The sequence below is a fragment of the Amphiura filiformis genome, chromosome 1 (assembly GCF_039555335.1).
Source record: "Amphiura filiformis chromosome 1, Afil_fr2py, whole genome shotgun sequence".
Classification (NCBI taxonomy): Eukaryota; Metazoa; Echinodermata; class Ophiuroidea; order Amphilepidida; family Amphiuridae; genus Amphiura; species Amphiura filiformis.
Window position 1 is genome coordinate 87,328,782 of NC_092628.1, and position 144,179 is coordinate 87,472,960.

At 37.4% G+C, this 144,179-nt stretch overlaps 4 protein-coding genes across 8 annotated transcripts; 3 read left to right on the top strand and 1 right to left on the bottom strand.

Annotated features, from left to right (window-relative positions):
* Positions 1-3,601: 3,601 nt before the first annotated feature.
* Positions 3,602-50,424, bottom strand: LOC140156012 (lipoma-preferred partner homolog). Of its 5 annotated transcripts, none has more exons than XM_072179093.1 (10): positions 50,357-50,424; positions 31,338-31,562; positions 27,025-27,096; positions 14,642-14,698; positions 10,675-11,133; positions 9,999-10,168; positions 9,053-9,100; positions 8,197-8,327; positions 6,866-6,986; positions 3,602-5,961 (listed from the first exon to the last, which is right to left on the bottom strand). In XM_072179093.1, the coding sequence occupies exons 2-10, from the start codon at positions 31,537-31,539 to the stop codon at positions 5,839-5,841; spliced, it is 1,383 nt and encodes a 460-aa protein (XP_072035194.1). In that variant the 5' UTR covers positions 31,540-31,562; positions 50,357-50,424; the 3' UTR covers positions 3,602-5,838. The 5 variants fall into 5 exon arrangements, with proteins under 5 accessions (XP_072035194.1, XP_072035204.1, XP_072035221.1 ...); XM_072179103.1 differs by lacking the exon at positions 50,357-50,424 and adding an exon at positions 32,059-32,172; XM_072179120.1 differs by lacking the exon at positions 27,025-27,096.
* Positions 50,425-52,734: 2,310 nt separating this feature from the next.
* On the top strand, positions 52,735-76,493 carry LOC140156043 (dnaJ homolog subfamily C member 11-like). The gene is given in 16 exon segments (XM_072179154.1): positions 52,735-52,818; positions 63,897-64,026; positions 64,628-64,800; positions 66,710-66,780; positions 67,606-67,780; positions 68,353-68,420; positions 68,931-68,995; positions 69,670-69,794; positions 70,333-70,415; positions 70,857-70,890; positions 70,892-70,971; positions 71,686-71,841; positions 72,727-72,796; positions 73,966-74,181; positions 75,452-75,581; positions 76,288-76,493. Coding segments are annotated over 16 exon segments (1,680 nt in total). The 5' UTR covers positions 52,735-52,737; the 3' UTR covers positions 76,311-76,493.
* A 14,298-nt stretch (positions 76,494-90,791) lies between these two features.
* On the top strand, positions 90,792-107,683 carry LOC140163927 (uncharacterized). The gene is made up of 10 exons (XM_072187234.1): positions 90,792-90,955; positions 92,341-92,383; positions 95,207-95,364; positions 96,264-96,525; positions 97,204-97,454; positions 99,491-99,640; positions 100,677-100,719; positions 100,929-101,080; positions 105,379-105,640; positions 106,930-107,683. The coding sequence occupies exons 1-10, from the start codon at positions 90,845-90,847 to the stop codon at positions 107,181-107,183; spliced, it is 1,686 nt and encodes a 561-aa protein (XP_072043335.1). The 5' UTR covers positions 90,792-90,844; the 3' UTR covers positions 107,184-107,683.
* A 10,771-nt stretch (positions 107,684-118,454) lies between these two features.
* Positions 118,455-132,084, top strand: LOC140156050 (probable pyruvate dehydrogenase E1 component subunit alpha, mitochondrial). The gene is made up of 9 exons (XM_072179166.1): positions 118,455-118,653; positions 119,662-119,754; positions 120,674-120,847; positions 125,233-125,359; positions 126,818-126,915; positions 127,325-127,573; positions 130,240-130,311; positions 130,780-130,946; positions 131,447-132,084. The coding sequence occupies exons 1-8, from the start codon at positions 118,525-118,527 to the stop codon at positions 130,912-130,914; spliced, it is 1,077 nt and encodes a 358-aa protein (XP_072035267.1). The 5' UTR covers positions 118,455-118,524; the 3' UTR covers positions 130,915-130,946; positions 131,447-132,084.
* The last annotated feature ends 12,095 nt before the right edge of the window (positions 132,085-144,179 follow it).

A 144,179-nucleotide genomic window follows, 5' to 3' on the forward strand; every position in this document is an offset into this window, starting at 1 on the left:
TACATTACACTGATTTGGTTGACAGCTAGCTTTAAGCTTGAACAAAACGTAAACACTATACTCCATCCGAGTCTGAAGCAAGAAGTAACACTATTACATTCTTATTTTGCAAAATTATCCTTTCTCTTAGCCGTACTAAATTACAAAGAGCCCCGAAAAACTAGTGTGGACATGTGCAGTCTTGCTGTGTTTCAATGCTGAGCTGGTAGGCCTATGAAATATTGTGAAAGGTAACAACATGCTCGGATGTCCAACTGCTATAAGATGACATATCTCTTATTAATGCCCATGAAATAGAGTGATAATAATAATCAATTATCTGTCAAAAATCAAACCAGACAATAAATTCTACAAAATCACATGTAAAATCAGAAATGTGATAAATCTGCAACTTTTAAAAGTCTTCAGAATATAGCATCTCAAAGAAAGTTTGTCTAACCCTACCACAAAGCTGCATTGTAAACACATTATTCTCCGAGCACTGCTAAAACCCAGTGAACACCCTTTTTCTTGGGTGGAGTGGTCACTGGGTTTAAGCGGGTCTTGGGAGTATAGCATGTATTGGCTATAGCCTGTTTAAAAGGCCCTGTGGCAGGGCTAAGTTTGTCACTTGTTAATAATCATTTCATTCATATTGACCTTTGACCCATTACATTAAATAGCCATTCTGACCAATCTGCACAGAACACATTACATATTTGCACTTGTTAATAACATAATGTAACACTTTTACTTCATACTTCAAATTAAGGGAGCTCTACATGATATAATGCTGGGTAATACAATAAATCATAAACATGTGTAAATGTGTATTAAAGTATATAGCAGTATTGTGATACAAAAGTTCATTATAGTTGCTTGTAAGAATAGAATAGAATAGAATAGAATAGAATAGAATAGAATAACATAGAATAGATTAGAGAAAAGAATAGAGAATAAAATAGAGAATAGAATAGAGAATAAAGTAGAATAGAGTAGAGCATCAGTAGACTCATGAGACCAGAATAGAAAAGAAAAGAATAGAATAGAATAGAATAAAATAGAATAGATTAGAGAAAAGAATAGAGAATAAAATAGAGAATAGAATAGAGAATAAAGTAGAATAGAGTAGAGCATCAGTAGACTCATGAGACCAGAATAGAAAAGAATAGAATAGAATAGAATATAAAGTAGAAGAGACTCGGTAGAGTATAAAATATAAGACACTATTATATTAGAATATAGCATGTAGATTAATAGTATTCTAGTGAGTAGAGTAGAGTAGAGTAGAGTAGACCAAAGCTCAAGTTATGTAATATGAAAATGGAAATAGAAAATATCTACTATAAATATCTACTACTTCCATGTTACCAAGAATTACTTGCATATATCATTACAGCACATTGGATACATTTTGTAATAGAGATTAAACAGAAACTATGGACAATACAATATGTATAAAAACAACACATTAACAACTTTTTCACATATTCAGTTGTTTTCACCAATGATTGTCCACTACATTTAATAAGTTGTAATATTGTGATATGAGGTCTTTATAACTGGGAACTACCATATACACTGACAGATTCAACAGAAACTAAACTTGTGGATTGTGGTAACTGCTATAACAATATGAAAGAGAGACCGGCCTTGTGTATTAGGGAAACTCTTCACAAAGTAGCACATTTGACACATGTAATGGATGTCATAGGTCCATCATCATCATCACCCCATCCACAAATGACTATTACACCTACTTGGGTTCTCCACTGTATTTACTCTTTAGCCTTGTTGTGTGCCAAAATTAAGCATTCTTTGTCAAAAAATCCCAAAATGTTGACAAACTGTCCAAGTGAGCATTGAATCTGCCATCCACATTGAATTTTCATCGTTGAACCCAAATCCAAACTCTTTTACCAATTGCCTTTACCAATGTTTTATCCGTAACCCCATCACCAGAAGACCAATTGTTTAATATTTCCAAAACCCCATGTCAAAAAACTTGATGCTATACAAATGATTCTACACGAATTTCATGCTATACGAATGAATGTAGATAATATCAAAATTGATAATATAACAATTACAAAACAAATAAAATATCATTAATAATAAAAATACTGATTTTATAAAATAATTTTGACACCACCATGCATATTCATGTTCGACCTTCAATTTACAATATACAATTGATATACTTTTTAAATAAAATCATTTATGGTTTTCATGATTAGAAGAGAGCAATTTTGATCATTCACTCACTCACATTAATTCTCAGTCAAAACTGCACAGATATAGTCATATTGTGCTGCAAAATATCAACTTATATTTCCCTACAAGTCATCAATGGTTTTGTTTACTAGAGATCTGGAATTGGACAGTTTAAGGCTAGAAATGTTTTTAAAGCACAACAATGTAAATTAAACACACACAAAATAAACAAACCAGAACCCCTGTTGTTTTATATGCACAGTATAAGTTGCATTACAACTGAGTAGTCTATTTATCAGGTCAAATGTCAAAAAGATAAAATCTTAATGCTGTTATCACACTATCAGTCATTCATTACAAACTTGTTTACTGACCACTTCAAATTGAATAGTAAACAGAACCAGTGATGATGTGCATCATACATTATATAGTACATAAATGTTTTTGTGTGTATTAACTCATAATATTCCAAACTAAACTAACCATAATTAAGCCACTTATTATTGTTCAAAATGAATTAATAGATTAACAGACTCTTTACATTTTTATTCTGATTATTCCAATGAATGGGAAAAAAGAAACTGCAAATTGGGACAAGGTAAAGCTCACATCAACATGGCTGTGAACAACATGCAATCACCATAAAGCAAAGTGGCAAGCTATATTTAAGAATCAAGTTTCAATAACCATGATAACTACCAATGTGGCTGTAGAACAAAAGTGGGTCTGAGGAATTCCAATTGTACGAAGAGTACAAGAATGGAGATTCACCACTGCGTGCATGAATGCAACCAGTTTAACTGTAAATTTTATACAGTATTCTTTGAGCACTTATGCTTGTGAATGCATCTTCTAATAAATGTTCAACTGTTTATGTATGAAATTATTGGACTGAAGTCAATGCATAAAATCTTCTGATATATTCTATGTGGAAAAGAATTTAAACATCTGGTAATATCCATGTAAATTAAAGGCCACCATCAGGACATACACATCAGGTGTTATGTGGATACGTCAATGTTTGATTACATGAGATTACATATCAATGTGTACAGTATATGAAAATATTGTATATACATGTATGCACCAATTCTACAGTTGAAAAAAACTAAAACAATACAAACACACAGTTTATCTCGAAAATTATTTTGACCAGAACAATGTTACTCATAATAATGTTACAATACAAATTTCGTTGTTGAATGTTTGAGCTGTGGTAACATTTGTATGTCTGCTTGATTCACTTTATATGCCTGCTTATTAACATAATAAAAATGCAAAATATTGTGACCTTTTGTTTGTACTCCAACTAATAAGAGCAAAATGTTTCAAGTCATGTGAGTTTCGCTTTGAGTTCATAATATGCAATATATGATGAATATTTTAAGATTATGTACATGACACATACATAATAAAATGTACGGCCCTATGACTACAGGTAAATTAGGTAATTCTTGGCGAAGTTTGAACACTCGGAACACTAGTGGTTCCATGATAAACACAAGCGCAAACACATTGCAAATACACTTAGTACACTACATGTATGCAACAAGTAAGTTTAAGCTTGGCTAAGAATAACTTAATTTACCTACAGTTTGCTTTGATAATGCCATCAGGTCAATCATATGCTGCTGATAGTGTTATCAACCTGAAATGTCACTCCTTTCCCTCAATAAGGAGCATATTGACTCCAAATTCATTCAACTTTCATCAATGTACATTTTACCTATGGGGATAAATTTATTACATACATGCATATAAATATTTGATTTCTATAAGACACAAAACTGGTGATATTGCTTCCAAATCTACAGTAAGGGCACTAATGGGATATGAGGGACGATACAAAGTGAATATATTCTTATGGACATTGTATATTTGTTACTTTTTGTTTGCACCTTTTAAATAGTTTTTAATTTAACTTCCACTTATGGAATTACTACAAAACTTTACAAAAGTTGGAGTCATCTAGAAAGGCAGTGATCACTAGAACTACTACAGTGTATGTACATTTGTTTTACTAAGCAAGTATAAGCATAGTGATGCATAGCAACTGTTGGCTTATGCATATTTCAGTGATTCAAGCAATGAATTCTATGTGTTGAGCCAAACATAACCTGGCAGCAATTTAGTAATAATATAGTACAATAATGAATGTGTTTAATCTTCCAATCAGCCAAAGGTGTCAATATTTTGTCACAACAGTGAAAACAGACAGTTGGTACCATTTATCTCATCCATTCGTCATATAATTTTCTCACTAACAAATGGGTAATATGTGAAATAAGCATCTTTGTTAGCTAATCATAATTATGTTATTGGCAGCTGCATATGTATAAAAAGTGACTAAGAAAGCTATTTAAGATATAGCAAAGTACTCAATGTATATTCAAAATAAATGTAATGTATTCTAATAAGATATGGATGATGCGGTTGTTAAAGGTACAACTCATCACTGAAAATCTGAAATTTATCATCTGATGACTTTTTTGTACATCTCAAATACACCATTCCCTGAAATGCTGTGTGCCAGAATTGAAACCAAGTCATCAATGCCAGTGTGTACTGAATATGCTTGAAACTGCTTTATTTCTTAGTATGCAAAGTAGCGTTGAGCTCAGTAACACCACCACCATTGTCTGATGACTTTGGTTTCAATTCTGCTGCAAGGGAATGGTCTATTAACAAAATGTCAGTTTTACAATAGAGGCTGTTGTTATGAAGCATCATTTCTACACTTTGTTTCAGATCAAGTTTGGTAGTGTTGTAGGTGCGTCTTTCGCTGGTCACATACTAATCACATGCTAATCACCCAAAGCATACACAAGTACAAGGGCTGTTTGATGGCAAGCTTGCTGCGCAACCGCGGACAATCACTGACATCACTACCAAACTCAAACAAAGTATAGACACTGACTGCATCTCACTGGTTTGAACCAGTAACACATACCTGGATCGGCATGGTCTCTGTAAATGAAAACAGATACAAATATGCATTTTGACATTTATGTGTTGTACTTGTATTATAAACGAATGATTCTACGACAGAACAGTATGTGACATCCTTTATACTCTTTTCACCCCTTTCCTCATTGCAGTGATGTCATGACAACAATACACTGGCCAAAATTTAATATAACATACTAAGGTTAGCACCAGACTCAGACTATTGTTTACACACAAAATGCATCAATGAGGGTTATCAAAGCCACAAATTTGTTAGCCCAATCGGGTGACTTTTGAAGGTTTTTAATTCCAAAACTCAGAAACTACTGGATGACTAAGAACATTCACTCACTTTTGAAGGTTTTCCCCACAACCTTTGACTGATACCTGTCCCACAGAAACCAATGGTTTAAAAAAAATTGACTTTTTCAACATTGGCCCGCGGCTTTTGGTAGTTTCCTGTACAATAGAAAACAAAGGTTGGCTCTCTGATGATATGACCTGCGATTTGGGCTTAACATTTTTGGCAAACCCTGTCATCAATGCATCAACCTCACTGCACAGAGGAAGGCAAAAGGGTGTACAAGACAACAAGTTGCTGTGTATCTACGTATGAATACATCCACTGTGGTCATTGGAAACATTTAGGTGATGCTGTCATGGCTGTGTAACTTCTAGTTATAGGCCTGATGAGCTGATTTACTTCATAGAGGCAGTGAGGGCCTGCACACGTTTTGTGTTGCAATCACGGCAGAGGATGTGATCATCCAACGGATAGCAGCCTCGTCCGTCAGCTTCTGATGACAGTTGAATATGGCAATCCTGTCAAAAGAAATCAAAGAGTATTTAATATATGATTCAAATTTCCTTGTAGTACATGGCATGACAAATTTAGCATTGGTATGCCTTGTAAATTTACTTTAGGCTTATGTTTTAGGATAAATGTCAGGATTAATATATACTCAAAGACAGATATAAACTGTTTCGCATCTGACATCACATGTCAATCAAACTCACCATAGCTCATGTTTGATTAGCATATCATTACCATGTTACTTTTGCAGTATCACCTTCCCTGGTTCAATATTTGAAATTTAGTACTAACAAGCTAAACCACACACACTGACGAAGAATATCCAATCATAGAGAGTTTGATTGACAGGTAATTGGAAGATGTGAAACAGTTTTTTAATTTATGTCTTAGAGCATGGACAATGTCTATACCTATTTACAGCCATACAAGTTGGATTGGGATGGTACCTGTTTGTTTGTTTTTATTCCTTCAGGGGAAGGCTTTATACAGGTATCTTTGGCCTTCCAGCCTTCTTCTCCATAAGATGTTTTTTTTAATGTAATTTAGTTGTTTTTGACTGATTTTGATGTATTTGCAAATTTAATATTTTGTGATTTTGATGTATCTTTGTATTTGATATGAAAATAAATGATGAAATGAGTGATAGATACATGTATGTATCATGTATGGGGCTTGAACCCATACATTTCTTTCAGATGACACGCTTTCTGTTTCATTTCCTTGCCTGTATTCCTTATCAATTGTTATCTCTCTTGGATTACTTTCCTTTATATCACTGTTTCCGCTTCCTTGCCATGTGAGATGATTGAACCTAAATCTAATGATATTGCTAACAATTTCCCCTTCCATTCCACCGGCCCATGCATACTGTATTCCTATAAAGCTCTCCTGACAGTGTCCCGTTAAACTTACCTCGCATTTATAGCATCCAGTATGGAAGCTTCTATCCAGTGCAACAATACGAACAGTTTCTTCCTTGCCAGGATCAGGCATAATGGGCTGTAGGCATACACTACAACGTGGTGCAAATTTCCTACAAATAACAATGAAAATGGTCAATTACATTGGTGTTATACCAAATGAAAGTTTACAATCTTTCCACATTTCATTTTGCAGAGTTAAAATAAAATGTCTTTTCTCGCCCATGTTTATCACAAGAGAAGTGGGAGAGTATTATTATTTTGAATCTTGTACATATGCAGGAGCACACCGCTAAATAAATCCACAAAAGTGAAAATGCTGGCAAGTCCCAGCTAAACATATAAATGTACTTTCTTGATGTTCTTTAATAACTTATTTACAAAGCGAAGCATGGTATAATTTAAATGACAGTGCTGACCTTGAACATCAATATTAGAATCAACAAACAATTTAATTTGACATTTATCAAGAAAATAGGTCGGTCCTCCAATTGCAAAATTGGTGCAATAATATTTGGAGGCATGCTAATGGGTTGTAAAGAGCAAGGGGTTCAAAAGAGGCTTTCAAAAGTAGCTATTTGACATGTATTTCAATGGAAAATGTTCCCTGAAGTGTATCTATTTGAGCTTTAGCATTAAAAAAAGCCTCAATACAGTTCTGCTGATAAGAGTACTGGTCTACAAACTGAAAGTTCAAGTTCAAATCTGAGTCAAATATCTTATTTGGATTTTTAATTTTTTTTTATTTATTGATTCCATGGCCAGGTTTTGAGAAAGAATATTTTGATGGTTCAGAGGGACAACAGACTCATATATGCACAGTATAATGTGCTATACAGAAACTCATGAATATAGGTCTCTTTGAGCTGCTGAGCCACTTCCTACATGATCAATCAAATATCCTGTTGTAATCTTTTGTTACTTCAATTAATCAGTCCTACAATTTGTTAGTGGCCACTTTACTAATCCATCTAATTCTATAAAAAAAAGAATCTCACTACCACCGGTACAATCAGGCGGCGGATGACATGATCGAGCCGGCAACTTGTGAAACCGCCCGGCCGTATGGCATTTTCCAATATAGTCGGTTAGTTTTGCGGGGTTCATTATCGAACCCCAACGGTTTTAGCTTATATTTATATTATTTATCAACATGGGCCTATTTGTTTGTGATATTTCAAGCGTTTTAAAATTTCAAAATAATCCCATTCAATTACACAGTTGACGATGAAAATTTACTGAATTTAGAGAATGCAATGCGGCCACCACCTGTGTACAATGTACAACTGGTATAAGCGATGTGTACAACTGGTGTACACTTACTTGTGGAAGTCTTCAATACAATGAATCTGATTGGTGGCATCCACTGTGAAGGGTACTCCATCCAAACTCTTCCCACAGACAACACAGGTAAAGCATTCTGGGTGATATGGTTTGCCAGTTGCACGAAGAATCTGCAAGCAAATTTAAAATACCAAATATTGGCGCTCACATATCACTATGCATACCCCCAACATTAAGAACTATACATTGACTGACCACAGTGTCATCATAAAAAGTAGAGAGATTGTCATCAACGGCACAGAAATTAATTGACTGAAAGATAGATACTGCTTCTATACAACATTGCTGAGTATTTGTGTTGATGTTGATGAATACAAGTATTTTCTCAGTTGAGGTATTTTTAATTGTTTAGTATTTATAAATGCAGTGTCTTTATTTATAGGTTAATGAATGCGTCTAATGCACATGTACTGAGATGTTGATGCGTCTAATGCACAAGCCCAGAAGTGGCAGTGCATTAGACACGGCAATATCTCAGTACAAGTGCATTATTTTGTACAATTTCTCGAGCAACAAGTAATGCGCATTTACTATTACCTATTTCATACACAAGAGGAAAAGCAGTGATTTTTGCTAATTTTATAACAAAATTGTTACTAAAAATGTTGGAAAATATGCATGAGCAAATATAAATGCATCAACCCGCAAGGAAAATTACTCAATCCTACGCGATGCGAACGTGTGCGAAAGCACTGCGCGCAGTATGCGCCCGTGCAATTATACAATATTAATGCACCCCGCATATTTTTCTAACGGCTTTTCTGATTGGCTATGTGGTTCTAGAGTGTATGAAATATTAATACAACCTCCTCATTTTTATTTAGCCAGTCCTTACCCTGTCTGTAATAGGCTTGGAGCATGTTGAACACTTCTCCAGAGAGTTCTGGAAAAATGAAAGAAAAGAATATAATAATGTAGGAACTTTAGCAAAACATTTGCTTATTGTAAGAAATACTACATTTTTAACGAAAGAATGCCAGTTCTAAAACATGTTTTTATAATAAAAATGATTATGAAAATAAGCACACTTTTTAATCTTTAGCATGAAAGGATCAGATATCTAGGCTGAAACCCAGGAGAGCACCACCTTGAAGCTTGACAATCATGCAGAAATCACACCATCCAGTGGGCTCCTATCTCATTGGTTGAATGAGTCTATAAGTCTGACCCTAGATTTTTTTTTTCTTGTCTTGCAGTATCTTTTTTCCCCTGTGTCGTACTTTAGCTCTTGTGATCTTGTACTTTGGGTTTGCAAACTGAAAAAAATCACTTTAAACTGTTTTGAGAAAAAACCCTCACTTTTCATTGTAGCACATACAAGTTATGAATAATGCAGCCATTAAAAATTTCTTCATAAACTCATGAATTGATGATAGGGATCTTGGAGGATACAGGTTAAATTTAGAGGCAACTAGTCAGTTTAAAGCCAAATGTACAATGTTATAATATGAAACTGGTTAAGTTTTTTCAAAATGCAATGTTTACACATGTCCCAACTTACACCTAAATGGAATCAACCAAATTTGTTTTGTTTGTCAGACCACATAGCAATTTTGACATGTCACAATTCACACATTAAGTCCCCCATAGAACTTCATATTAAATGACCAAAATAACCAGCGAGGTTTCTTTCACTTTACTTTGTTACTTTGGCTTAAAATTAACAGAAGCCTTTCCTGACAGTTATTACAAATATTATTGCAGCATTTTGAGTAAAAACAAAATAAAAATTTGATAGAAATTGACTTAAATTTTCCTAAACAAGTAACACAAATACCCACCACATAACAGTTTTCACAGTAGGATTTATTCTCCAATGAATAGAAGGGTTGTCCACGTAGTTTTGTGTGGCATGTGTCGCATGTGAAACAGTCAATGTGGTAGACTTGCTCCATAGCTGTGCATCCTTTGTTCTCACCAATCACTTTATTTCCACAACGAGCACACATACCTGGGGAAAATATTATACAAAAGAGTGTTTGTTACATACAAATGTATAAAAAACAAGAGTTTACACAGGCAAAATATTGTACTTGAATAATTTTACTTGTGCTTTATGTATGTTTGAAGATCGGTAACATGTTTACACTACAAAAAGAAAAAATCTTGATGAAATGATGACATTTTAATTTATTTGAAATAAATGCACCCCCTATGGAAGACATGACCTTAATCTCCCACACGGGGGTGTATATTTCAAATGAAGTCATCCATTTGAAATTCACACTTCCTGTGTGGAAGATTAAGGTTGTGTCTATCATTGGGGGGGGTATGGATTTCAACTGGAATAAACTTTATTCATACATACAGGATATTGCATATCCCTTATTTCTTGACTGTATTGATATAGTGCTCTCACAATTACATCCAGTAACTGACCAACACCAACAGACCAACACAAATTTTCAATGCACACATTTATTCATCCTTCCCATTACTTTTTTTCTTTTTTCTTACCAAAGAATTCCCCTTCTTCTTGGCCCAATCCTGAATCCATATTTTGCACAAGGAGACTGGTAAGTGCATCAATCTCCGCCTCGGTACCTGACTTATCTGGTGCCATGATAGGTTGATCAGTAGGCTTTGGTACATAGTACTCTGGTGTTCTTGCTGTAGCAGGCTTTGATACTGGTTTTGGAGCTGCTTGTGCCCCATTCATTTTGACTCCTCCACTTGGTTTTTGCTGATAGCTGGGCTGCTTATATGCCTGTACTGGTGGACGTGGTTCGTTGTATGGGTTCAGTGGAGGTGGAGGGGGTAGTGGATCATTAGATACACCGTATGGGCTTCCGTGAGTTAGTTCTGGGGGTGGGGGAGGCAGGGGATCATCAGCTGGCATATGATAAGCGCCTCCTGTTGGTGGAGGTGGTGGCGGCAGGTCATCAGCATATGATACTGGTGCATAAGTTGGCAGACCTATGAGTAAGAGAATTTGAAAACAAAACAATGTTATCACCATGAAGTTTGAAAAGGATCTTTCCTATTCATTAACATTATAACAAGTTTCAACAAAATTATTTTGGTTATTTACAAAGATAATGACAATTAACACAAATAAAACACATTTTAGTAGTAGAAAGTAGAAAGTAGAAAATAGAAAATACACATATAGGACTATGGATGAAGGAAATGTTGATGGGTCAACTCATGCCAAACTAAAGAACTAACAACATAAGGAAACCATGCGCAATGGGAACAAATGCACTTGTGGTATCAATTAAAAGAAACGTACGCATGTAGTAAATGAAAAAGACAACTTGGGAAAAAATTGTTTACATAATATGTATTTACTTGAATTCTGAATTGACATCAAGAAAGACTGACAGAACACAGATATGGTACAAATGAAATGAATCCTTACAACCAGGCCTGTCAAAAATGGGGAACTCAGGAACCTCATTCCTGGGGAAAATGCCATTTGAAGGGAAATTTTAAGGTTTGAATTGAAAATAGAGAAATACATATATCAAATTGAAGGGAAGTCATGTCTATTTGGAGGGACATTTTGAGATTATATTTTCCCTCAAAATTCACATTTTTTCCAGCTCTGATTTGATTTCAAATACGTATTATGACTGTTCTAAAATATGACACAGGAGGACAACACATGAGTAACATATACTTTACATAATGATATGGGTCTGTTAAAAGGGGTAAAAATAAAAGTGCCCCTGGATGTTTCAGAGTACCAGTATCAAACAACTCAGATTTTTGTGTGTGTGTGGTGGTACTGAATTAGTTAGATTGACAAGTAACAATCTGATCCGATTCCATTCAAATAATACCATTTCCTAGGATGCAATAAATTTGATGAAATGATAAAGTACATATTTCTTGTAGCCAATATGAATATCACCTTAAATTCGACAAAAGTTGTTCCAGGTAGTCATTAGAAGTCAACTTTTGAAGTCAAGTTCAAAACATGTCGAGATTTAAACCCCAACTATATTTTTACTTGGTCCAAATCATTCATGCAATAACAAAATGATTAACAAAAATTAATCAATCAATCATAGATCAATCAATCAAACATTCAATCTACCAGGTTTAAGCCTTAAAACCTCCCTATATCTACACAACTAAGAACTTTCATTACATAGCTACAAATTGCTCGCTTAAACAACACTTCCTAATCAATGCAAGACATATTAAGATCACAGCTCCAAATCAATTGTAATAATTTGATGGTTTTTCAGCATGTTATATTATCAAACTCTACACAGTCCATTAGTTCTAATATATTCTGTGTACACGCTACTGTATAAAAACACACACATGAATAATAATAGTCATGCATGACACATTTGTCTTGCAATAATATTGGTATTTTTATAACTTGAAACATGCAAAATCAAAATGAATGCAATGTAAAATGCATGTAATTACCTGTGCACAGGAAAATCCCCTCACCCTCTTGCTCAAAAACACAACAATACCAAACAGACAAAATAGCAGACAATATCCTCAAAATCAGAGAAATATTGTTGTACAATAGTTTACAATCTATCTGAAGTTCACTTTTTCCCCAATATAATCTTTTTTGGAAGGTCTCACAGGATACAACCTTATGACTGTTTTCCTGTGCACAATTCACAATCATTACTGAGAATTCACTTGGGAAAAACAATAAAATACAAAACACCCCCTCTTGTATGACCCCCCAATGTGTGGAGTGTGTATGACCTTTCTCTAACCGTGGAGTTATTATACACACACACCCCCACATCTAACTGTGGAGGTCTTCTTATCACAAAATGAGGGGTGTTATACTCCCCTCTATATGGCTCAAAGACACTTGTTAATGTTTTTGAAGTGGAGCGCCATAGTTGTGATGAGGCTCTACAGTTGATATATTTATTTTACACCGTGATGCGGCTACAAAGACAAACAAACACCCACACACACCCCACATATCGGTACCAACACACCCCAACACACACGCCCCCACCCCCATACCCGAATACTCACTCACTCATATACTCATCACTTGATCACAGTGACCATGGTCACACTTGTCTCTCTATCACCCCCACACAACACACAACTTATGTCTCTTATTCTCTCTCACTTCCACTCTCTCTTTCCCCCTTCTGTCATTTCCTATGCACAATCTTTACTAAAACTTCTTTGGGAAAACATTGTTTTAACTTTTTTTCCTATTCTATTAAATTGATGCCACTGCTGTAGAATTTTCAATTATTTAATTGAATTACTGATTTACAAATAAAATTTATGAAGTATCTTCATCATATAGAATTGAAGATTCATACGTAGTTTGATCTCCAATAATGACATAACAATTCCATTTTATCTCCTTTCTTGTTCTATTAAAAACAGAAATTGTAGTGTACAACAGACGTATGTGTCAAAATGATCACAATGAAGTCAAACAACTATGCATCTACACACTAGAACTTAAGTTAGTACAAAGAAATGTATGAGGACTATGTCTGAATATACTCTCAACAAATTATGCAAAATGCAGAAATTTGATTGTAAGGCCAAGTAAAAAACATACCAGTTGATTAACCGCCAATCTCCCACCCATTTCCTTTTTTAGGGATTCCCAATTTCTTTTGTTATTTTCTTTATTTCAGGCATAATGTTTAAATTGTAAAATTGTTTCATTTAAGTTATCATATGTATGGTATTGGCCATTTTGCACAGCTAGCAGGTCGATTTTTGGATTTTATCGCGAAATGTATCTTTCAAGTGTATATGTTCAGAAAATCCACTTCAAATTCCCCAAAATATAATTTTTTTAAATTATACTTAAAAGTTGTTAAAAATGATGACGAACTAATAAGTAGGCATGTTGGCATGCATAACTTAATCTTTAGGCTCTGTTTTCTCAATACGTGGTATATATTGATAGGACACAAGTGTGTTTGATCTTTGGTTAATCATATATTGGCATTAGATTTGCTTCTGTCCAATAAGCATTCTAAAACAGGTTAATCAACCTTTGAGAACCATCAAATAACAATATTTTACAAGTGCCTCCTTCTCTTCAAGTTACACAACCGATCTAGCGACATAATGGGTGATTTTGCATTTAAAAAAAAATAACAATAAGTAAAAAGGCTGCCTCCACTTTTTGAAAAAAAAAAGTCTGGGCAATCAACTGGCATTTTCATTTACTTGGCCCAATTGAAACACAAATAAGATGAAATTAGTGTGAAAATTAAAAAAAAATATTACATTGAGTAAATGTTGTGAAAAATGCAAGAAAGATGGAAAAACAAACTGTTACCACAATTCAAGTCACAAGCAATGAATACTGCATGGTTTCAATCAATATGAAAATGAATTCCTTTAAATGGATGAATAGAATTGACATCGAACAACAACATAACCGTGCAGTCGTGCTACTCAATACTAAACATACAACTTGTAACACACAATGCAGGAGGGGCTACACTACCTGTTGTAAACTCTTGGTGGCGTGTTGATGTCTTTGGGGGAGGTATAGGTGGTGCACCTAGAGAAAATAGGAATACACATGCAAACAAAAGAAGGAACATGGATCAGACAAAAAATAAGCAAGCAATATGAGAGAAGGGAAAAAACACAATCAATGGCAGATGCTTTTTAAATGATAATACAATCATGTTTCCATTCACTTGCTAAATAAATCATGGAATGGTGACCAATTAATGTGATTTTGAACAAAGATCATTATCTGTTTATCAGTTTTTAGAGGATAAGGTGTCCTTCATATGAATACCTGAGTGGAAGAAGGGCCCAACTCCATCAAAACTGTTGAGATATTAAGAAAAAACTTAATATTTGGAAAAGTTTTATAGACAGAATGTTTTCATCTTCAGGGAAGTTCAGGGGACCTTTAATACATGAACATACAATATCATATGCATTCGAAATTATATATTATGTTTCCATGGCAACAGGCCTTAATACGAGCTGGAGTTGGGCCCTTCTTCCACTAATATACTGCAAGTGCTAGTTGCGAAAGCCGATGTGTTATAAATAGCTGCAGAAATTTGGTAATTATCCATTAATTGCTCAAGTAGAAGCATGTAATATGTTAGCAAGAAAGTTTTTTGTAGTGAAAAGCAGATTTCATGGATGAACAAAATTCCTCTTTAACCATTTGTGGAAGGGCCCAACTCCATGGAATTGGGCCTTTCTTCCATGAAAACCATGATTAAGTGTACATGGTCATGGAAGACTATTTAGTGTGTGGATTTTGGCTCATTTTTCACACACAAGGAAGAACAGTCTGCTGGCAATAAAATGCTGGGTCTAACTCATTTTTGTAAAAAATTGGAGTTGGGCCCTTCTTCCACTCAGGTATTCATATCAAAATGGCTTTTTAGTGATCAATTAAAAAAATACACAATGGTTTTTTTTTCTGCTTCATTGAGCATTCACTTTTACCCCCGTACAGCACACTTTCATCTTTTAAAAGCCATAAATACATGTACAAAATTGTTCTCTACAGACAACAAATTTGGCTGATTCCAATGTATAAGTTGGGACAAAAAAAGTAAGTTTGAAAACAAATGACCAATTCATTTAAAATGATTTTACAAGTTCATTATGAATTTAACTGAAATCATAAAACTTTCAATACACAGCAAAAGTTTTAGAATACTCAAAATGGCTCGAGATGTATATTATATAGGCCTATACTATTACTCTATCTAAACATATTTTTATGGTGCTTTGGATGTACACACCAAATGCCGATCAAATTTCTGTTTGCATGTTATGCGTTAGTCACTCAAGCAAGACTTCATTCTGAGAAGACATTGTTGACAGACGCTAGGGAGTCCTCCTTTATTATGGCACCTCCGTTCAGACCCAATTAATATGATATATCAGAGACCGATAAATTGAGATGGGTAATCTAGTCCATGCCAAATTGTGATGCTGTATGCACACTATTGGAAAGCAAAGCAAGACCAACTAAGATTCAGAATGTGGATGAGTGATGAAGTTTGAGTCAATACTCGTATCGAATTCTTCAAAATATAAAATCTCTTCTTTTTCAACAAAAACATGCCAAAATCAGTCCTATTTGTCTCTAATAAATCACAATTTATGTGAAATTGCTGACAAAAATGGTAAATGAATGCATAGAGTGTTTAACATAGAAGCTTCATATGCAGTATGCAGTATTGAAGACCATCTAAAACAAAAGTTCCTAAAATTTAATTATTTCAGCTTCAATACCATATACTACATAGGTCAACCATACTTAGGTACAGCTCTGTGCATTCATTTCATACTATGGTATACTTATCACACCAAGAGGCAAATTAATAATTCTTATGAAAAAAATGTTAAGTGTCAAATTAACATGAAGTATAGGTCAAAATTAATGAACTTGGCTACCCCCAAGTCAGAAAGGTCATCATGTTTTAAAGCTTCTAGTTGCCATGACAATGACACGATTAGGGAGAGGACCTCTTACCATTTAAGGAATGCCTGCTATGCCTCTCATTCTCAAGTTCATGGTGCAGTCAATGCTAGTATTAATGCACTCACAGATAGGTAAAGCTTTCTAATTACTATCATTATACCCAAGTATAAAAGTGTGAAGCTGGTTAGATGATAGTCTTTTGGTATTAGCATGTATCAGGGATATGAGCCTGGTATCATGAAGTACAGCGAGGACAGACCAATGTATAATGTGATCAGCAGAACATATGGAAAAGATGACGACAGATAGATATATGATGGCCAGGACAGGCAGATGAGCGGTTTAGCTTTCTTCTTGCAAATGTCACTGTCGCCGGCCGGCTTGTATTTTATATGGCAAGCCATTATAAATTTGAATTTGGCTTGTATTTTATATGGCAAGCCATTATAGATTTGAATTTGGCTTGTATTTTATATGGCAAGCCATTATAAATTTGAATTTGGCTTTTATTTTATATGGCAAGCCATTATAGATTTGAATTTGTTTTAATGAAATGTAATTCTCTTTATTACACCCTTTTTTATGGAGTGCAACATGCAAATCATAAATTATATACCATCAGTGATCGCTGAACATCTAAGGCCTAAACCTTGCATTGAATATATGGTACTAGCCTGATTCGAACTATTAGATGTCATACCCCATGGTTCATCAAGTAACATTTCAACGATAATAAGGGTAATAGCTGGAGCTTTATTTTTGTTTGTTTGCACTGGTCACAAAGTTATGAAGTATGAGGGTCATCCAATAAACGCTTCCGCTCTTAAACTGTAAATGCAATCTTCATCAAAAGTGGCACGTTATACATTGGAATATCACCTTCTGAGGGAAAATGTGTACTGATTTTGTAGGTGATCTCAGAACTGAAGATTTGATACACTGCAAATGATAAAAATATATTAAAATATTTAAAAATGAAAATATGTGTGTATCCCTCCTATGAGATCAGCTTGATATGAAGAGTTATGATTATACTAACAGATTATAACTGAAATAACATCAAATAAACAGTGGCATAGATTTCTTTTTGACAATGGGGGATGGGGTTGGAAAACATTTCTTGAAAGTATAGTGAATCAAGCACCTTCAGGCGACAGAATAAGTTAATGGTACAAATGCGTTCGAAGCACGCAAACAATTTTGCCATATTGAAGCTAAATGGATAAAATATGGTGCAAATGTAATGTGTGCGAAGCGGGTAAAAATGTGCACTTTTGGGGCTAAAATGGGCAAATGAGGTTAATTTGGTCAGAAACACACATACAGGTGTCCACATTGGGGGGATGATTGTATGGACCATCCCCTCCCCGGCAAAATATTGGGGATTTATCCCCGATCTACGCCTATGAATATAAAACCAACCCAAGAGATTACCAGTAAAAAATACACCAGCATCCAATTTTTACATAACGTCCGAGGGTCTTTCAGAGCATCTAGGAATCTGCTCGGGTCCATCTGTATGACACAACTTTTAAGTTTAATGTCTTCAAGCTGAAAGTTAAATATAAAGACACCCAACCACATTTCTCACTTGCTATTTTGATATTACTATCAGTGAAGTTCAAATACCAAGTGCCATATATCTCTGGAAAGTTGCTTCCATTTAATAGCCATTTCTTTGAATACAGACAATTTCTGCATAACGCCTGGGAATTTTTATGGAAGATTAAATTTGATTACAATCCTTTTACCTGAGCTAAAAAAGCAGTGGTTTTTGTTAAAGTAGACTTTTGTCATTTTACATAATTTCCAATGGTTTGTTTACGTACATGACCTACATGTATGCTTCAATTGAAACCATTTTAAATGACCAAATGGGTACTTTATGATCACTTCAATTTGGTTTCTTTATGTCCTCTATGTAGATATCTGTACACATTTTCATTTTTGATGTACTAAATCCCAATTTCCATTTTTCCTTTGCCTACAATGCATGAAAAATTATTTTAAAAAATCATACTATAAGGTAAATAAGACCCATAAGAACTTCTGGCTTCTGGAATGACCCTCGTATATACAGAGAAGAAAAAAGTAAAACAAGGGTTTTTGCAATTCTCCCATTTTTCAAGCGTTGTAACGAAATACATATACATTGTAGCGTGCTAGCTTTATGTTCCCAATTTGAAATTTCAATAAATCGGCTTCAATACCCAAAACTATATTCAACCCATGGGCGTTAATCCGGGGTTGGGACAGGGGTATGTGCCCCCACCTTTCAGCAAAGTTACCCATTCTTTGTTATTTTCAGCTGCTTTTTGACAATTTTGGCTGACTGTCCCCCCACCTATTTCAAGCCGGATTAGCACTTACAATTCAACATACATCCAAATTTAAATGAAGTATGTAGGCCTATAATCTTGATACTCAGCCAAAACAGAAAACCATACTCCCAATTTCCAAAAATATTGATCCAAACCCCACCAAAAGGTACTATATAATTTCTTTGAGGGTACTATATCATGGCCAAACAAATATTTATTGTCGCCACCAAATTTGAGCAACTGCCATAATTTTATCTTCATTGTTTTGTTTTTAACTTTTATTCAATTCTTGGTAAACTTGAATAAACAATTCCTGTTATTAATGATGAAGTAATCAAATAAAGTGTTGGAAGTTTTAGTTCTTGCTTTAAATTTTCATACCACAAAAATAAACTCACGTACAATGCAATAATAAATCCCCTAGAGTGTGCATTCCAACTCTGTCAGAAATGTCTACAAAATTATGTTTGGATGACACATTTTGGTATGGTTTTATTTCCATCTATCAAATTTAAAAACATGGTGTGATCATATTTTTAACTTGTTGGCATGATGCCGAAGGCATGCAAGCGCTATCTTCACTCCCACTCACAACTATCAAAGTTGAGGGAACAGATTCCAGTGTAATGGTATCACACGTGCATAGGTTCTGGGATCATATTTTTGCCCACACAACCACCAAATTCAAGGGAACAGATTCCAATCTATATTGTCAGCGATATTGAGAGTTGATTGCATGGAATAAAATTTTATGTCCAATTATTTAACCTTGCGTAAGTAACCAGGCCAGTAGTCTACCAAACCAAGGTTTTAATGAATTCAAATGCTGCTATAAACCTTCATTCACAAATTCAACATTGTCAAAAATAATAGCGAAGTATGAGATCTAACCCAGTTCTAATTAAAGTAGAAACAATTCCAACTGCAATCAACTTCCTCTAAATTCCACCAACTGATTGCTCTTGAAAACTTCCATCACATCTTTACTTCCATTACTTTGACCAATGAATACACTTTTTAAGTGTCTAATTAGTAAAAATGTTGCATACTGCTTTGCTGTTTTCCATTTCTTCAAGACATTCATTTTGTTGCCTTGCCAATATCTAAAGCCCCTAATTATCGTAACCTAGAAATCTTGCTATTTTCTTGGAATGGTAACGTCTGGGGGTAAAGTTCGCTGGTCTTTTAATGGTCCTATTACCATTTTAAAGTGTTTTTTCCCCAATTGGATTTCATGCTTTACATATTAATATTGCAATATGTCATATGCCTACAGCTATTTAGGTGGGTGATTTTAGGTCATCATGGGTCATCAGGATACAGATGCAGCCTGTCAAATGTTGTAAGTCTAAATGACATCATAGTTTTGAACACTACCAAATATAATCAGTATTAATCACCTGATAACCACAAGTTAATCCCAACAATTGAGGTACTGAATAAATTGCTTCCTTTAGTATACTGAAACAAATGATGTAGCATTTCCCCTTTCATTTCATGAGGAAGTTGTTGGTCTAATTTAGTGTTGCCTGATTGGTTTAACCCACCTGTCAAAAACATGGAATGCTGCTTTAGTTGGCAGCCATTCATTCTGTTTGCAATGGAAAACTTTATACCATATACTCCTAAATGGATCATAGTTTTTGCCCCAAATTAGTTTCTAAAGACCATGGTTTTGCTGCAAAACAATTGTATGCTACATAGTACATACATGCCCCTTCTAAAATTAAACATGTGTACTGTGTGACCCATGGCACTAATTAACTTCTCTAAGGCCCTTCACAATTGATTCTTAGTTTCCTGTTTCATGGTTGAAAACAAGGGATGAGGCGACTTTTAATTATTAATTATTAATTATCTATTATTTTCTTTATTTTAAAACATGTGGTCGCAACCTACATCAACCTGTTTTGACTAGGACCATGCATTTAATTATTTTACAACTATGTTTGATTTTATAAATAAGTAATGGTAGAGTTAAATGTTCTTTGTTTATTCATCATTATAGTTGATATGAGCAAAGTCAGAAAGAGCAAAGGAAGTCATTTAAAGTTATTTTAAAAGAGAAAATCCAAAATAAAAATAAAATAATTAAATATTTTGCAATTCTCAACTTTGGACGCGGGCGGGAAACAGGAAACTAAGAATTAATTGTAAAGGGCCTAACCCTGAATTCTAAGCACTGCCAAAATGTAATAATTTCAACTGTAATAATTTCAACTATGATGGTGGGGGGGGGGGAGTAAAGCTGTGAGGGCATTATAAAATGGACTAAACTTACATACACAAAAGGAAATTATTAATTAATTAATTAATTAATTTTTCACATTTATTGTTGGAAGCATGATAATTGTAAACTAGAGCGGTTCTCGACTTGCGCGGTTCTCGACGCAAAGCGTCGGCCGCAATGCCTCCACCTTGACGCGTATCATTTTAACTGGTGCAATTTCACTAGGAACTGGCCATCTCTAGATGACAGTGTAGGTTTTTAGAAAAAGTGTAACAAATGAAAGATCCTTGACCCATTTTGTCTCATGCCCATATGACAGTTTTAAGTTATTTGACCTCAGATGACCCCTGGGTGACCCCTGATGACTCGAAAAGACTGTCCAAAAATTTGACTCTAAATGTTGACTGTACCCACCAAGTTTCATGCCCATATGACAGTTTTAAGTTATTTGACCTCAGATGACCCCTGGGTGACCCCGGATGACCCCAAAAGACCGTCAAAATTTGACTCTAAATGTTGACTGTACCCACCAAGTTTCATGCCCATATGACAGTTTTAAGTTATTTGACCTCATATGACCCCTGGGTGACCCCGGATGACCCCAAAATGACCCATAAAAATTTGGTTCTAAATGTTTACAGTACCCACCAAGGTTCATGCCCATACGACAGTTTTAAGTTATTTGACCTCAGATGACCCCTGGGTGACCCCGGATGACCCCAAAATGACCCTCAAAAAATTTGGTTCTAAATGTTTACAGTACCCACCAAGTTTCATGCCCATACAACGTTTTTTGCCAATTTGACCTCAGATGACCCCTAGATGACCTTGGGTGACCTTGACCCACTAACCAAACCTACTGGAATTTGAAGACCGCCAATGACCATCCCTCCACCAAATTGCATCACTGTACATCTTATCAGTTCCGAGATATTGCACCCGCAAGCTCGGACGGACGAACGGACGGACAGATGGACGGACGGACGGACGGACAACCAGGAAACATAATACCTCCGGTGGAGGCATAAAAAGAAATGTACCACAGGTCAATTTGAATGGATGATGTGCAATTGCAAGTTACCATACACAGTGGTTCTTGTTGGTATTTTGATCAACACTTTCTGATTTTCAATCTGTCAACATAGGAATTCCTCAAGGCTCTATACTAGGCCCATTATTATTCATAATTTTTGTCAATTGCCTGCCTGATGTTGTTGGTTGTAATTGTAAAACTGTTATGTATGCTGATGACACATCATTAATGTGCAAAGCTAAGACTGTTTCTGATCTTCAAATGCAATTAGAGTCATGTCTAAGTAAAGTAGCTGATTGGTTCAAAGCTAACAAACTCACTTTAAATGTTGACAAAACTAAATTTATGATATTTGGCACAAAACATAAGCTTGAAAGGTTCAGTGAAATTCAACTTATCTATAATAGTAACATTATTGAAAGAGTTGATGAATTTAAGTATCTAGGTGTAAAATTTGACTGTAACTTGTCCTGGTCAGCTCATGTTGATTATATGTGTAAGAATGTTTCAAAAAGAACTGGTATTATAAGGCGCGTAAAACACTTTCTTCCATTCCATACCACTGTAATGTTATCAAATGCCCTTGTTCTTCCTCACCTTGACTATGGAAGCACAGTTTGGTCAAATTTTTCAATTGAATTTCATAACAAATTACAGGTTCTTCATAATAATTTGGCCAGATCAATACTTTCCAAGAGATATTAGAACGCCAATAAATGAATTGATGGAAACACTTCAGTGGCTTAAACTAGATAATAGATGGCATAATCAATTATTATTGCTCATTTTTAAATGCTTAAGGAACTTAAGTCCATCATACTTATCTTCTCAATTTAACTTTGTACATGATATCCATACCCACCAAACTAGAAATCATAGTACAAATACATTGATTGTGCCAAAATTTAAATCAAATTCAGGGCTACGTACATTTCATGTGAGAGCAGCCTATGCATGGAATAATTTATCTCCGGTAGTTAGAGCAGAGTTGGAGAATATTTAAATAGGCCAATTCAAATCAAAAATTTACCAAGCTCCTGTTTGAAAAGTTTATCCTTGAGTATATTGTAATTTTCATTCAATTTCATTATTATCACATAACTTTTTTGTTGTATTTCTAGTAACTTGATACCTTTCTTTTTTTTTTTAATGTGTACATCTTGTGTAAATTTTAATTATGTCTGTATATATTATAATGTACTTTGTATGAGGGCCTGCTTGAAAGCAGTGCTTGTCACTGAAGCTGTTTTACCCTCAATAAAGAAAGATTTCTATCTATCTATCTATCCCCCATTCAACTTCAGAAGTATTATAGTTCCAGCATTGTGGTTAGGTATTTTTAAATCCGTTTTCTCATAGCATTTAAAACAAGGAAGTCAGGAAATGCAACTATATTTTCACCTACATATTTTTTCCTGTGGTTTACCAATTTTGTATCACAAAGTTCACTGATGAAATAAAATTCATCATTGAACTTGATGATACCAACTATTTATAGATTCAATTCAAACAAACATGCCTATTATAAAACCTCAACCTGAACCTGGTAGTGCTATCCTGGTAGGTTCATGATGTAGCTATTTATTTATAAATGTCATTTTTAATAGGTGTGTGTTTTTGTTGCTGCAGTTTTACTTATCATTCAGAGATGTAACTGGGTAGGCCTAACAGGATGAGCGCTTGTGACCAGCATGAAGTACATTTTGTATTTACAGGAGCTTGTCCAGGGGATTGTCTACTAGTTATCACCTTGCCCCCCCCCCCCTCCCCTAAAAAACCCTCTCTTTATGTTGATATATCATCATCCAATTCCAAAAATGTAAAAAAAAAGTTGGAACCTTTCTTGTGAGTAGGTCAACCCTTCTTGTGAGAAAGTCAACCTTTTTGGTGAGATCGCCCCTTCTGGGAAAGAAGGTAAATAGTTTTTGCTGCCACATCTCAAAATTGAATTACCTGACATTACTTATTTACTGGCCCACCTGATTGTATCCACTATCACATACTATAGTGTGTCTCCTCTCAAGTTGAGAGTAACCAAATTGGCGAGCTACCAAATTCATTATGCACTATCCTGATCTGGACTATCGGGAGCGCTTGTGCCAATTGAACTTGCTCCCTCTTACAATGCGTAGGGAACAGCTTGACCTTTCATTGTTTTTTAAGTGTATTACAGGTGTGTATGACCTGGACATTGACAAATATGTCAAATTTTGCAACTCTGGGTCTGGACAAGGGCATCCCACCACTAGATCATCTACTGCTCCTCTTCTTCTTAAGGTTCCTTTTTGTAGGACTGAGGCATTCAAGTCATCTTTTTCAACCGCATTGTATCTTTGTGGAATCGGCTTCCTCCTAGTACTAGGTCTTCTTTATCTTTTCTATTTTTAAAACTAATGCGGTTCTTTTTTAAACTCAAAATTTGATTCAAATTTCAAAGCCAACAGTACGTGCACGTGGTTTTCTTCATGTAGCTGCACTATGTGCAGGTCTACTTAAAGGGGGGAGGGGACTGGGCATGGGCGGCTTATTTTTGGTCTTGAGGTGGGATGGTCTTAGAGGTGATACGCACCTGTTCGTCCCATTCTCTGCACTGGTATTAATTCGTATTTTAAACATGTATATTATTGTAATCTTTTCAGAATGTATTTTGCTATTTTATATTTTACTGTTATTATGATATTGTGCAATCTCCAGTGTATAGAGTCTAATAAATAAATAAATAAATAAATAACGCTAGGTTGGATTTTGCAGCGGCAGATTCGAATCAGTGTGTTTATGCAGTTGCAAAGCCAATGTACGAACAAATCGTCCTTCTACGCATATGTATACGCCCAGCGGGATTAGATTATCGTACGTGATCCGAATCTGCCATTGAAATCCAGCATGGTGTTACACTCCACTTGAGACATAAGCAATTTCTACAATTTAAGAAATTATGCAAGAATCCAGACCTACAGGCTACAAACCATCACAGCAGCATGCAAATAATTCAAAAACAATCAATATTGTGTATAAAAAAGTTTTATGAAGAGCTATTCCTACATGTATGAGCACATATCAGTGAAGCAGTAAAACTCTTCTTGGGATCCAATCACCAGGTGAAATAAAAACATGTTGACCTATATGAATCTAAAAAGAGGCCATTTAGAAAACACTACACATTCCTACCTTAAACTCTATCCACTCTGTCATGTACATCTACTTCCAAAATAAAAATCCACTTTATAGATAAAAATTTCAGCACAACTGGCAGCAAGATATCAATTGGTCAAAATTCACAATGCAAGCTTTTTGGACTTATTTTGTAAACATGTATTGTCATTAGTAAAAGCCAACAAGCAGTGTGTTGCATATCTCATTGTATTCATTGCGTATGCTCTGTATTCTTTTCATTTGTAATGGGAAGTTGAGCCGCCTTCAAACAGATTGGATCCCAGATGGAATTACTTGCCTTGATATTAAAGGTACACCTCATGCATGCTTTGTGTAAAACACACAATTACGCAACTTAAATCATCAACCTGAGATTGTCAGAAATCAGAATCATGGATTCCTGGGTAAGATTTGTTTTGTGTAAATAAACACATCCCAAAAAGTAACTAACCCCTTAATGCATGACCAGTATTCCAAAAGCGGTTGTCGTATGCCAAATTTGGGATATGCAGTTAAAGCAGAATTTATTTCTGCGCATTATGACACCTCATTTGTTGCAATGGTCCCAAATGGATGTTGCAGCATTCATTCAAATGAATGTAACCTAAGATATGAAAGTTGCAGCAAAACCCTTTTGCTTTGTATTCAGTATCCATGGAAGGAAATGTTTTTGGCTCTCATTGGATTTCTTGTTGTTTTGTGAATTTGGAGGTCATAACATGTGATAATCAACAAAAAAATGCCATTGTTCATCAGGTCATTGTTTACTTAATTCCAAGTTCAATGTTTTCTGTCACAAGAAGTGGAAGAACAAGTGTTACATCTGTTGGTAACACCTCCCAATCAGAAAATTTTGAATCTAACTTTGCCACTGAAAGGATAACTTGCAATTATAGGCCATTTAGGACCTTATTGGTCAGAGAAAATATTGAAATCTTCATGTTTCATTTTGAAATTACATTCATGAATAATGATCACTTATTATTGATTATCACATGTTCTGATCCTTTCCGCATACATGAAACAAAAAGAATAATCCAATGAAAGCTGAATAATAATGACATCCCAAAGGGCAAAAAGAGAGCGTTACAAGCAAGCAGTATAATTATCTGCATTTACAGAGTAATTGGTCTTCATCAGAGATAATAACATTATAACAGGATCAATAACTGCTGGTACAGATTCACTTTTTTAAAATGAATATTTTCCTTTCAACAGTTTGTGCATGTGGTAACCAAGATGATAAAAAATGGGCAATTCCAAGTGCATCATTCCGCAACGCGAAGTTTGCATATTAGGAAATTAGGGTGGTTTGGCAAAGTTTCTCCTACTCTCTTGCCAAAAATAGTTTCCATTATGCTATTCACCTACATGTTTAATTTGGCTGCTGCATTAAAAAGAAAGTTACATGTAAGTAACTTTGTGTTGCGGAATGATGCGCTTGGAATTGCCCTAATATTTCATAAAGGTACACAAAGTATATTTGTATATTTGCAAAAGTGTAACAACTTGAACCTTTTTAACTAGCTCTCACACATACAAGACCAAAGATGAAAGTCAAAAAGTAGCCCTTTAATGACCCAATTACGAAGATAACTTTAGATGCAAGTCATACCTGTAGTGTACATCCCTTTAATTGACCTGCCAAGTGAAACACCAGAGGGCAGTGTCCCTCACTACTCACCTTTACTCGCCGTGTCATCTGAGGTATCAGTCGGTTTTCTGTAAGGTTTAGGGAGGGTAGGTGGCGGAGCTCCTAAACGTACATACGCATGTACACAGCATCAATAGTACAAGCAAACAACACACACAGCAGGCAAATATATAAGAGTAAAGAGACAAACAGCAGGCAAGAAATTGGTTAGAATTCAAAAGCATTATAATCTACATGTACATGCATTATCTACAGAAAATGTAGCAAAATATTGGTTAGCAAAGTACCACAACATTATAGCAGGTAGCTGCATTTCATTTTAAGCATTACCTTAGGTAGCATGGGGGAATATTTTCTTTGGGGTCTAAATGAAAAGTTGGTCAAGTCAAGATATGTACTGGTATGTATGCCAACAATTTAATTCTTTGAGGTGTTTTGACCCCCAGTCATCTTTTATAACAATTTGGTAATCAGTGAATTTTTTAAACCATCATAAATTGAATAGCAAATACATTGTAGTCTACTTGAAGTCAAAATGAATTTAGTATTTTGCCCAACCATAGATTTTAAATCTATGGCCCAACTTACACTTTATACATGTACTAATGGAGTCAGTCAAATTAGTTGTGTTTATAAGATAACACAGCAAAATTTCAATTACTGTCATAATTATACACAATATCCCCCAGAGCTGTCAAAGCAGTCAAGCTAATTGTGTTTTCTTTTTGTTGAACTCATTATTTCAGCTTTCAATAGAAAACCTTACTGACACTAGGTATCTATGCAGGCTATATATATTTCATATTTCTAGGCAAAGAATAGTAAATCTAATTTTAAGAGAAATCATATGACTTTAAATGCATAGTTGTTGTGATCAATACCAAATGCCAAGACACCCAAAATATAGCCAAGACAGATAGCTGCATAAAACAGGTTAATAGCATTAATTCTACGACACAAAGTCTATATAGCGGGATACATGTAGTTCACACTGCCATTAAGTAGCTTTTCAAAGCCCAGTAATACACATGAAATTATTTATATGAAGCTGGGAGCTTTGACATAATCTTTTTGATGGTACACTTTTAATTACGGTTTGCTAGGTACACAGGAATCGCTGACCTTTCCCAGCCCCTAATGGGCTATTCCATTTGAAAAACATACCCCCTTCAAGAAGAATTTGTAATGCAACAATGCATCAACAGTATTAGCCACTCCAGATAGATCAAACAATTTTCATCATGGGGAAAAGTAGCACTGGATGATTTTGAAATTCCAATGGAAATTTGCCAAATAGGGGCCAAAGTGTGTAAACTCCACCTGGTAAATATTTACCACATCTGAATTGATAATAGTTCAATTGATGAAATTACAGTGTCCTCTTAAACAAGGGGGGGTAGATTTCAAATGGAACAGCCCTATGAATGTCTGGTCCACCAGAGTAATTCCTCCCTTATAATTTGTTATCATTACATCAAAGAACACAAATCTATCAACTTGACTCTAAATCCCATTGACCTAAGGGACGCACCATTAGATATTATCGGGGGGCTAGGGAGTTTGGGTCAGGCAGAAATTTTTTTTTTTTTCGCTGACTTCAAAAGCAAATTTTTTTTTTTCGCCGCCTTTGGCGGCGAAGTTGTCGTTTTTTAATTTTAATGTATAACTTTATACAGAACTGGGTAGGGAAAATTTTTTTTTTTTACTCATCAGTGAGACAAAATTTTTTTTTTTACTCATCAGTGAAGCAAAATTTTTTTTTTTTACTCATCAGTGAGGCAAAACTTTTTTTTTCAAAAAACTCCCTAGCCCCCCCCCGATAATATCTAATGGTGTGTCCCTAAATAGAAATTTCATCTCTGACTTGCTGTACAATTCACACAGATTTTACCTTGGTATTATAAATCAGATTTAAAATACTGGTATTCAATGAATAAGCAGCCATTTTTGAATGAAATATTGAAATTGGCAAAGACAGGTTTATATGCATTATGTTCTATGTAAAGGACCTGAAACCATCCTTGACATTTACAGTTTTAATCAATATTGCCAAGTACAGGGATGAAACTGGCATATAAGGATGATTACAATTTGATAATCTGTGGTACATGGTTTATCTTTTGCCATACAAATATATATATGCCCTATTAGTATTAATTAATTGTATCAAATCAATTAAAAACTATCACTTTTATTTGCCGGTTTTCTGCTATGCTGATAGAAACACTTTCAGTTTAAATCATTCATGCTATTGGGCCAAATTAAATTACAGGTCACAATGTCAACATGATTTAACATGGGAGTTCTCAAAAATATCACCCATGGACTGTTTAAGGTAAATCAGTGCTCATTGGGCACTCCATGTTGCACTAGCTGTCCAAGTAGTATTTGAACCAATGTGAGCAAATCCAAATTAGGCAGCTGACATTTTTTCGTATGGGTACTTTATAGTTTGTTTTATTTTCAGTTGGTATTTAAGTCCAGCAATAGCTCAGATCTGTTTTTAGTAATGCAATCTGTCAGTTGATGATGAATCCTAGTGATCCATCTACATACAGATCACATCAGGCATATTACACCAAAGAGGCTGACCACAGAATTATTTAGATACATTATTAGTTTCATGACAGGTAATTATTACGAGCATGTTCCTTCTTGTAATTACTTAAAACTTATCATCAGGAATTACGATGATCCCATAATATTTACGCTTTAATTTGTGAAATTAAAGTGATAAATTTGTTCAAATAATTTTAAATAAGCCTGTTTTTTCACATTTCATATACAAATTGAGTTTTCAAAATAATCAGGTCAATTTTATCAAAACTTTTATTTCCTAAGGGTTTGGATTTAATTATTACAACCTCTGAACGTCACAGAATATTTAAGATGTGTTAATTACTGTCATTAAAAAATATTAGCTACATGTATTGCAGTAACTATACCAGGTTCAAAGTTAAACATATTGATAATCCAACAATAGTTTGACAAGTAACTAATCTGGTAACACAAAATTCTCTGATGTGTGAATCCGATAATCATTTTATTTTCAAAATGTGCATCAGCCCAACAAAAAGAATATGGCCACGCGTTTTGAACTCGCCACCCAAAAATGGTGGTCATATGCTAGTCCGAAATAGAAAACATGGCGGGATGTTTGACTGTTCAAAGAATTACATTTCATATCCAGGCTAACAGTGTGTTGCATTGACCGAGTACACCGTTTGAAATAGATTTCACATCTGTGAAAAGACTTGCCACAAAAAAAAAAACCCAACTATTACCACGTGCATCGTAGGTTCATCTGCCAACACCTTATCTATAAACATGCCCTTCACCCTTTTGGCCGAATGTACTAGCATTCACCCCTTGCATCAAATGTATCTCGTGTTAGAGAACACACTAAAACACATCTGTCTACAAGACTCAATATCGCTGTAATTGAAAACGCTTGTGAAGATACTAGTACCCGGTAATCAAAGTCAAGTAACCTGCACACCGCCAGTGTGGGTGCGTAACGCTTTAACACTCTAGTGTTTTTACCACCCAAGTATGAAACGTTTCTATTATGTTTTCATAAACAAGCTATGCCTACTATCAACAACCTGAATGTTTCGGTCCTCAATGGGTATTAAAATTCAGTGGCAAAATTGTTTTGGAAAGATAATAAGATATAAATATATAGTAGAAAAAAATTTAGTCAGGAGTCCTCCTCTATATAATATGATTTATGTACTGATGAGGGTTCTTTCAATTGCTAATACCTATAATAATCTCAGGGAAGCCCAGGTAATTTGAATTCAATGTATGTTATTTTATCTACATTGTAATAAACTGATCACCAGGTTATGTATGATAATTTGATAAAACCCTAACCTACATTTGAGTAATAACCCCAATCGATTAACAATGACCATTTGAAGTAATACAATTTGCTAAATAAATGACATAATAAATTAAGGCTTATGAACCTTAAAGCTATAAGCTTTAATAAATCTGCCCATGTGGTTTTCACACTGGCAACTTAACAAATAAAAGATGAATTTGGGCATGAGAATTGTGTCAAACTATTTGGAGTCTGCAGGGGCATGTTGCCTAACATCTAATACCAGACATACGACTTGCCAACTATGCTATCTACAATGTAGATGAAACCATTATGAAAATGACCACATCATGTAATTTTTTAAATTCACATTTTCATGACTGAGAACTACTTGGCATTTAAAATGAGTGACATTATCATGCTAGGATTGGGGTTGGTACAAGGAGAAGAAATTGAAGGAAGCAAACAATTCTTATCAAATCATAACACCCTGGAAATGTAGAGGACTAAAACCTACCTTTGTGTGGCCCTGAAGGAGGTAGTGATCCTGGAGCTCTTGACTTTGGTGGTGATACAGGACGATATTTTCTTGGTTCGCTTTGGTAGATAGATCGTGAAGTGACTGTTGTTTTGGTATACTGTGATCCAGGACCGCGTAGTGCCTCTCTCTCCTCATCTAATTTGAGCAATTCCTGTTCTAGTTTAGCCATGGTCGTCATGATTACAATGTTTTATGATCCCTCTGTAAAAAGTAAATGTCTCAATCTCAGTTGATGCAGGACTTTTGAATATAGTTTATACAGTGTACATTGTATTTTCAACTACATGTAGAAGTTGCAGTGTGTACTAACATGAACATGGGCAGATATGTAAATGAATGAATGAATGGAGAGAAAATGAATGAGGAAATGAATGAATAAAAAATTGGTTGAGTAAATATATGAATGATGTATGAAAAAATGAAATAAATATTGAGAAAACATACATGAAGGATCTACAATGGAATAATGTAAGGGTGAATAACACTGAATATAGTGATATATCTTATTTTGATGAATGAACAGCTCTACATTATATGGTAATCAAATATGTTGAATTGATAAATATCACATGAAAGAATAAAGAAATAAAAGAACACACGAAAGAAAAAAAAGTTACACAATACAAAATAATACAACAATTTAAATCAATTCCAGTCTTGTCTTTATACACAACAACCCTGTGCATCAAATTCCTACCACTCAATTAGCCTGTAGACATGTACTGGTGAATCCTGTAAAATTATCTGCTTATTAATACCATACATAGCACAGCTCATCACATCCAGTCACAACCAGGCTGGAAGTATTGTCAGAGTGATCACACAACAATGCACATGTCATTCATTGACGGCTATGAACTGATGACACATACCCCTATGACCATATTTGGAAGAGTTGTAAACACTGGTGAAGTGACGTATAGTGTTCTTGAACTATCTTGTCTGTATAGATCCTGATCTCTATCTGTATTGTGAAACACCCACCCACATGCATACAACCATAGCACAGCTGATGTGTTGTATACAATGTAGGTTACTATCAGTGCAAGATAGCTGCCATATGTTGTCATTTTTAGCCATATCTGGCATCTGCCAATTGTATTGCAGGCAGGATTGCACCCTAATAACCTTATTGTGCACTACATGAAGGATATTATTAGCCCACTCAAGTTCATGGTAAACTCCTAACCTTTAGGACATTTCCCAGACAAAATCAATATGCTGTCAGGGCAATTTCAAGCAAAAGTGGGCATAAAAGTGCTAAGTTTTGGTATGAGAATCAGATCATGAAGGAGGTGAACATGGTCTTAAAATTGGAAATCTATCTTACACTACAGTTACATACATTTTTAATATTATCTTTACCATTGATTTATTCAAAACTAAACATTTTTGGCAAATTTTGTCCCATTCTCTTACTTCCATGCTTAACCATGAACGGCCGTTTACACAGACCATAAAGTTGACTTCATTCAACTTTGAATCCCCTTCAAAATTAAAAAAAAGTTGACCTGGGTTGACATTAGAATCGAAGTCCATTCAACGACAGTCCATTCAATTTGAATGTCTTTCCTGCTCGCTATATTTTCCAAAGTTCTGCCACTTCAAATTGCCTGAAATGCTATTTTGCAGCTAGTGTAAACAAACATGCATAGAAGTTGAGTTCACAACATTGAAGAGCAAGTGAGGGGATTTTAAATAAATTCACACTAACGTTGACTATCATTCTCAGGTTGTACATCTTTATTTAGTGTAAAAGCCACATCAAATAATAATAATAATAATATTAAATAATGGCACTAATCCTTAGTCACAATTTGCATTTGATGTCCCAATTGAAATCATCTAAATCTTATCTGTGTGTAAACAGGCCGGGTCTTTGTCAAAACATACATATGTACATGTATTCATATACCAATTTTTCTGTTTTTATTGATTTTACTTGTAAATTAAATACAAATGAAACCTATACCGAGAATTAATGAGCTAATTTGCATTTTATAAATGCTAATTAAGTATGGGGCGGCTTCACTATATAATACATTAGAACATATTAGAAATACTTTGACCAAGTGTCAGGGCAAAAGTATGCATTGGTTTTTAGCAAAATATTGGCAAAAATTACATTATTAGTCTTTACAGTCCTTTAGCTCAAAACTGATATTGATTATTGATAAAAACAATAAGATACAAATAAAATATAATTTGATGTATTATGAAAACCATATGTCCGATTTGCTTCAAACAAAAGGCATGTTGATCAGTGTACTTTACCCTACTCAATTAATCCGCTTTAAAAAAACATGCTCAAAGCATTTCCTAATTTCTAGAAAATGCCTCCAATACCACCTTAAATATTTAATAATAAACCCATACAATTTATATATTGCTGCACTTATGTATTTATGTCTAATTTGTGGACTGTATTAAACAAAATTTAACATTACATTTGATTGGGCATGTCATGTGGGGTTACTTTTTCCTTATAGTTAAATAAAAACATAGTGTTTGGGTACCTTGGAAGTAAAGTGTGTTAATTTCTTGACTGTAAATTGAGTACCCATGGTACATGTTTAATATTTTTGAGTGCATAATATGAATTGAATTCCTAATGAAATTTCCTTTCAGTAAATGACTTCATTTTGCATGAAAATGTTAAAAACATAAACTACAAAACCATTCATGCTGACAGTAGTAAGCCTATAGATGTTTTATTTCAACTTTTACATATTCTTCTTAGTCTTGAATCACTTTCAGCTTGGTGTGTATGGTGGGTGTGGGGAATTCGCTATCAAATACCTGTTATACTATAGTGACTCTTCCCATCAAGTGATCAGCCAAGATGGCAAAAGCTCAGATTCGTAATCAGTAGTATTTCCTTGGATTTGGCTATCCCTAACACCTAGTGCCGTACTATTACGCTGTCTTTCCTATTCGGCGAGGATGACAATTTTGACCTCCTCGTCTGTTTACAATCAGAAAGGTAGACAAAAGACCGTTCTGCAGTGGCGTAACTATAGGGTTGGTAGCGTCCGGGGCAAGAAACAAAATTGGCGCCCCTACCCCCCGAGAATATCTTAGACGCGGGCAATTCTTGGAACAATTATGTGCGAAATTTTGGACAAATAAGGCCTACCACTAATTAATTTTGGTTAGGCCTACTAGAAGTTGAATATCGGTCTTAAAAATAATGTTCTTTCAATTGATTTTGTGCGAAAATTTTGACTTTCATGGGCGCAGAATCGATGCTGAATTGGTCAATTTGGCGCCCCCCTAAGGGTAGCGCCCGGGGCACGTTGCCCCTCTGCCCCCCCCCCGTAGTTACGCCACTGCCGTTCCGCTTGTCCATACACTCAAGTATCAGAAGGATGGTCCACAATAGCATGATTCACGTAACATGAATAGGGATTAAAAAGCTGTCAAGTAGAACCATGTGCTTCTTTTGTCCAATTTGCCATCAAGATTTCATATCATGGAAACAGTTCAGACCCAGAACATGATCATGTCAGAAATTAATATTTTGTTCTGGGACTGAGGGGTTGTGCAATAATTATGAGCCCCCCTCCAAACGGCTCGCCAAAAATCGCTTGCCCCCCCCCTCTCGGCCCGCCAAAAATTCTTTGCCCCCCCCCCTTGCGCATGCCAAATTTTTGGGATCCCAATTTACAAACCTTAAATTCTAGATATATGTTGCGAGCGTAGCAGCATGAAAATTTGCATATTTAAGCGTTTCCATACTGTTTTCCTAAGCCTTTTTAGAGCGTTTTATGGCGGCCCATGAATGTGTGCCAAAAATCGCTTGCCTCCCCCTCGCTTGCCAAAATTGCATGCCCCCCTTTTGGCTCGCCAAAAATGTCTTGCCCCCCCCAATTTTACCCTCCCCGGCTCATAATTATTGCACAGCCCCTGATTATTCGGACTACCTAACACCCAAAAATACCACAATGAAAAATTTTGTGCATGCACGAATCCCAGGCAATCACCCTAAGTGTTATATGCTCACGGAATTGCTGGCCGGGCAGCGATAACCCGTGTACATTGTAGCTACCGGTCCGTGATCGTGTGGTTGGCATGCGGGGGGTCAAAGGTTCAAATCCCGGGGGTGCCATGTGAAAAATTCTTCTTCTTCTCTCCTTTTTTGTATTTGACTTCCGATATCAAAAAGCAGGGTTCAGTGTTAGGGTTAATAGTTTATGATCTCTACAATCCTACCAAATGAATCTCGATTTAACCAAGAGGGAGAAGAATTACAAAAAGAAGTGGAAGAAGTAAACAACGTAGAAAGAAATTCAGTTTTTCTACCAAATACGGGAAGAACTCTCATTTTGTATCTCGTACTAATACAGGAAGAACTCTCATTTTGTATAGTATTAATACAGGAAGAACTCTCATTTTGCATTATAATTTTATATCTTTTAAAGCTTTATGTCGACTCAAGTTCTTCATAGTCTTAACTCAATTATCTTGGTGTGTGGGGGGGGGGGGGGGGGGTGAGGGGAATGATAAAACATAGCAATTCTGTATGATTTAAATCGGCATAAAAGGGTTAAAAGATAGGCTACACTTTGACTCATCGAAATAACATCGAAACAGGGGTCGAAATAAGCGGTAGCCCGATAGCCATGGCTATTAAATTTTCATGTAGCCCGTTGGGCTATTGATACTTGCTGCTGTTTTTAAGCTCCACATGACAATTGACAAGAGTCCGATATTGGGCCAAGAAAAAAAAATGTTTTTCAGGGCTACCGGTATTGAATTTCTGCCAGGGCTATCAGAAAAAATGTCTAGATAGCCTGGATGGCTGTCAGGAAATGGTCCCTTATTTCTATATCCCTGTCTGACCGAAAAACACTAGAGTCATGAGATTGGGAGTAGCACTTGTTCAGTGCCTAGTATATCAGTATGCGCGCGGCACAGCACCCCCCTCGAGGAACTAGATCTAGTTCTAATTGGGAGCAGGGCTGTCAACTCTCACGCATTGGCCGTGAGTCTCACGCATTGGGTCACTTTCTCACGGTCTCACGCCAAGGTAGTATAATCCCACGCCTAGGTAGTAAATCTCACGCAAAAAGCTGGAAAATGAGTAAAATCTCACGCATTGTCAAAATAATTTGTTGTTGATAATATTGAGAGCCGTGACTCGAACAAATAATCACGGGTCAAATTAACATTGTAGTCGGCAAATCCCGGTACACCTCTGTCTCACGCCAAGCAATTCTAAAAAGTTGACAGCCCTGATTGGGAGTTCTCCATGTTTTGAATATATAGCCTTTTTAATGATATAGTTACATTGACTTTGTAGTAGTAGTATCCCTTACCAAACATTCTGGTTAATTTAGCCTGAATCTAAACGTAACAGAAATTATTCAGAGGCAATAAATTAACCAGAATATCAATCAATGGTTAAAACAAATTAACCAGAATATCAATTCTGGTTATCTTAAACAGAAATCATCCAATTTCTGGCTAAAAAGCTCTAAAAGTCTAGACTTTTATAATTAGGCCAAATAAAAAATAAAACATGTTTCACGTCCCCTCCCGCTTCCTTTTTTGAGGTTTCTTCAATTTTATTTTTATTTTTTGAAATTCAGTTATAACTTTTCAAAAAATATGTCTAGGAAGTAGAGGTGCTTTCTATAGCCTTGCTAATATACAAGAAACACTTTTATAAGGTTTTGTGATAGTTAGAGGGGCCTATCTCTCAGAACAACAAATAAAAAGAGGCCTCCTCCTCTTTCCAGGCATTATTGTATACGCTAAAATAGCTCTAATTATGTGTATTTACACCGATTTTGCGATAAAAAATAAAAAATAAAAAGCCCCCTCTTCCTCCTTTTTTTCAAAAACCTGGACGTGAAACATGTTTTTTATTTTATTTGGCCTTATGTGTATTTGATTTCTTTCATACTATTTGTTTATTGTCTCTTGTATAATGCAATTCGGCCGTTTGGCTGCGATGTTGTGCAGGTTTAGTCCCAAACAAAAATGTTTGGTAGACTCATAACCGGTGCGATCTTACCTTTCCGATGTTGATTAAGATACTTCTTGCATCGATCCCGAGATGCGGAAAAAACCAATAGTCATTTTGTCCCACATAAATGAATAAATAACAAAAACCCCGATCCCCGGTGGACTCACCCAAAAGGTGACGTCACACCATATGATCGCCTTATCCGACTTGGGATCCCCTACCGGACCAAACTTGTAGGGGGTGGCGGGGTCGGGATAATCAACATCGGAAAGGTAAGATCGCACGGTTATGAGTCTACCAAACATTTTTGTTTGGGACTAGACTCAGTACACCGGTCGATCTTACCGTTCGATGTTGATTAAGATACTTCTTGCATCAACATCTGAAAGATCGATCTAGCAAGTAACCGACGGATGGAGGTACAAGATTGGTCAGCATCAGATCAGGGATCGGGAGCGGTAACGATGGTTTTCGCGAGGTCAGAAAATATTTTCCCCCAGCGGTCGGGAAACAAAAAGACCACGCGATCACAGACATAAACCTCCTTACTTAATAAGTTTGGTGGTTAAGAATAGCGACACTGGTTCTTACCATGCTGAGTATTCTGTATAGTCTGAAAACCTGGTACCCGTACACCACCGTGTTATGATCGCCCGAACAATGTCCCGGTAAACCTCCCGCCCCGTCTCTGATTACTAACGTAAACGGAAGTATCGTAGAGAAGGGCGAAGGTGGCTTCCGGGACACCGCCTGCTAGATCTCCTCAAGGGACAACCGAGCGGTATACCCAAGATGATGAGATAGCTCGTGTCGAGTGGGTCGTGGGGCGCGAAACCTTCGCGATCCCCCGGACCCCACCAACACCTGGACCAGCCATTGCGACAGCGGCTGGACCGAAAGGCTCTGTAAGGGTGATGAATGCGGTCGTGAGTCCCTCGCAAGGCTTGTGTTCGGAAGAAATAGTGCTGCAGCGCCTTATCGGACACCCCAGCCTATCTTTGGCTTCAGCGAACCTTGCCCAACCCTGGGGATTGGAGAGGGCGAATGTCGGTATGCACGCGCCTTCGTAGTCACGAGAACAGAGCGCGGAAACAGTGTCGCTCCAGTGTTTGTGAACACGGAAGCTAACCTCGAGACCGTGTGCAACTCAGCACCGCCGTCCCGAAGCCAACGCCAAACCGGAAAGCCATCTTGAGAGTTACGTATTTAAGCGTCGCTTTTGACGGAAGGTCAAAAGGGTGACCCTTAAAGTAATCTAAGACTGTGTTGGGATCCCTTAGGAGGATCACTTTCCTTTTGGTAGACACTGTTGAACATACCGTCGAGGCGTAGACTAATAAGGTAACCATCGGCTATGATAGTCGACCGTCTCGAAACCTCGGTGAATGGAGAGGACAGCTGACTTATAGCTGGCCCCAGTGGCCCGCTGAAGTCTTGCTTGGAACTTTTCTGTCAGAAACTTCGGAACTAGCAGCACAGAGGCTCTAGCGGGAGAGCTATTTGTCTCATTGCACCAAGCGTAGTATGGAGCCAGACTCTGGCTATACGTGACGGAGGAGGTAGACTTCCGTCTAGCCCGGCGATGAGAAAAACAGCTTCTGATGAAAAGTATCCCTCCGCTGCGTGTTCCCTGGTAAGGGCCATGCAGCTAACTGCAGGTGCTCTAGTGATAGACTGGGTACCTCCGCTCCGGGCATCCGGAGTAGATCTGGTACCTCGGGGAGTGCCAGCGGCCTTGCCGCTAGCAGAATGACAATGCAGTCTTCCCACTCGATCTTGGCCACCACCCTCATGAGTAGTGAGATCGGAGGGACTGCATAAGCTGTCATCCCTCCCCAGTCTATGGACAGAGCGTCCACGGTGAATGCTTGGGGGTCCGTGACCCTTGAGCAGTACACCGGCAGTGGATGATTGCGATGAGATGCGACCAGATCTTTCGAGGGGTGGTACATCCCCTTGAAGATCGTCTGAGCGACTTCCTGCGAGCAAGGGACCATTCTGCTGGTCCCGACACCCTTCCTCGTGACAGATTGTGCGCGAGGATGCTGGTGACGCCCGCGATGTGTATCGCTCTCATCGTAATCTGCCTGAACTTGCACCACCCTATCAGGTGTCGTGCATGCATGCTCAATCGTGGTGGCCCGGAGTCCCCTTGTCTGTTGGGGTAGGCTACCACGGTTGTGTTATCCGTCAGGACAACGGTATGTGATTCCACGATCACCTCCTCGTAAGCGAGGGAGGTTGATGTGAAACTCTGTCTCTATGGCCCCCATAGGCCCGAGACGGAGTCTCCGTGGATGTGGACCCCCAGCCCGTTTTGGCGCTATGGTCGTCACTACGTGACATACCGGGGTGCAGGAAACCTGACACCCTGGGTCAAATTGGGCTGATGGGTCCACCACCAGAGTTCCTCTCGCGCGATCTCCGACAAGCGGAACCGCGAGGATATTGGTGACGACTGGGCCTGCAAGCAGGCTAGAAGGTGTAGTTGGGTGGGCCTAACGTAGAAACGGCAGTACAGTACGAGGTCTACCATACTGGCCATTAGGCCTACCACCTTCATCCATGCCACAGCGGGTTTTGCCCGAGACTCGGCCAAGAGTCAGGCACACCGCACCATGTTCGTCACCCGCTCGGGTGAGAGCACCGCGAACCCCTCCGTGAGGGTGATCTGGGCCCCTACAAATAGTGGTGACTGCGTCGGGACCACGCTGGACTTTTCTGAGCTGATCAAAAATCCAGGGTCCCGCACCCTCACGGACTATCAACCCCATGAGACCCGTAGTCTTCAGTGGAGTGCGTCCATATATGAGCCAAACGTCCAGGTAGCAACTGATGTTGACACCCCTGTGCTTCAGGCGCGCGGCCACCGCTCTGACCACGAGTGTGCAACGCCCAGGGAGAGATGTACAGGCCGGATGGCCGGTACCAAAACTGGTAATTTTTATCCTGTACCTAGAAGCGCAGATGCCTCCGATCTTGAGAGGCGATTGGCATATGCAGATAGGCGTCCGAGAGATCTAGCGATGCTGTTCCCATGCCCCTGATGGAGCAGGCTAGCACCGAGGCGAGAGTCCCCATTCTGAACCTCTGGGTCTGAAGAACGTGTTCAACAGCCTGCGGTTCCGGATGGGGCTCCCGTCGCCGGTCTTCCTTGGAGCCAATGGCTCCAAGATCACCCGAGAACGGGGGTAGACCGGGACAATCGCCCGCTTGCGTGAGAAGCTGTGTGATCCCTGTCAGTAGTGCCCGACGCTGGGGGCCGTCTGACGGCACTACTGTGGACCTCTGAAATGTGCAGATGAATGTGGGGAGACTGGGTTGCCAGTCTGTAACCCCCACTCACCACTGACCATACCCAGGCGCTCAAAGAGATGGTTTCCCACCTCTGGGTGAAAGCCATAGCGGTCGATCCACTGGGAGATCCCCTGTGGAAAAACCGCTGAGCCCCCAGGAATGCTCTGCCTAGCTTCCCTTGGAAGAGCGCTTGCTCTTCTTCGGGGCTTGCCAGCTGTTCCTGTGCTACCCTTGCGCCTCCCAGATTAATGGGTGCTGCAGAGGTAGTGGGCTCGGGTACTGTTGGTGGTGCACGGCCTGCTGAAGTCGGAGCTCCTACCCATGGTAAGGGCAGTTTCCGACCTCTTCAGAGTGCTCCGTTGGTAGCTTCTTTGCACGGTCCTCCACCGTGCGCAGAAGCATCCAAAGAGAAAAGGACCCTGCCTTTCCATCGCGTTGAGCGATTGGAGTGGCAGGCCCCTCCCCGGCTGAGTGGACACCCTATGGGCTAGGCCCATGGAGCTCTCGTTGAGGCTAGCTGTTAGCACCGCTAATAGGCTCACCTCATGCGGAAGAGCTCAGATGTTGTCTGAGCGTGATACGCTTGACGACATCTGGGTCCCTCTCGGATCCCCTCAGGTAGGTCCCGTGGTCCTCCCGCGTTACAGGCAGAGGAAGCGTGCAAGCACGCGGCGTCATAGCTCTACTGAGCTCGACAGCCCTACGATATCTACCCGTGAGGTTTGCCGGGAATGAGAGTGTAGGCGTCCCCTGTGAGGAAGCAGCAGCTGAGCATCCTACTGAAAGGATCCCCTGGTCCTCCTCCATGGACTCCCCCTTAGGGGGTGTCCGGAGGAAGATCAGTGCTGTTGCTCCCCTCGCTGGGCAGCGGGGAAGGAGACTGTAGTGATGTCACTACCGGACTCAGCTTCCGACTCCTTTCCCTCGCCCACAGTATCCGTATCATGCTCCGATGATGACGGTAACTGAGGACGGGCATCTGAAAGCGGGTAAGAAGGCATAACCACTGTGTGGCTCGCCGACTACCTGCCAGCAGAAGAGGGAGTACTCCCGCAAGACCCTGAGGTATCCGCCATGGCACCACTGGGTCCGCTTGCTCTCGCAGCCGTCGTCCTAGCGCTAGCAGCACGGGCCTACCCTGATCAAGATCTGGGTTAGCCCCATGCCGGCTGGCCTGGTCAACAGCTGATGTTGGTACTGCGTGGCCATCGCTGGCGACACTTGCCACGGTGCTAGGCCGTGGAAGAAACACCCTGCGGCGGGTACCACGGGGCATACCCAGCCGACAGCTGACCCTGAAAGGATCCGCCACCAGGGTAACCCCATGGTACTGCAGTACCAGCGCCGCCGCCCCCCCCCTTGTTGCCACAGAGACTGTGGCGACTAAGCGAGTGCTGCGGTACCGGTGCGGTATCAGCGTGGTACCCGTGAGGGTTCCCAACTGTGGACCGCTGTACCCTCGCCACACTGCGTTCCCTGTTTTGGGGATCAAGCTGTGTGCTGGCGTGGCCGGCGCGGTACTAGCGTAGGGTGCCCGTGAGGGCTCCGGCTGTGTACCACTGTACCCATGCCTCACTGCGTTCCCCGCAAGGATCAAGCCGTGTATGGGTACCCGCTATACCGGCTGTCCCTTGGCTAGAGGGAGCTTGCCTAGTACCACGGGTAGCTGAGCGTGTATACCCCCGATCAATCACCTCGCCACCTGAATAGGCAGCGTCAATCAATGGAGCTATGCCCTGTTGATTTGACAGTGATCGATCAAGAGAGGGTAATTGACCCATTGACGGTAATGGATCACCCACGCTCCGCTGGCTCTCGAGGACATAAGTGGGTTGTTGATCAGCTAGGCTGTTCAAGCTACTTACTGTACCCTCTAGAGCTTCGCCCAAGGTCGCTGTGTGTGGCGGACCACTCACGGCAGCTATGGGCGGGTGCATAGCGGCTACCACTGAAGTCAAGCCGTAGCTCGTCTTTGTAGCTACCACCGAATGCACCTGGGTCGCTGTCCCGTGAGAGACTGTTAGCCCAACCCCTGAATAATCGCCAGCCAGTCCCTGTGGACAGCCAGCAGTTATTCTAGGGCCCAGGGTATCACTCGGCGGTCCCGCCATGGAGCAGCTGCGTGTGACAACCCCAGTTGGTTCTGCTAAGACTACACCCACAGCGTTAGCAGCGGTATCGTCTCTGCTGAACCCATGCATGCTAGGGTTCAACCCAGGCAAGCCGGGTACCCTTGCATGCTGCCCGTCGCTGGCTACTACTGTGGCTGTTTGAGCCTGTAGATATGCCTGCAACAGACGGGTGTCCTCCTGCTAAAAACCCGTGAGGATTTTCGCTAGAGGACTGGTATCCTCCTGCTACAAACCCGCTAGGGTTTTCGCTGGTCGTCACCCCCCCGCTCCCTGCTACTTCGCTCCGACGTATAGTCAGTGCTTTCGCTGGCTGCTGAGCCTTTGGACGCGCTTAGCAGTCCCGAAGGAACCGCCTGCTTGTCCGGGGACCGGAGCCCCTTAAGCAGACCTGCCATGACCCATAGGGGCTGTCACAGCAGAATCCACCGTGTCGACCTTACCAGTGCCCTTGGTAGATTTCTTCTTCGTCTTATGGCGATGACGGAGCCTATCCAAATCGTCAAGCTGGAACTCGGAGAGTCCTAAGCAAAAGAAAGACATCTAGAAGATCGTGAGCACTCCTGTGGGTGAAACAGAGCGGGTGTGGGTCCCGCTCCGTCACCAGGGAAGGGCAAGCCCGACAGGGCCGAGGCGAAGCGAGGAGAAAGGGAGGGGGCACTACCCCCCCAACACGCCGACTCAAGCCCAGTAAGCAAACCTGAGCACGGAGGCTGGTCGCTAACGTTAGTGGTAAAGTAAGGACTGGCTAACTTTATTACTAAAATGTCAGACGGGTCCCTACCAATCCCCACCGTATGAATATCTGATTAACTCGTCTTTATTGGACGGTAATGAAGACATAACGATAGAGTAATCACCCTAACATAGCAACAATAACCTACCGTACATGAAATACAATGTGTATGTACAAACATCTATTGTAACTTACAGGCTGCAATGGTTGTTTTACGTGGGAAACAAAATGAATGGCGCCAACGAGCGGCCATTTTGAATTGCTCGTGTGTCCCGTATACAAACGGAGGCACGATATGTAGCTAAGTTTTGGATCGTTTTTTGTCACTTTTTCGCCAGAAAATGCCGTCAAAACTATCCTCAGCCGAACAATACCGGTTTGGTTTTACCTAAGGTGTGAAACTACAACCGTATATCTCGCCTTTGGTCGAGAAATTGATACACAGTGCTATGAACAATCGATAGGCACGCCTGTGTCAGTCGGAGACCAAGGAGGATAAGGGCGATCATATGGTGTGACGTCACCTTTTGGGTGAGTCCACCGGGGATCGGGGTTTTGTTATTTATTCATTTATGTGGGACAAAATGACTATTGGTTTTTTCCGCATCTCGGGATCGATGCAAGAAGTATCTTAATCAACATCGGAAACGGTAGATCGACCGGTGTACTGAGTCAATAAAATCATATCATATCAAATCACTTGAAAAATTATCTGGCTATTAATATATATTCATAAATTCATTATATTGTATTACACTTACAGTATTTCATGTATTTAAAAATAGAATGAATGATATAAATTTTATTACAATTTACATCCTCTGCTTTTAAAATTAATTCACTACACTACAGTTACATACATTTTTAATATTATCTTTACCATTGATTTCTTCAAAACTAAACATTTTTGGCAAATTCTGTCCCATTCTCTTACTTCCATGCTTAACCATGAACGGGCCGTTTACACAGACCATAAAGTTGACTTCATTCAACTTTGAATCCCCTTCAAAATTTTAAGAGAAGTTGACCTGGGTTGACATTAGAATCGAAGTCCATTCAACGACAGTCCATTCAATTTGAATGTCTTTCCTGCTCGCTATATTTTCCAAAGTTCTGCCACTTCAAATTGCCTGAAATGCTATTTTGCAGCTAATGTAAACAAACATGCATAGAAGTTGAGTTCACAATATTGAAGAGCAAGTGAGAGGATTTTAAATAAATGCACACTAACGTTGACTATCATTCTCGGGTTGTACATCTTTAGTGTAAAAGCCACATAATAATAATAATAATAATAATATTAAATAATGGCACTAATCCTTAGTCACAATTTGCATTTGATGTCCCAATTGAAATCATCTAAATCTTATCTGTGTGTAAACAGGCCGGGTCTTTGTAAAAGCATACATATGTACATGTATTCATATACCAATTTTTCTGTTTTTATTGATTTTACTTGTAAATTAAATACAAATGAAACCTATACCGAGAATTAATGAGCTAATTTGCATAAATGCTAATTAATAAGGGGGCGGCTTCACTATATAATACAATAGAACATTAGAAACACTTTGACCATACAAGTTTCAGGGCAAAAGTATGCATTGATTTTTAGCAAAATATTGGCAAAAATTACGTCTTTACAGTATGTCCGATTTGCTTCAAACAAAAGGCATATTGATCATTGTACATGTACTTTACCCTACTCAATTAATCTGCTTAAAAAACATGCTCAAAGCATTTCCTAATTTCTAGAAAATGCCTCCAATACCACCTTAAATATTTAATAATAAACCCATACAATTTATATATTGCTGCACTTCTGTATTTATGTCTAATTTGTGGACTGTATTAAACAAAATTTAATTTGATTGGGCATGTCATGTGGGGTTACTTTTTCCTTATAGTTAAATAAAAACATAGTGTTTGGGTACCTTGGAAGTAAAAAGAAGTGTGTTAATTTCTTAGGACTGTAAATTGAGTACCGTACCCATGGTGTTTAATATTTTTGAGTGCATAATATGAATTGAATTCCTAATCAAATTTCCTTTCAGTAAATGACTTCATTTGGCATGAAAATGTTAAAAACATAAACAACAACTGACAGAAGTAAGCCTATGTTTTATTTCAACTTTTACATAATTACATATTCTTCTTAGTCTTGAATCACTTTCAGCTGAGACCATAATACCTAAACATGGTCTGAGCTTTCAGCTTGGTGTGTATGGTGGGTGTGGGGAATTTGCTATCAAATACCTGTACTATAGTGACTCTTCCCATCAAGTGATCAAGCCATCAGCCAAGATGGCAAAAGCTCAGATTCGTAATCAGTAGTATTTCCTTGGATTTGGCTAACAAAAGTACATACATGTACCATATGTATTAAACCCTAACACCTCGTGCCGTACTATTACGCTGTCTTTCCTATTCAGCGAGGATGACAATTTTCACCTCCTCGTCTGTTTACAAACAGAAAGGTAGACAAAAAACTGTTCCGCTTGTCCATAATCAAGTATCAGAAGGATGGTCCACAATAGCGTGATTCACGTAACATGAATATGGGATTAAAAAGCTGTCAAGTAGAACCATGTGTTTCTTTTGTCCAATTTGCCATCAAGATTTCATATGGAAACAGTTCAGACCCAAAACACGATCATGTCAGAAATTAATATTTTGTTCTGGGACTGATTATTCGGACTACCTAACACCCAAAAATACCACAAAATACCACGATGAAAAATTTTGTGCATGCACGAATCCTAGGGTCTGCGATGACGCAATCACCATAAGTGATATGCTCACGGAATAGCTGGCCGGGCAGCGATAACCCGTGTAGCTACCAGTCTGTGATCCTGTGGTTAGCATGTGGGGGGTCAAAGGTTCGAATCCCAGGGGTGCCAAGTGAAAAATTCTTCTTAATTCTCTCCTTTTTCGTATCTTCTGTGACTTCCGATATCAAAAAGCAGGCTTCAGTGTTAGGGTTAATAGTTTATGATCTCTACAATCCTACCAAATGAATCTCGATTTAATGAAGAGGGAGAAGAATTACAAAAAGAAGTGGAAGAAGTAAACAACGTAGAAAGAAATTCAGTTTTTCTACCAAATACGGGAAGAACTCTCATTTTGTATACATACAGGAAGAACTCTCATTTTGCAATTATAATTTTATATCTTTTAACCTTAGGCTTTAAATGTCGACTCAAGTTCTTCATGGTCTTAACTCAATTATCTTGGTGTGTGGGGGGGAGGGGAATGATAAAACATAGCAATTCTGTATGATTTAAATCGGCATAAAAGGGTTAAAAGATACAGTTGACTCATCGAAATAACATCGAAACAGGGGTCGAAATAAGCAGTAGCCCAATAGCCATGGCTATTAAATTTTTATGTAGCCCGTTGGGCTATTGATACTTGCTGCTGTGTTTAAGCTCCATGACAATTGACAAGAGTACGATATAGTAGTATAATCCCTTACGGTACCAAACATTCTGGTTAATTTAGCCTGAATCTAAACAAATTATTCAGAGGTCAATAAATTAACCAGAATATCAGTTGGTTAAAACAAATTAACCAGAATATCAATTCTGGTTATCTATTAAACAGAAATCAAACCTGATCCAATTTCTGGCTAAAAAGCTCTAACTAGAAGGCTATATATTTGTACACAAATACGGCTATACCCGCATGTTATCAGTGTACCTAAACTTACAGTCCTTATTTGCTGAGGACTTAAAATAAAGAAATTGTAAAAAGTCGTCCAATTGGGCAGAAAATGTGTAAAAAGTGAAAGTCCAAGTCACAAGCTTTAATTGAATGTAGGTTGCACTGTCGTAGCATCTCTCTTACTCTCCATAGGTTGCTGTTGTCAGTCTCTCTTACTCACAGTGAGGCTATGCAATATGATTAGGGGAAACTATTCCAGAGGGAGTATGTAAATTAAATGGAACAGCCATTTCAGAGGGAGTATGTAAATTAAACGGAACAGCCTTTTTGGGACCATTTCAGAGGGAGTATGTAAATTAAATGGAACAGCCAATGGGTATGTAATTTAACTGGAACAGCCTTAACGCTTCACACTGGTATTTTTTAATTATGATATAATACGATCTGTCTGTTTAGTCCTACGTATGTGGGGTGGATGGGTGTGTGGGTGTTAGTAACAATATAATTATCAGGTGCTATCTGTGTACAAACTCTGAGCCCGGAAGCTGCTTTCTTTGATGAGAAACGGCCCGCCCTTTGTTTTAACATTTTGGGCCCTGGGGCCCATAATATTTGACTTATGAGGCCCATGTACATAATTATGTTGAAGTATGATTCTCAAGTGCTATCAGTAGATTCAAGCTGGGCATTGTAGCTGCTTTATTTACTGAGTAACGGCCGGCCCTATGTTTTAGCGTTTGGGGCCCTGGGGCCCATATTATGTGACATATGGATATTATATATACATATGACAATATAATACTAAAGACCTATCTGTGTACCACATCTAAACCCTGTAGCTACTTTATTTGCTGAGAAACGGCCGGCCATTTGTTTTAACATTTGGGCCCCTGGGGCCCCCAGCCTTGTACATCTGGGACCAAAATGGGCAAAAGGCACATCTACAACTTAGGGCCCATACATATGCCACATATGAGCCCTAGTGATCTTGTACTTTTAGAGCTAGGCTTGTCAACAGGCCGCGACAAATCGCCTGTCCGATAGCCCGGGGCAATCACATTTTTTGTCGGGCAATTAAAACTCTGAAGAGCTGTGCCCGATCGGGCAAGTCTGAATTTAAACGAATTAAACTTGGTGATTTAAAATAGAATATTTCTGTTCAACTTGGCGTGTTCACAGAAGTAAAAAAACAGTCAAAACAAAGTAGAAAACTTCTTGAAACGGAACTCAAATTTCGCTAGGCACTCGTATCCCACACCAGACTTGCAAATATGCTAATGAACATCATGGCATTACGTGACGTATTAGAAGTTTGGCCAATTATAGAACTTGTTTCGTGCAAATATCATGATGTCAATGATGTCAGCTGGCCATGTATTTGCATATGAGTGAGATTGAGATGTATTAGTGGTTGGCGAAATACGTAAATTGCTGTGACTTTACTGACAAAATTTCACATAAAATACACATTAGAAACAAACAGTTAGTGAAATAAGTGAATAAAATGTTTATTTTTTATAGTGCATTTCATGAATACTCATTTATTTATCAACTTAACTGAGAAAAATATCGGATTTCCGTAAGAATGAAACTGCCAAATTCGGCACACTTACGGTACTATGCACTGCACTGCATGATGAGTACGGTTTGTAACTTTGTTGACAATTGTTGACGGGAATATGGGTTAATTTCGGGTAATTTCGGGCAACCAATTTTTGAATATTGCCTGCCCGATCGGGCAAGCTAAAAAATAAAATTTGTCGCGGCCTGCTTGTCAATCTGTTGCACCATATTTTAACATTTGGGCCCCTGGGGGCCATAATATATAACATATGGGGCTCTTGTATATTTGTAAATATAGAGTACCCCTTGGGCTATCAGTGTACCAACTCAGGGCCCTGAGGCTGCTTCATTTGATGAGAAATTGCGTGCTTTGTATTTTCACATTTGGGCCCCTGGGGCCCATGACCTTTGACCTCTGGGGCCAAGATGGGCAAAAGGCACTTCTACGGGGTAGGACCCATAAGTGTACCACATAGGCCTATGGGCCTCAGGGCCTTTGTAGTTTTAGCGCTAGCCTTGACAGAATGATGTGTTTGATGGAGAAGGAGAAGGAGGAGGAGGAGAAGAAACCACAGGATAACAATATACCCGTCCATGCTTCGCATGCGGGTATAAAAGTCTAGACTTGAACAATTTTCTGGCTAATAAGGCCAAGTAAAAAAAAAAACATGTATCATCTGACTTTTTCAAAAATCAGTGAGGGAGGTCCTTATTACCGTATTTGTTATTGTGTTATTTTTTCACCATTTGTTTCTGTGTAAATTGCAATTGCAAAGTGTTTGTCAACACATCATAAAATTGGGAAGGCCGCCTAATATTTTTGTTATTTCCCCAAAGCCCTACCCCTAGCTTGAAGAAAGTGTTTGCAACATGCAATGTGTTTATGATAACCAAGAACTTCTAAACATGTCATTTCCTCACAACAATATATTTTAGAAACAAAGTAAGGAAGCAAATAGGAAAAATAACAAAAATATTTGAAAATCTCCAAAAATCGGTGAGGGCGGGGACGATAGTCGATATATAGGGTATATTGCTGATCCATTAATTATCCTTTTCTGGTGCATTGTGGGATAGAAAAGGGGCAAATCGATCGCTAATTTGCTCCCTTTTCTATCCCACAATGCACCAGAAAAGGATAATTAATGGATCAGCAATATACCCTATACACATTGTTTATTTTACTTGGCCTAACAATGCCTATGTAGTTAAATTACAGTACGGTATTTAAAAATAGAATTCAATGATATTAAAATTAAATTTTATTACAATTTACATCCTCTGCTTTAAAAATTAATTCACATATTAAATATTGTACCAACCCTATTAAAATGCATACATTAATATGTAAATACACCTGTATGATGTAGGCCTATATCATGATTTATATGATGTGATTTGTGCATGTGTGAGCATGGTGAGTGTGTATGCATGTAATGTCATAGCAGTGCAGTGTACGCTTCCGGGATGCAACCTAGATTTCGAGATGAATTTTCATCCGAGATGTCCTTTGATTCCACAACGTAACACATGACACCCTCGCAGTTTCCAATAGATATTATGACAAACTTTACATTTAATTAAACTTTAGAGATACCAACTTCGTCAAAAATTCAAAATTTGCCTAAAAACTTACCAAACAGGGACAGCTATTCACCATGGAATTCCAGTTATGTTGTCATATCGTGCATCACCGGAGTTGAGTTGCCAGTCTGTTCATTTTCTATTTATAGCCATATCCTGAAAATCATTTTCAAAATCACTATGATTAGACGATGAAAAAACAAATGCATGGTTTTTTTGGGGGGGCCGATCTCACTGTAGTCTGTGGCCGACCTTGAGACATTGGTATTCTTGTCTCAGGCCCGACCCCTGGAAATTGTTTCATATCCCTGGCCCGACCCACCCAGATTTTGTGTTTTGGTAGAATTTGTTGATTTTTAGTTTTTGCTAAAATCATGTAAAATCAGCTGTTTTTTGGGCAAAATTGATTGATTTTGACTGAGAACATTTGTCAAAATGTTTGCCAAAAAAAAATCATTAAACTTTTTGCCAGATTTTTCATTATTGTGGAGATATTTTAGGCTCACTTTAGGGACCGATCGTTATTTACGGCAGGGGGGGGAATGGGTGTTTTGGCAAAAATATCGACAAAAATTTCGCGTTCCCCCGCGTCCGCTCAAAATTTTCGCGTTCCCCTTGTTTTCCCAATTTTCTCCATTTAAAATTTAACAATCCCCCTCCTGGTTCAACTAAAATTTCAGGTTCCCCCTCAAGATCACAAAAAATTTCGTGTTCCCCCTAAATTTACCCATTCCCCCCTGCCATAAATAACGATCGCTCCCTTAGCCTCCAGAAAAAAAAAAAAAAAGAAAAAAAAAAAAAATCGGATGCGCAACAATGACTTCTGCGCGCGCGCGCGTGTATAAGCTACGCGTTATGGCAACGCACACGCCTACGCGACGCCGTCACGCTTCTGAGATTGGTATAATTTGGTTCATCTCAAGTTTGGAAGTGACGTACGTGCGTATTTTGTTCGCCACAGTATCGAATCGTGCGCGTAAAGTTAAACGCCCTGATTGTACACGCACACGTACAGGAGCGATTTGTCGGCACGCTTGCGGCGCAACCGCGAAAGAGTATTGACGTCACTACCAAACTTGAGATGAACCAAATTATAGCTCTTGTTGTCGGCGCGAATGTTATATTCGCCTGGTTGATTTTTTTGTAGGGCAGGTTACAACAATGATTAAAACTGGTTATATTTAATTTAACAGCGTTTTATGGCATAAAATAACATAAAATGCCATTTTGATTTGTTCAAAATATTAGATAAGATGGTATTATTATTATTTATTATTATTATTATTAGACAATAATAACTCTGCACCATCTATTTTGAGGTCATTGTGTGAAATTGTCGGGATTTGTTTTGGGCCTCGGTATTTTTCCTCGAAGCTACCGCTCCTCGGAAAAATACCTCAGCCCAAAACAAAACCCTCCGATTTCACACAATGACCTCAAAATAGATGGTGCGCAGTTATTATTGTCTAATAATAATAATAATAAATAATAATAATAAAATTATTGAAAAGTCCATCTGCCCGTAAAACAGGTTTTTTCCCCCATCACCTTATCAATACAATATTATTTTTGCCACTGCACACATCATGGCCAAGTTTCAAAATTAAACAAACTTTAATATGCATTAATCATATAAAGCCCTGGGGAAGGGTAAAATGGGGGGAGCAAGAATTTTGATCAGCCGAAAGGGGCCAGGGAGCAATTTTTGGCAAGCTAAGAGGGACAGGCAAGCGATTTAAATATTCAAATTATAGTTATTGCTGGTGCTAGCAATATATTAGGACCAACACTTTTGCATGTGCAAAGGAGAGGGGCCGAGAGCCTCGGAAAAGACATTGTGTAGCAGTCCCGGGGGGGAGGGGACAGAAGCATTTTTGGCACGTCGTTTCAATTAACCCACCTGCTCATAATTATTGCCCAGTCCTTATGAAAAATGTATTTTTTAGACTGTTGAAAATTTTATAAAACAGATTAGCAACTTATTAAAACACAATGTCAATAATAACAATATTATTACGCCCATTTGTGTGGCTGCTTTATTTATTTTAGCAATCTATATACCGGTACACTCCATCCATTCCACCACACCTTTTCATTTTTTGGATATTGGCATTTATTTTTGAATTATTGACCAAATAAATAAATTTTTGGACTAAAAATGACCTGATGGACTAGTGTTGGCCTTTATATTTGGTCACTAATTATTTCAAAAATAATGGCAATATGCCTATCTGGATAAGTGAAGAAACCGTTCCCGTATGCCTATGGAGTGCCAAAAACACACAATGACACAAAAGCCAAATTTCAGATTTTTACTTTTTCTAACAGTGTTTTATACAAATTTGAGGAAAAAGTGTGTTTTTGGTGATTTTTTCCAAAACGATTGTTTTTGCACTCAAAAACGCCTGGACAGTTTAGACTAACATTTATAAAATGGCGGCGCCCATGGACGATGGCGATCATAATTCCGATGTCAATTCGGATTTTTACGCAATTCTGAACTCTAGAAAAGAGGTAAGTTCATGGTGAAATTGCAGACCTTCGTTTATTTGGGTAAATGTGCATTCAAGTAGGTTGAGTATTCGTGGATATGGTGAAAAAATGCTTTCATTTGTAAGATCGAGTGCAAGAAAACGAAAAAAAGGTCAAAATTCGACAACCATGAACATGTAGTACATACAAGGAACTTATACGATGTCCTCATTCACAAACTGATACTTCTTCTTCTTCTTTTAGTTCAGTCGGTAAATAAAGGTGCACAATGTGCATATCACACCAACTGAAATGACCTGGTGACTCGCGTGAAGATTTAGTGACTTGCGAAATGCTTTGTTGCGTTGACTTTGAAGGCTTCCACTGTCTTAGAGTTAATCACATAAGCTGGCATTTTGTTCCATTCAGCTATTGTCTTAGGGAAGAAGGAGTTCTTGAACACGTCTTTGTTGGCCCTGTGCTCAAAAAAAAATTTCTGTTGATGGCCCCTAGTATTTCTAGTATTCAACTTGAGATGAGATGTTGGAGAGATAGCTACAAGGTTGTTGTGTATTTTGTAGAGCATGGTCAATCTCTTGATTTTTCTCCGCACTCTTAGATCACCCCATTGGAGATCTTCTAGAAGTCTTGTGACTGTTCCTTCCTCTCTGCTGTAGTTTCTTTTGCAGAACCTAGCTGCTTGTCTTTGCACCCTATCCAGAGATTTACTATTGCAGATTGTATGTGGATCCCATGCTGCCACTGCATATTCAAGGTGAGGTCTCACCAGAGAGAGGAACGCTGTGGATTTAACCTCTTCACTGCAACTCCACAAGTTACGCCTAATTACACCAAGGACTCTCTGAGCTTTACTTGTAGCTTTTTTGGTTTGTTTATTCCAACTGAGAGTGTTGTGGAGCTCAATCCCCAAGTAAGGATGGGATATCATGGGATTCTTCAGATGATAGCGGCACACCACAAAAGGTGTATTTCCTCTTGGTGGGGTTCCATGATCCAAAGGATATGGTACAACACTTTGACGGATTGAAATCCATGAGCCAATCATTCTGCCAGGACTCCAACAGCTCGAGATCATTTTGAAGCGAAGATATGTCCTTGTCAGATGAAATAGGCTGGTAAACAAGGCAATCGTCAGCGAACATTCTGACTTGCGAGGTCAGCTTGTCAGGTAAGTCATTTATATATGACAGGAATAATAGTGGTCCCAAGACCGTTCCCTGAGGAACACCTGACGAACAGCTGCTGCCGAGGATGACTCGCCGTCAATAACTACTCGTTGCTGTCGACTTGACAGGAAGTTAGAAATCCAAGAGTGTAATGATCCTCTGATCCCTAAGTGATGGAGCTTATGCATGAGACGCTTGTGAGGCACTTTGTCAAATGCTTTCGTGAAATCCAATATCGCCACGTCGATGGTTTTCTTGTCTTCCATGGTGGACGCCAAGTCATTGATGGTAAGTATCAGCTGGGTCTCAGTTGACCTCTTGGCTCTGAATCCGTGTTGGGTATCTGACAAAATGCTGTTCTGCTCAAAGAACTTCATGATATGGCTGTGTAAAATATGCTCAAGGAGTTTACAGACTACAGATGTAAGCGACACTGGACGATAATTCGCAGGCTCTGCACGATCACCCTTTTTAAAGATCGGAGCTATATTAGCTATCTTCCAATCATCGGGCACTTCTCCATTATCAACCGAAGTCTGGAACATGTCTCGTAGTAATGGAGCAAGATCTTTTGCTGCCAGCTTCAAGAACCAAGGTGGAATTCCATCTGGTCCCATAGCTTTTGAAGCATTAATATTCATGAGCAGTTTTTCAACCCCATTAGTAGAGATGATCAGGTTTGGTATTCCATGAGGTAGAGAGAAGCTCACATGAGGGAGTGTGTTGTCATTCTCCTTTGTGAAAACGCTTTGGAATTGATGGTTCAGCATTTCAGCCTTTTCCTTTGTGTCGCTAACGGTCTTGTTATCCTTCTTAAGATCGCCAACACCAGTACTTTCTTGTCTTAAGTTCTTTATGTAAGACCAGAATGCTTTCGGCTTGTCTTTGATGGAGGAACTCAGAAATTCATTGACAAATCTAGCTTTAGCGCTTCTAATTGCTCTGGTGAATTCCTTTCTAGCTGAGCAAAATATGCTCCAGTCTTCACCAGACTTGGTTTTACGGGCACGGTTGTAAAGCTTTTGTTTTTTCCTGCATTGTCTACGGAGTGCTCTGCTGAACCATGGCACATCAAACCTTGAGCTTGTCATCCGGCTGGGAACAAATTTCTCCATGGCTTCCAGGATACAGTTCTTAATGGCATCCCACTTAGCACTAGCACTAACGTCCACAAGCTTGGCAAAATACTCGGCCGAGAATTGACGAATGTGGTCACCAATAGCCTCTAAATCTGCTTTATCCACCAGGAACTTTTTTGCGTTTGATCTTGCGCTTTCTACTGGGTCTCAGATCTAGGTCCACCACTACCGCATCATGGTCAGAAATGCCATCTGTGACTGATACCTTCTTCACAATGTTTGTGTTGTCGGTGAAGACTAAATCCAAGATGTTGTTACAGTCATCTTTGTGCCTTGTGGGTTCTGTGACTAGTTGGTCAAGATTGTGGTCTTCTACCAAGTTGGTGAGCTTCTGAGCAGCTATCCTACTGTACCCTCTTGGGTAACTAACCGCAGAATTAGTTGGCCAGTCAATGTTGGGTAGGTTAAAGTCTCCAACTAGAAGCAGATTACTGTTATTGGATTGTTCCTTCATCTTTAGAATTGATGTATTTACTTCATCAATCCTAAGCCCATGATTGTCTTCAGACGCCCTGTAGAAATTGCCTATTATCAGAGGCTTATTTTGTTTCAAGTTCAACTCACTCCATATTATTTCACATGATGAGTCCAGATCTTTACGGTGGGTACAAATGAGATCAGTTTTAATTGCCTGGAAAACCCCTCCACCATGGGTGATAGTCTGCCTGTCCTTTCTAAGCACGGTAAATGTAGGCGGGCATATTTCAGCACTGCTTACACCATCATGCAGCCAAGATTCAGTCCCACATATCACGTCTGGGTTGTGCAAATCTATCATAGCTGCTAGATCAGCTGGTTTATTCACAATGCTACGGCAGTTAATCATAAGGCAACGCAGAAATGGTTTCACAACTGAACGTAAAGGTTTCTTGTTCTTGGAATTGGTTTGATTTTCACACGAGTCACCAGACTCGTTATCCGTGCTGGCTGAGTCATCCATACTGGCTGAGTCATCCACATCGGCTGAGTCAGAGGTACTTTCTCTCGATGCTATTTACACAATCAGGGCAGAACCAAAGCTCGTCGCTGTTTGCTAGGCGATCATGAGTGGCCTCATCCATATTGGTACATTTATCATGCAGCCAAAAGTCACAACCATCACACTGCACTGCAGCGTCAACTCCCTCCACTACACATTCTTTACAGAGTCCACATGGGTAAAAACAACTCTGACTATCTGTCCATCGTATAAGACTGTCCCGTACGGCAATGTGGTGAAGGAATATTACACAGTCAAGAATAGGCTCCATCATTTTTTTGTTCTGATCCCTCCCAGTCTCCCAAAACATCAAAACATCAAAAGCGTTGCCGTTGCACATTTACATGTACTTACTTAAGACTGTCCTTTTTCATATAACGCAGACGAATAAGTAGGGCCAAGCTACCTAGAAATGGTCAAATTTTGGCAAGAAATATCTCTGTGTAATCCTATGTAAGTCCCATATCACATCGTTATCGGCGATCGTGATTTTTTTCCCCTGAAGTTTGGCTGGTACCCACTAGCGTCATGCATGTGACATGACACAGCTAAAATAATCGACCGAAAATCGGGGATCATTAAAACGTCAACAAATTTCAAAACACAGAAAGCAGTAAACTTAATGGCGAGCGGTCCGAATTTTGAGCCATACAAGTTTACGTGGTGAACTAATGAACATGATGAATGATCAAATCAATCATTTTTGCATGACCAAACAGGAAAGTCTGTCAGACGAGATTCAGATAACACCTGAACCCTCACCTGAGTTTCTCAAGCAAAATGGTAATACGCATTTATTAACCTATTTCTTAAACGAGAAAAAAAAGACATGATTTATTTTGCTGTTAATAACCATGATAACAATTGCAAAATTATGATCACTAGTCTAATTTGACATTTAAAAATACATGCTGATTGTTGGAACAGACATGACCAGACAGAACCAAAATATAAATGCATGATCAACCCACCCGAAAAATGAATCAATCCTACGGGCCGCGAACGTATGCGAAAGCCCTGCCCCTGTGCATCATACATGTAGGGGAGTGCCAATACACATCAATGCACTCCACTCCGCCGCCATGTCGACATACTTTTCGAACCGCTTTGCTGGTTTCTGGTGTTCTCCAAGCCAAGGGACAGTCTTGGGTCCCTTAAAGCGATAATGTGTCATTTGCATAAAGAATAGATTCCTATTTAAGGCCAGAGTATGGGGAGACACATTCGTCCACACCTGAATTTGAGATTTCTTGATATTTATGAACACAAAGATGTATTCTTTCACTTGAAACTGATAAAAATACAACTTCCTAATATTTACTTGTATTTTTGCTTGATTTTTTTCACTCTTTTCAACTCTAAAAACTTTGGCTCAAGACAGCTTAGTAAAATGGCGGGAAATAATGAGTCGGCAATGCGCTTAATGCGAAATATTGTGATTACGCACATGATTCGCGTCAAAGTGACGCCGCACAACTCTGCTGCGTATGTCCAACGCAGTCAAGACGCATTCAGTATGTTGTTAACACCAGCAAATGTGATGTAAACAAAACAAAAATTTGCAGTAAAAAAGGCACTTAGATTTTTTTATTATTTTGGATTTAGGCGCACTAAAAACAGACATTATAGATTCATTGGTGCAAAAAGATGCATATTTAGACCATACACCAGATACAGCTTTTACAAGCGTGAAGGTCTTGCCGTTTTAAAATATAAGGACGTTTTGTGTAAGGTAGGGACCGAGTCCCGGGAATTCGAGTCCCGCCCGGGTAGCCGAGTACCCGGGCAGGAATTCCATGCCCGGATACTCGAAATTCCATATGGTCGCATGTCACAAATAGGTCACCCCAAAATGGAGGAGCCGTAACATGAAAATGCTTTCTTCCCACTTCAAGTTTGATTTATTCTAAAAGTATGATACCTATTTTAGAAAGTTTGGTGTCATTTTGTAGATAATTATGTTCTTTGTCAAATACAAAAAACCCCAAGTCAATTGGACAACTACTTTGAGATTTATACTTCAATATGTAAGATGTGCCAATGGAGGAGCTGGGGCGGGTGAGCCGGGGCGGGTGAGCCCCATAGGGTTGTACACAAAATTGTGAAAATATGGCAAACTTCAAACCTTTGTATCTTAAAAAGTACAACTAGCATGGACACCAAATTGCACATATATCATCCTGGATTGTTAATCTACCTCATAGTAGATTAACTGTAACAAAAGATGTAACTAATTAATTGCCTAATTAAATACTAATTAAGACAGTTTTCCCTATATGTTACTGTACAAAGTGTGCATGTAATGTTCCGACATTTCTAAATGGCCTATCTCTTACCCGAGTCACCCTGCTTATTCAAAAGTACACATATTTTTAAGGAAATTTGATGAGGAATTCAATTATGCTATCAGTTTTAGTGCCAGACATGGAGGAAAAAAGTTTTGATTGATAATGTCATACAATTTGTAAAATTATTTTACAATTTTGACCACCCTGTATGTTTAACATAAGGATACCAAACTCTTTCTTCCTAATTTTTTGGAAGGGCCCATGCAATGTCTTTCTGAATCCATATTTATTTTGAGCTACATAGCTTTCAGAAAAAGAAAATATGGGGTTTACCATGACACGAAAGATGTTAATTTTGTTGATGTTCCACCCTGTATATTTCTTACCCACCCTGTATTATGATATTATAATTTGTTGATTTGGCATCCTTGTAATCTAAGCTTTCCAGAAATGTATACTTTTAATGGTCTAAAATGTATTCATTAAAAGTTGTGTTGAAGTGAATCAAAATTGGTGATATTTTTATCATAAAACATTATGTTACACAAAAGATGACCAATTCATGACATGCGACCATATCATATTAATGATTTCAAAATGCATTCAAATTCAATGCATTTTGAAATCATTAATAGACTATGACATGAATACAAATGATCAATTTTCATATTAAAAATACAAAACATCTTGAATTTTTTTATTTTTTTTTTATTTCAACCATTAATGATCCTAGCATTTATGTCTAGGTCCAGGGACACTACAAAACCGAAAAATAAACGGGTACCCGGGCACAAAATTACCCGAAAATCCCAACCCTAGTTTTGTGCATAATTTTGATATTTTTTTACTAAAACGTCGATTTCTCAGAGTTCATTTTTAACAATATTGTACGATTTTTGTGACAAGATAACTCGAAAAATATGCAAGCAAAAGGTAAACCTTGGGTTGATATTGACATGAAAAACCTCTAAAAACGGTCATCATATTACATAGTTACAGGTTTGGGGAATTAAGCTTTGACTGTTAACATTACTGGGGCACGACTTGAATGAACTTGTACTGGTTGTAAAATAACATTTAAGGAATCTGAATCGGGATCGGATCGGCCCGATCTGCTAATTTTCAGATCGGAGATCGGCAGATCCGATCTTGGGTTGGATCGGCCAACACTACCTACAATGCATGTTTTTATACGCTGGCAACATACGTAATAGGTCACATGTCATGAATTGGTCATCTTTTGTGTAACATAATGTTAAATGATAAAAATATCACCAATTTTGATTCACTTCAACACAACTTTTAATGAATACATTTTAGACCATTATAAGTATATATTTCTGGAAAGCTTATATTACAAGGATGCCAAATCAACAAAGTATAACATCATAATACAGGGTGGGTAAGAAATATACAGGGTGGAAGATCAACAAAATTAGCATCTTTCTTGTCATGGTAAACCACATATTTTCTTTTTCTGAAAGCTATGTAGCTCAAAATAAATATGGATTCAGAAAGACATTGCATGAGCCCTTCAAACAAATTAGGGAGAAAAACTTTGGTATCTCTTGCGTTAAACATACAGTGTGGGCCAAAAACAACTTTACCCAATTTCAGCGGGTGGTTGCTCAAATTGTAGAAGAGCTATTCATAATATTGTTACATATTCTAAATGTATATATTTCTAAAAGTATGTGATGAAGAAATCAAAGCAAAAGAAGCTAAATTAACAAAATGGTGCTAGTTTTACGTCCGAGGGTCAAAAATCACTTTGTCCACACGTAATTCAATGGTATGTGTCTGATTGCTAAGAGTACGGCATACATATGCGTTAGGCATACATGTAATTGGTAAACACGTTTGGCTTGTATTTGGAAAAGTGATGATTTACATGCATGAAATAAATACAATCGATTTTAACCCCCATTTACTTGTCATGTACTCGAACTTCACTCCTGTAATTGACTAACAATTAGCATAAAAATTACACAATCACAAAGGTTTTATCTGGCGCAATTTTTGAATTTTAAATATATAGGCCTTCGTGCATTTTGTGACTGCGTGGCTTATTTCTAAATAGGTTTGCAAGGTGTCAAGATAAGGCAATTCACAACACAAGAGATGACTTTTATGGCATATGAGGTATACTTAATTAAGAACAGAAAGCTTTTTGCTAGTGCAGAGTCAATTTTGGATTCGTTTCCCGAACGTAAGATACCACCGAAACCTACCATAACTCTTCATACGAACAACTTTCACAACCTCGGAAGTGTGATGAATAGATGCAAAGCACGGAGCGGACGTCCAAGAACTGGTCGTTCAGCTGCAAATATTGCAGCGGTTCAAAGGGAACTTGCAGCTAACCCCAGAGTCAGTTGTCGATGCAACAATTTGCCGAACATACCACCTGACCACGAACGCAATAAGTTCAATAACTTTCCTGTAGATAACATTTCGTAATGACAAAAAAAATCAGGTCTGAGGTTACAATTGCTTTGCGCATATTTGAAGAGAATTATGTTTATCTTTGCAGCGTGAAAGCTGCATATCATGACGAAATATCATAATTTGACATTTAAATTGTTCATGTTTGATTTATTTGATTGTGTTATATAAAATTGCTGAGCAAATTTGTGCGTATGAGTGGTTCTCATTCTTTATCGAACTCGCCATTGCAAGTGATGCGACGCGACAGTTAGCAGGCCTCCGCGTGGACAAAGTTAATTTTGACTCTTTGATTTAAAACTAGCGTCATGTTTTTAATTTAATACATTTGTGGATAGTTTTTTCACCAAATACTCTAAAGAAGATGTTCTTTATGAATATGTGAAAACAATTTGCAGCAGACTTTTCAATTTTGAGATATGAACCTTTTAAATTGGGTAAAGTTGTTTTTGGCCCACACTGTACAGGGTGGTCAAAAATTGTAAAATAATTTTAGAATTTGTATGACATTATCAATTAAAACTTGTTTCCTCCATGTCTGGCACTATAAAACTAATAGCATAATTGAATTCCTCATCAAATTTCCTTAAAAATATGTGTACTTTTGAATAAGCAGGGTGTCTCAGGCAAGAGATAGGCCATTTAGAAATGCTGGAGCATTACGTGTACACTTTGTACAGTAACATATAGGGAAAACTGTCTTAATTAGCATTTAATTAAGCAATTAATTAGTTACATCTTTTGTTACAGTTGATCTACTATGAGGTAGATCTACAGTCCAGGATTATATATGTGCAATTTGTGGTCCATGCTAGTTGTACTTTTAAAGATACAAAGGTTTGAAGTTTGCCATATTTTCACAATTTTGTGTACAATCCTATGGGGCTCACCCGCCTCGCTCACCCGCCTGCTCACCCGCCCGGCTCACCCGCCTGCCCCTCCATTGACACATGTTACATATTGAAGTATAACTCTCAAAGTAGTTGTCCAATTGACTTGGGGTTTTTTGTATTTGATAAAGAACATAATTACGGTATCTACAAAATGACACCAAACTTTCTACAATAGGTATTATACTTTTAGAATAAATCAAGCTTGAAGTGCGAAGAAAGCGTTTTCATGTTACGGCCCCTCCATTTTTGGGTGACTTATTTGTGACATGCGACCAATACTGCACGGAGCATCACGCTCGACGTGTGTACACATAGCTGACATCCACGAGAGATGTTAGCCTGGGATGTTAGCAGCAGTCGATCGATGAACTCTGAATAAAATCGGGTCGACCCGGTTTTAATATTTAAGTTAAATTTTACTGTTATTAAAGCACTAAGTTAGGGTTAGTCTTTTACGTGGGATTTTAGTACCGTACACCACTGGGCATTATAATTATGCAAAAAGTAGAAATCCGAGTAAAATTGAGGGCGTTGCTGTGAAGCAAATCAAACATTATGGCTTTAATGTTTCTACTTTACATCAATGACATCGGCTCCAACATCGGTTCCACTATCAAGTTATTCACAGAGGATTGTGTGCTTTATCGCACCATTTAGTCGCCCGAGTGAAGACGCAGTTGCCCTGCAGGATGATTTGAACCAGCTAAATGAATGGGCTGATGGCATGCAGATGGGTTTCAACTCGAAAAAGTGCTACACCATGCGGATTCATAGAGAGAAGAACCCTATCATCCATAGCTACAACATGAAGGGAGATAGGCTGTCTGCAGTATCAGGCGTACTTGGGTGTTGAGATTCATTAATTTAAGCTGAGTTGGAAACCACACATTGCAAAATATGTAACATGATTACATCTAAAAGGCTAAGCATTGCAATCCCTGGAATTTATCAGAAGGAATCTTGCGCAGTGTTCAACAGCAACAAAACAGTTAGCTTACACCACCCTCGTGAGATCTCAACTTGAATACACATGTATATATGCTGGAGCCATATGGGACCCCTACAGGCTAAGAGTAAAATTGTACTATTGTGTGACTTTGAGAGTGGCCTTCTCTCCTTTCCCCTTTTCCTTGCTATTTTATTCCATTTCTTGCTTTGTTTATCAAAGCTATCTAGGCCAGCATGCATTTTATTAGCCTACATTAATATTGTACACTGGCTAATGGCTATCCAGGCTTGTGCTTTTTTAGTATTCATGAGCTTGGAATGGTCCATGGATTAACCATGGATTAGCAATTTTAGCATGTGTCCCTCACGGACCGAAAAGGGTTGTAGCTATGCTGGATGGTGGCGGTCGGACCAGCCTGGTACTCTTAATTTCCACCCGGCACTCAAGTTAATTTTGAGCCCAAATACCCGGCACTCTAGTCCCAAATGTTTCAAAATCAATGAACAATTAGTATAAAAATGAGCAATTCTTATCAAAATTTCGATTTTTTTTTTTACCATTTCATATAAATTTCACCCATCACTAAATTTTGCCTATAGCTATAAGTATAACCCTGCTGACCAAACTGGGTAAACAAACAAACAAACAAACAGAATCAGGTAGATCAGCTTGAAAGAGTACAACGAAGAGCAGTGAGATTCATCTTTTGGCTGGCAACTACAATCGTGAACTGAAGATAGTGTCACAGCCATGAGAGAGGAGCTTGGTCTACCATATTTTCAAAAAAGAAGACAACACAGTAGATTGGTCATGATGCATAAGATCAATCATGGACATGTGGCCATCCCCCTGCCGGATTACATTCAACCCAGGGCTCGCACTACCAGAAGCCAACAACAGCACCGTTTCACCAGACTAAGCACAAGCAGTGACTCCTACAAACATACATGTAGCTTCTTTCCCATAAAGGAATGGGATGGTCTTCCTCAAAATATCATTGAGCTGCCCTCAGTAGAGCAGTTCAAGGAGGCCATCGCAGCACTCTAAGCAGTCCAGCATCTCCATATAGTCACCAACACAAACATTCAACTGCATTCAGCCTGGTGAGTGCAGTTGAATGTTTTAATCTTTCTACTTCTAGGTATACTTTTATTCTGCAGCTATTGTGTTTAGTGATCTGTACTAAAAAATTGCCCAAAATTATAATTAATTATTATGGATGACTTGAATTCTCTTGCAGTCCTCATCTGAGGAATTGAAACAAGCCTACCGTCGTCTCTGCATGTTGTACCATCCGGACAAACATACAAATGCACAAGACAAACAAGATGCTGAGGTTGTCTTCAACAAAGTCCAAAAGGCGTACACAGGTAGGTTCTTATATTCATATCTTTCGATAAAGCTTAATATTAAACAGATGGATATAGGCAACTGACTCTTGAAAATGGTATTCAGTGACTCTTGAACCCCTTCTAAATTTTACAGTACTTGACTGAAGTAACTTGAGCTAAAAATGAGGTCAAATGACTTGACTTGGCCTGAATTTGTGATTTTTCTTATAACTTAATGTTACAACCTTGGTTTTACTAAAAAGCTGCATTTAATTTTAATTCTTGATATCTTATTGTTCTTGCATGTTTTATGGTTCGAGTGAGACACCTTTAAAATCTAAGCTAGAATTTGAGATATTTTGATACCTTAACTCATAAAGAATGTTTATATCCCGAATGTAAATTTGGAAATGTCTACATAAGAAAGCAGAAGTCAGGTAAACTAATATGCCAAAACCTCATCAGCAATTCTCTTACTTTACTCACCCCTTTTAGGCCATGTTATTGGATGAAAACATTTGTTTCTCATTCCTGCCATCTTCCCTTTTTTGTGGTTTACCAAAGGTGTAACCAAACGCATCAGACAAGTAAGTGATTCAATAACGTTGCTAACTTGGTATTGTACATTTTTACTTGACAGTTTTAAGTGATCCAGAGAAGCGAGCCATCTACGATGTATATGGTGAGAAAGGCCTGGAAGCCGAGTGGGACTTGGTCCCTAGAACAAGAACACCACAAGAAATCAGAGATGAATATGAGAGATTGTCAAAAGAGAGGGAAGAGAGAAGACTACAACAAAGTACAAACCCAAGGGTATGTCATGTACTTCCATACCTAAAACATTAAGATCATAAAGAAATTGATTAGGATTGCCTTTGATTATCATTCAACGGTTAATTTTAAAGACAGTTTCATACTAAGATAAAGTGGCAAGTTTTCCGTTTACAGAAAGTAGAAAAAAAAATGATGGAATTGGAGTAGAATTCAGAAAACACAAATGGGGATATCAAAAACTAATTGCAGAATTTGCTTATTTCCACCAAAAAAATGTCTATTTTGAAGGCAAAAGGGACTAGTAAACCCAATTTTTTGTAGATAAAATTTATTTTCTTCAATTCTTTTATTTACTTGCTTTTAGGGCCAATTTAGGTACCTCAATTTCATGATTCACCATATTGGATATTTCCATAGTGTTTGTAGTTATTTTCATTAATTCAATCAATGATCAGGTTTCCCTAGATTCTGCATGGTTTTGATCTATCTATCTATCTATCTAGGCTATGTCAATCCACTGTTGGATGTAGCCCTCCTCATGATCACTCCATACCTTTCTATCTAATGCTACTCTCGCCCATGTTGTACCAATATATGATGTTATATCATCTCTCCACCTCCTCTTCTGTCTACCTCTTCTTCTTTTTCCCATTCTTGGTTGCGATTCTAACAATCTCTTTGTCCATCTGTTATCATTTCTTCTGGCAACATGTCCAGCCCATCTCCATTTTGATTGTTTGATTTTTCACAAAATGTCTGCAACACCGGTCAGCTGTCTGATGGTTGAGCACCTTACTTTGTCTCCCAGTGAGATGTTTAACATTTGCCGTTCCATTGCTCTTTGAGCGGATTGTAGTTTAGTTTCTAAGTATTTAGTTAATGACCATGTTTCAGAGCCATACGTCATTGTTGGAAGGACACATTGATTATATACTTTCCTTCTGAGTGACATGGGTATATTTTTGTTGCATAAGATTTCTTTATGTCTTCCAAAGCAACTCCATCCTGCTTTTTTCCTTCTCAATATTTCTTCCTTCGAACAATCCTTTAACCTCAGTGTTTGGCCCAGATATTTATACTCCTCAACTCTTTCAATTTCCTGATCTTCAATAACGATCTTTTTATCTGTTGCCATATGTGTCATATATTTTGTTTTTCCTTTGTGCATTTTCAATCCCACCTTCTTGCTTTCTTTGTTCAAGTCATTAAGTTGTATTTCCATATCCTCCACTGTTGAGGTAGTAAGGTCAACGTCATCTGCAAATCGGAGGTCTGTTAATTTTTCTCCATCAACATTGATTCCTCTTTCATCCAAAGGTAGTTTTTTGAAGATAGCCTCCATAGCTGCAGTGAATATCTTTGGTGACAACGTATCTCCTTGTCTAACTCCTCTGGATATCTTAACAATTTTAGAAACGTCAGTATCCAGATGGATTCGAGATGTTGCATCTGTGTATATATCCTCCAGAATACAAACATACCCTTCATTTATTCCTATTTCTCTCAGTGCTTGGAAGAGATCCTGATGTGCTACGGAAACAAATGCTTTCTCGTAATCAATGAATCCAATACATAAGTCAAGTTGGTATTCGTTTGACTTTTCTATGAGTTGGTTTATTGCAAGTAGGTGGTCCATGGTTGAGAAACCTTCTCTAAAACCTGCCTGCTCTCGTGGTTGATGTTCATCCAGTTCTTTCTTTAGTCTATTTTGAAGAATTTTTGTGAACATTTTGTACAGATGTGAGAGAAGACTAATGGGTCTGTAATTCTTGATGTCTGCTTTGTCTCCCTTCTTGTGAAGAAGAATGATTTTTGCTTCCTTCCAAGATTGTGGTTTTGATCACAATATTTCAAATGTTGTTATGTTACATCTGCATTATACTGATGTATTGTTGCTTGTTTTGTTGCTTATACATGTTTTTTGTTTTCTTGATTTTGATCTCTCTAGGGAGGAATAACAGTTGGTGTAGATGCCACAGACTTTTTTGATGTTTATGATGAATATGGAGATGAATTTAGGTAAGATGATAATAAGAGTACCTGTATACCCTGAAATGCCAGACTGAAATGAATCTGTTTTCTTCAGACCACCAGGTATACACCTTTGTATCAGATGGGCATTTTATTTTTTAAAAAGACCATACATACCAGAGACATACAATACGTAAAAAAATAATTTGTAATGCCCTTCTCAAAACTAGTGCATTGCATATTTACTTGCTTAATTAGCATTTTGTGCAAATTTCATTATAAAATTGAATGAGGTTCTTTTTTAATGAACCTTTCCATGTATGTTTATGGATATGAAAATTAGAGAAATCTGGAAAGGCCATATATTAATAATAATACACAGTTATAGAGTGTGTTACAAACAACACAGTTTCTCAATGCACTTTACAAGTTTACAGTAAAAACTTTACTACAAGAATTATAACAAATGTATATAAAGCAAAGACCTGATAACATCTGGCAAGATTATTTACAACACAATAATATTTAGAGAACAAAAAATTAAGCACTTAAAGGCTCATATTAAGAACCACATTCAATTGTGTAACAAAATTTGAATGGTTCTTGAGCAAGTACAAATATAATTTGCTTCTGAAGAGTGGGCTATAAAGCCAAAACAAAAAATGTCCTATACCTTAGTGGATATAAGACAAAAGGTGTATAAGGAAAGAACATTTGGGGCATAACAGTGCATTACATTTTATTGAAGCTTATATAAATTCTGAAAGTCAAGCGACTATTGGATGTTTAAAGTAATAAAATTAATGAAAGTTACTTATAACTAATTAAATAATGGGGAATAGCCGCAATGAAATGATTTTTCTATTTTTGTAGCGGCTCACCGTCCTTGGAAGTCAAAAGTATGACTATCCAGCAATCAATAGATGTTCCTTTGACCGTCAATGACACGGTGACATTTTCTGGGCATCTAGCTACACATAATGGTAATGGGACTGGAAATTTCACAGTATCGTGTAGGAGAATATTGTCACATCAGTCATGGGGAGAGGTGAGTACAGCTTTTCTAAGAATGCATAGGTTTCTTGCCTATGCTTACATTAAATAACATACAACATCATTTTGAAAACAAAAAAGACATAGAAACAGTTCAATTAGCAGAGATGCCAGTCAGATAAATTCCAAGTTTTTACTAAGTTCTCAGTAAAAAAACAAGAGGAAGAGGTGAATGTTACTAGGATTTAAAATGTGCCGTGATCTGATCCACTCAGACCATAGTTTGAAATTTTGATAATTGAGTTCTTACCGTTTCTAACTTGTTCAGTACCTAAGCTTACTGATTTTGAACTCTCAATATCCCTGGCATACTAATGGTTGCAGAAGTGTTAACCTTTATTTGTTAATTTTCTTATTTTTGCCTATATCTCAATTTTATTATTATTATTGCTGACTTTGGTCTGATTGGATCAGATAATGGCACAAATCATATTTGTGATCATATATCTACTCAGCTAAATTGTATTTGATAAGTGTGAAGACTTTTGAAAGTTAGTTATCAAAAACTGTTTCCCCAGATGTGATGTTACTTTATTATCTTTTTTTTTTTTTTGTATAACTATTTAGTTTCAGGCTTCTGCTGGAAACGGTCCATCGGTAGCTTTCAAAATTTTCAGAAATATAGGAAAGAGAAGGTATGTATAACTGTTTGTAGTTGAATTATACTTCCCAACTGGCCAAACATGTAATCTTACTATTTTTATTCTAAATATACTAAAGGCCAGGTTATACTCCACCATCTTGCAGGCAATTTTCCAGGTGCAACATAAGCAGCTGTCAGCTTCTTATACAGCAGCTAAAATTTGCCTTATTGTCCTCTGCTGCCAAAACGTCAAGAAGGAATATAATGCCCGAACGAAGCTGAAATCAAGGCTGAGCACCAGAAGTTGCTGCAGAGATCTGAAAAAGTGCAAGAACACTAAATCTATTTGAAGTTCAACCATGTCAGTGCTAAGAAGTCCCAGTCCTAAAATAACTAATATAAAGATACTAGGACAACCTACCCTAACCTGAACATGAACCTAAATTAATCTAATTGAGTGTGGGTACCCATAAGCTTATCTTGGCTCTGCCCTTGTGTGTGCTACTAATTGTTAGTTACTTTGACAATTGAAGCAGTAAAGAATGTTCTTGTATTTCTACAGTTTTGTCACCTGTACGGGACTTGGACATGTCACACCAAGGGGACTTGCACCAGGGTTAGTAACAAGTAAGTGTGATTAAGCAATTCCTCATGCTTTAGTGCCAAATATTGTTAAATTTTCTGCTAAGGGTCATCAGTTTTGGCTGCAGCAGGACAAATAATCCTTCCCATTTACAACATACCATGTGGAAACTAAAACCTTGGTGTGGCCAATATGGAACCACAACCAGATGTCCATGAAATGTCTCCCCACCTAAAACAATGTGGGTAATTATTTGAAATAAATCCTTTGTGTGGCTGAAGTTAATTTTATATTACTTCCATGGTCCCGGTATGCGCTAGTGATCGGTGATCGCGTAGAAGTGGCGTGTCTCCTTCCCTTCTACATGCCGACTGTTGTTGTGATTGATCAGCCAATCAGCATGATTGTTTATCACTTATGTGTCTACGCTCTTGTACGCCTGGCGCACAGCACAGACCACGGAAGTAATAAAATATTACCTTTAATATAGGGCCGCAACTAGTTGTCATAAAATCTCTCCAGGCTTTCATCAAACTGGGGTGTAGTGAATATTGGACCACAACCTGATGTCCAAGAAAAGCACTCCCTTCCCCTAAAAAAATGGAAAGAAAACCTTGGCCTGTTGCAAGTTCCGCTCATCAGACTTGAAAAGAAGAATTGTAAAGAAAATATCCAAAATAAACAAATGTTTTTTTTTTAAATTGTTGATTGCTTTCAGCTGCAGCCAGGCAACTAGACAAACACACAATGGGTTATATCACATGGAAGTGGGGATTACAGTCTGCAATGACCACAATGATTGTGAGGGACACCGTCAAAAGTCATGCCGTCTTCTCATTGCAAGTAAGTAGACCATGTCGTAGGAATTGGTTTTGTTACTCTCGCTATCTAAATAATTTGCATGTGGCATGTGGGTGCCAAGATCTGCTGCTGTTCTGGCAATTTTATTAGCAAAAATCCTAGTCATGTAATGTTTTAGCACAATCAAACTTTCACCATTGGCACTGTACAACTTATTGAGAGAACACACCAGGTACCATCACCATGATGATCAATTGCACAGTTGGGAAACCACCAACCAGCAGTGCACACAGAGCACTGGATTGGCTAAACTTCCCAAGAAAAACTTTAAAACCCCAGAAAAACTTGTGATTTTTGATAAAAAAAGCCCTTGTAAATTGAGTAATGTTGGTACCGGTACCACTTAAATCAGTTACATGTATTTCAATGGGATGTAATTTGAGCTGGTGATGTCATTGGGTTATAAAGAGCTGTGGCCGATTCATTTGCAGAAGTTGAATTTGTAAAGAAGTTTGCTTGTGTTTAGCATCTAAAAACACATAAAAATGTCTTAAATTATTGTTTCTTGTTTATGTTGCAGCTTGGTATGCCTAATTCATATGCGAGTGCTAGTTATACAAGAAAGTTTGAAACTGATGACACTAGGTTGACTGTGGCTGTCAAGTAAGTGATGTAGATAGATATTCAGTGAGTTTAACATCATAGTTTATAGAGGATATAAAAGGAAACAGACAAATAAAGAATATGGCAAAGTGAAGCAGCTTTAATTATTAGTGCTTTACCTGCACATTATATTGATTACTAACACCTTTATGATTAATATATATGGCATTGGACTTGCAAGGTCACAGGATTATATATGGCATTGGACTTGCAAGGTCACAGGATTATCTGATTTTGGTCTTCATGTTTGGTGCAAATAAAATGGTCATACATGTTCCTTTCACAGCACCGTGTACAACCATTATTATGTTTTGATGAATCCAAGTGTATGAAAATATTGGGTTCCAAACATAATAATGATAAAACTGGATGCTTTATATCCAATATTTATTGGTCTCGCTTTAAAAAATTGACCCACTTGACTTTATGTGTTTATTTCAGAGCTGGTATGTTTGGTTCTCACATAGAATATGGAGGGAGAGAAAGGTATCTCGCATAGTCGCATTGGTGCTAGATTGAGTATAGGAGTACCCCATGGTATTACACTTAGAGTTAAGTAAGTATTGCACAATTCATAATAGACTGGCTGCTGCCCATATGTACCTTGTTTTGATCTCTTAAGTTGTGTCCTTGATGGATATTCCTTCCCAAAATGTCCAAAGTGAAGGAGCTTCATGGATTTCCCAATTTTACTAGTCCTGCACAGGGAAATATGAGAGTGTTACAGCATCATCAATATGTAATGGGGAATATAGAACCAAATGAAATTGATTTTTTTCTTAACGGAATAGGAAAAAATGATAGTTGTTGTGCGCTGGTACTGTTTGGTAAAATGCCTATAAATTACATTATAATATTATAGTATAATTTTTTTTCATGAGCAATTGTTTTCACTCATTTTTGTCTTCATGACAGCATACAGTTTACTCTGGTTTTATGACACTTCATCATGGTGCTTGCTTTTTTCAGCAAGCAGCTGTCACAAAGCTGGTGTGCTACTCAGCAGCAGCAGCATGACTCTGAAAGCCAGTGTTGTTGCTTGTTGCTCATTGGCCAAAGATGGTATCCTGTGCCTTACATCAGAGCAGCCAGGCTCTTGAGTAGACTCAAAGTCAACTCTAAGTGATTTGTTACTTTAGGCAAAGCGGTGGTGTGATAAATCGTGATCGATAATCGGCTTGCAGCTAGTTACCGCTGGCGTCATCAGAGCTGCAAGTGGTATGCTGAAACCAGCCTAATTCTTTTTCTCCCTTCATTTATTATTGCACAGATTTCACCGAGCCAACCAAGCCTTCATATTTCCCATTCATCTATCACAAGAAGTAATCCCCAATGCCATATTCTATGGAACCATAGCCCCATTAGCAATATTCTGGGTCGTCAAAGTATGTGTGATTGATCCATTCTTGCTGAAGGAGAAAGAAAAGTAAGTGTTCTAAATGAAAATGTGCCATCATGGGAAGTTTGGAATGCAAGATCACTTGTGTTGGTAGATGTAATAATTTAGGTGTTTTTTTATCGTATGATCTCAACACATTATAAAGGTTTTTCTAATATTCGGTCACAACTTTGACCTTCAGCAGGAGACGGGCAAACAAAGGTAAGGATTAGTGACCTTTTGGACACTTGACCCCAAAAGTGAGTCGTACACTAGTGGTAGCTTTTATTGTTCTCTGTCACGATTGAGTGGTTGGGTGACTCTGGTATATATGACCTTATGTGCCTTTCAAAATATCTTGTCTCCTTGTCAAGAATCTTAACTTGATCCAAATCGGATTGTGGGGATTTGATGTTAGACTTTGAGGGATGTCTATAATTTCAAGTTGTTTTGAGATCGCAGGTTTGACATATTAAATCTGAGAATAAAATCAAGCTTCATATATAGAAAAGGCACCCACAAATAAAAAGATTCTGCATTTTGACCCACAACAGTTGTAAATAGTAAGGCAAATAGTAACAGGAATGGCACTTGCTTTGGAAGACCTATCCAGTTGGAAATTTGAGATCTGTGAGTAAACTTGCACCCAAAGACATTCATGATACAAAATTTGAAATGTCAAACACTGTGCAAAATTGTTGTAAATTTGAGATGAGCAAGTTGTGATGCTGGTAAGTTGGAACCATGGCAACTGGTCCAATCTTAGCTAACTAATTTTTAAATCTTATTAGCATGAATTAATGAAATCAACTTGGTGCAAAAATTGCACTTCTACAGTGATACTATACCTGTGAAATATTTCGAATTGTATGTATATTGTATGAGAGGAGATAAGTGGTTTGTAATATTGCACACAAATATTTTGTTTTTCAGGGATATTGAGCAACAGAAAAATGCAAACAAAGAAACACTAGAACAGAGGAGAAGTGAAGCTGAATCAGAGGTATGGTAGATCAACCTTTGATACAGAACAAACTGAATAATATATAATACTTACTTTATGCCAGAATGTTAAAATAGGATTAAGGACTTTATCTAGCCCCATCTATAATTTTATGTGGCTTATGGTTGTCAATCTTGTCATGATGGCAAAAGGTAGAGCAATGTGAGGGAAAACATAATGGAAGTCTTGTGAAAATCATGTTGTCAAAGCTATAAGAGGTAAGGCCAATCTGATTCTAAGAGTTCCACTGAAAAATGGGTGTGTTATCCCCAGGGTGGGGGGGGGCATGAAAATGTAAAGGAAACATATCTTAATGGACCTGTAAAAGCTAAGAAAACAGGTCTTAGGAGGCCCGTAAAAATGAAAAACAGCAATATGATTAAAACTAGCGAGAAGAGATAAAGAGATAGTCAACAAACAATATTTTTGCGGGACAATTTGGAAATTTTGGCCCACTTCTGAAGTCCTGCACTTCATTTCTAATCAAAGGGGCCCATATGTTCATTATACTTGTGGGCCCCATAATGGCTCTCGGCGGCACTGGATTCCAAAGACATGCTGGAGAAGAATTCTTCTTGACTTTTTGCTACTTAATGGGTGCAGCTATGATGTTAGTATTAAAATGAATAAATAAATTAGAAGGAAACAAAGAAGATTGTGGAATTTTGGACTTAATTTAATAAAAATTAATTTAATGAAATTTGGACTGAAAAATTTGGAGTTATTTTGTCCAATTACTTAAACTCTAAGAGGAAATATTTGAAGTGTATGTAATAAATAAAGCTACACCAACACCTAAACAATGTGATTTACCTTTCATTTAAGATGTTTGATTGATTGCCAGCCTCATCCTCCCCCTTTACCCAATCAACTGCAGATTTTGGTATCAGTTGGAAAATCATATTTGTTATTATACTCCCATGGTCCCATGGAATATTGTTTCTTTAAGGCGATATGAGCAAAAGCATGGTTGTTGTTCTATGGGCCACTTTGATACACGTTTTTGCTTCTACTTGTAGAATCCAAATCACTGAGCAATTTATCTGAAAATTGTAATGTAAGGTAGAAACAGATTTTGTGTTACAATGGGAGTGCCCACCTGTAACTTTTTTAAGTTATTTTTTTACCAGCATTTGGAATAATTCAGTGTCATCTTTCTGCCCATATAGGTGAGACTTATGCAGGAGATGGTACGTAGGATAACAGAAACAGAAAGCTCCAAGCAAGGGTTGATTATCGTCCAGGCCTGGTATGGCAAGCTAGTATCCATACAAGCATCAACAGAAGATGGGGCAAATGAACTGGACACTAATGTTATTGATGTTACTATACCCCTACAGTGCCAAGTGAAAGATTCTAAGCTATTATTAACAGATGTGTCCAAGGTAATATTTGTAATTTTGCATTCAAAATGACATAGATACTTTTTCTATATTGACTATACACTGATCCGACTTCACCATTACTGCGGTGCGGTGTCCCGAGGTAAAACTTAGCGGTGTCCCGAGGTCGGGGGTTCCATCCGTTATTTATTGTGTGCTATTCAGAATTGTACACAGGCATTGTACACAACAGTGATTATCAATACACACTCACGAGTATTGAATTACGAATTAAATCTCTCGCTCTAGTACATCTGTGTTTCCGTCAATAGAGGGCCAAATACAGTAAACGCTTCTCAAATTTGTGTATAGGTCTGTCTGTCTGGCCGAGATGGGATGATTTCTCATTGGACACTGTGCTACTGTGCTGAATTACCTGTCCAATGGACCTCCTGAAAACATGCCACTAAATGTCAACATTTTGAGCTTACAAAGTTACATAGCCCAGCAGTTGCTGTAAAGCATGATATTAAAATTTTCGCACTTCGGAAAGAATAAAATTATATGATATGTTTTGTACCATATTTTGTGCAACATGAAGGCTGCTCTTCAACATGATGGCTGTAATATAAGGAATCACTAGGGAGAAATTTGACAATAAGTTTCTGAATTCAAGGACTTCCTTATTTCTGTTTTTCTCAGTCTGTAAATCCAAACTTTCAAAATGACCAATAATCCATGTTTTGTTTTGTAAAAAGTCCCTGCAAAACCTTCAAAATAAATATATTTCACTGCATAGTGGATGATGGAAGAAGGGAAGGAAACAAACAGTTAAAGAGTAGCTATCATCATGAAATCAGTGTAGTATAGTTATGAATTGAATTGCATGTTGCAAAAAGTAATCTTGAAAACTCTGTAGTCAACTTGATAGGCACAACATCTAATTTGGTCCCATAACACTATCGGTGCCCGGATAGGTACCGATGACTCTTTTTATTATACCCAGAACATTTGCATAGTGCTTTCATTTTTAGTTAAATTAAAAATGATAACACTATGCAAATGTTAATTATTATGCTTGATACAATTTAGTACAGCACCAGGGTATGAAAAAAAAGAGTCATCGGTACATTAGAGGACTCCGATCATGCTCTAGGACTAAATAAGATGCGGGTCTTAGTCAATCAATGAATTTCACAGTTAAAGATTATTGGTGTTTACAGTAAGATATGCATCCATTTGCAAATGGCAGGTGTAAATGTTCCTCATTTCTTTACCATGCATATATATATATATCGTTGTATTTATAATTATCATCTTCGTATTTTTACAGGCTAATCTTCCAGGCTTTTATGACCCTTGCCTGGGAGAAGATAAGAGTCTACGGGTGCGCTACCAGTTTAGGCAAGGGCTACACGAGTGTACTGTGACAGACAAGGAGCCCTTAAGGATACCTAAGCAATGTAAGTAAGATGGGTTTTTTAAAGGAGGATTTCGTGATCCTAGCATCCTCTTTTTATGACATTTTTCAGTAGATATCCACGAAAAAAGCTTATTCCCAAAATTTCAGTTGATTCCGATTTTACGTTTATGCGAGTTATGCACGATTATGTGTATTACACTGGCCACTGTTGTAATTTCGTTCTGGTATACCAGAACGAAATTCAAATTTGACGATATTGTTGCTAAATGACTTAATCTGCAAGACATTTTTGGTACACAAACATTATGTAGCCAGAGGTTTCCAGTGGTATAAAAATGGGGGGGATGAGGCTGTGGATCACGAAATGCTAGTTTGTTATACCAAACCATTTGATGATAATAACAGAGATTGCTTATGACCAAGTTAAAAATGGAAATGATGATGAAAATGAGAACAATGATTGATGTCGATTATGACTATGCGTATGAAATTATAAACCATTAGGATGTGGTAATACTAACCCTTCTCTGGCTTTCCTGGGTTGTAATTGTAAATTAAATTGACACAAAATTGATTGCTATAAGCAAAGCAACTTTGGCTACTAAACAATTTGATTTTTCAAAATATGCTGAAAAATAGTGAACAAAAAGAAAGTACCTAAAATTCCAAAAAAATTAAACACTATTAACATTTTATTGGTAGTATTAAAGCATTAATAATTGTTTTTGCATCTTTTCAACTCACAGCTCATAGACTGGAAACAAGCTGAGTTGGATAGAACTGTCATTTACTTTGGCTGTTCTTTTATCATTGACCACTTTGCAACGTATACCTCTGATTATTTTCCTTGAAAGAAGTTTATTTTTGTGATACAACAAGCAGGGCTGTAGCTTAACCCCTACTGGCCAGCCCATCTGTGATGGTAAACTTCGCTGTTAGGCTGGTAAAGTTTCGTAAGACCTAGCTACCGGCCTGTCTGGTGTGTAATAATTTTTGAGCAGTGTAAGTAAAACCAAATATTGGGCCAGATAGTTTTATAGTAGGACTGATATATTTCTTGAACTTACTGGCCCAGTTGATTAATACTAGTAAAGGATAAGATACAGTCCTGACACCAAGAATATATGATATGCATCAAGCTTTTTGTTGTGTTCTTTTTAACCTTGCATCCTGACAACGAGAGTATTATGATATGCATGAAGCTTTTTTGTGGTTTTTTTTAACTTTGTGTTTCTTTTCTTATTATTTGTGACTTATTTGATCCACTCAGGCCAATATAAAACAGAACAAAATATAAGAAAAGTTACTTTCATAAATGTGCTAACTTTATAGTCAAGAATGCTTGAGACATGGGCCCTCAGCATTACAAAGCTTATTCAACATGCGGTAATAATATATAACAATGACAACTAAATTTTCTTATTGCCAATGTTGGGTTGTATGGATCAGCTTGTGTCAAAATTATTATGTTTCCTCTCGGTGAATCAGTGACGTCAACACGTTCAGAAAGGTGTTGTTGCTTGCGCATCCATGCAGCATCTTTAACATGCTTGGGTACAACGCCTGTGATTTGAATCTGTACCCAATTAAGAAATAAAGGGTAATGCATGATCTTTTACACAAAAATAATGTGTCTGAGGCAGTAAAAACGTAAATAATGGGTGAGGCGCAGCCGAACCCATTATTTACGTTTTTACTGATTGCGTGTACATATGATTCACGTTGATCACTCGTATAAAAGTATGTACACGTACCAAGTAACTCTAAGGTAATGCAGAAAGCTAGTGCAGGTGATTGGAGACGGATATAGACTATACATTAGGCACCGGAGTTTCGCGCGATTTAAAACGGCAAAATGCGCTGGCCACTTTTCAAAATGCGCGAAAATGCGCCAAAAAATAGGTCAAAATGCGCTAAAATGCGTGATCCCATGTTATCAATGCAAAACACGAGAAAAACGTCGGTAAAACCATGGCCTGTCAATCAATTACTGAACGACTTCCGGTTCATTTCCAGTTTCTGGAAAAATAAAAAATAAAGATGGCGACCATCACAAATCGTCGATCGAAATGTCGAAAGCAAGGGCAAATTTCCCCACATTATGCTTGGTTTAATGATCGTTATTTGTATTTTGATGTACATAAGTGAAGTTAGAACCAATATTGCGTGAATTTTCTTGTAAATGCTGCCGATTTGGGGCATAAAATCGTAAGTTTTAACTTTAAGCTTATCGATGGGTCAAAATCGTGAACATTCTCGATGGAACCCAAAATGCGCTTTGGACACCCAAATGCGCGAAAATGTGCGCTTTTGCGCGAACCGCGCAAAACTCCGGTGCCTACTATACATTGTGCTGATACGGCATGCTAAGTACTATAAGTGCTAAGACCCAAATTGTCATTTGATTTTGATTCTGACAAAACTGTAAGAGGTATACTATTTAGGTCAATATGTGTGACAATAATCATAACATTGCGCTTGAGTTTGAGAGGAGGTAGACTCCTTTATGTTGTGTCTGTTATATGGAGGAGATAACATTGATTCCTTCCACCTGGCAAAGTATGTGCTAATTGAAGTAGTCAGGCTATTGGGTTAAGATGTTAAAATTGTTTCAGGAAATGAATCAGTTGTGTGATCAACCTAAGGAGCATTAATTTTGATGGGTTGAAGAGAAGAGGTTGCATGTTTGGCAAAATCAATTTTCAGTTCTCCAGTGAATATTTGGCATTTTATAAGCTACAATATGCTCAAAATTCCTACCAACAATAGTGATTGGGTGTCTTGGCATGTTGTCCTTTCTGCTAAACTGCACATGCTTTATACTGGTTCTTCAGGACTTTGTGTGACCTTGGCCTGACCAAGAAAACTGGATGCGACAATTTAAAATTTTGCTGGGAAAAAAACAAGATGCAACACTCTTTAGGATATACTGCAAAATTATCATTGTTATGGAATCAGAATCATTATGTGTGATTATAGCACCTATGTGTAATGGTAGTATTGAATTCATCATCATCAGCAAAGTGCATTGACCACATATGCAGTAGTTCTGTCTGGTAAATAGCATTTTAAGGATTTTTATAACAACTTTTAAAATTTAAATTGTTGAAAATGCATGCCCCGCCAACCCTCTTTTATGTGTTCTAATAAATGTGTAAATATGATATTGGGGCTGCATGTCAAACTATTTTATTGTGATTTACTTCTGCTATGGATGTTGCATAAGGGCTCAGCCCGCTCCATACCATGCAGTACAGTGTTATTGTGGGATGTACAAGTCATGATAAAGCAAGAACAACAAATGTTAGTCTTAATGACTTGATTTATCAATGAAGGAAAGGGTAAATATATAGTTGAAATTTTTAATAATTTAATTCCCATGATATCTTTGCAATAAGTTTCTTCTTTCTTTTCTCCCCCAAACTGAAGGAAACCTTAGATAATAATAAGAATGTGATTCATTTTGATGCATTGATGTCATTGGCTTTTTGATACCTTGCTTTGAGTGTGTGTGCTTATAGAAGTTGATGCATGATTGTAAATTGAACTATATATTGCGTTTTCTCTAGTGCAGTGACATCAGTGCACATTTCACTGGGTGCAGCATTAAATGGCGAGCAATTCAAAGATGCTGAGTAGGTGCCTGGGGTAGTTGCGTGTTGCCATGTGCCAAAAGCTGCATCAATTTGTTGATGGCACTGACTACAATAGAGAAAAACAATAAGGGATGAATTTCACTAACACTAACAAATGCATGATAAGTTACGATTATAGAAAGATGTCCGATCAACAACCTTATTCCCACTATTTCTCCACCGAAATATTAGGGTTGAAAGAAAATATTTATTTGTTTGAATATTATAAGCCAAAGATGTCCGTTCTTACAAAGATCCCAAAAATTGGGAACCAAGGGAGAATAGTGCCAGTGCATTGATTGGTCACCCCAGGTTAAATAAGAAATAAATAAGTAAATAAATAAAATTATTTTTGGGATCTTTGGTTCTTAGTAGTTTTCTATGAGACCTTGAAAATACACATATCTGCCCTCCAGTGGCTGATATCTTAGTTGTTGAGTGGCATCAAATTGCCCATCAGTGGTGCTGGCTGACTGCTGATAACTGTTGGACATTTCAAGAGTGACCGCCTGCATGTCCGGCAAAAAGCAATTTTAGATAAGTGAGTAAGCGATTCAGCTGCCAGTAATGTTTGCAGTAAAGCTTGCCAGAGGGGGGGGGGGGGGGGGGGCTCTATTGGGTTGCTTTTATGCAAGAACACCCTAGAAAGACTTAAGAGTTTTAGAATTACTGGCAAAACCTGTTAGTGTTGAAAGTAAGGTACACCCCTGCGTGGAGACCAGCATACAACATGTAGGGTGGACCCTCCTAACTTCAAGCATTATGAAACATGTAATAGTAATTTAAAGGATATTATTTTTTTGATCATACATAATGTTTACAGCCATATAATTATATATGCATTAATTTGTTGTCAGAATATGTATCTCTTTTTCCATATGCATGGCATAAAATGCCAGGCCATCTGAACAGGTACTGGTCAGCATGACAGTCAGGACAATAGTGCAAATCAAATAGATTGACAATACATGTATAGTACCTTCAGGCCAAAAAAAATGTTTGGAGACCGACCCAAAAAAAATTAAAATCTTGGGTGTTTTTTTTTTTCAATCACTTTTTTGGACAGTATCAAGAACATTTTATATTTGCTATTCACTTATTTTATTTATTAAATGCATATTTGATTAAAAACATGAAGTATTTCCATTTAAATTTAGTCCAAAAACACACAATTGTTTTACCAAAAAATTATCAAGCATTTCTCAATACCAGCCTTTTCAAAATCGAGGAAAAATCGAGGAAGAGCCCATGAAAAAAAAAAGAAAAAAGAAAGGATTGACCTGCCAACCCTCCAACCAAACAAGTTATTTTTTTGGCTTTATAACATGCACCTAGTCTATTCAATCCAAAAAAAAGTGTACTGGAACCAGGACTGGGTACCCAGTAAACACAAAACATTGTGCAGAAAATGTGTCAATGTCGGGTTATATAAAGGATATAAAACGTTTTAATATCATTATTTTTTTTGTTTTTAAATCTTGCTGCAAAACATTGTTAACATAGTCTTTTTTAAGTGGTAACAAAATATTTTGCCAAAATATATTTTTCAATAAAATGTTGACCACATTTAAAATGTTGTTCTAACATTTTTTTTCAAATGAAACATTTAATGACCTTCATATAACCTGACATTTAAATGTTATTAAAACCCAAAAGATGTTTATAACACATTTAAGTTTTAAAAACATTTTTGAGATGTCAAAGACAGACCCAGAAGTGGCCATCCAAGAAAAACAACGGCTGCAGAAGACCGGTACGTGAGACTGACAGTACAAAAACTGTTTTTATTGAAACAGTGTGGTATTCCTTATTCATGTTTACTGATGCAAATGGCGCAGACGATGGCAGATTTGCAGTCCAAGAGAACGCCAAATATGGATCAGGAGTATTACATAATAATACCCTGCTATGACAATAGCTGCACTAGGTTAATCGTATAATCTCCTTATGTGGTTAGCATGGCTGGGCCAGGAAATCCACAAGGTCAGCCAATGTATGTACATGTATTCGGTACATGTGCCATATCTTTACAATGGGTGATAAATTTCTGGTTTGTTTTATTTCAAAAGCGCAACAGTCGATATTCTAAAGCTTGGTCCAAATCCAAGAGAAGAACCAACTCTAGTAATTTATGTGGTTTCAAATTATATCGGCCGTTGCCTTTTTGATAGAAATGGTGTTTGTTGATGTGCACAGTTTCCCATTAGATCATTACATGCTGTTGTACATCCAAGGTCAAAGGTCTTTTAATCCATATTTGGCGTTGTTCTGGGACTGATTTGGCATATTTTGTTTGAGACCTCCTTGTCTTTCAAAGACAGTTACTCAACAATAAAATAAGTTATGGTCACAAATTTGATGTCATTTTTGACAGGAAAGAACAACGCTTGTATTGATATGAAATAATATGGAAATAGATTTCAAATTTGTCTGATATAAAGCCGTTTTGGTAAGTTTCCAAACTTTTTTTGAGGAGTTTAGTACCAACCCTGGTTGGGCTGGCACTTACAAAAGCAAGTACATTGTATATAATGCAAGTAATAATAATGTATTATTTGATATGGCTGGTCACATGTCAAAGAAGGACTTCCATAATGAACTTGTATGAATTGCGTTTGATGTTTGCTGCCCGAAGTAGTGAAAATCTCCAATGCAATACTAATACATGATGTAGGCTTAATTATAAAATGTTCATATGATAAAAAGTCCATGTCTGTGCTGACAAGATATGAAATTAAATGTGCAAAACTAGCTGCATTGTTACATCTAACAATGGATATACTTTGTGAGGTAAAAGGGGGGGGGGGCTTTTAGTGATTGGTATTGCAGATGACATTATGCAAGCATATTGGTTTTACAATATTATGATGAATGCTGTCTAGGTTTTACACCAATGATTAAAAAGGACATCGATTTTGTTTAAGTTTTCTCATTGTAATTCCTTTTTTGATTGCTGAAATTAAACCTTAAATACACAAAATAGCATGTTTGTTTAGTTGTATTTTAAATAACTGCACATCATAGTTTCATTAAGTACATAGAGTACTTTGTGTAGATCATATTCTCTAAAATAATGTAATTGTGATCAGATATGTGGGTAGGATTTTTTGGTTAGTGCCAATGTTTTGATACCCTCTACTGATACCCCAACTGAATACAAATTGAAAATTTAATACAGGTTGTAACAAACAAATTTATAAAGAAAATAGTATGTCATTTATTGATTGTATTGAATTATACTTGGTCGTCAAGGTAATTTTGTAACTACATCAGCTTTGTTTCAACAAAATCGGTGGTCGACAAACGAAGATGTGGCCAATTATGTAAAGTAGTCCTACGGCTTGGGCCACTTTTGTGTCTTTGTGTTGCGAAAGTGACTGAATTGAGGTGCATCATGAACCATCTGGTCGATGCTCTGAAGATGAGTAATTTTAAACAATGGGGCATTTAAAGAGGTATTTTAATTTATGATTTTGAAATAAATATCATTATTTATTTGCTAATGTCAATAAGGGTGGTCTTAACCCATTATGGAAACTTTCGGGCCTGCTAAATTGTTGGTCTTAAAGTATTTAAAAGTATACATATTTAGAATAACAAAAACTTGATAAATTCATCTGTGAGGTCAAATTTGGGCCAAAATGCTAATTTTTGGCCAAAAATCCCAAAAAACCTTGTTTTGGCCCACTTTGTTTTTGTTCAATGTAACAAAAAATTCTTGGGCCAAAATTTTCATAAATTTTTTAAAAACTAGGTGAAATCATCTAGGAACCGTTAAAAAATTTTTTTTTATTGAATTTAAAGAATATATGAAATTTGGGCGAAAATCAGGCTTTTTTATGATTTTATTTGAAAAATTAAGCATTTTTAACCATTTTTGGTGCATATGTCTCAAAGCTGCCGTGATCTCTTATTTTTTCCGAGAAGCGAAATTGCGCTTGGAAAATTTTTATTGTTACACTCTGTAGACTACTAGCAAGATGATGTGAAAAAACACAAATTCCCCAATTTGGGTATGATTTTCCATAATGGTGGCTAAATGTGTGTGTGTGGGTCAGGTAGGGGTGTCTGGGTAAGTGGTAGGGGATGCAAAAGTAATCTCCCAACAGCTACACCTGTGTTCCTGTCGATGGGGGTTTTCACTGATTTAAGAGGTGCTGCAGGAGTGGCAACACCCACAATAAATAATTCAGGGAATGTCAGGCCCAAACGCCAAGAAAAAGAGACAGGCACTTCGGCCTGCGAGCTTTACCCCTCTGGTGTGACTTTACCTGTATACTATTATCAAAATAATACTTTTTCATCGGAAAAATAGTCGCATTGCCTAGTAAACCGCGTGAGGCAGTACAATTTCAATGCCGATCAGGTGTCTGGGACGGCGTTAGGCGAGGAAGTTGGTGCAAATCGCAACCTCTTTTATTGTACAGGGCGATCTCACATACAATATAATGGACAAACTGCACGTATTAATCATCACTGTACTATAGCTTTTTTCTTACGCTATAGAATAGCTGTAAGACTGTAAGAACGCTGTTGTTTGTCCATTTGTCCGTGTGAAATTATAGTACGTATGTCACAGTGGCTGCACAATAATTCTGCTACACTGTGCATGCAAGCATAACAGTGAATTGAAAAGCGCGCGCTTCAAAGTTGGCAAATTTTAGAAAACATCCTTGTCGATAAATGAATTTCCTCATATGCTTCATTTATCCAAATTGTTTGAATTTTTAATATATGGTGTGTGAAGCCTTTCCGAGGCTACCATCGGGTCCTCAAAAATTAAAAATTGTTTTGTTTTAAGAGCTACTGCCTGTTTTTATGGATTTTTGAAGATCGCTCATAAATCAGTAAATATAGGCCTGTTGAAATAAAGGGACCTACCACCATTTAGCTGAAATACTAATCATTCTTAGCATGTAAATTATTTCCGTCAACAACGAATGAAACACTTGAGGAAAACTAGTTGAAACAAAACATTATCAAAGATATTTTTAGGGAGTAATTTTCCAAACCACAATAGCTCAAGCCATTGTGTGTGTCCACGGCCATACTATTTTTGTATATGCGGTACAGTGGAATGGCTGTTCCTTTTACCGTTTGTCCTCCCATATTAATCTAGATAACAAAATGTTAATTTAAAGTCTCATTGCAAATGAATTTTTATTTTTATTTTTCGGATTTGGCTTTGAGCAATGGTGACACATACCATGTTTACAGAAAAAAATAAAAATTCTATTCCAGACATCGTCAACATTTCAAACTTTGTATGTTTTGTATTATATTTAAGTAATTTTAAAACTGCAGTTTTTTTATTCAACATCATAGCAGGTTCATGCTTGACAAATTTATGGTGAATGAATAGACTTTCATTAAATATTGAAAAAATCCAAAATTGCTCATGCCTAATTTACATAAAAATATCATGAATACATAATTACCTGTAATTAGCTAATTTGCATAATTAATTACTTTTTGTGTATTTTTTGTTATCAATTGAAATAACTTTGTATACATATGTGTGCAAAAAAACCCGCACCCTGATATCATGTACGGTTTTCTATTGGCATCAATTTTGCATATTAATTAGCTGAACTTAGTCATTTTTCACCTTTAATTTGTTTGCAGATTGGCTGAATTTGCTAAAATAGTATATTTGTTTAATTTATTATAATTATTCAATGATAGATTTTTTTAATTTTGTTTAATTTAACGAAGTTAGGAAAGATAGACATTTAATCTGTGATACTTAAACTAACGCTGCTTTTTCAAGCAAGCGTCCAAATAAACCTTCAAAATCTCGAAATGTGCCAATTTTGCCATTTATAGCCATTTGTGTCAGGTTTTAATTCCATTTACGAGCATCTTAAAATTGACACTACATCACAATGCATTGACCGATTTCAATTCGGTTTTTTGATTTTGATGCTTTAAGGGATCTGGAATGAGCGTTTTGAGCGTTTCGACCGTATTTTTTGTGGGACATGAGAGCACATCAGACATATCGAATTGCATTCTGAATACGAAGAATGTCTTTCTGATATCAAATAATTTTCATTTTTTGAAATTCACGATATAATACAAATTTTATGACAAATTGATATTTTTCATATTTTCGATATATAACAGTCCTCGAAGTAAATTTTATAAATTTAATGACATATATTTAAAGTGTATGTAGCTGGGAGGAAAAGCTGACGATCAATTGGAAATTTTGACCTTTCATATTGAAGTTATGGATTTTTTGCCCAAAAAGACCTAATTTTTTTTGGTGTTTTGGGAAAAAAAAATCCATATCTTCAATACGAAAGGTCAAAATTTTCAATTGATCGTCGGCTTTTCATCCCACCTTAAGTATAAATCATCAGATTTATAAAGTTTACTTCGAGTACTGTTAAATATCAAAAATATCAATTTTTAATCATTTGCCATAAAATGTGTATTACATTGGGAATTTCAAAAAATCAAAATTATTTGATATCAGAAGGACATTCTTCGTATTCAGAATGTAATTCGATATATGTCCCACAATAAATACTGTCCAAACGTTCATACCCCATCCCTTAATAAAGCTCATTCATGTAGAAACATTAAAATAACGTGTTTCTGCTGCGCTTATTTTTGAGGTGATATGCCTAATTATAGGTCTATCCACATTCTCAATCTGTGTTTGCAGTCTCTATTAAACAGGAATAAATGTAATAACAGAAAAATTATATCGGATTATGTTTTACTTTTGATGTTATAATCATATTCGTTAATTTTTATTAATGGCCAAAAATGTGTTGCAAATCAGCTTGTCTGGGCAATGTATACATTCTAATTTCAAGTAGCTTTGCGGGGCGCTGGCCACACCGTGCCCCTGGACCCTCTCAGGTGGACCCTGGACCCCACTCATTGTAATACAAACCGCGCAAAATAAGACATGGTAGGCGGTCTGCTTGTTTATAATGATTTCTTACAAACAAAATGGATCATAATAAATAGACTTTCTGTCGTATGTCCTAATTGCCCGACCAAGATATATATGGAGCTGGGGTTAGTATTGTTGAAGTCATAAACACAAAATATTTCAATTTCAGACTAATTTAGCCCAAAATGAAGGTAAATGTTGACGGGCCTGTGCGCGCGAAGCAATTTTACCCTATACTAGCAATTTGGCCATAAATACGATGTTTTTCAGGCTGAAAAGGAAGATGCACATGACAGTTATTGTTTTATTTCTTCGTTTTTAGGGGAGGATGACCCCCTGCATTAAAAAATATGGGGGGGGGGGACGCCCGGGCGTCTCCACCCGTCCACCGCTTCCGCAGCCTATGGTCCCTTTTGGAGACGGTCAGGGGTCGGTTTCCAGTTTGACGTCGCCATTTGATTAACACAAACAATTCTAAATGTATGTGGTGTCCATAGTGCACTTACGTCCACGGCGAATTCACCGTGACCTTTCCAGCCATAAACCCGCTTATTGAAGATTAAACCGATATATGCAGTACTAAACCATTATATAGTAATCTATTGTCCGATGCAAATTTATTACCACCTGATAATATTGATCCAATGAGCGACCGAATTGTCCGCTACGGACGAGTAATCCAATCGATAATGACTCTATTGACATGTACGAACGCAGCCCCACTGACCGAGTTATGGGATATTTTTCACTGGTTTGCAGCTGTTTGCTGTCATTTACTCATCAAGGCGGAGTACCGTTATTATAAGGACTATGCCAATTATTTAAAGATTGACATGTAGAGAATAAGCCATAATTGATTGACAGAAAGTACTAAATTTGTACCTATGACGGTTTTATGACGCCAATCTTCAAAATACGATCAAAAATGGCTGCCCGGTGAAGTAAAATGTGCATTGGAATAACACGGCGAGTTTGGATAGATGATAGGATTTCTTTTTAATAAAATGTATGTTCCCCGTTATTAAAGCTTGTACCGGGTTGAAGATTCAGATATTTGGAAAAGAATAAGTAATTGAAACAGAGAGAAAGTACTAAAATCATAGCTTTTATACTTTTTGATATATGATACTAACTAGTTCATCCCCAATAGCTACGATACAGCGCTACCAGTAGGGTTCAATTGCCTATTGTGAGTGCCCCTGTGTTGTGTGCATACATGTAGTTAACAATAACTGCATGATGCAAAGCAAAATTTATGTTATTCTTAAGGGTACACGATCTATTGTTCTTCAAAGCAGCTGGATGGAATCTCAGCTAGATTCCTCAGGGATGGTGCTAAAGGTCTTAAAGATCACCTTGCTCATATTGTCAATTTGTCTTTTAATTCTGGTTCTGTTCCAAATTAAAAAGAAAGATCGTTCTGAAGTTGGTAATTATAGGCCAGTAAGTATTCTTAGTGTTGCTTCCAAGCTGCTTGAGAGGACCGTCTATGTCCAGCTTGAGAACTATTTGAGAGAGAAAAATATTCTTTATGGTTTTCAGTCTGGATTTAGAGGCTCCTTCTCAACAGAAACCTGCTTAACTCATCTTACTGACTATGTTCATAACCAAACTTCTAGGTCGAAATTTGGCCAAATAACGAAGATACAAAATTTTGAATATTTTGGGCAAAATTGTCGGATGTCCAAAAATAGTGTCAAAAAACCGTAGAAGACTTGAACTATACATAAGAGTTCAAAAAATCATAGCTTTTATACTTTTTGATATATGATACTAACTAGTTCATCCCCAATAGCTACGATACAGCGCTATCAGTAGGGTTCAATTGCCTATTGTGAGTGCCCCTGTGTTGTGTGCATACATGTAGTTAACAATAACTGCATGATGCAAAGCAAAATTTATGTTATTCTTAAGGGTACACGATCTATTGTTCTTCAAAGCAGCCAAAAAAAATCGATTTCCTTATTTAAATCAATATATTATTGAAAAATAACACTTTGATGTTTTGTAAAAGTTCATTCAACAAATCACATACTTTGAAAACGTGCTTGATTTATTGTTGTTAATGAGTTATGTACGTTTTACAAAAGTGTTGTTATTTCAGCCCTCTTTACAACATATGACTCAAGAACTCAAGAACCACAGGACCTACAAAAGTATATCTGTGATATCTGAATTCTTCTACACGCTCGCTATTATAAATGATCAATGCAATTTTTGCCAAAGCTCCCTACCATTCGCAAGATGCTGTGAACTACCAAATCGCAACAGTTTAAAATTGTTGCTAACCTTAAATTGTTAGGGCACGACAAAAACATCACCAAAGCTCTTCGGAAAGAACTCAAATTCTTGGGGTACAGCACGAAGAACAAAGATCAGTCTCAAATTGTGTTGAATATTAATGGTGAAATGTGCTTTACTCCAAGCAAAGTGGCTAACTATTATTAATGAATTCTATACTATAAATGTTGCTGATAATTTGGTCAATAATCTTCCTCCATCAGAGGGAAATTTTTGTACAGATTCAGATTGTTTGTGCAAATTACTATACTGATAAAGGTGTTTCTCCTAATTCTCTCCAGCTCTCACCTGTTACTACCGATTTTGTGTATAAAGAGTTATGTGCTTTAAATCTATCCAAAAGTACTGGCTGTACTGGGCTGGATGGAATCTCAGCTAGATTCCTCAGGGATGGTGCTAAAGGTCTTAAAGATCACCTTGCTCATATTGTCAATTTGTCTTTTAATTCTGGTTCCGTTCCAAATTAAAAAGAAAGATCGTTCTGAAGTTGGTAATTATAGGCCAGTAAGTATTCTTAGTGTTGCTTCCAAGCTGCTTGAGAGGACCGTCTATGTCCAGCTTGAGAACTATTTGAGAGAGAAAAATATTCTTTATGGTTTTCAGTCTGGATTTAGAGGATCCTTCTCAACAGAAACCTGCTTAACTCATCTTACTGACTATGTTCATAACCAAACTTCTAGGTCGAAATTTGGCCAAATAACGAAGATACAAAATTTTGAATATTTTGGGCAAAATTGTCGGATGTCCAAAAATAGTGTCAAAAACCGTAGAAGACTTGAACTATACATAAGAGTTCAAAAATCATAGCTTTTATACTTTTTGATATATGATACTAACTAGTTCATCCCCAATAGCTACGATACAGCGCTATCAGTAGGGTTCAATTGCCTATTGTGAGTGCCCCTGTGTTGTGTGCATACATGTAGTTAACAATAACTGCATGATGCAAAGCAAAATTTATGTTATTCTTAAGGGTACACGATCTATTGTTCTTCAAAGCAGCCAAAAAAAATCGATTTCCCTTATTTAAATCAATATATTATTGAAAAATAACACTTTGATGTTTTGTAAAAGTTCATTCAACAAATCACATACTTTGAAAACGTGCTTGATTTATTGTTGTTAATGAGTTATGTACGTTTTACAAAAGTGTTGTTATTTCAGCCCTCTTTACAACATATGACTCAAGAACTCAAGAACCACAAGACCTACAAAAGTATATCTGTGATATCTGAATTCTTCTACACGCTCGCTATTATAAATGATCAATGCAATTTTTGCCAAAGCTCCCTACCATTCGCAAGATGCTGTGAACTACCAAATCGCAACAGTTTAAAATTGTTGCTAACCTTAAATTGTTAGGGCACGACAAAAACATCACCAAAGCTCTTCGAAAAGAACTCAAATTCTTGGGGTACAGCACGAAGAACAAAGATCAGTCTCAAATTGTGTTGAATATTAATGGTGAAATGTGCTTTACTCCAAGCAAAGTGGCTAACTATTATTAATGAATTCTATACTATAAATGTTGCTGATAATTTGGTCAATAATCTTCCTCCATCAGAGGGAAATTTTTGTACAGATTCAGATTGTTTGTGCAAATTACTATACTGATAAAGGTGTTTCTCCTAATTCTCTCCTGCTCTCACCTGTTACTACCGATTTTGTGTATAAAGAGTTATGTGCTTTAAATCTATCCAAAAGTACTGGCTGTACTGGGCTGGATGGAATCTCAGCTAGATTCCTCAGGGATGGTGCTAAAGGTCTTAAAGATCACCTTGCTCATATTGTCAATTTGTCTTTTAATTCTGGTTCCGTTCCAAATTAAAAAGAAAGATCGTTCTGAAGTTGGTAATTATAGGCCAGTAAGTATTCTTAGTGTTGCTTCCAAGCTGCTTGAGAGGACCGTCTATGTCCAGCTTGAGAACTATTTGAGAGAGAAAAATATTCTTTATGGTTTTCAGTCTGGATTTAGAGGATCCTTCTCAACAGAAACCTGCTTAACTCATCTTACTGACTATGTTCATAACCAATCTTCTAGGTCGAAATTTGGCCAAATAACGAAGATACAAAATTTTGAATATTTTGGGCAAAATTGTCGGATGTCCAAAAATAGTGTCAAAAAACCGTAGAAGACTTGAACTATACATAAGAGTTGTTTTTATGTCGAAATTCATCAAAATAAGGAATTTTAAAAACGTTATATTCAACGTATTGAATTATTCAATTGCGAATGTCTTATCTCTAATCTCGATGGAGCCAACTTCTCCACGCTGCTTACGGTATACCGTCATGATATGACCACATGAATACCTATATCCGTGAATTATACGGATATGACGTTGTTCAATTAATGATAGGGTTACAAATACAATGTAGTTCCTCCAAAGTATCAATGACTGATTGCAGTTGTGTTCGGTATATCGCTCAAGTTTAGTTAGCTCAAATTCGGTCATAATGAATGCTGTTACAGTACTGGTTGTGTTAGCTTGCAGCTTGGCTATTTCGTTTGGTCAAGAAACCAACGATTACATTCACCATTGTAATCCAATATTTCAGCTACATCAAGTAAGTCTTGTTATCACGTTCTGAAATAAAATCTGTTGAAAGTAGGCATAATCACATTTTCTTTGTGACATGCATGCCATTAACGCAGTACAAGTAAGAATGCTAATGAACAAATTAATGATTATCGATAGAATATTCTAGCTTCAAGCATGTCAAGTTCAAATAGCGCCCGAAGGCATTTTTTGGGCGAGAAGCGTCCGCGCTTCCCCCCTGTTTTAGTTTCACTTTTGACATTTTCATGACCTCTAGTGTAATCACATGTGATCATTAGCGGAAGTTGCAACGAAATATCATTGCCAGAAGCAGCTGTAATAGTTGCAAAGTACCAGTTGCCAGTTTGCCGTCCACATTTACTCCCACATATTATTTGACTGCTCGCAACATAATTCGTAAGCTTGATTACGGACATAATTTGTTTGTTATAATGATTGATAATGTTGATCATGGGATTATGAAAGTAGGCCTTATCACATTTTCTTTGTGACATATACATGCCAGATAGGAACCATTAACGTAGTACAAGGAAGAATGCTACAAATTATCGACAGATAATCGACAGAATATCTAATCTAGCTTGCAAGTTTTCCGAAGGTTTTTTTTTTAACAAATGCTACATGTACTTGTCTAAACGTCGTCGTAAAATGTTGAAGCCAATCTATAAGATATAGCCCGATACGCATGGAATGTGTTGCATGATAATTTGTTACATATTCCACCAAGATTTGATTGTTGACAGGTTTTCTTGGTGGAAAGGGGGTGGTGGTGGTGGTGGTGGGGGGGGGATACATATTTCAGGGGCAAAGACCAAAACAAAAACCGTCTTTGTTTTAGAGTTTTGCCATCCCAATTTTCTCCTTCATTTTTGTCAGAGGGCATTCACTTTTATCTTTAATTTTCCCCTGACAAAAAAGAAGGTTTTTTTGAGTTTGAAACTTATATACTGTCGAATTTACAAATGAAATCAAATAGATGCAAATCCAAGCTTTTATTAAAAATTCTTAATCTAATAGATTAAAATTTAACTAATCTGAATTAGATTATCATATTTTAATCTAATATATTAAAATTCAAATCCATTAGATTAATCTTGAAAAAAGTCAATCTCGTGGATTTAAATTTTAATACTTTTAATAAGATTATAAGAACTTTTATAAGATTAAAAAATGGTAATCTAATTCAGTTCAGTTCAATTTTAATCTATTATAGCTGGGATTTGTCCCTTATCTCAATCGAATATATTACGAATTTAGAGAGTAGCCCTGCAGCCAGTGCCGTTGATGTTTGATGGCTCCAATGGCCCATATAGAAACTATAATCTTAATTCTGTAAGAGAGTTGAGTTTGAGGATTAAATCATTTAATGCAATGTCTTATATATTTTAACAGTATTTTGATGGTAAAGAAGGAGCTACCCAAATAATGTCTCCATGTAAGTATCTTTTCGACTTTTCTTTTTGTCCCCCTTAATTAGACCTTTTTCGTAATTTTAATAAATACGAAAAACCACTTAGTCGGCGTTTGGCTCTGCTAACTCCAATTTAGCGGAGCAGAAAACTGAAAGCGAGGCCAATGATATAAATTACATACTCCCAATTATGTAAAGTTAATTTGCGAAGTAACTATAAGGACTATCTAGCTGAGACTTGGTATATATGTAGTACAAGTAAAATAGAAGCAGATTACGTTTAGCATTTTGCTAATTTTAATCTGCATAATTAATTAGAGGCTATTAGAGTTCATGTTATATTTTCAAGAAATTAACTCTAATTAATTATGGCCAGAAAAACCTCGTGCAGTTATTTTGACAACAAATATGACACATAAATCGACAGATATAATAAATTATCTGCGCTGAAACAGTTGGGCATATTGCACACAAAACTATACAATAGGTTTACAGCACATCTCCGGATCCTAAGTAAAAGTATCCGCTACCTCCTCTCGACATCTAGACCAATTTTCCCCCATTCAATTCAATTGCAATATTAAAAAGTTCTCATATATTATAATAATAGACTATCAAGATGATAATATACAACACCAAGAAATATGTACTCATGCTTTGAGTTTATTCTGAAATCAAGCCAGTAAAAAAAGCCATCTTCTGAAGTTGTGCAATATTCCATCCATCAAGTCTTGCTCTGTCACAAGATTGTCAGGACATAAACTCTCAATATGTCGCAGTGGATGAGGAAAGACGAGAAGTCAACATTGAACATAAGTGTCGTTCTTCTTATTGTAACTGCAAGCCCAAGGAAAACAATCAGTCGTTTTCCATTAAAAGTGTTCCAAAGTCTACATGGTCTAGGCATATGCTAAAGATCAAAAGTCACATTTGTTCTTCAGTTGGTGCTTCATCATCAGTATGACCTGGGGTAGGGGTGCAAGCGCTATTTGAATAAATATACCCCTTGTTAGATTGGATATTCTATTAGAAATGATTTCAATCTATCATCATCAACTACCATAAAAATTCTATAATAAACACATGTGCCTATTATGCCCCGGTGCTGAATCTCGCCGATTAACTCTGCGTCGTCTCGGAGCATTTTGATGGCTCTCCTGCGGCTTGCAATTTTAAGCCGCAGTACACCGACGAATTATATAGTGTAGCCATATCCCTGGTTGCAAAATCGCGAGCAGTATAAATGGGCATCGAGTTCGCAACATCTTGCCATCTTCTTGTTCTCCGGTTTGCATTCATTACACGAAACCTTTATATTAATGTTTATTGTAGTACCTACTTGAGTTTACTCACCATGAGGAATTTGCGGATTAGTCGATATAATCCGGCAAAGAATCAACGCACTCAAGGACACTAATTTGTAAGGGTATTGTTGTCAAGTGTTATAAGCCGGTTACGAGAAATGCAGGAGTTGCACCGATCAAGCCGATGAACGGGTGACTGAACATGGCTTTTCATCGAGCGGACACACATTTTGTTAGTGCATATCGCAACAGTATGTCATTTCTCAGCATATGTGCATCGGCGTGGGTCTGCGGCTTAGGTTCCGGGCAGGCCGAAGAGTTAATCGGCGAGATTGAGCACCCAGGCCTTAACAAGTTGATGAATTTTTAGGGTGGTTTGTTATACTTTTCCAGTGTGTTTCTTTTAACTTACTAATATCTATAACACAGATATTTATAAATTAAAAGAAAAATATGAAACAGTTTACCTAACTACCATTAAAATTCGTTCTTGTCCAAGCAAGTCGTTAATATATAGGCACATATGCTTATTATCGAATTTTACGGTTTACCCCCATACAGAATAAAGCACATATACTAAAAGTTGTGCAAATCATCTGTCTGGAGTAATCTCCTTTTATTGATAATCAAGATTTCTTGGAAACCCGAACCTCTTTTCCCCGTAAGTTACGTGGCCCTTTCCCGAGAATTTCCCGAGCCCAAAAGTTAGATACTTGTAATTGAAGTCTAACTTCTCGCAAGAGAAGTTTACATAAATATTTTATTAACCCGTAAGTTACGGGGCCGGGAATTTCCATTTTGGATGGAATTTCTGGCCCTGGCCCTTATTTTTCCGCCAAAAGACCGACATTCTAGTTTTCCTGCTTGATGCCCTTAAGTAGTCCGCAACCGTTTGTCCCAATCAAATCCCCCACCACCGGTATCCCGTAAGTTGTCCCAAGGACACCTAGTTCTTTCAAATACAAATTTATGGGCAAGAAAAGCTAGGAAAATTTTTTGTTTGGGTGTGGTGGGAGGGAATTTTTTTCCCCAAGAATAACACCACCTCCTGACAATAGGCTATACGCCAATTGGTTCTTTAAGAATGCTGCACCTAAGCATTAAAATCCAAACAACAATTGGCCTGAACCATTTCGCAGGGGGTAAATCTGTTTATTGTGCATTGGCCAATAAACTTTATTATCACAACAGAACAAGATAATGATTATTGTCGAAATTTCACAAGTAATGCAGGTGAAGAGAGAAATTAAGAATTCAATTTTACAAATCTCAATGAGAAACATATTTTTTTAACTAGATTGATATGTTGCATTTGAGGTGTACTACAGGGAAGGAAAGCGTAATATAGGTTTGGAATCAAAATAATTGCATGAATTTACTCCAAATTGTGTTTTTTCATTTTCTCTCGGGCAATCATTATGAAAGTTGTGACGTTTCAAAATGTTATCGAAACTCTTGGGACACCCAGTATTTTAAACACTGTCAGAGCCAGAAATCTTTATAATAATAATACTTGGTGATTTTCCTTGCTTATCTATTATAGCTGATTCCTTACATGTACTTCAAGATCCTCCAAAGGATTGTACAGAAGTTAGAGACCGAGGAAATGTACAGAGTGGTCATTATATCATATCGCCTCAAGATGACGGACCGTCATTTCGTGTTTACTGTGATATGGATACTGATGGGGGAGGATGGACGGTAAGGAAAGTGTGCTGAGGCCTTATTGGATAGGCAGGTTGGAGCTATGAATTGGGGATATTTTGTCGGAAATATTGATTTACAGATATAGCTAAAAGAATGGAATTATTTTCTTTTGTTGCTTATCCGGGGGTTTCTCCCTGGCTAAGGAATGTGCCAGTGCCACGGCTTTGGGGTACCTTTTCAGTGATTTTCAGTGGATTTTGGTATCGATGGGTGGGTTTTTGGCAAAAGTGCCTTTATCTGCGCCCAATTAGGGCAAATTTGGGTGTGTTTTTTATTGAAAGTTGGTATACTGATGGGTAGCAAAAACAGTAAAAGGTAGGTACAGAGAAAGTCAGCATCCAAAAGTCTGCATAGCACATCCCCGTACAAAAATTTCGGAGACCCCCGGTTGCCTATTGTTTTGTGGAAACACTTCAACTGTTCGTATCTTTTTAATATATTGTTCCTTTTCAATGGGGTTTTCTGCAAAATGTAGCTTTACAAATAATTGATGCAATCATATAGAAAACTGAAAATTAAATATGCCTGATTTCAGACCGATTTTGCTTCACCACATATTTATGTAATTTTTAATTGTTACAATATGATTGATATTTTATTTAATTCGAAGCTAAAACATAATTGTTACTTTAACTTCAGAATTTATATTTATTTTAATCATGGAGAATGTAAATGCATTTAGGGACAGATTGAGTATACTACAATTTCTATTAATAGGTGTTGCCTAAATAAACTGTATATATGATATAATAAGGTAGTCATTTACACCCACAGCTTGCAATTGAAATTCACGTCAAATTTCTATTGTGATATGGTGTTATATCGCTCATGGAATTGATATACACCGATATTTCGTCTCTTTCATGTATTTTTCGCCATTGGACATTTCACAGGTTTTCCAAAGACGTGAAGACGGGTCTGTTGATTTCTATTTGGATTGGGATGACTACGAAACTGGTTTTGGGAATGTTAACTCTGAACACTGGCTTGGGAATGAAAAAATACATCGAATAAGTGCTCAAGGTCGTTACGAACTTCGAATTGATATGGCTGATTTTGATGGAAATACTCGATATGCCAAGTATGACAAATTTCGCTTGGGAAATGGTGGCACTAACTACAAACTCATCCTAGGATCTTACAGTGGCGATTCAGGTATGTCAACGGGTACTTTGTCATTTAGCACTCATTAAAGTACGCAGTATTTGTTAACCATGTTAACCTAGCAAACACATCAGAAAAAGGTTAGAAAGGGCTTTTTTTACAACTTACTGCAAAATGGGAAAGGAACGGTTTGAGCGGGGGTTTGAGTTAGGAGACGATAAAAACTTCTCATTGAAATGTTTGGTTATATTACAAACACGACAAGAAATATGATATCAAAGAAAAACGGAAAGAAGAAAGTGTAAAATTAAGAACGAAAGTGGAAAGGAAATTCAAAAAAGGAATGGAGACTACATACGTAATGGACAATAAACATTACAATGCATAGAGACAGGTTAGTTACATGATTAATGATAAATGAGGATGGCCTATATGCTGTGTCCTAGCAGGACATCAGTCAATCTGAGACATTGAATATTAAATGCGAGGATCACAGAGGATATATGCCTGATTTCGAGAGAATAAAACTATTACATGTTTAATTCGCCTGCAGATCCATCATAAGCTGCTGTAGCGTGTGGTGGTGAACTCAACGACATGTAATCATGAGTGCGCGCTGGTTCTAATCCGAATGGTCCTGATTTTTCTCTCCTTTATTACAGCCTAGTTTGCCTAAGGTCCATTTCTTTATTTACATGATTAAATGTATCATATGCGTTTCCTTTACAGGCGATTCGTTATCGGGCCATCGAAATAGTTCTTTTACAACAACAGATATGGACCATGATACCTACGAAAACGGAAATTGCGCAACTTCATATAAAGGAGGTTGGTGGTACACTGCATGTCACAGCGCAAACCTAAATGGATTGTATCTCGGTGGTCCACATGAGTCGTACGCAGATGGAGTAGAATGGTCAACATGGAAAGGGTATTATTACTCGCTGAAACACGTGGAGATGAAAATCAGAACAACTGCTTGACATTGATCTAATCACAAATATTTATCTGAAAATTCACTCAATATAAATGCAAACATAAATATTTGACACCAAATATGACACATAATATAAATGCAAATATGACTCATGTTCACAAAATAATATTAGTTATTAGCTTCACCACGTTTACATTAAGGAAACAGATTTAATTTCTGCCATAGGCATGATAGGACACTTAGGATACTCAGTGGCTTATGTAATGATATAAAAACCATTGACGATCCTGTATAAGGAAGTTTCTTTTAAGCAACAACCAGGGGTGTGTAGATGGTATACCAGAACGAAATTACAACACATAGTTTATGGAGCAGTGTAATACACATTATCATGTGAATGTGCTATGCACAATTTGATATTCAGATGATAAATCTTTGGATACCGGGGTAGAAAATGATAAATATCTCCCGTAATTGATTTAGTCTAAAGAAGCCAGATTTTGTTCCTTGCACTTGAATATATGTGTTCAACGGATATGAAAGTCGTTAGCTAGCGTCTTGAGAAAGAAGCGTGCGTCTTGAACTCAAAAATTGACAAAAATATTCTGATTTTATATGTGCCGAACTATAGCGCAGCGTAGGCTAGCTGCACTCACTCCCGTGGAGGCAGTCTAAAAGCAGATGACCATTGACCTCATCATGGCGTATAGATGCTCACTCACACACAGAGAGGTCAATTACCAGGCTATTGTCAGTAGCCTTAGTCGGATGTCACTCGGCTCATTATGCGTCTCAAAGGTCGGAACAAAATGGCCATGCGTGGCTGTGGATTCAACCTACCATGGCGATTTCTGCCATGAAGATATCAGGGCGATGACACTGTGTAGGGGATTGTAAATATGCACATTGCATTGTAGCCCATTGTAGCGTGTGTTCGTTTGTGTAAATTGTTTTATTACTTCTATAAACTGGGTTACTCATTCAGAGTATAATACAAGTAAAACCTCTCAGTCTGTTCTTCTACGAGGCACAGATATCATTATGACAACTTGTTAGCACCACAAGAACCACAAAATCTAGGAAAATATTATATGAAATATATATCAATCCCAATCAAAATGATTATTATCCATCTGTTTTTATATTGAAAATGAAATGCAGTTGCGTAGCCAAGATTTTTAGCGGCTACTTTCAAGGGGTGGAATTTGTCAGAAATTGTTTTACATGGACTCAAAAGGCTTAACATCTGAAATATCACGGCGCCTTGCATCCTTCATGGGGAAGAGAGGGTGTCCCTAGGTGGAGAAGCTGCCACACCCCACTGGCTAGTGCTGAATGATGGAACATACGTATTATATAGCTTTATATTCTGGTCGGTCAAATTTGTTTGCATTCGGACATAATTTCAGCTAACAGTGATAACTGACTAGTTGATACCAATACAAAAACTATACTTTCCTCATAAATAATAATCACACTAATTACTTGCAGTTTGATTTTTAAAGTAAATAGTGCAAACGTGGACAAAATTAATATACCTTATTAGCTTTTATTAGTCCCTGTCCAAACTCGTCATTTGAATGAAGACACGTACGTACTTCCTGAAACAAGAGTAACAGTAGACCATATTAAACCGGAACAACTATTGTGGCACTTTGACAAAGGTTAATGTTCCTGCGCTACAAGGATATGACGTCATGGTAATTGATAGCGAAGTGCTTCTCATAGATAGTGGTTTGTCAGGATATAGATTTATAAAACGCATTTCTAGTGATAGGTTTATAAGCTTTTATACCCGGGTAATATTTGGAATAGACATTTTATTTAACTTAATGATTTCATTGTATGAGAAGAAAAGTTGTTAAGTAGTTTGAAAGTACATTCTTAACTTCAACTAATATATTTCAAACGCTAACAGCACGTTGTGACAATAAAATAACGGTTTGATATATGAAATGTATGTTTATTTATGTTTTTGACCATCGTTTTTCTACCTAACATTCATTGCGCTACTCTTGTGTTGCCAAGTAGCTTTGGCTATTGTTGATCGGATCGGATCCTTCAGTTGCCTTTTGATACAGTAGCTGTTTACAGCTGATCAACATGAGTGCTACAGGCATAAAAGTTTTATTAGCTTGCAGCTTGACTCTTTCTTTTGGACTGCACACCGATGTACATGATGGAAATGACTATATTCATAAATGTAGTCCAACATTTAATTTTCATCTGGTAAGTAAATGAATATATTGCTAATTTTAAATCCGATAGATAAGTTTGATCTATGTATATTCGTCTCAGGTTTGATAGGTTGTGAAATTTAGCATCGGGTTCTTGAACTTGTCGTAGAAATGTTTCTACATGTATCTTATCTCCTGAGTGGCGAAAACCCCTGAACATGATGCATGCTGAATATTTAATAGATCGTTGCAATGGAACAAATAGCAAATATCATGTTTTCGTTTAACAACATTGAAAAATAGAATCACTACACCAATAATAGAAGTTATTATTATAAAGAAATGTAACTATTGGGAAAACAATAAGTATATAAAAGCAGGCAGATGTAGATGTTACCGGCATCATGGGTATGGCATCTATAACAAGTCAAATCGGCATTGGAAGTTTGCAATGCATTGTGGGACAGTTTTGCAGTTTTGGGACACTTTGCCTTCTGATATATTGGGACAATTCAGGAAAATAATTTTTTGTGCATAAAAAATATAATTTAAAATGTTTCACAAGAATAAAAACAAACCCAAAAAACATGGTTATTTTATAAATTAATTATTTAAATATGTTTAATGATAACATTATTACAATAATAAATAAATTAATAACAATTACAGCAATTTCCCCTATATGTCAGAGGTCAAAATGTCCCAAAACTGCTCGCAAAAACCGGAAGTTACAATGCCGATTGGGCTTATTATCAAGCTACGTAGAAACAGACAATAATACAGTTTCTGTAAATGTGATGCGATCAAGCAAAATTAGTCGGAACTCGGAAATATTGATTTTGAGATATAGCCAAACAAAGGCAATATTTCCCTTTGTTTCCTGTTGTTTTGGAAACTCTTCAATTGCTCATATCTTTGGAACTGGTTGTTCAATTTCAATGGAATTTTCTGCAAAATGCAGTTTTGCAAATGCTTTTTACTATCCTGTAAGAAATTGAAAATTTAATATTTGCGAGTTCCGACTGATTTTGCTTGATCGCATCACAAATGTGCTTTTTTAATTTTTTTATTTATTCATCTGTACACAGAATATCGACGGAAAGGAAGGGTCGGTGCAAACATTTTCCCCGTGTAAGTGAAATGCTCCATTCTGAATTCTGTTTCTAACTGATCATGCTTAATAGCCAAAATGACCCATGATCCCTTTCAGTTTCTGCCTTTTTGTATAATTAGTTAGCTACACGTAATTTAATAATATCTTCATAGCCATGATGGTGTTGACCCATTTTTGATAATGAAGTGATCATAAAGTATTTCTTGACTTCTTCTTGTTATACTAGCTGGTTTTTTGACTCAAGATCTTCCAAAAGACTGTACAGAAGTTAGAGACCGGGGCAATGTACAGAGTGGTCATTATATCATATCGCCTCAAGATGACGGACCGTCATTTCGTGTTTACTGTGACATGGATACTGATGGGGGAGGATGGACGGTAAGGAAAGTATGCTTAGGGACCGTTCACAAACACTTGTAGGGGGGCCTGATGCAAACAAATTTCATCGCGAAAATTTTTCGCCCCCCCTTACTGACCTCAAAGATTTCAGCCCCCCCCCCTTTTGACATGAAAATTATGGGTCAACCCCATAGAAAAGCATTTATGACCTGTCACGGCGAATGCCGGTCAAAATTGTTTTATTTCGTATTTAGAAAATATACATCATAAGCTTTAAAATGGTATATTATTTGACTTCAAACGATATCCAGTAGCGGGGTTATGGTTTGTTTCTACGTGTGTCTCTTTTTCCACATTGCTGGCAATAAATATCAAACAGTCGTGATTGGCGGTCATATCAAGTCAACGAGGTTCAAGAAAGTTCTCTCATTGTTAATTGTTGGTTATACATACCTATACAAAATACAATGCCTGGTAACCCACCACTTGAACAGGATTTAGCCAAAGCAAACAAAGACCAGAGCTATTAAAAATTCTATTGCCATCTAAGGTAGAAGCTTACTATCATTTTCAATAATAGGATTATTGATTGGTGTTGTGACTATCAAAATGAGACAGATGTCGCGCCAGCTTAAGTTACCAATGCATACGACCTTTGTACACATTTTACACTGTAACTCAAAATACAATTGAGGGAATTTACGGCTCATTCGAGCTGTACGGTCACATTATAAACTTAATTTTTCCAGGAAAATTTGTGGTCATTTTTTTCAGGACCCCCCTAAGGAGGGTCAAATTTTTCAGGGTCCCCCCTTTTTGCATCAGGCCCCCCCTTACAAGTGTTTGTGAACGGTCCCCTAGGTTTGGCAGGTTTGGAACTAGGCCTTGTAAATAAATATAGATGATATAAAGAGTGGTCAGTATATCTCATGGCAAAGAAGATCGAATTCCACTGAGCCCTGTTGACCTTGACCCATTTTGTGATATTAGAGTCACGCGGTAGCTTGACCAGCAAGTTTTAAAAAAAAACGACTGATAAAGAAGAATAAACAGATGCACCGCGGGACTATATTTACACGAAACAAAACGCTATTGTTCTATGATATTTTATGCTGGGTACAAAATATGTCTAAAACCATGCTAAATCTTATTTACTGTCCAAAGTGTAATATTTTAATAACTACACCAATCTTACAGTCAATCCGATTGTTGATAATAAACAAACATTCTTGCTTCATTTCACGCGGTATTTTATAGCCAAAATTTGTGGCAAATCATAGCTAATCATACTGATATCCAGAATCTTTCGACACTGCTACAGCCATCCATGGCTGTCACTGTCGCACTACCTTTTGAGATTCACTTCCAAATATACCCTAGCATTTTCCTGGATACCCTCCATACAAATTCTGGATCCCATTCGCCAAAAAATCAAGTTTTTCACAATTATTCTTTTATTCTTTCCGGACCACAGCATACATTCATATTAATAAATACTACACTTTTACACGTCGTTATATCGAGACGTCCCCGTGGTGAAGCGGTTAATGCCATGGACTTCTAATCCATTTATGACTTTTTGCTCAAGTTCGAAACTTCCCACCACCTTTTTTTTCAATGTTTTATTAACCAATTTATTGTCATAAATCAAGAATAACACCATTTTGAACACCCATTGGTATGGTGATATTATTTTTTTTTCATCAAACAAACAATTTATCAGTGGCTCTGTTCACAGCTCAGACTGAAATTATATTTGGAATAAATATTATAAATTGTCACAAATTAAAATTACAAACCGCGAAAGATCGCCAACAACTGCCGCTAAATATTGATATCCAACTAGATTTCCCCACAGGGCTATAAAGAACCACAAACCGCGAAATTTAGATATCCAACTACATTGCCCCGCAGGGCTACAAAGAATCACACACCACGAAATATGGATATATCCAACAAAGCTTACATTATAAATTAGCTCCCGATAGAGGGCAGGGCTTGATAAGGGAAATTCAAATCACAAACCGCGAAAGATCGCCGACAACCGCCTTTTAATAGGGATATCCAACTAGATTGCCCCGCAGGGCTACAAAGAACCACAAACCGCGAAATTTGGATATCCAACCAGATTGCCCGTAGGCCTATCTATTATAAAGAACCACAAACCGCGAAATATGGATATCCAACAAATTAAGACCACAAACCGCGAAAGATCGCCAACAACTGCCGCTCAATATTGATATCCAACTAGATTGCCCCGCAGGGCTACAAAGAACCACAAACCGCGAAATTTGGATATCCAACCAGATTGCCCGTAGGCCTATCTATTATAAAGAACCACAAACCGCGAAATATGGATATCCAACAAATTAAGACCACAAACCGCGAAAGATCGCCAACAACTGCCGCTCAATATTGATATCCAACTAGATTGCCCCGCAGGGCTATAAAGAACCACAAACCGCGAAATTTGGATATGCAACTATTGCCCCACAGGGCTTCAAAGAACCACAAACCACGAAATATGGATATCCAACAAGCTTAAACTATAAATTAGCTCCCGATAGAGGGCAGGGCTTGATGAGATAAATTAAAACCACAAACCACAAAAGATCGCCGATAACAGCCGCTTAATAGGGATATCACACTATATTGCCCCACAAACCGCGAAATTTGGATATCCAACTAGATTGCCCGCAGTCCTATCGATTATAAAGAACCACAAGCCATGAAATATGGATATCCAACAAATTAAGACCACAAACCGCGAAAGATCAACAACAACTGCCGCTCAATATTGATATCCAACTAGATTGCCCGCAGGGCTATAAAGAACCACAAACCGCGAAAGTTGGATATGCAACTAGATTGCCCCGCAGGGCTACAAAGAACCACAAACCGCGAAATTTGGATATCCAACAAGCTTAAACTATAAATTAGCTCCCGATAGAGGGCAGGGCTTGCTGAAAACAACAAACCACGAAAGATCGCCGACAACCGCCGCTTAATAGGAATATCCAACTAGGTTGCCCCGAAGGTCTATACAAAGAACCACACACCGCGAAATTCGGATAGCCAAGTAAATTGCCCGCAGGGCTACAAAGAACCACAAACATCGGAATTACTCTCTGTGTCTCTCTGGCATTGTCAACATTGGGTGTGTGTTGTTTACATTTTCTTTACATATTTACGTGTATTAAAATGTATATTAACATTACAGTCACGCGTGACGAGCAAGTTTTAAAAACAAACGACTGATAAAGTTTTGTTTAATTTATTTTTTATTGTCATGAATCAAGAATAGCAATCTCAAACATCTATTTTTCGTTTTATTCGTTTTATTGAGCACTTCGTAACTTGATGACTTTCCAAGCTTGGAGCTGATTGACTACATTCATAAAAGAAAAGAAATCTACCAAAAAACGTTGACAACGTAAAGAAATCAGCAAGTTTAAAAAACCCACCTCGGCTCACTTTTTGAAACTTGGTCCCATTTTGAACACCAACACCATATCACTGTTTTTATTTTATTTCAACAGAATACAGCATTTCCAACAAGATTACAAGCCTACTTGTTATTCGTTTAATTCAATCATTAATCATGATTATTATAAAACAAAACACAATAGGATATTGGTTTACCATGCAAGAACAAGATAATAACCTTTCAGGTCGTTTCATTTGCACATTAAAGATACATATAACACTACTGGAAATGTTTTAAATTTATATAAATATGATAAAGTTTTTAAAAATCAGTATCTTTTACAAATGGGACCAAGTTTCAAAAAGTGAGCCGAGGTGGGTTTTTTAAACTTGCTGATTTCTTTACGTTGTCAACGTTTTTTGGTAGATTACCTATGTAACAAAACATCCAAAAACTGCAACGTGTCTCATTTTGATTTATTTTTGCCAAAGGAACAATTTGAGACTAGTTGGATTAAAATTGGAGTATATTTCCATTGTAAACGACTGAGGACCCTAACATTTGACTTTTGACCTTTTTGCCTGTAACTCAAGAACTGTAGGCTATGACGGAGACTAACTATACTTTTTATGAATCCTTATGATGAGAGCAAGACATTGGTATGGTTTTAAACAAGATTTTACCAATTTTGAAATCTCACCCGTGCATAAGCGGCCATTTTGGATTTATGCAAATTAGGCACTGTTCCACTACTTGGACTTTAGGGACTTTGGATATTTTCTTTAATATACTTTTCTGAAATGAATGGTGATTAAATGGTTTCTGTTGCAATTAGTGGTGGATTAAGCCCTGATTTTCCATTTGATTGGCCTATTTCTTCGTATTTATAATCTTGTTCTTGTATTTATAGGTTTTCCAAAGACGTGAAGACGGGTCTATTGATTTCTTTTTGGATTGGGTTGACTATGAAGCAGGTTTTGGGAATGTTAACTCAGAACACTGGCTTGGGAATGAAAAAATACATCGAATAAGTGCTCAAGGACATTACGAACTTCGAATTGATATGGCTGACTTCGATGGTAATACAAGTTATGCGAAGTATAGCAATTTTCGCTTGGGGAATGCTGGTACTAACTATAAACTTATCATTGGATCTTACAGCGGAAACGCAGGTTAGTGTACATGGCTTAAAGCATAACAGCAATAGTATTTCCTGATCATGAGAGGGTTATGTTAACTTTATTTAGATGCCAAACCCTTTAATTCATGTGGTAAGGGGGGGGGGGTGAGACTTTTAATCGGGTCACCCACCTTTCAGCTTTGGCTCTTCCCACGGACGATCTCACTGATTATAGACTACGTGGTTTATTGACCGCGATAACAACTATAAATCGTCTCTTTGTATCATGATGACTATACATGTAGAGAGCGACGATTTTGATTTTTGACAGTGCAATGCCCTTTCTGCCAAGTAGTAGTAATAGTAGTAGTAGTAGTAGTAGCAGTAGCAGTAGCAGCAGCAGTAGTAGTAGTAGTAGTAGTAGTAGTAGTAGTAGTAGTAGTAGTAGTAGTAGTAGTAGTAGTAGTAGTAGTAGTAGTAGTAGAAGTAGTAGTAGTAGTAGTAGTAGTAGTAGTAGTAGTAGTAGTAGTAGTAGTGGTAGTAGTAGTAGTAGTAGTAGTAGTAGTAGTAGTAGTAGTAGTAGTGGTAGTAGTAGTAGTAGTAGTAGTAGTAGTAGGTAGTAGTGGTAGTGGTAGTGGGTAGTGGTAGTGGTAGTGGTGGTGGTGGTGGTGGTGGTAGTGGTGGTGGTGGAGGTGGTGGTGACTTCCCGCCCCGCCTCTTGTTTCATGTGCACCCTTTCGATGACAGAAGATCTGTTGAAGGGACCATGCAATTAATGTTCTTGAAATTCTCAAAATAACATATCGCAGAATGCGTAAGATGCAAAACATGTATGCGTAAGACACTTGACAGTTCTATTATTGAAGACCGAATTAAAAAGATTAGTTTGCGCATGACGTCCTGTCAACCAGACCACAAATGCCGTACCGTGCAGGTCAGCAACCAATCACGCCGCGCCTTTGCACTGACATCAGACGTAAACTAGTCTTTTTAATTCGGTCTTCAATTACAGGAACTGTTTGTAATAATCTGGTATTTACATGTATGAGTGTGTGGAAATCACGACACATTTTGATGGGAAGGTTTAATCATCAATATCAATCAAGGTTCCTGGGAAAGTAGTTTTTACACATTACAGGAGACTTCTAGTAACCCGATTTTCACATTCCCAGAGTCTAACTCAATGGTATAAGACCAGTACGTGAACATAGCTCCTGGCGTTTCGATAACATTACCAAGCCATATTAATATTTCATATTTAACATGTTTAAATTTGGGGGTATATTATCGTTTATTGTTGGTTATCGTTTAATTATTATTATTATTATTGTTCTTTTTCAGGCAATTCTTTATCGGGTCATGGAAATCATGCTTTTTCAACAAGGGATATGGATAACGATAGCAATGACGGCGAAAATTGCGCAGATTCTTACAAAGGAGCATGGTGGTACACAGGCTGTCATAATTCGAATCTAAATGGATTATATCTTGGCGGCCCTCACGAATCGTTTGCAAATGGCGTGAACTGGCAAGCATGGAAAGGGTATAATTACTCCCTGAAACGCGTTGAAATGAAAATCCGAATGACGTCCTAAATACCACCAGGCCTAAATAATGTATAATTAAAACCCCTTATAATACATAATCAAAATGTACATGTAGAGAACGTAGGAAACAGTGACATTCTTCGAAGTGGTTTTATTTCGAACAGTCAGTCTTTATTCCGAAGGGTTGTTGTCCGAAAATGCTTTTTTATGCAATTAAGGCCATAAGCCCGAAATGTTTTTCCTCCGAAAAGTCATAAAGGTTTTTATCCGAAGGGTCGTCTGTCCGAAAATGTCGACCATTTAATATGTTTATGGTTCCGACAACTTACTTCTCCGAAGGTTGGTTGGTCCGAAAGGTTTTATTCCGAGAGTCATTAGTCCAAAAATGGTATAAGGGTCATTACTCTGAAAGGCATTTATTTTGAAATGGCATAACTCCAAAAATGGTGAGAAGAAATATTGCGTTCTACGTCCGGGCAGTGTTGTCTGTTTACTGTTACTTATTTATAATGCCTCCATCAATTCACGTAAAGATCAGATTATAACCACTTTGTCAAAACAATATGGGCTACCCTAATACTACATAAAGTACAGATTTCATACTTCATTTAAGGTTAATTACTGTTTTTGCGGAAAGGATTAATTTTATCTTAATAAAAAACTATTTAAAGAAATCAAAGACGTGTCTGTGTAAAATTGTAGTGACAGACGTAATCTTAACCAATGAAAAAAAAATGTGGGGGTGTGTGTGTGATCCATCAAAAAATAAACCTTTGTTACGAGTCGTACTTGATTCATGGCCAAAATCACCTTTTACCCAAATTCACACGAATGCACAACACAAATACACTGTTTGATTAAGCTAACAAAATCTAAGTCTTTAATTGAAAGCACGTTATGATTGGTACAATATATGACAACAAATGCTCATACACGATAATCAAATATAAACACTCTTTATCTATTTAGTACTTAGCCAGCATTCTTCTTCTTGATGATCATAAAGTTCTTGCAATGTTCTGGACGACTGGTGTAATATATCCTTATTCACTTGTCCTGCGAAAATCAGCGAAGTCCATTGTACACTTGCGTATAAAATCCACACACGAAAATGGTGCTGCTTTCTCCCAAATGCTAAACTCCTTGCGTCGTTCTCCAAACACGTTTATAACTCCTTGCGCAGTTCTCCAAATACTAAGCTCCTTGCGCAGTTCTCCAAATCTCTTAAATCCTTGCGCCGTTCTCCAATACTAAACTTGGTGCTATTTCCACCTTTCACACAATATCTTCAGGAAGCAGGACTGCCCCCACTTATTTTGACAGTTGCGTTGAATCAAAACACTAGACTTCAGCAAGTCGACAGAAGAATATATATATTCCTTTCTTGGAAGAAGTATGTTCTTTGACGTATTCTAGATCTTCTCCGACTGGCAAATATTAGTACTTTTGACTACATAAAATATTTCTGGTTTGCAATTTCCTTTCTTTGAAGGAATTGGACTGTAAGCACATTAGCTAGCTAGCCCAGATCAACACTATAAACTGTGACAATAATTGTGTTTACCTTTTCTTATATATCAAGCAGTGGGAAATCCCCAAATATTAATAGCCAAATGTGATCTTGGAAATTCCCAAGCCTTAATTATAACGTCAACCTTTCACATGACATCATTTCCTGAGGGGAAATCCCATTACATCACTTCCTGAGGGGAATCCCATATATGATGTCATCTTCACTTTACAACCTCAGGGGGGTTGCAAATATTCCAAATTAGATATGATTCAACTTGTTTTGCTCAATTTGAGAGGGGAATTCCCCCAAAATGTCATCACTCATGTAACTTTGTAAACAAAGATAAATCATCAAATTAAATTACTCAGGGCACATCACACCTTCTATATCGATTGTAAATTTATCCTAAAAAATATATCAAACAATGTGTTCCATAGTCTTTTTACAAATCCGTGCCCCTTAAAAACACCCTTTTTTGTATAGCGCTATAAACCGACCAAAGAAATAAATAATGTCGCCATTTATCAGAACCAAATTAATTTTTTTTTTGGGGGGGGGGGGAACATTTTGGCGAATCTTGCATGATAAAATTAAAACTGTTTTGCCATCGATGCGTCCTAAGTTCCAGGCCGATAGTTTGCTTATTATAAAAATGATAGCCTAAATAATGTATTCCCATTCTACTTCTTATCACGCATACCTTCTAACGAAGGTTGACATAAAATCGATAATATTTTTGCAACAGATTTTGACATTAAGGGGGTACTACACCCCTCGATAAATTTGTGTCTATTTTTGCATTTTTCTCAAAAACGAATAACACAGTGGTAACAAAAGTTATGTATATTATAGGGGCAAGGAATCCAATTACTACACTGGAATTTCAGTGACCCAAGACAAGCGGTTTGTTATTTATGATCAGAAATAAGGTACCGCTTGGATGTACCTCGTTTTCTATCATATACTGAACCGCTTATCTTAAGTCAATGAAATTTCAGTGTAGTAATTGGATTCCTTGTCCCAATAATATACATAACTTTTGTTACCAGTGCGTAATTATTTTTTGAGAAAAATGCAAAAATAGTCACAAATTTACCACATGGGTGTAGTACCCCCTTAAGATAATCGATTTTAGTCAAAAATATTCATTAGGCTGCGTTCACATAGAAGTATACTATTCGGGTATACGGTGCACGTTTTGCAGGTACACGCGTATATAGTTAAATCGAGCAAGGCAATTTCATAGTACCGGGTCACATAAGGCTACGATCGCATAGAAGTATACTATTCGGGTATACAATGCACGTTTTGCAGGTGCACGCGTATAGATTAAATCGAGCAAGGTAATTTCATAGTACCGGGTCACATAAGAGCTATTCGAAAAGGCCGTATACCTGCGTATAGTATAGTATAGTGGGAATCGCGCGTGTTCGATTAAAAACCTAAACCATATGTGGGCAAATTCATTTTTTTAATAGATGCACTATCTAATTCTGCATATTATGACACCTCATTGAATGCAATGTGAACTCAAGAAGTAAAGTTACAAGCATTTGATAAGACGAAGAAAATGGGTAAACTGACATACTCGTATTCGCTATACGAAATACGCTCATTCGATCAGGCTGAGTTCACATAGTATACTCCTATATGAACTCAGCCTGAACGAATGAGCGTATTTCGTATAGCGAATACCGTATACCGTATACTTCTATGTGAACTCAGCCTAAGACGATAAAAATGGTTGTTGAACCATGGAGGTATAATGGAGAATGATCTAGCCAAGCCTCTTTTGTACTACCTTGGTTATGACCAATTATTGTTGAATATGCAATTTCAGGTTTATATTGATTATGCTAAGCTGAACACATTGTTAAGTCTGTTTCACTCGCCATTGATTTCAATGAGGTGCTAAAATGCAGTTACCTATAATGTTTATTGGAAAGTGCTCATGTTTCAGAAAATTTTGATATCAAAATCTCATCTTGTGACTCTCTACATTTTGGTCATCAAAAATTAAATTATGTCCTCTATTTTTCTTTCCAAAAGTTATGACCCCCCCCGTATATGTGGAACCCCTCTCCAAAGAAAATGATAGCCCCTAACAATATAAATAATCATTTAGGCCTAAATACTAATAATTATGTATTATAATATGAGAAGTTTAATGATGATGATTACGATTTCATGACAATAACAGAACGAAAGGTTGAAAAACAATAGCATGACATATCCGTCATGGCAATCAATCAATTGGACTTGAAGCTTCAACCAAAATCGGGTTATCATACACTAAACTATGGGAAACTGTTTAAACTATTAAGTTTGTATAGATTCCGTAGATGTTTATAAATATCAATTTCTCTCATACTGCAGTTACTGTCCGTTTTCCTATACACAATACACAGTGCTCTTTCCCATTGACGCGTGACCTTTACAAATAGCCCTACGTTAACAGTATGGGGATATGACTAGTTAACGTCGCTGTGTGAAAAATAACCGGCCAATATTAAAAGTACTCTTCTAAAGTTCTAGAAAATATAGTTTTTTAACATGTCCTAAATTTTTAGCTAATTTAGATGTTTGGAAATATTCGTACTTTGGTGTTTTAGTTAATGTTATAGGTAATAGTACATTGCCTAGTTAACGTCGCTGTGTGAAAAATAACCGGCCAATATTAAAAGTACTCTTCTAAAATTCTAGACAATATAGTTTTGTAACATGTCCTAAATTTTTAGCTAATTTAGGTGTTTGGAGAGGGTCGTACTTTTGTGTTTTAGGAAGGATATGTAAACGACAGATAACACCAAAAATATGAAGAAATTATTTCCAAACCGTGTTAAGTCAAGAATCATTATGTTGCTCATTTTCAAGACTGCTGGTTTACAAAAAGCACGCCATTGTCTGATTTCGTGAACAAAGCCACACATAACATTGTTTCCTTTCGTTTCCTTTATAATCGGTTACCCAACTGAAGCTATGAATACCAGCTTTATTGCGATATCGCACATGAAAACAGTCACTTGTGCACAACCAGAGAAGATCCGATTTAATCAGTTGAGCTGTTTCAATGAGTGTTATCTTGGTTTAATAGCTTTTAATGGGGTTAAGTCCTGCAAAGGTCGAGATGAATTCTACTGTAGACATGACTGCATCATGTCTAGAAAAGATTGTCTGATCGTCACTTTTGCCTGAATTCCGAAGTACTTCCGGTAAATTTTGCTCGCTCGTAACTCAAATGGCCCAAATTAGCCCAACATAATTTTTTCACAATCGGAAGGTAAAAAGTTTTGCTTTCATTTGCACTATATATTTGAACTCCCTCAGACCCCCTTAAAAGCTTGATATATGAACATGAAAACTAAGTATATTCGTCAAGTTACGGCACAACCAGGGAATAAATAAATAGCGTAGAAAACAGTTTCGTAACTTGAGAACATCAGAATTTCATCGGGTTTTCGCACGATCATACACAGTACGACGGCAACTTCGTGACCTCCTTTGTTCGACAGGAACACGGGTTACGTCACGCAATTTTAGCCGGCAAACGCGTTTTATCAAAATAGCTCCAGAAATGGAAGACACGGGTACATGCTCCATTTATGTACCTTCAGGGCCGTTCCGACCATTAGGCCAGGTAAGGCAGTCGCCTAGGGCGGCAAATAGAGAGGGGCGCAAAAACAGGGCGAAAAAAGAAAAAGCGGGAATGGAAAAAGAAAAGGGAAGAAAAAATGAGGTCGGAAAAAAAGAAACAATGGGAGGAAAAATAAAAAGGGGAGAAATAGAAAACAGGAGGACCTAAAAAAAAAAAAAAAAAAAAAAAAAAAAAAAAAAAAAGCGGGGCAGAGAAAAGGAAAGAAGAAAACGGAGCGGTAAAAAAGAAAGAAGAACCCGTGTCCGGTCCCTCCAAAATGCCGAAAAAGAACAAAAGGTGGGATAAAAAATACAGAAAAGAAGGAAAACAGTCGTGGGCAGTATACAATTAGGTCAAAACTGATGAGTTTTAAAGGGATAACCCCTTAACACTTTTTTGGTATGCGTTGGTGGAGCGGCAGGGAGAGGCTTTTGCCTAGGGCGGCAAAATCCCCAGGAACGGCCCTGTGTACCTTGACCACAGATAAGATATCAAACATTTGTGTAAAGCAACAAATAACGTGTAAAAGTTTTAAATTAAAGAATTAAATTGAAAATAAAGAAGCTTGAACATGTCCAAAGTAGCTCGGATAATGAGAAAAATTGCATGTCACGAACACAAAAATGTTCATATCATCAAGCAAAAACTGGGTGGCATGTTATATAATACCTAAAGTTAGCTTGCATGAAAATGTCATGAATTTTGGTTGGGGTATATTCCTAGTCGTATATTGAACATGTTGAAATGTTTATCTTTGTGCGTGACTACTGTCACGCGATATATTGTACGGCCGATGTTTTTCCTGCAAAAAAACTTTCATTGTCAATTGTCCATTGTTGGTTATTTACCTTGAAAATAATACTCCCAACGTTTAAACAATTTTAAAGTCAGCATAAAGGTTTGTGTTACATTATTTGGACGGTGTTAATTCATTCCAGAAATAGAATAATGGCTTAGTGGTAAATATTTGGAAGTTCGATCTTGGTTCGAACCCCGCTAGCACCTCTCTTTGATAATATATTTTAACTCATTTTTTAAAAATCCTAGTTTTCATATTTTTATTAAATATACGATTTCGGGCAAATTTGAAGTTTTGTTATTCCAAAAATTATAACAATATTTATGATATTAGTAAATAACTGTCAGGAAGGTTTTCTGTTACATTTAAAGCAGCAGTAGCGAGATAAAATGAAAGAAAACACTTAATATCTTGACCGCTTAACTGTGGTGTTCTATGGGGGTGGCATCAAAGTTAGTTGCTCTATCTAGACAACGAACCATTATGCAGTCATGTCCACAGCAGAATTCACCACGACCTTTGCAGGACTTAAGGATACGATACATGATTTACCGACAAGTGACTCATTTCGGAATGCGATCATGAATTTTTAAGAAAAAAAAAGTTCCACGGGGTTCGTTGGGATTCGAACCACCGATTCGGAACTTCCTTTGATTACGGGTCTAGTGCTTTACCGCTCGGCTACGGTGGCAGTTCAGCGGAGGAGTGTAATGATAAAAGATAAATCTCATAATGCCATCTTTAGCCTTTTGTTTACTAAAAAAGACGCGTTTTGTAAAGATAGATTAGCCGTTTTATGCATAAATAGCACGAACGTTTGGGAAAGGTTTCAAACAAATAATAAAGACACTGATGTGATGATGAAATTGCGTAAGTGGGGAAATATCTGCGTCGCAATGTTTTGTTTTGGTTTTAGGAATTTGACCGTAAAATTTACGACTTCTTGACAATATCATTTGAAATCAACAAAAGATATTTCAACAGTATATGGCCTCATTCTTGCTCTAGAATGTTTTGCACATGTATATGAAATAGCTTCAACAATGGTTCGCTGCATAATGGTAAAAACAGCCTCGACCTAAAAAAGGGCGAGAGGTACCATATTTACGGATTCAGGCTAAATTTAAAATTGATATAAAACGTTTGTTTTTGATCGATTACAAAAATTAATTTTGTCATATAAAGATGTTGTGTCTGGCGTGAATTACACTACAGTTTTTATTCTTATAGGGCTCTTTGACTTCTTCAAATAATTTTTTAAATGATAGAGTGAATCCCATGGCCCTCTATAATTACGCACAAAAGATCGAGTCCCCTTAAACCAAGATAAACCTCATTGAAAACAGCTCAACTATGTTAATTCAGGGATGTGTCTCATAGCCCTGGTTAAATCCATAAACATATGTTTCTGATTTACCTGTGCGATATTTCAATGTGCTGTGATGAAATAGGTATTATAATTTCAGTTGGATGCACCATTACAAAGCAAACGCACAGTAACAATAGTGAGCGTGGCCTTTGTTCCCGAAATGAGAACAATAGTCTGCTTATTGTTATCCAGGCATGTTGATGGTACAACTCATGTCAAACTTGTCACAGTTATTGTGATCGTATCACACAAGTAAATGAGAAACATCAAACCGATCACACGATGGTGCTCATACGAAGTTGGAGCTATCACGAGTCAGCTGTGAGCACATTTTGCCATTGAAATTACACGTCCGACTGTTATGAAATTTTGGAAGACTCTGTTCGGGAAAACAGCTCGACAACAGCTTTCCCGTGAAATTTTTTACTTCAAATTGTAGTATGTTAAGGATGAACATTATAATTCACACGTGAGCTTCTGTGGCTATTAAGTATTATTGGGTGAAGGGTTTTCCCACCAGCCCACTAACTAGTCCTTTGCCTATACATACAGTACAGTGAGTGAGCCAGAGGTCAATCATCAATTGGAGCGCTGTGTGTGCACTGAATAGGAAAAACGGACAGTAACTGCATAATGCTTGGCTGATTCCAATTAGGTGTAATCCGAGGTGTGTAAGTTGGACATTGTGTAAAAATGACAAATATGCCAAAATATTAGGTTTGAAATTCGTGCATCTCATGATTTGATATGTATGCATAAAAGCTCATAAAATATGTTGTCGATAGGGGAGGGGTCTAGTCCAATAAATAAAATCGTGAAAATCTGTGTTGACGTTCCTTTATTTGATTCTTGAACTTTTAAAATTACTTAAGGGATCTAAAATGAGCGTTTATTGCGTTTCGACAGTATTTTTTGTGCGACATGAGAGCACCTCAGACCTATCGAATTGCATTCTGAATACGAAGCATGTCTTTCTGATATCAAATAATTTACATTTTTTGAAAATCACAATATAATACAAATTTTATGACAAATTATAAAAATTTGATATTTTTCAAATTTTTGATATATAACAGTCCTCGAAGTGAATTATATAAATCTAATGATATATTCTTAAAGTGTATGTAGCAGGGAGAAAAAGCCGACGGTCAATTGAAAATTTTGACATTTCATATTGAAGATATGGATTTATTAAAAAAAAAAGACCTAATTTTTTTTGGTGTTTTGGGAAAAAAAATCCATATCTTCAATACGAAAGGTCAAAATTTTCAATTGATCGTCGGCTTTTCATCCCACCTACATACACTTTAAGTATAAATCATCAGATTTATAAAGTTCACTTCAAGTACTGTTAAATATCAAAAATATCAATTTTAATGATTTGCCATAAAATGTGTATTAAATTGCGAATTTCAAAAATCAAAATTATTTGATATCAGAATGACATTCTTCGTATTCAGAATGCAATTCGATATGTCTGATGTGCTCTAATGTCCCAAAATAAATACCGTCCAAACGTTCATACCCCAGCCCTTAAGTTTGATATGCTTTATTTCATATTGAAAGCTACTGAACTTGAATGCAATTTTTTTAAAAGATATCAAATCGAATGTAGGATTAGGCCTAAATATGAAATACTTAGCAACAAGAAATAAATCATGAAAAAAGTGGGCCTTCAAGCTGACATTCATTAGGCCTATATTATTAAAGACAAAAGGGAGAGGAAAAAAAAGAAAACCGAACTGAAAAATTCCAACTCATCGATAAGAATAACATGGGAATCGAACTCTCAACCTTTCGCACTGCAGACCTTCGCTCTGTCCACTATAAAGCCATCGCATCTTGTTCCGGCTCAAGGGTATTCTTTTACTATCTTATTTCTCGTTCAACATGATCAAGTATCTCACTCAACAACAATCTTTTCAAAACTGCTTGTACTTCAGTTAAATGAGATGATACTACCTTCTTTGACGACTACAATATTTTGATACACAATAGAGTATTTTGCATTAATAAAATTTATAACAATAGACGTTTTTAATAACTGCTATATTATTCAATATAACATGGACATAAGGCAGCGCCGGCTGGGATCCATTTCGTGAAGCATCGTGACACTTGCAACGTGCCCTTAAGACACGAGGCCTCAAAAAACGCAACTTTTCAACCTACGACTAGGTTGGTCCACCGCTCATTTTCGCTGAAAATTTAATACAAGCTGTGGTTAATTAATGTTTATCATAACAGAAAAGCATACGACCGGCGTTTCCTCAAAGCTGTAGATATAACCATTTTAGTGATCGTGACATGCATTTTAGGCTACTTCGCGCACCAAAAGCTTTCATTTTTTCTACAATAATTCAACTTTTACACGTTCTTCTTTGCCTTATACTCTTGTTTCATTATCTATGGGCTCAATATATAAATGAAGGGAGAAACGACTCGTGTATTCCATTTTTTTAATGTTTTCTGAAAAACCGTATTTGCCACCTGATTTTCAACATTGCGTTACGTAACAGCAGAGGTAACGCCGGTAAAAATTACTGGAAGTGAGCTAAGTTGCTGTCGTACTCGACGTACTGTACAATCATGGATGAAACTGCAAGCTATGATCAAAACTGGCGACTTCGAACAGCTGATTGACTAACTGACGTCATTATACAGTCTCTTTTACAAGCCTTCCGGTACAGGTCAATGTATATGTAGGGTCAATTCCTATGAGGAAATTGTGGGAGTGACGATCAATGAGCCGTGGTAGAGTCGCATAACCATCGTGGAGATCAATAGCTTGGCAGAAGTGGCTGGTCATTCAAGTTTGGTGACTCATTGAATAGAAGTAACGGGATAATCTCCACCCGGGAATCTCCACTTAGGACTTAGGAGCATGCTTAGGAGATTAAAATTCTGGCGATCATTGAACGAGTATTTGGAATCATATGGCCCCAGGCTTTATTCCGAAAGCTATATTAATATAGTCTTTCTTGATACGGTAGGGTAACTCTTATGGCAAGCTAAGCGGCTCAGAACGTGGGACTAGCTACGCGCAGCTTCTTTCTCGTTACGTGCAGCTTATTAACCAATCAGAATCGCGGTTTTAAACACGTGGAGCTGATGTAAACATCCTCTCTCACAAATATTACGTTGTTAATTTTTGGAAATGAAAATATCTGTAGTATATCAGCAAAAAAATGGTATAGGTGCTATTAAAGTAATATCTGAACAGAATGATGATTGTTCTATATTTAGGGGGCTATCATTTTCTTCGGAAGGGGATCCCAAATATAGGGGTCATACTTTTTGGAAAGAAAAATAAGGGGAGGGGGGGGGTCATAAATTGATAATGACAAAATGTAGGGAGGCACAAGATGACTACAGATAGTGTGTTTATTGTATTCAAAAAGACTGATTTCAATACAATTTTAGCCTGTCTAGGGGGTACGGTGTATCGGTGGTGGGTGTCGGGGTCATAACATTTTGATGCCGAAATAGTGAGGGCCGCAATTTATTGACGCCGACTTTTTGTAAATTTAGGACCCCCCCGTTCCGAAAAAAATTGATGACCCATTTTAGTCTCTCCATATTTACACAGTGGCATGTGATATCGCTTTCCCTGCAATATCTTTACACAGCGCTTTATATCAGTAGTTGTTGTTGTTTGACCTTCATATCCCCTGCACCGCTAATACAGCCCGAGTATAAAGTTACTTGCTATTAAACACGGTGTAAACTTATCCGTTCGTTATCTATGCTAATTCCGTAAATTAATTACAAGATAATAATTGTGAAAGAGGATACCTATAACTATACTACGCGCAGCTAACGACCCAACCACGTGATTAAATTTGACTATTTTGATTGGTCAAACAGCTGCTCGTAACGAGAAAGAAGCTACGCGTAGCTGTTCCACGCTTTTGGCCCCCTTGGCTTGCCATAAACTCTTGCATGAATATGACTATGAAGATAATACCGTAAATCGCATGCATTAGACCAATTGACACGGAAAAGCCTTGGTATTATACAGAATAATAGACATTTTGGCTATCAGGCCATATTTATTGTTTTGTCAAAAGAATAATGAATACACTCACTGATACTGGAAAATGTATCAGGGGAATCACTGAAGTAAAACAAAATAAAATTACCGGTATTACTGATCTAGTATACATCATGCTGTCCTTTCACCGAGTCGGATGCCTATTTCAGGTATGTATTTATCTGTCAGGTTAACTACATTTATTATAGTTAGAAAGCCAATATCAGTGTTATTATTCCTTCAAAATATTATACTCCGAGAGCTCTATGGAATTTATAAATGCCAATATATTATACTGCGGATCTTCACCATTTATCTGTTGGCTTGACTATCTACATCTACAACGTTTTATGTCACTATTTTGACAACGTTGTTTTGTTACTGGACTTGAATGAGATAGGGTTAGCAAACCAGGACACATCAGCTTACATCTCGAAGATATAGCTCTTTTAAAAATTCAAATCTCAGGTGGTATATTAGTTACATCATGCGCGTGAGGGGGTGGATATGGGTGTGTGTGTAAGGGGGGGTAAGGGTATGTCAATCGTGGTCTTCATCCTGTTCATATGAATCTATATAGGCCTACATTCATAAATGGGGGACACGTGATGACCATAGTTGTATAAGAGGCCCGGATAAGAGGGCACCAGAAAGCCTAAAATTTGATTTAGCCATCAGGTTTAGTACGTAAACACGTAACCATGACAAATTCCAAAAGTGTATTTATGTTATCCTGGACAACGGATTTTAAACAAACCTCATACTTCTCGACTTTTCAAAAGCATTTGACAAAGATCCTCACCCATCATATCCACATACTCAATTCATGATCATCCACTAGAGGCAGTTCCATCAGCCAAGTACCTAGGTGTCGAGCTGAATACCAACAAGTTGTCTTGGAACAAACATGTCGACAACATCACCATGAAAGGAATGAGATCCCTTTGCTTCCTCCGTCGCAACCTGAACAAGTGTCCTCGAGACATCAAGACCACCGGCTACAACACTATTGTTCGTCTTATAGCAGAGTATGGCAGATGCATATGGGACCTCCACACACAGAAGTGTCCCATGCCTTTTATGTGGGAGAGCGTGCCCCCATTTGTGCGAGTATCCTATGTACAGAAACGGAAATCACGAATATGAATAATGTATATCTATGTATTTTCCAAATACAGCGAACTATAAGGCAGATACGTGCACCGATGATACCGTATAGGACGGTGCAGAGTGTTGCGGCATTCAATGAAGAAATTAGACTTCCTGTAACTGTAAGACTTTCTTGTGAATTGTTTTATTACCTAAGAAACATTTATATTAGCAAATTTAGTGAAATGAAGAATAGAGAAGTAGACGTACTAGTATATAGCTCAGTGCATATGCAGTGATTAAAGGAAATCGTCTTCTTTACATACTTATTAAGAAGATTAAACCACGAAAAAAATTACGTTCGTTTGAGAGAACGGTAAGTCCTTGACAATTTCGAGACTCAAGGGCTTACCGGCTTATGCATCGCAACGATCTTTAACTTTAAAGCAAATTTTCACGGGAAAATTTTCTGGACACGTGACACCCATGGGCGCAGACATATTAGCATTATGGAATGTGACCCCGAGCACAGCGGGTGGTCTACCAATGTATTTGAATAGGAAGAATTCCTCCTTTGATGCAAAATAAATAACTTGTCGCAAGTTAATAATATTATGGTAAGAGTTTCCGTAGACAAATATTTTTTCCGTAGGTAGATATTTTTGAAATTACATTTTGATGATATTGTGAAGAAATTAAGATTGCATGATATTCAATAAAATTGCAATACACAAATTTCTATCGAAATTGCAGCTAAGAATACTATTCCAATTCAAAATTACTAAGACTTGAATAGTGAGGTCACCGCCGGGGGTCAGAGATCAGGCTCGAGGTCACACTCACATTGATACGCATTAGTCACGTGTCCAGAAAATTTTCCCGTAAAAATATACCCATTAATATTGACTGTTAAATAACATTTTTTTCTAATCCCGTATAATAATGTTTCTTTCCGTCAAGGATCTGCTCTATGACCACTGCTTTTTATGTTATATAAAAATATACTTTTCTGACAACGCAATTTTACGTTACTGTCGAATCTATTAGTGAAATTAGTATTTTATATGGCATTTTCTTTTCTTGTTTTTCCCATGAAATTAGAACTTCAAATTGCATAAACTTGAATCTGGTCCATCTGCGGAGGCGTCTCTTACAAAAGCAGATGCTCTTATTTACTATCGACACATGAAGATGATACGCTGTATGGAGGAGGCCATTTGGGATCTATTCAAGTCGAATCATGTTCGAGGACAATCTCATCTCTCAACTGGACAGGTAGGGGTTGCGCCAAGTGTTGACAAATCTTTATAAGTAAAGGGAAATTTAATTTTTTGACTAATTGTTATCTCTTTTAAGTTCTGCTGGTAATAAAACAAAAATGCATGAAATCGCCCACATCCCTTTTAAAAACTGAATGGAATCGGGATCACCTTTCTTCAGTGTCATGTATTTTTATACCTATTCGCTTGATCATGTTGATCACATAATTACGAGCGACAAATGCAGAGAAGTCAGCTGTCCTGCAGAGCTGTGGTAGTAAATATTTTCGTAGTGTTCCCCTACATTTCCAATGAGAAGATTTGAATTCGTTTATCATTTGTAGTATACAAATTTTTGAAAGAGGATTGCCATGACCAGCCCCAGCCTTCGTAAATCTACGGAAGTAACTAAGGGCCATGCGGGTTGCTTTGTAGCGCAAGAAGTCAGTATCTTCTTGTGATCACAAATCCCGACATCTTGTGTTCCTGACTTAGCCAGTTTGAAATAAAGACAAAGTAAAGATATCAAAATAAAGAAATAGTTAAGACAACTCAGGATCTCAAGAACTCATGAAATCTGTTCAATTTTTACGGCGTTGGTATTTTAATTGTAAGCACATCCACGTTAGTTATCTCGAGATCCTATTTTCTTGACTTAAAGTCAGGAACTCATGAACTCAAGCCATGCTTGAGTTCCTGACTTCCTGACTTCAAGTCAGGAACACAGGATCACGAGATCCTGACTTCATGACTTTAAAGTCAGGAACTCGTGAACTCAAGCCGCGCTTGAGTTCTTGAGTTCCTGACTTCATGACTTTAAAGTCAGGAACACGTGAACTCAAGCGCCTTCCTGACTTGTGGAACACAAGAACTTTGTGTTCACGACTTCCTGACTTTGAACTCAGGAAGTCACGAACACAAGAACTCAAGCACGGCTTGAGTTCGTGAGTTTGTGACTTTAGCACGTGTGTTGCTAGCGCCATCATTTGATATTATATGGATGCATTTAGGCTCTCTCAGCTGGTAGGTGACACCGAACTAAACTTGTCATATACTCGAATGGGAGTGCAACTAGGATTGATATCAAATATTTTGTAATAAAATTAGCACAAAAAATACATAAAATAGACACATTTACCGACATACTTGCCCGGTATTTTGATTTAAAGAATGAACGAAAAATGAACGAAAGTGATCCAGAAATGATCGTTTGCAGTATCGAATATCGCCCAAATTCGTTGCTGTGATGATGTGTCTAGTATTATCAGGTAATGATGATGATGATGATGATGTTAATGATCACAAGATGATGATGATGATGAATGATGATGATGATGATGATGATGATAATGGATAATACTGATGATGTCAGATGATGGTGGTGATGAAAAAAGATGATGATGGCAGTGATGAGGGATTTCAGTAATTTTAACTATGCAATCTTCACTCCCCCTCCTCACAGTCCAGTCAATGTTGTTTTGATACTGAGACAGGGACGGACAATAATAGTGTTGGCTCTAACAATAATTGGGGGGGGGGAGGGGGGTGACCGGGTGGTTGCAAGCAATATGAAACGCTAATGTTTGCCAATCATGTTTAATATTTGTAATATTTGAACAAAGAGCACGTGTCATGTCATCTACCCTGCTCACCTATGATTTTGCATACACATTATACTATCATTTGCTACGAGCCAAAAAAGACATAATTTCCAAAGACACAGTTCAGTGACCTCGAGGCTTCCATTCAACAAGAAAGTTAACCTGACGTTGTGGAGTATGATGTGTTATATCCAATTCGTTCACAGGTCAATTTATGAGTGTACAAACATTGTAAGGTCAACCCGAACAGCATGTAATATATATATTTTCTTCAAGGCCAACCCGACTTTTACCATGCATAAAAGCAAGGAGCCAAGAGGTCAATTTGTCCATCTTAAAAATAGAATATAAACTAGTGGCAAATGGTGGTCATAGACCACAAACCTAGCTGGGGCATGTTGGTGTTGTGGAGGTATCTGACCCTACAAAATGATCCAAAAATGCTCCCCTGGTCATGGGGTTTGTTTTCACCAAGTTTGAGTCCCGTACTCCTAACAGATGTCCAAAAAATTCAATTCTAAGATTTGACCCCAGATGACCTTTGACCTGACCTATACATGATGTTCCATAATGTTCCCCTGGTCTTGAGGTTTGTTGTCACCATGTTTAAGCCCCGTACCTCTTACAGATATCCAGAAAATAAAATTCTACGATTTGACCCCAGATGACCTTTGACATGACCCTTGCACAGTGTTCCAAAATGTTCCAAAATGTTCCCCAGGTCAGTAAGTTTGTTGTTGTGGAGTTTGAGCCCCGTACCCCTAACAGATGTCCAGAAAATGCATTTAGAAAATTTGACCTCTACATGACCTTTGACCTGACCCCTGCAAAATGGTCCCCTGGTCATGAGATTTGTTGTCACTGAGTTTGAGCCCCATACCCCTTGCAGATATCCAGAAAATGAAGTTATAAAGATTTTACCCCAGATAACCTTTGACCTGACCCCTGCAAAGTGTTCCAACATGTTCCCCTGATCATTAAGTTTGTTGTCACCAAGTTTGAGCCCCGTACCCCTTGCAGATGTCCAGGAAATGCGTTTCTAAAATTTGACCTCTGCATGACCTTTGACCTGACCCCCGCAAAATGTTCCCTTGGTCATGAGATTTATTGTATTGAGTTTGAGCCCCATACCCCTTACAGATGTCCAGATAATGCAATTGTAAGATTTTACCCCTTAATGACCTTTGACCCCAATTCTGTGTGCAAGGTATGGGCACTGGTAAAGCCGATGCACATGTGTAAGTGACGACATTGTGCTATGTAATATGTGGCAGAAGAAGCATTTTGAAGATATTTGGTTATATACCGAAAATGCCCCTTTAATGACATTTGATCCCAATTCTGTTTGCACCCTATGGGCACTGGATATAGCCGATACATGTGTGCAAGTTGTAATTGTAGGGTGTAATATGTAGGAGGAGAAGCATTTTGAAGTTTTGTTGCCAGAAGAAGAAAGAAAGAAGAATCGGAGAGCATTACAGTACCTAGCTGGGGGGTGTAAACCCCCCAGCTAGGTAATATACACGTAGTATATATGCCAGGCATGTTTATTTCTCTTTATCATTTGTGTATTGATTATCATCATCATCATCATTATCGTCGTCGTCGTCGTCGACCATCATTACCTGATTATTAGACACACCACCAGTCCTCAGAGAAAATTAATTTATAAATATTTAAAATCATGTTTTATTACAACGTTTCTAATTGCAATTACAAACACAACTGCTAAATTAACAATGATTAAGCTAAAATGAAAAAAAATAGATTAAATAAATAATTAATAAGTGATATCCGAGTATATGACGAGTTTAGTTCGTCACAAACTCACGAACTCAAGCCGTGCTTGAGTTCGTGTGTTCATGACTTCCTGAGTTCAAAGTCAGGAAGTCGTGAACACGAGCGGCGCTTGAGTTCTTGTGTTCCTGAGTTCAAAGTCAGGAAGTCGTGAACACAAGCGGCGCTTGAGTTCTTGTGTTCCTGAGTTCAAAGTCAGGAAGTCGTGAACTCAAGCGGCGCTTGAGTTCTTGTGTTCCTGAGTTCAAAGTCAGGAAGTCGTGAACTCAAGCGCGGCTTGTGTTCACGAGTTCCTGACTTTAAAATCATGAAGTCAGGAACTCAAGAACTCAAGCGCGGCTTGAGTTCACGAGTTCCTGACTTTAAAGTCATGAAGTCAGGATCTCGTGATCCTGTGTTCCTGACTTGAAGTCAGGAAGTCAGGAACTCAAGCGTGGCTTGAGTTCATGAGTTCCTGACTTTAAGTCAAGAAAATAGGATCTCGAGATAACTAACGTGGATGTGCTTACAATTAAAATACCAACGCCGTAAAAATTGAACAGATTTCATGAGTTCTTGAGATCCTGAGTTGTCTTAACTATTTCTTTATTTTGATATCTTTACTTTGTCTTTATTTCAAACTGGCTAAGTCAGGAACACAAGAAGTCGGGATTTGTGATCACAAGATCCTGACTTCTTGCGTTACAAAGCGAACCCACATGGCCCTTAGTTACTTCCGTATAAATCAACAAATACAATATTTTAAGTGTCTTCTTGGCGAGTTACAATCATGACAATACAGGCTGTACCAAAATGTGTTTATTGCATGCTAACTTTAATATGCAACATGGATCCTCATAAAATGCCCAGGATTTATAGTTTTAATGAACTTTCATAAAATGTATCTATAAATCAAATACCTCTTATGTTTCATTTTAATATGACAGTCTTGTCTATAATCACTTGAAGTTGATGGGTACCAATCATTTTCAATACAACCTGCACGTATGTTCTTTGATTTTAGGAAGCGTGTGCCGTTGGTATGTTTGCGGCTCTAAAGCCAGATGACGCCATATCGTGCTCTCATAGAAATCATGCATGGGCTTATCTCAAAGGACTATCCCCTCATCAAATTCTAGCTGAAATAACAGGTGAGTAAACTAGCAGAGTAACTTCCAAAAGCAAAGTAATTTTGTGGTTTATTTTTTATACAATTTTATACGTTATTAGTATTACCGATACTTTTGTCTATACTCTTTGTTAGAAACTTCAAACTTAAAGTAGTTCGGTTTTTATTCAGTTTGTTTTATAATCGTCTGACCAAAGAATCACCTTTGTTTGAAGTTACCTGATTAAAACAAAAATACGATCGTACTCAATGCAAAGTATACAAAAGAAGTGTTTTAATTTCGCAGTGCACTTTTCACGACCCAGCAAACACACAAATGTTTTTAAAATGTTTTAAACATGTTATATTTTGGGTTTTGGTTTAGATAAAAACGTTTTAATAACATCACATGCCGGGTTATATAAAGGTCACGGAAACGTTTTAAAACGGTTTTTATGGAAACACACTACAACAATATTTTTTTTAATGTTTTCAAAATGTTATTATAAAATATTTTCTGCAAACATGTTTTGCCAAATATTTTGTCAACACTTGAATAACATTATGTTAGAATATTTGCAGTAGGTTATCCACAAATGCTTTTGAATGTTATGAAAAGGTTTTATACCCTTTATATAACCCGACATTTAAACGTTTTCTGGCAACCTTTTCTAACCTTTTGCGAATGATGTCGAAAACGTTTTGTGTTTGCTGGGGCTCTTCAAATAATCCCAAGCTTAATTGCACTGTGAAAAAATATAGATCATCGAAATATTTCCTGCCGAGATTACAAAAGAATATAATTATTATAGACACTCCAGTGATGTTATACGCTGGCGAAGTTACGTAATAATCGGATTAACTACCATAGCAATAGGTGAAAACAATTTTTGAATATACCGCGCTGCACTTATACTTTCACGCGGTACCTCTGCATTGAACCATATCATGCTGATCACTTGCACCTGTAAGATTAGTATCTTTGAAAAGACCAGTATTGTGTTCAATCAATGATTGCAGGCATACACAGGTGATTAGTTCAATCTGCTTGTAGTGCAGCGCGATATGTTCAAAATTGTTTTCACCTATTGCTATGGTAGTTAATCGGATTTATTACGTAACTTCGCCAGCGTATACAGATCTAATCATATGCATATAGTATGCTGGAGCATCGTTTTAATTGAAGCTATATGTTTTCAATTTATTTAACGTTACATTAAATTTACTTATTTAAAGGAGAAAGGCGAGATTGGTGTGGTGTGAGGGGTGTTGGTGTGTGTGTTATCCTGGTGAAGTAAACAGGTGACAGAATGACTCTGACATGTACTGATTGGTACATGTTTATTTGTTAAACCGATTTAATGAGAAGAACCAGTTAAGCTCTGTTATGAAATTGCTAACATGGCTAATGACATACATTTATAAAGTAACTTTTTCTAATCCTTCATCGTATTCCTACATTTCTGTTAACGGTAACCTTTATTGGTGTTGTTTGCATCAGGTAGGATCACCGGCTCTTCGAAAGGAAAAGGAGGATCAATGCACTTATACAGGAAACAGACTAATTTCTTCGGAGGAAGTGCAATTGTAGGCTCGCAGGTAGGTCTCATTATCAACCAAGTCCTTCCGTACGTTTCAAGTCATATACAGAACCAGCTTATTTACAAAGTCCGTCCGATCGTACAGAAACGTTTCAAGTCCTGACAGGAGCAGGTTACGTGTCCCTTACGTATCTGATTATCAACCAAGTCCTTCAATAATATGTATGGCTTTTAAGAAATTCAGAATAGGAAAATGGAAACAAAGGTGAGTCACTCCTCAAAATGGTAGGTATTCATGTCGAATCGAAAAAAAAAAAGAATAATGATGTTATGATCAAATTTCATTCGCAACCGCGTGAAATACGCTCGTGCTCGTATACGTAATCTTGAATACGCCATTTTATATTTCATACAACTAATATAATAATGGCTTGCATCTTCTTTGCATACCCATGTATTCAAACCAGGTACCTTTAGGCGCAGGAATGGCGCTCGCTATGAAAAGGCAAAAGAGAGGAAACATCAGTGTAGCAGTCTATGGTGAAGGTGCAGCTAACCAGGGACAGGTATTTGAGGCCTTTAATATAGCCAAGCTGTGGGATCTGCCGGTTATATTTGTCTGCGAGAATAACCAGGTTGCTAGAAACTCTGAAGCCCATAGAACGACAGCGTGTACTGAATTTTATACCAGAGGGGACTACATACCAGGAATTTGGGTAAGATAAGAAAAGTACTCGTTTTATAATAGAACATCTGCCTACTTGTTTTATGCTGCTTTCATACTGTCATGCCATTTGCCGTGGAGCGGAGTTTTATGCAGTGGCGGCGCCAGAAAAAAAATCGGGGGGGGGTAAAGGGGGCAGAGCCTCCGACTGGGGGGGGAGGGCATTTCACCTAATTTTGGCTAAGAAGTGTCTTTTCACCCCTCTTTTGCCCCATCCCCCCGTGGCGCCGCCACTGGTTTTGTGGGACTAAATAAAGCTAAATACAATTAAAATAAATATGATAAATAAATTCTTTGAAATTTTGATTTTCAATAACAAAAACTTTAACCCAGACAATAAATCATCGCAATCGGCCACACAACGGCCGAAATGCTTGCAAACAGGTTTTGTACAAAAACCTGTTTAATTCGGCACAAAAACAGTGGCTAAAACAACACTCGAAATGCATCTATTGTTGATTTGCGCAATCCAGATTTCAGATTTGGGTTGAGACATGTTTTCTAGAAATTCGCAAAAGATTGCATAATGATACCCCTAATCGCATAACCCAACATAGACGATTCGGCTGTCTAAAGACACATTGAGGGCAGTGATCACAGTTTTGACATTGACGACGTTGTCATTTTGGATCGTGAACCCCGTTGGTCGGAGATGCAAAGAAGCAGTGTGGGTACGAGCCGAACAACCGTCCGTCTACAAGAGCAGGGGTGTTAGAGTTAATCTGTCATCAATCAACTGCTACATCGATTGACCTCGGATGACCCTCAATTAACAACCCAGCTGAAGGACAAAGGTTTTGGCCGCAACGTCGGTAGTAATGGTAGTTAATCCTGTTACATCATCACTTCTACACTTCTACGGCGAATACCAAGATTTATTACTGCTTTTTGATAAACACGGGAATGGCACCATTGTTTACTGCATACGAAATATGGTCTGAACCCTTTTGAATAGTTATACAGGGTTTTGAGTGACGGGAGTTTTGCGAAAGCGAGCGAAGCCGGTTTCTAATCTACCCTGTCATAAGTTTAATTTTCTTGATTTTCTTTAAATTCGGCCACCGTTTGGAATAATCTTACAGGATATTTCACCTGGAGGAATTCTTTAAAATTTAGGCTAGAGATAACAAAAAAACCCAAAACGACTTTGGTGGTGTTTTTTTTTAATCGTGTAACAGTTATTCTTGGCGCTTGCCATTCAAAATAAAAACTACCTTCACAATAGGAAATGGCCTGGCAATCGGCAGACTTCGATCGTAATAATAACGTCTTGAGACGGTTTATTCAATTTTTTTTCTCAAAACTACAGCACCTAAAGTCTTGATTTTTGCATGGTATTTTAGTTTACACCCCTTATTGCAACAGAATCAATTTAATCATCATTCATTTCAGAAAACATGAATTAAATAACATATCAAAAGTTCCCGAAAATTCAAAGTAGTGGATGAACTTCACTTCACTTCTTTGACATGTTTGATTTTCCGGGACTTTCCATGTGTAGTATGTACTATGTGTTTTCGGGTGAGCGTATGGGAGATGGGTGCATATTTATGCGTTTCCGTACTGTTTTCCTACGCCTTTTTAGAGCGTTTTATTTAAAGCCTTAATGTACGATCTTTTTTGATTTTGCTTTTTTTCTTCCAAAATGATAAAATAGTTAATATGCTAGTTAATTATTCACCTCTATCACTCGAAATATCTCCCACTTTTTGGATTAGGACGCCGAGTGCGGCCTCAGAGTCAGTCTCCAACGCAGCCAGTTTGGTTACGCTCCCTCCACATGTGTGGAGGGAGCGTAACCAAACTGGCTTCGTAGGAGACTAAGATTTGCGATCCAATAGAATATCATCCCATTTTACTACAAATAGGGCGAATTTGACAATTTACTCATAGATGTAAGTTGGAACAAGGTATATTCTGAAAAAAGATCGTACATTAAGACTTCCGGAGAACGGTGTCCGACAAGGTCCGTAGAACTGGTATAGTAACATGCAGTCATCCGAGAAATGAAATTCAGCCCGGTGCAAAACACGTGTTGTCAATGAGTAGTCAACCGTATCGAGCAAGTATTGCATGGAAATAACATCACTATGCCCAACATAATGTATAGCAGCTGGTGCAAATAGCCTTAGTAGCTGAAAGAAAACAGGCATAGGACTGGAAGAACGGCGAATAGTATAAACACAAGATATTAAGAAAGCGCACTTTAACGAAACGTCATTTTTGAAACACATAATTATAACCACTTGCTTACTTGCTTATTTCGGGTGGTTTTTCCGAACCACGACCGTTTTCCATATCCTCCTGTCCTGCATCGCCGTTCCCAGGTCAGATGCTTCCAGTCCGGTGTCTTGCTTGAGTACATCTACATATGTAAGGAGTGGTCTACCAGGGTTTCTTGGGTGCTAATTTTATCAGGTTGGCGACAGGTTCACACTTGCTCCTGAAGCAGTGCCCAGCGAAGCGTGTTCTCCTTTCTGTGATCTTCTCTGAGAGTCTTGGAAGGTCTCCATACAGCTCTTTGTTGCTTATGTGCTGCTCATATATCCACTCGTAGATTTATTTGTGGTCCAAATGACAGTATCAAACCATAAGATGAAGTGATTTAAATTACCTGTTGATCAAATCTTTCACTCTGAATTGGATTATTTTCTTAAGGTGGATGGCATGGACCTTCTTACAGTCAGGGAAGCAACGCGCTGGGCTGCGGAATACTGTCGAGCTGGCTATGTAAGTCAATTGATTTTTTAAAATGATAGTAATCATTATAATTCTACATTATGTTATACCTGGTACATCATAAGACTAATGTAAACATGTAAAGGATACAACTAACTACAGCTCACCTATCATGGTCCCTTCGCATACCTAACACATGTACCCACCCCTACACCTCCGCTCACATAACATCCCACCCCCTTCAGAAAAACATTCCACCCACCCCCATCCCCACACCCATATTTATTTTACTGCAAGAACGAATACCTGCCTGTGCAAGACCTGCGCAAAAGAAAAAGTTGTTCAAACAGATCAATTTAAAAGTGCATTAAACTACAAAAGATACACATTTTAACAAATTAGTAAATAAGTAACAAAGAAACGCACCTCAAGCTTAGTTTGTTTAGAAAGATAATTCTTAATCATTAAAATATGGAGTTTCTCATTTTATATAATCATGATTTTATTCTATCCAATTAGGGGCCCATTGTTATCGAAATGGATACGAGTCATTTGCACGGGCATGCTATTTCTGTAGCCAATTATGACGCCCTTCAAATAAGTGACGATATGGCGTCAAAAGATCCCATAACTAAATTTTACATCAACTTTTGAAAAACCAACCGTGCTTTGCAGATGAGTTGAAGGTATGTTGAGTTAAATATTTTCTATTCTTTAATAAGCTTGTTGGCTTTAATCGCGAGTTTCTTGCATTTTAGTAGTACTGCAATCCGGGCTCAGGGTGATCATTATGTGTACCCCTCAGAGGGGAACAATTTTTGAGCAGGTCGAAAGGATGTAAAGCGATATTTGGGCACCTTTTCAGTATTACACCCTAAAATAACGGTCAATTATGTAAAACTTTCTGCTCGCTGCACTTGCATCACATTATTACGTTGATAAATTTGTTTTTTCAAATTTCTGTCATAAGTAGAAGGGTAGCAATAGTATTTTTTACGTATAAAGGCTGGCAGAGCCAACGTGTTTATTACAAATAATACTATAATAAGGATAAAGAGTAGAACTCAATGTTTAGACAATATCTTTCTACTTGTTGTCATTTATCTTTATGTGTAAGGTGAGTGCTATGGTTTCAAAAGTAATTTTTTCTATGATTTAAACAATTTGTATGTGATCGTACTTTCAGGAGATTGACGAAATAGTGGCCTCAGAAATGGAGATTGCTGTCGAAAAGGCGAAGAACGACCCTGAACCTGATGAATCAGAAACGTTCACAGAAATATGTACCACGTGGCCAGACCAACGTAAAATCAGAGGCTGTGATGCTTTTTCACTTCATCAATCATAACAATGAATTGTGCCATGCTGATCAACGATATACAAAGGACAGCAATATGTACGGTTGTGATAGATTTGTTAAGATTAGATTAGGAATGATGTCAACGATGACCTTGGTGCTCAATAATCAAGCTCAATATTTGATGGGATGATCAATACGGTATTATGAGATGTTTGCTGGTATTGGTTCAAAAGCTTTCTTCGTCTATTAGAAAACAATTGGTAACTTATACCATTGGAAAATGTCAAGTGTGGTGCCCCAAGGTTCAATATATGGACCACTACTTATTTACGTTTGTTATATTTATCTTTTTGCTTCCTTTGCTGCCCGAATAAGTTATTTAAAGGTTATATCAAAGAGCTTGTAAGGGGCTATATGGGGCTCTATTAATATCTTCATCAATGTCTAACACTTTCTATGAATGTCACTGTATCTGGATTCTCTATATTAAATGTCATACTATACGGTTATATTTTGGTGTACCAGTATTGCTATAATGGGTCTCCTTTATTTAGTGACACCAAAATAAAGTACAAACGTTCCCGGGGCAAGGATGTATAATGGCGCCCGCACCCAAAAAACAGCGCGACAAAATTTGCCCAAACACCACTTTAATGAAATTTGGTTACAAATACAATGATGTTGAATTTCGGTCTTAAATTGATCTTTCAAATGACTATTTGTGTTGAAATTTTGACTTTCCCCGCTTGGAGGGGGCGCCGAATTAATTGGGTTTTTTTATCCACCGTCATTTCGGCGCCCGTAAATGTGGCACCCGGGGCACATTGCCCCCTTGCCCAACCCCCTAGTTCAGCCACTGGCGTCATAACAAGCATAAATGATGTGAGCCCACTCTAGTACAGGCTAAAATAGATTTTAAACTACAAATCCCACGGACATGCACAGCTAATAGGCTGTCCCAAGTCAAACAGATGTTCTACACACAAAATTTAGTCGAAAAGGAGCATGAAAAAGATAACGATCATTGGCTACATTAGCGCTGGGAGTAAATTCTTTGCTTTAACTCACTTGTTCAGCTCAAAATTTAAAGGGGACATATCTGACAGTAAAAGATAACATTTTATGGAAAAGAAATACTAAGCTATTTCTTATGGAAATACAAACGGTTTTTTGCTATAAACGACACTATCCCCCTCGCAGATATAGGTCTATATTGTTAGTCCAACATCCAATGGCAGGGAAAAGAAAGACAAATGCAGAATGGTAAATAATAAAGACAATATCATGACGATTGAAGAAAGTCGAGGGAAGAACTCTATATTTTTCTGATGATGAGCTACATTATTTAGCCCGAATATCCACTATTAATATTAGAGGCATTGGCGATACTACTTTTATATCACTGCTCTTCTCCATCGGTGATCAGATGGTCCCAGGTTCAAATCCTGGATTGGCATTGATAATTTTTTTCACTGGCTGTCATTTATGTATGTGGAGACTTGGGTTAAAAACCTTTCTCACACTTTTACATCGCCTTACATTCAGGTTGTAAATTAAGTAACTAGTCAGTCCACATTAGCTTATTATAATACAGCCATTAAAGCCATATTATAACATTTGCTGAGGAAGACGCCCTCACTGAATTTTTAAAATTCCTTTTTTTACACGATTAAATTGTACTTTATTAAACCAATATACCCTGCAAAAATCAAGACTCTACGTGCTGTAGTTTTGTCAAAATCCGTGATTTTGAATTAAAGGCTGATTCAGCGCTTTATTATTACGATGGAATTATTAGTCGAACGCATACACGATGTTCATAACACACAGTACGTCACGGCGTGCGGGACGGTGATATACACAACAAAGGGTCGTACCACAACATGACCGAGGGAGTGGTACGTATTGGCGACATGTGCGCTGGTAGTAAATTCCAATTTTCTTTGCGTTGCCGTAGTTGTTCGGCTCAAAAATAAAAGGGGATATATCTGACAGTAAAAGCTAACATTTTATGGCAAAGAAATGCTAATCTATTTTGTTTGAAAATGTTATAATATTGCTTTAAGTCACAAAATGATCGGATATAACTTAACAAGTGCAGACAAATCAGGCAATAAAGATGTACTGCATTTTGTCTTCATGGGTTAAGTAAAGACGTGATGGAAGTATGAGAGTTTGAAAGAGCAATCAGTTGGTCGGTGGAATTTAGAGATGATTGAACTTCGGACCTCCGATTGCATTTGGAATTATTTGTATTGACCGTCTATGCACAGAGGGCGGGAGAAAGGGTAGATTCATTAAATGAAGTATGATATCTGTACTTAAGTGGGCATTGGGTTAGATATTACACTTTTTTATTGTTTTTAACAATGTGATTATTTTAAATTAACCACGGATTTAGAGTCCATATCCCTTCAAGTACTGTCACTAGCAAACATAAATATATGCATTTTACTGTAGGAACCTATGGTGGGCTTAATGTTTGATCGGCATAAGGAGGTTGGTTAAAATTGTTGACACTAAAAATGAGCGCAAAGAAATATTTAGCACTATTATAATGATACCGTTTTATTCTTCATTTTATAAGCGCTGTTTGGTTTGATTAAAGGTGCGAGAGGTTGCGGGTTCGAACCCTGACGGTGCCTAGTATGCTCTCGTGAAAAATTGAGTCAGCTTGAAATTCCCCTGGACAAGGAACTCACTGCTAATTGTCTCGTTGTAACTCGTAGAAAACTCGGGGAGCTGATCCTGGTTGCGAAGGTTATTTGCCGGGGTTATTTGTGGAATGTCTAGGGTGTGCGCTCTTAATATAGCAGCAAAGTTCCTGAATTGTTGTTAAATGGTTTATGGAATGATGTGGGGCCGTTAGTAGTGGTCAGCGACAACCTGTAAAGTGCGCTGAGGCTTGTGGATCAACATCTAGGCGTTGTGCCTGTGCGTAGCGCACTATAAATCACTGCGATTTTCTGAGTTGTAACCATGTTAATAAAATGAAAATACTAGTTATGACAACTACAATGATGACGTCCACAGAACAATAGAACAATGAACAATTAAACAATCACGCTTCATTGCATTAACTTGTTTGAATTTACCTCACTAAGGGACCGATCGTTATTTACGGCAGGGGGGGGGAATGGGTGTTTTGGCAAAAATATCGACAAACAATCCCCCCTCGCGTCCGCTCAAAATTTTCGCGTTCCCCCTTGTTTTCCCAATTTTCTCCATTTAAAATTTAACAATACCCCCTCCTGGTTCAACTAAAAATTTCAGGTTCCCCCCTCAATACCACACAAAAATTTCGTGTTCCCCCTAAATTTACCCATTCCCCCCTGCCATAAATAACGATCGCTCCCTAACCAAAAATATTCCATATAAACAATTATCACCGAACAAGAAACGGCGGGATATCGTGAAATCAGTAAACAGTTTACTGCACAAGAGTCAAATTAACGATCCACCCATAAAAATATTTGGCAATTATTATTTTCTGTCAGTAAGAATATTACCAGCGAAGCAATGGCATATAATGGAAATCGTAAGGTAAGAAAAATTGATTTAATTGTACACTTAAAGTTTGATACAATTTAGGAATGAAAGTCATTTCATTTAGCAACAGTATGAAAATTCTATATCAATACATAATTTTGTAAAATTTAATAAAACAAAGAAACCATTTTCGAATTACCACAGTCGGTTATAATCGATAATATCGATAGTGTCTACTGCCTTAATCGGTAAGTGGGGGTGTGTTCATGTGTGTGGATTTATGGCAAAATTAGTTTAAAAATCCAAATATTCATGTTCAATTTAGTTGCAACTTTTGAGAATTTGAACTTAAAAGGGCATTTCGTGATCCATAGCCTCATCCCCCCACTTTTCTCAAAAAAAGTTGAGATTTTTATATCACTGGAAACCTCTGGCTACATAATGTTTGTGTACAAAATATTTCTTGCAGATTAATTCGTTTAGCAAAGATATCGTGAAATTTGAATTTCGTTCTGGTGCACCAGAACGAAATTACAACGCATTGTCTATGGAGCAGTGTAATACACATAATCATGCATAACTCGCGAACGCAAAATCGGAATCAACTGAAATTTTGGGAATAGGTTTTTTCGTGGATATCTAATAAAAAATGACATAAATAGAGGATGCTAGGATCACGAAATACTCCTTTAAGGTTAAATACAAGGTTTTCAAGGCTTGATTCCAGAGGGGCGTAAGTTAATAATGGAAACAGCCATGCAGAAAAGAATGAACTCATGCGTACAATAGTGTATCAATCTGAAATTAACTAGGGCCACGGACAAACCGCGGCTCGTGAGTCATCCTATAGGCCCTATGTTGCAGGGATAGGGAGGGGGCGACCATGATAGGGCCATATGGGCTGATGGGGGGGGGGGTTGATTGTGTGCAGCTGTTTTCGGCAATTTTCCTCTGGATTTTCTAAATTTTCAATTTTCAAAATTATCCTGGCCTATCTGTCGTGAAATAAATCAATGCTTCTATATGCTATAATAGGCCTAGTAGGCCTATTTATACCCTGATTATGCAATATATAGGCCTATAACAATAACTACAACAACAATAACAAAACCAACAACTAATATTTTGTTATAAACTAATTTGTAAAAATATATTCATAGGCCGCGCGCCGCGCCTATTAGACTAGTAGCCTATAGCCTAAAAATTCGTCAATTATATAATGAAAAAAAACGGGCAAAAACAATCAATCGCTGCAGTCAGAAAGAAAGAAACGAACAAGAAAAAAGAACAAAAAAGTGAGAGAAAAATAAAATAAAATAAATGGAATGGACCACATAGGGACTCGAACATGTACCAAAGTTTTCCAGCTCAAAACTATAGTATTATAAAGTCGATCGTGAGCCCGGCGCGCTAACCGATTGAGCCACTTGGGGATACATGAAATTGATCGATAGTGCATAACAGGCTCTTATGATAAACAAGCTCATTACCGCTGTAAATGTCGGAGGTATCGATGGCGAAAAACCTCGTTTTTTGCAAAAGTAGCTTAAATTTGGAGTGAAATTCAAATGGTAAAGTAAGCGACAGACATTTGAGAAATAATGTAGGCAGTTAGAAATCAAAATTAACGTTCCACAATCCAGATATCGATAATGTAACATAACAGTGTTTTGTGGTACAAGATTCTCGAAAATTGTTCCCAAAAACGGGCTAATAAAATTTAATCGGTACTGTATTTGGTTCTTCCCCATGGCAACATTATTTCTTTGGTCGATTTGTAGTACAATACAAAAAAGGAAAAAACAATCACTCGGTGTGGTTTTATACGGAGCGAACATTTGAAAAAAACTGCATGGAACGCGTTTTTGATCTTGTGAACATGGTGCGTAAAAATGATTTAAACGAAGGATTTTCAAACGGATTCTAAAAATTTGTATAAACACACAAAATAATGTAAAGATACATCCATGCACCAACATTTGACTCACTGCGATATTTGATTGCTGAGAAAACGCGGTTTTAGAGAACAACTTTATACGTCTTTTATACGTTTTTTATACGTTTCTTCGTGTAACCTTAAGGAAAATTATAGGGTGGTTTCAATCAGTGTTGTTTCTATGAAAAAAAATATTTTGAAGTATTATTTTGTGCATAAAACATAATATTTTTACAGGATTTTTCAAATACAAAATAAAGAACAGACAAACGCGATAAAATTACTTGAAAAGGAAAATTCACGCACCTATACAGGAAACGTGCATAAATCTGTCAGAACTTGATCACTCTTTCTCTCACAGTGGCCACGGGATCCAGTGTACGAATATACCACACCAACTGGTCGAACTGGTAGTCGAAAATTCACCAATTCTTATAGGTACAATGTAAATCAATACTCGGATCTTCGCGGATCCCCTGGATATGCCTGGTCTGGTAAACCCGCTCCGTCATCACCATCGTATGGAGTACTTCGTAACAGAATAATTTGTGGTATTGGAAGTGTTGTTGCTCTGGTTTTGCTACTAGCAGCTGCGATTGGAATCTTATTTGTTTGTAAGTATTATGGCAATAAAAACAATATGTATCTGGCTAACTGTAATCGTAAAGATATGCCTAATCGCGCACATCGTCAACACCAGGTCAATAATTATAGAAATACGTCGTGTAGCGAATCACGTGGAAATGTAAACGCACCATCAAGCGCTAGTTTATAACATCAAGCATCAGATAACAAATAAACTGAATTTAGATTCACCTATAAGGATGTTTTTTCCATTCCGTTTAACAGAGTCATAATCCTATTGAGTACCAGGACTATTGAAGCTTGCACTTTCTCACTGTGTCTATAGAATTGACAGCCACAGACCACACATAGTTACATTCATACAATACATACAAGGGCTTATGATTTGAAAAGACCGCCACTTGAGATGATTTTATTCATAGCTATAATAATTGGAAAAAGAAATACATGTAGCAGCGTTAAACTACGGTATTTGTTCTACCCATTGGCCTCATGAAAGAAGACTACATGTATGATGGTGATGGTGGTGCATATTCTTTTTATATGTCAATGTGTGGTTAAATCTCAAATCCTTGAATATATCCCGTTATTTTTTGTAAAAACCTATTGTTGGACTTGCAGTTGAATATATGTGTTGAAAGAATATGATAATCTCTTGTCAGTGGATTGCACTTCCAGTCTGCGTATTGAAAACAAAAACTGACAAAAGCAATGAGCATGCGCAGATCGTAAAAATTAGTAATTGCAGCTAGGATTCAGAAAATGTACAGTTTGACTCCAAATTTACCCCCACGCAATAAACCTACTGCTGTAAAGGTAAAAAAAAAGTTAATGTTAAAAATTATTTGATGAAGTAATGTCCAGCGTTTTCAAACATCTTTGTATTATTTGGCCTAGTTGGTTTTCAGAATAATGATATCGCCAGCACAGAATTGCCACCAATCACTCAACAAATAACAACAACCAAACCAAATGATCAGAAAACGACAATTACTACGACACCATCTCCTGTTGTTTCGACAGAAAAAGGTATTAGTATTTTGTGTGGAAATATAAGGAGAAACACAAGTTACCAAACATGTGTTTCTTGTAGGTGCAGCGGCGTATCGTGAGTCATCCGGGGAGGAGGAGGGGGGGGCAGATGGAAGCACAAACTGTTTTTCGGCAATTTTCCTATGGGATTCTCTAACTAAATTTTCAAATCCATTGGGGCCACGGGTTGCACGTTCAGCCACTCTGTAGGTGTGTACACATCTTATATTGTTGCATTAGTGGATGAATATCATGTAAATATAATGTATCACTATCATGTATAATATTGTACAAATATTACACATTTTATTGGTGAAAATGGTTTGCAAAAGTAGCCATAATGTGAACAAATTATATCTTTTGGGAAAAACACAGACACTGGTTATCAATAACAAGTGTACTCATTGTTACTGATTTTATCTTGCTTTTGAACAAATTGGGAAAATATGAGATTTTTTATGTAGTTTGGTCATGAAAATACATTTATTTCTGGATTTCCTTGAAGGAAACAATTGAAAACGCTAAATTTACTACAAAACTAAATATGCGAGCCGGGATATACGCACGGCCTATAGGAAACAAACCCTATAGAGTTATTTCATAATAATTCCCTATGGTAATGCATGAAATACATATTTATGGAATAAAAACTTAGCAGGGTTTTATTTTGAATGTCAGTGAGCCGAGATAATTAAATCACGATTTCTATAATTTCTTTGTTTGCACAAGTTTTTGTTGTTTGTTCTAACTATCTAATTATTATCGGAGCAAGGATAGGTTTCCACCAAAAAAAAACACACTTGGGTTGAATAAAAGCGTAAAATACAAAAATTCCCTTTTTCATATTTAATTGGGGGCCATCTTGGATTGTTAGGTGTTGGATTTCAAAAGAGTCCAGGTACAAATCTAAACATGCTAAAAACCTACTTATTAAAAAAAAAGAAATATAATAAACTCTCTCTTTCTAAGGTCACATTGCATACACGTATGCAGGTGTGGTTCGTATGATAGTATGCCATCGAATGCGGTCAGCGGCAGCCCTGGTAGCCTCAGTGATACTCAGGCCAGTGATAATTTTGATGTCGTCAAGCCAGCTCGCAGCAGGTCTGCCTCCCTTGTGTTTTCCCTCAACCATTCCTTGGACAATGGTCTTCTGAACTCCAAGCTCTTGAAGAACCCACTCATTTGTTTTCCTCGCAGTCCATGGAATCCTCAGGATTCGTCGATAGCACCACAGCTCAAAAGAATCCAGTCTCTTCCTGTCAGATAATTTCATCGTACAGGATTCAGATCCATATGATGCCACAACAAATGCTGTTGATTTCAGCAAACGAACCTTGAGGGATGAAGGAAGTTTACTTTTCCACAGTTTGATGAAACCCAGAAATTCTCTCTAAGGAAACGTTTGCCTCTGTATCATTTCGTCCTGCGTCTACAATAATGACTTTCGTCTTCTTTGTGTTCAAGATCAGTCCCCTCTGTTCACTTACCGATTTTATTGCTTTCAATATATCCATCAATTCCTCTTTGCTACTGCAAACCGGGGTTGTGTCGTCTGCATATCTGAGATTTGTGATCCGCTGACCACCTATGGTAACACCTCCGAAGTCTTCCAAAACATCTCTCATGATGCTCTCAGCATAGATGTTGAAGAGCTGAGGAGACAAAATGCATCCTTGTCTCACACCTCTGTCAATTTGGAACCACTCTGAGTCACCTCTACTCGTCCTGACTGAAGATTCCTGATCCTGGTATAGCGTACTGATGAGCTTCACCACATGACCGGGGGATCCCATATCCCCCATGATGTTCCATAGGTCTTGATGGTTGACACAGTCAAATGCCTTGCTGTAATCGATGAAACAAAGGTAGAGTGGAATGGAATGTCCTCTGCATTTTTCAATGATATTTCGCATATTGACATTTTGATCCCTGGTGCCTCTTCCTGCTCTAAACCCGGCCTGTCCGTCTGCTATCTCAGTCTCGAGCCTCTGTATCATTCTGTTGTTGATGATCTTGAGAAGGATCTTGCTGGCGTGACTGATTAGGCTGATGGTTCGGTGGTTTGAGCACTCTTTTATATTTCCTTTCTTTGGTATTGGGATAAATAGGCCTACTGCTCTCTTCCAGTCCTTAGGCCATTCCGCATCCCTCCAGAATTTGTCACATAGCTTCCACATGATGATCACACCTTGCTCACCAGAGGCCTTCCACAGTTCACCTGGAATCTCATCACAGCCTGGTGATTTCCCATTTTTTTAATCTCTTTCATTGATTTACGAACTTCATCCAGTAGGGGTGGTGGTTCAGGGTCAATTTCACCTGAATCATTGATGGCGGGTTCCTCCTCTGCTTTCTGTTCATAAAGCTCAGTGCAGTATTCTGCCCATCGGGTCTTGATGTCTTCGCTCTCTGTAAGCGTGGTACCATTTCTATCATTTATAACATCAGATTTTGCCGAAGTTTTTTGAGTCAGTTCCTTATAACCAAAGCAAACACCTTCTTGGAGTCGTTTCCTGTTTTTTCCATATCCTCACATTTCCTTTCAACAAAGTCTCGTTGATCAGCTCTGACTGCTTTTGTTACTTCTCTGTGTTGTTTCCACCATTCTGGCAAATCTCCTCTTTTTATGGCTTCCTGTCTCATATCAGCAAGCTCCATTGTATTCTTAGATATCCAGGTCTGCTTCTTTTTCTTTGTGATGTTTTCTTATATAATAAACAAACTTAATAAATCAAATTATAGAGGCCGGTGCCACTCCCCCGTAGTTACGCCACTGAGCTTTAGTGCTATCAGATAGATGCAAAGAGAAAGACCAATCCCATTGAAGATATCTTGGCCTTCCCAGAATAATTGTCAGCATGTTACACCACTTCAAGCAATCAAATGACACTCCTGTTTTTTTGCACAGGCTCCCCGTAAAACATGCTGTAAGGGTTTGTTAGTCAATAAAATACCATAATTTGCAATATTAGCATGTGCTGTGTTCATTGAGATACTGTTTAATTAAGACCCATGTTGAGCTGCGTATAAAGCACAGAAATGCATTATGGGAAGGGTAAGATATCTTCTCTGTGCCAATCCCGACAAAGCAGAAATCATTACCCTAACAAGAATGGTCTTAACCCTGGAATTATGGAAACTTTCGAGCCTCATATATTGGTCTAAAGAATATAAACGTATACATTTTTAGAATGGCAATGACTTGATGAATTCATTTGTGAGGTAAAATTTGGGCCAAAATGCTCATGAGCATTTTGGAGAAAATCTATAAAAAACCGTGTTTTTTTTGCCCAATTTAAAAATTAATAAAAATAATTTTTTGGTTGGATTTTCTCCAACAATGAGCATTTGGCCCCCAAATTTGACCTCACAGAGATGAATTTATCAAGTCTTTGATATTCTTAATATGAATACTCTTATATATTTTAGACCAATAATTTAACAGTTACGAGGTCCGAAGGTTTCCATAATTCCAGGGTTTAGACCCCCCTTATATTCACAAAATGATTAATTCATTGTAGGTTATAAGGCAATTCCGAATTCTATAACTTTCGGGGAATATGACGGTGAAATTTTAGAATATGACCCTGCGGATTACAACCGATTACATGCTGTGATTATGGCTGAGGTATGTATGTAGGAGAACAGAAAATACTTTGAAAAAACAATATCTTTTCAGCACCTTTCATTTTCTATCTACGAAATGCATACAAATGACAATAATTTTGTGGGAAGTGCATGTGCATGTGATGTAAAGAAACAAAGACAAAATACATGTTGCCCCAATCTAATAGTTGTCAAAATAGTTTACGGTACTATGTAATATATCAGTTAATAGTTTACGGTGCTATATTTATATGTATTGATGATAGTTTATAACGTGCGTAACAAATTGTTTGGAAATTTTTGGTTCGAACCCCCCCCTTTTTTTTTTTAGAAGGAAAAATATATGCACTCTTTTCATTCAAATACGTATATTAATGTGTTGGATGTCATATCACAGTTGCAGAATACATACAGTCCTTTGCCTGGGTACCAAGATGTCGTTATCGATGGTCTTTTTCCAGGGAGTGGTGTTATTGTACCTCACCAAGTTCACCTTGATAATGACTCACCTGTTACTCAATATGGAGTTGCGGCATACCTGGACGCCAACATTAATCACGACTGTACTTTGGGGGCATCGAGTCTTGTAGTCTGGCCTTGTATGCCTAATACAATGACCACAGAATCTCCAGGTTGGTGAAGAGTATCTCTTTACACAAAGCATATTTCAGTTACTGTCCATTTTCCTATACACAATACACAGTGCTCTCACCATTGACGTGTGACCTCTACAAACAGTGTATGTTAGAGGTATAGGGCATTGTCTAATCAACGTCGCTGTGTAAAAACTAACCGGCCAATATTTTTGGTACTCTCTGAAATTCTAGAAAATATAGTTTTGTAACATGTCCTAAATTGTTATCTAATTTAGAATGATGTTTGGAAATATTCGTACTTTTGTGTTTTAGTAAGGAAGGTCACGGCATGGCCTGCACAATTCCATGTGTAAATCGAATGCAACTTTTAGTGACTATCATTCATTTTGTGGACCGCTCTCTTCCGAAGGGCACTAAAACTAAACTACTTCAAGGATATGTTTTGTACTTGCTGTCAATCAAGAATAATGTATACGTTACATGTAGGCTAAAAACTGAGTAGGTGGGGCATCTGCAAATGGTCGTACCTCCCTGATATGTAAATGACAGATAACAGCAAAAACAACTCCTAAATCTGTCGATAACTTTGGTCAGTGGAGAGAGGCGGGGGATTTTAAGTGGGTGATTATTGATTGGCAAGTGACATATTTTGGGCATAAGTGCAGCCCACTATTCAATGTAGAGGATGCACTATACTTTATCGATTGATTTTGCTGGAGTAATTTCCTGTTAACCAGCTTTTTAAACCTGGTTAACAGGAAATTACTTAAAAGTACTGTAAAGGTCGAATCATGTTTGCTGTGCAGCATAACTGCACTATACACAAAGTAAAATATTATCGTCTTAGTGGAGCTATCGAAGACGCTATAGGAATACATGATGAACATAACATCCATAAAAATCGTTTCTGAATTATCTTTAAACATGACGAGCATTAGAGTTTGACTCTGGATGCAGTTTAAAGATCATATGAACCTATTATTATTATTATTATTGCTCGAATTGATTTGTATAATTTCTCATTATGCACTCATTAAGCACTGTTGTTTCCAGTAAATTTCCTATACAACCCACTTTTTGAAATGTTGCCAAGCGTAAATTGGAATCTTACGTGGGCGACCACCCATTGGGCGTTCAAGAAATACAGTCAGGGTTTTGCGCCTTCCTTTCGGAAATCTGAGTGAGGCACACGGCAGGGTGGCTCTCTGACTCCACACGTTTCCATGAGCTTCCATGCGACCTCCTGGGATGCGTATCCGTAATAGAAAGTGAAAGTGTCTACACGGCACTCGAATCCGCATCCGGAAAATCATCGTGTTGTGAGCGATTTTCTAGTAAGTGGATTACAGGGCGTATGCACAGTAGCGTAGCG

What these genes read in the sequence shown, in the direction of transcription:
- LOC140156012 (XM_072179093.1), bottom strand. Translation starts at nt 31,539, where the DNA reads ATGACGACCATGGCTAAACTAGAACAGGAATTGCTCAAATTAGATGAG. An exon ending in CCACCAAGAGTTTACAACAG is followed by an intron (nt 11,134 to 14,641) that starts GTAGTGTAGCCC and finishes TCTTACTCATAG; the next exon opens with GTCTGCCAACTTATGCACCA. An exon ending in CTGGATGCTATAAATGCGAG is followed by an intron (nt 5,962 to 6,865) that starts GTAAGTTTAACG and finishes TTCTTTTGACAG; the next exon opens with GATTGCCATATTCAACTGTC.
- LOC140163927 (XM_072187234.1), top strand. Translation starts at nt 90,845, where the DNA reads ATGAATGCTGTTACAGTACTGGTTGTGTTAGCTTGCAGCTTGGCTATT. An exon ending in CTGATGGGGGAGGATGGACG is followed by an intron (nt 101,081 to 105,378) that starts GTAAGGAAAGTA and finishes TTGTATTTATAG; the next exon opens with GTTTTCCAAAGACGTGAAGA. An exon ending in ATCTTACAGCGGAAACGCAG is followed by an intron (nt 105,641 to 106,929) that starts GTTAGTGTACAT and finishes GTTCTTTTTCAG; the next exon opens with GCAATTCTTTATCGGGTCAT.
- LOC140156050 (XM_072179166.1), top strand. Translation starts at nt 118,525, where the DNA reads ATGAATACACTCACTGATACTGGAAAATGTATCAGGGGAATCACTGAA. An exon ending in ACTACATACCAGGAATTTGG is followed by an intron (nt 127,574 to 130,239) that starts GTAAGATAAGAA and finishes TATTTTCTTAAG; the next exon opens with GTGGATGGCATGGACCTTCT. An exon ending in AATACTGTCGAGCTGGCTAT is followed by an intron (nt 130,312 to 130,779) that starts GTAAGTCAATTG and finishes CTATCCAATTAG; the next exon opens with GGGCCCATTGTTATCGAAAT.